This window comes from Panthera leo, chromosome A1, assembly GCF_018350215.1.
Source record: "Panthera leo isolate Ple1 chromosome A1, P.leo_Ple1_pat1.1, whole genome shotgun sequence".
Taxonomy (NCBI): Eukaryota; Metazoa; Chordata; class Mammalia; order Carnivora; family Felidae; genus Panthera; species Panthera leo.
In genome coordinates, this window is record NC_056679.1 from 23,233,072 (window position 1) to 23,377,250 (window position 144,179).

Here is a 144,179-nt window from a genome sequence, read left to right on the forward strand (position 1 = left end):
AGATATTCCTCAAAGATTTAAGAATATGGATGGATGATGGTTGAATTGATAGAAGATTGGCTTAATGTAATCTGATATTGACTGCTTGTAGCTGTGCATAAATCACCAAAAATGTTAATTCTTAATGTAATTTGGATATATGTTCAAATAATTAAAGAACAAACTCACATAAAGTTTAGGGACTTGGTTATTATTTTTTAGGGCATGATGGGACATCTGTAAGCCTTCAACATTTCCAGCCACAGACCATTTAAAGACAATTTGAGGAAGGAGTGTGAATCCTGGCTCTTGTCTGGGAACTTTTTTTTTTTTTTTTAAGGTTTATTTATTTTTGAGAGAGGGAGTGCAAGTGGGGAAGGAGGGGGGGGGGGCGGGACAGAAAATCCAAAATAGGCTCCATACTGAAAGCAGCAGTGGGGCTTGAACTCACAAAATGTGAGATCATGACCTGAGCCTAAGTCCGACACTCAGTTGACTGAGCCACCCAGGTGCTCCTGTCTGGGAACTTTCTGATTACCCTTTCTGGTAAGTTAAAAAAGAAAAAAAAAGTGCTAGTATTAAAATTGGTAGTTTGCATGGTAAAGGGCTTGAAAGAAAGCCTGAGAGACAAATGCTGCTCTTAATGACACAAAGGACAGTAATGTGCAGAAAAACATGACCATCAATGAGTCAAAAAGTAATTTGAACAGAGCTACATCCAGTGTGAAAAAATTTGGGGAATGCCTTAAACAATTTATTATAAGTATATATTTTTCCTTTTAAATAAATGTATAGGAGAGATATGTGAAAAAATCTGCATCTAAAATTTTAAAGGTTTTTTTTTTTTATAAAAAGTTGTGGTAAGAATGTATTATACCTTAATAATCTTCATTTTTTTTCTTTCTTAGTACCTTATAAAATGATAGCATATAGCATATTCTAATTAATAATGTGCTAGATTCAACCCACTTCCAAGGCTGGAGGATTGATACCCTAGGAACCCAATCTCTGATGTCTTAAATGTCAGTATTTATACCTCAACCATACTTTCATGTCCTTCCTGATTTCTTACTTCCATACTCATACAAAATATCTTCTTTATGCCAAGAAAACATTTAAATTCCCCCAGTTCCTCTTTTTTTATTTGCTTTTCCAATTCATCAATCCCTTCCTGTGTCCATTCTGTGATCTAGTCTAGACCTCATGGAAGGAAGCCATGGTGTATGTATATATAATATATATCTCATTGGTATCTCATTGTGGTTTTGATTTGTATTTTCCTGATGATGAGTGATGTTGAGCAACTTTTCATGTGTCTGTTAGCCGTCTGGAAGTCTTCTTTGGAAAATACTTGTTCATGTCTCCTACCCAATTCCTAACTGGATTATTTATTTTTTGGGTGTTGAGTCTGATAGATTCTTTATAGATTTTAGATGCTAACTCTTTATCTGATATGTCATTTGTAAATATCGTCTCCTATTCCATAGATTGTCTTTTAGTTTTGTTGATTGTTTCCTTTGTTATGCAAAAGCTCTTTATCTTGATGAAGTCCCAATAATTCATTTTTGCTTTTATTTCCCTTGCCTCTGGAGACATGTCTAGTAAGAAGTTGCTATAGTCAAAGTCAAAGGTATTTTTTCCTGTCTTCTCCTCTAGGATTTTGATGGTTTCCTGTCTCACATTTATGTCTTTCATCCATTTTTAATTTATTTTCGTGTATGGTGTAAGAAAGTGGTCTAGTTTCATTCTTTTGCTTGTTGCCGTCTAGTTTTCCTAACACCATTTGTTAAAGAGACTTTCTTTTTTCAATTGGATACTTTTTCCTGCTTTGTTGAAGATTGGTTGACTATATAGTTGTGGGTCCATTTCTGGGTTTTGTTTTCTGTCCCACAGAACTATGTGTCTGTTTTTGTGCCAGTACCATACTGTCTTGATGATTACAGCTTTGTAATATAGCTTGAAGTGTGGAATCATGATCTCTCCAGTTTTGTTTTTCTTTTTTCAGGACTGCTTTGACTATTTGAGGTCTTTTGACGTTTCATATGAATTTTTATGATTGTTTGTTCTAGCTCTGTGAAAAATGCTGGTGATATTTTGATATGGATGACATTAAATGTGTAGATTGCTTTGGGTAGTATAGATATTTTAACAATATTTGTTCTTCCAATCCATGAGCATGGAACTTTTGTTTCCATTTCTTTGTGTCTTTTATTAGTGTTCTATAGTTCTCAAAGTATAGATGTTTTGTCTCTTTGGTTAGGTTTATTCCTGTGTATCTTATGGTTTTTGGTGCAACTGTAAATGGAATTTATTCCTTGATTTCTCTTTTTGCTGATTCATTATTGGTTTATAGAAATGCAACAGATTTCTGTACGTTGATTTTATATGTTGTAATTTTGCTGAATTTGTGTATCAGTTCTAGTAATTTTTTGATGGAGTCTTTTGAGTTTTCTATGTAGTATATCATGTTGTCTGCAAATAGTGAAAGTTTGACTTTTTCCTTGTCCATTTGGATGCCTTTATTTCTTTCTGTTGTCTGAGAGCTGAGGCTAGGACTTCCAGTACTATGTTAAATAACAATGGTGAGAGTGGACATCCCTGTCTTGTTCATGACCATAGAGGAAAAACCTTTCAGTTTGTCTCCATTGAGGACGATATTAGCTGTGAGTCTTTTGTATATAGCCTTTATGATGTTGAGGTATTCTCCATTTGTCCCTACTTTGTTGAGGGTTTTTATCAAGAATGGATGCTGTATTTTGTCAAATACTTTTTCTGCATCTTTTGAGATAATCATATGGTTCTTTTCCTTTTGGTTATTTATCTATTCTTTTGATTATTATTTTTTACTTAAATCTAAGTTAGTTACCAAGTGTAATAATGATTTCAGGAATAGAATTTAGTGATTCATCACTTATATATAACACCCAGTGCTCATCCCAAGAAGTGTCCTCCTTAATGCCTATCACTCATTTAGCCCATCCCCCACCCAATACCCTACCAGCAACCCTCAGTTTGTTCTCTGTATTTAAGAGTCTTTTATGGTTTGTCTCCCTCTCTGTTTATTTTATTTTATTTTATTTTGTTTTATTTTATTATTATTGTTATTTTAATATAATTTATTTTCAAATTGGCTAACATACAGTGTGTAAAGTGTGCTCTTGGTTTTTGGGGTAGATTCCTGTGGTTCATCGCTTACATACAACACCCAGTGCTCATCCCAACAATTGCCCTCTTCAATGTCCATCACCCATTTTCCTCTCTCCCCCACCCCCCATCAACCCTCAGATTGTTCTCTGTATTTAATAGTCTCTTATGGTTTGCCTCCCTCGCTCTCTGTAACTTTTTTTATCCCCTTCCCTTCCCCCATGGTCTTCTGTAAAGTTTCTCAAGGTCCACATATGAGTGGAAATATATCTGTCTTTCTCAGACTCACTTATTTCACTCAGCATAATACCTTCCAATTCTATCCACATTGCTGCAAATGGCATGATTTCATTTTTTTTTCTCATTGCCAAGTAGTATTCCATTTTATATAAAAAGCACTATAAACATTGGGGTACATGTGCCCCTATAAATCAGCACTCCTGTATTGTTTGGGTAAATTCCTAGTAGTGCTATTGCTGGGTCGTATGGTAGTTCTATTTTTAATTTTTTGATGAACTTCATACTGTTCTCCAGAGTGGCTGCACCAGTTTCCATTCCCACCAACAGTGCAACAGGGTTCCCATTTCTCCACATCCTCACCAGCATCTGTTGTTTCCTAAGTTGTTAATTTTATCCACTCTGACTGGTGTGAGGTGGTATCTCAATGTGGCTTTGATTTGTATTTCCTTGATGATGAGTGACATTGTCCCTCTCTATTTTTTTAATCTTATTTTTGTTTCCCTTCGCCTCTGTTCATCTGTTTTGTTTGTTAAATTCTACATATGAGTGAAATCATAAAATACTTGCTTTCTCTGACTGACTTATTTCCTTTAGCATTATACATTCTAGTTCCATCCACGTTGTTGCAAATGGCAACATGGCAAATGGTAATCTTTTTGATTACCAACTAATATTCTATTGTGTGTATGTATATTTATACAATGTACATACATACATACATACATACATGGGTACACACACACTACATCTTCTTTATCCATTCATCAGTTGATGGACAATTGGGCTCTTTTCATACTTTGGCTATTGTTGATAGTGCTGCTATAAACATTGGGGTGCCTGTGCCCCTTCAAATCAGCACTCCTATATTCTTTGTTAGCTTTTATTTTATTAATGTGATGTATCATATTGATTGATTTGCAAATATTAAACCACCATGCAGCCCAGGAATAAATCCCACTTGATCATGGTGAATAATTCTTTTAATGTACTTTGGGTTTGATTTGCCAATATCTTGTTCAGAATTTTTGCATCCATGTTCATCAGGGATATTGGCCTATAATTCTTCTTTTTAGTGGGGTCTTTGGTTTTGGAATCAAGGAAATGCTGGCCTCATAGAAGGAGTTTGGAACTTTTCCTTCCATTTCCTCTTTTGGAACTGTTTGAGAAGAAGAGGTAGTAACTCTCCTTTAAATGTCTGGTAGAATTCTCCTAGAAAGGCTGGACTTTTGTTTATTGGGAGAGTTTTGATTACTGATTTAATTTCTTTGCTGGTTATGAGTCTGTTCATATTTTCTGTTTCTTCCATCTTCAGTTTTGGTAGTTAGTATGTGTCTAGGAATTTGTAAATTTCTTCCATATTGCCCGGTTTGTTGGCATATAATTTTTCATACTATTCTCTTATAATTATATGTATTTATGTGGTGTTGGTTGTAATCTCTCTTTTCATTTGTGATTTTATTTATGTGGGTCCTTTCTCTTTTATTTTTGATAAGTCTGGCTAGGAGTTCTTTAGTAGGATGTTCTTTAACCTCCATGTATTTGTGGTCTTTCCTAATTTTTTCTTGTGGTTGATTTCAAGTTTCAGTGTTGTCATCTGAAAATATGCTTAATATGGTCCCAATTTTTGGTACTGGTTGAGGGCTGATTTGTGATCCAGTATTTAGTCTATTCTAGAGAATGTTCCGTGTTCACTGTAAAATAATGTGTTCTGAACATGTCTGTTAAGTCCTTTCAGTCCAGTGTATCATTCAAAGTCATTGTTTTCTTGTTGACTGTGGGGTGTTAAAGTCCCCTACTATTATTGTATTCAATGAGTTTCTTTATATTGGTTATTAGTTGATTTATATATGTATGTCCCTCAAGTTGGGGGCATAAGTGTTTACAACTGTTAGATCTTCTTGGTGGATAGACCTCTTAATTACGATATAAACCCTTCATCTCTTGTTACAATCTTTGGTTTAAAATTTAGTTTGTCTGATATAAGTGGAGCTACTCTGGATTTCTTTTGACTTCCACTAGCATGATAGATGGTTCTTCATCCCCTCACTTTCAATCTGCAGATGTCTTTAGGTCTAAAATGAGTCTCTTTTAAGTTGCATATAGATGGGTCTTATTTTTTTAAATCCATTCTGATACCCTATATCTTTTGATTAGAGCATTTAGTCCATTTACATTCATAGTAATTATTGGTAGATGATAACTTAGTGCCATTGTGTTACCTGTACAGTCACTGTCTCTGGAGATTTTCTCTGTTCCTTTCTAGTTTTTTGTTGGTTTTGGTGTTTCTTTCCCACTTAAAGGGACCCCTTTAATTTTCTTATAGGGCTAGTTTAGTGGCCACAAACTCCTTTAGTTTTTGTTTGTCTGGGAAGCTCGTTGTCTCTTCTTCTGTTCAGAATGACAACCATACTGTATAACGTATTCTTGGCTGCATATTTTCCCCTTCAGCATGTTGAATATATCCTGCCATTCTCATCTGGCCTGCCAGGTTTTTGTGAGAGATCTACTGATAACCTGATTTATCTTTCCCTGTTGGTTAGGATGTTGGTAAGGTTAGTTTTCAAGATTATTTCTTTATTTCTATATTTTGCAAATTGTACTATGATATGTCTTCATTTTGGCTGGCCTTATTGAATTTGATAAGAGTTCTCTGTGCTTCCTTGTTTGGATGACTGTTTCCTTTCCCAGATTAGGGAGGTTTTCAGCTATGATTTTCTCAAATAAACCTTCTGCTCCTTTTCCCTCTCTCGTTCTGTGACTGCTATGAAGCAAATGTTTTTATGCTTTATGGAGCCATTGAGTTCCCTAAGGCTACATTTGTGATCTAATACTTTTCTTTCCCTATTGTTTTCAGCTTCACTATTTTCTGTAATTTTATATTCTGTATCACTGATTTGTTCCTCTGCTCTGTCCATCTTCATTGTCACCGCATCCATTCAGTTTTGCATCTGGGTTATAGTATTTTTTATTTTGGGCTGACTAGAATTTAGTTCTTTTATCTATACATAAAGGGATTCATTAGTGTCTTCTATGCTTTTCTGAATCACAAATAATATCCTTACGATTGTTGTTTTAAATTTTGATTCAGACATATTATTTATATCTCTTTTGATTATATCCCTGGCCATGACCTCTTCCTGTTCTTTCTTTTGGGGTGAATTCCTTTATTTTGTCATTTTATCTAGGTTATTGTTGTGTGTGTGTGTGTGTGTGTTACGAAATTTGTTATATATTCTGCTCCTGACTGAGAGTGATGGCTACATTAAGAAGAGGTGCTGTACTGTCCATGGATTGATGCTTCAGGAAGTATTTCAGAGCGTGCACTCTGCTGTTGTATTTTGGCTGCTTTCTTCCTCAGGACAGTCGTCTGCAGATTTTGTCCTTGACTGCAGTGGGGAGTGTTTGGACCTTGTCCACAGTGTGGCAAGTTTTAAATAAGTGTGTTTTAGTCTGCTTATTAAGAGGCTAGATCCTGTTTCCCCTGGAACTGGAGATTTGCAGATCTCCATGATCAGTAGACTTGGTGTGTGGGGGGAATTGTATTGGTTTTCTGGGTGATGGGCCTGATGCCCTGGTTCTCAGGCTGACTTGCCTAGAAAATATGCACCTGGAGGGCGCAGTGGGTAGGGGTTGGTGTAAGTTGCTCCAGCCTCCACTGGGGACACTGTGTTGCTCACTGAGGTCTGTCAGTGCCAAGGGGCAGGGGAGTAGGGAGAAATGGCATCATCCCACACTTCAGTCCCTGGAGCATGGAGTTCACACCTGCCACTATTCTGGAAACTCTCACAGAAGAGTGAACACTCTCCCCTCTTGTGTCCCTGGCTTCCCTCAGATCCCTGCCTTCACCCTGTGCCAGAGCTGTCTGCCTGTGTTTTATCTCAGGCACACAGCTGGGTTTCAAACTCCAAATTTTAGGGACCTGGCATGGTGACCTTTGCTGATCCTCTGGGGGAGGGTCTCCTCACACTGCAGTTGTGCTGGTTAGTCCCAGAAAAGCAGTCACATGATCATGCAGCAGCTTGGAGTTTATGGTAAAGCACAGCAAAAAACCAACACCAAGGTTTGCTGCCCTCAAAAAGGGGTCTGTGTTCCTATGCTAATGAATGGGGCAGCATGTTGGCTCCCATCATCTCTTTTGTCCCCTGAGAGACCATGCCACCTCTCCCAAATGCACTCCAAGAAGGGAAATTGTCTCTCCTAGTGTGACCCAGGGGATTCTTAGACTACTACACTGTCTACTCCCATGCCTCTGCCCTCCTTCCCCACAGGAGTACTGCTATGCCTTCCAGGGTCCACCCAGAGGTGGTGTAGACTTCTAAAACTTCAGAGTTTGGGCTTTGATGCTTATAAAAACTTGCAATAATCAGCCCCTCTCATTTCCAAGTCATTGGTTTTGGGGAAGTATTCTCTTGTGCAGTCCTGTGTGCCACTTTCTCTCTGTCTCTCTGAGATCAAGACTCACTCCCCTCTGCAGCACCCACTATTCTTTTCTCCCTGGAATCATGTCTTTGCACCTCCTACCTGCCACATTGTGGCTTCTTTTCTCCCTCAAGTTCCTCAGTTTGTTCTTTGGCATTCAGATAATTTTCTTGGGTGTTTGGAATGATTTAATATTTATCTATGTTCTAGGGATGAGGCAAACCTAGGGTCCCCCTACTGCTCTGCCATCTTAACTCCTCCCCTATGCTATATTTTCTTTAAGTTTAGCTTTGATTTTTTAAAAAAATACCTTTGTTCTTTAATCTATTTGCATTGACCTTTTTGTATGGTATAAAATTAGAACGTAATTTTTTCACTGTGTACATGAAGGACCTTTTGTCTAAGCACATTTTATTCTATTCATGGTCTGTGTGATTCTCTTTGTTCCCACACTACAACTTTTATAGCTTTGCAATTTGTCTTAACATCTATGGTGTCTCAAGGGTGAGTGACTCATTGTTATTTATTTTTTTCAAATTATCTTGACTATTTTGGCCTTTTATTCTTTCAAAGTGAATTTCAGGATCAATTTTCATGGAAAATACTGTTGGTATTTTAAATAGAATTGCTCTGAATTTATAAGTAGTTTGGGAAGAATTTTTATCTTTATGATATTGAAGGGACCGTCTTATTATAACTAAGGTCTTGCTCATATGTAATTTTTAGACCACTAACATAGACATCACCTGGTCTTGTTAGAAATGTGGAATTTTAGTCTCCATCCCATACTTGTTGAACCAGAATCTTCATTTTAACAACAGCCACAGAGTTGTATGCATATTCTTAAAGTTTGAGAAGTGTGGTTTTAAAGTCACCCCTTCCTTTCTTCTAAACAGAGCTAGAGATTAGGGGTTTAACTTTATATTTTAAACCTTTATCTCCACTACATTCTCTTAAGCAAAAAAAAAAAGATGCTAAAATATCTATCATCTTAATAAGTGCACTCCAACCCCAGGTGCATATCACCAATTTATATTCACTCCCTTTAAAGTCAACCTCCTTGAATGAGACATCTGTGCTCATTGCTCCTGCTTCCTCACCTTCCAACCATTTCTCAGACTTCTATTCTCCATAATTTTATCAAAACTGCTCATAAGAATGAATGAGATTTTGCTATTAGTGACAACATGGATAGACTTAGAAGATATGCTAAGTAAAATAAGTCAGAGAGAGAAAGACAAATACCATATGATTTCACTTATATGTGGAATTTAAAGATCAAACCATTGCAAATAAACAAACGAAAAAATAACCACACATAAAGACAGACAACAAACTGATTGTTGCCAGAAGGAAGGGGTTCGGGAGAATGGGCAAACTGGTGAAGAGGAGTGGGAGGTACCGTCTTCTAGTTATGGAATGAAAAATCCATGGGGATAAAAGATACAGCATAGGGAATATAGTCAATGGTATTGTAATAGCAATGTATGGTGACAGATGGTAGCTACACTTGTCAGCATAGCATGAGGTATACACTTGTTGAATCACTATGTTGTACACTTGAAACTAGTGTCAACTACACTTCAGTAAAAAACCCACACAAGACATAATGTTGAGTGAAGAAGGCAGATACAAAAGGTGACTTGTTATATGATTTAGTATGTACAAAGTACAAAAATAAAAAATGACACACGGTAACTGTATCAAAAAGTAAGAACCATTTGTATGCTGCCTACAAGAGACTCACTTCAGACCTAAAGCACGTGTGGATTGAAAGTGAAGGGATAGAAAAACATTTACTGTGCAAAAGCAAAAAGAAAGTTGGGGTAGCAATATTTATATCAGATAAAATAGACGTTAAAACAAAGACTGTAATAAGAGCCAAAGTGGGACACTATGTAATGAAGAAGGGAAAAATCCAAAAGTTGATATAACAATTGTAAATTCTATGCACCAAACAAAAGAGCACCTAAATACATAAAGCAACTATTAATAGACACAAAGGAAAAAATTGACAGCAATCAACAATAGTAGGGGACTTTACATCAGTGGACAGATATTTCAGACAGAAAATCAACAAAGAAACAGTTGCTTTGAATGTCATATTAGACCAGATAGAACTAACATACATTCAGAACATTCCATCCCAAAAGAGTTGAATGCATTTTTTCAAACACACATGGAACATTCTCCAGGATATATTGCATATTAGGCCACAAAACAAGTCTTAATAAACTCAAATAGTTTGAAATCCTATCATCCATCTTTTCCGACCACAGTAGTATTAAACTAGAAATCAACCACAAGAAAAAAAATCTGGAAAAAACACAAATACTTGGTGGCTAAATAACATGCCACTAAACAATGAATGGGTCAACCAAGAAATCAAAGAGGAAATAAAAAATACATAGAGACAGATGAAAATGAAAACGCAACAGTCCAAAATCTTTGGGATACAGGAAAAGCTGTTCTAAAATGTAAATTTATAGTAATGCTGGCCTATTTCAAGAAATAAGAAAACCTCAAATAAACAACCAAACCTTACCCCTAAAAGAGCTACAAAAAAGAGTAAAGCCTGAAGCCAACTGAAGAAAGGAAATAATAAAGATTAGAGCAGAAATAAATGAAACAGAGACTAAAAAACAAAACAAAGATAAAATAGATCAATGAAACCAGGAGCTGATTCTTTGAAAACATCAAAAGTTGATAAATCTTTATCCAGATTTATCAAAAAAAGAGAGATGACTGAAATAAATAAAATCAGAAATGAAGAAGGGAAGGAGTTAAGATGGAGGAGTAGGGAGACCTTAGGCTTGCCTCATCCCTCAAACACAGATAAATATAAAATCATTTTGAACACCCAAGAAATTGGGTGAGAAATCAAAAATGTACAACTAGAGGTGAAAAAGCTGCTACATCATGAAAAGTAGGAACTATGGATATTTCAGTTGGGGGACAAAAGAAGTGTGGGTGCTGCAGTGGTAGGGGGAGCCCTGATTGTGGAGAGAGAAGGGAGAAAGAGAGAGGAAGAGTGGAAGTACATGTGGGGAATTGCACAAGAAAAAACTCTTCCCCAAAAACATTGAGGAAAGGAGAGGGGAGGACTACTGCAAGTTTTTATAAACAGCAGAGTGCAGAGTCTGAGGTTTTGGAGGTCTGTGACATCACCAGGGTAGCTAGCCTTGGTGGTTTTAGCAGTGCTCTCTGGTGGAGAAGGAGGGTGGAGACCAGGAAGCAGGTGGGAAGGTCCAAAGATCCCCTGGGTTGAACAGGGAGAGGCAGTTCCCCTGCTTCGAGTGCATATGGGAGAGGGGGTGCAGCCTCTCTGGGGGCAAGGAACCTGGCAGGCACCACTGAACTGCCCTGTTTGCTAGCATAGGAATGGGGGTTCTAGCTGAGGGCAGTGAGTCTCAATGCTGGCTTTTTGCTGTGCTTTGCCATAAAGTCCAAGCTGCTCCATGGTTATCTGACTGATTTCTGGGCCAAACCTGTATGTTGCTGCAGGGTAATGAGACCCTTCCCCAGAGAATAAGCACAGGCCCTCACCTCATGCATCTATAAAATTCGGAGTTTTGGAATCCAGCTGTGTGCCTCAGATAAAGCCCAGGAGTGCTGTGCTGCCTGGTAGGCAGATAGCTCAGACACAGGCAGGGTGAAAGCAGGGATCAGATGGAGACCAGGTACACAGCGGGGGAGAGGGGGTTGCTCTTCTTTGAGGGCTTCCCTAACGTTGGTAGGTGCTAACTACCTGTTCTAGAGATGAGAGAGCAGGATGAAGCCATTTTCACCCCACCCATCAGCTCTGAATTCAGTGAGAAAAGCAGTGCCACCAAGGGGAAGACAGAATCACTTACACCAAGCCTCGCAACCCTGTGCCAGGGCAAGTTCCCCTGAGAGCACAACAGGCCTCTCCTACAGAAGAGGAGCACAAACCCCTCACAAGCACAAAGTCTACTGGTCATAGAGTGCTACAAAGCTTCAGCTCTAGAGGAAATAGGAGCTTCCTTTTTATTTTTAATCTTTAAATTAAAACTTAAAAAATTTTATTTATTTTTCTTTTTTCGTTTTAAACACACACACACACACACACACACACAATCACACACACACACACACACACACACACACACAATTTTGGACCTAGCTTCTTTTAACAAGCAGACAAAAACATACCTAGGATCTAGATTTTTGTTTTGTTTTCTCTTTATTTTTTTTTCTTGGAAACATGACAAGACAGAGGAATTCACCCCAAAAGAAGAACAGGAAGTAAAAGTAATGGGCAGAGATTTAATCAATACAGATAGAAGTAAGATATCTGAACTAGAATTTAAAACAACAATTTTAAGAATACTAGCTGGGCTTGAAAAGCATAGGTGACACTAGAGAATCCCTTACTGCAGAGATAAAAGAATTAAAATATAGTTAGGCCAAAATTAAAAATGCCATAACCAAGATGCAGACTTGAATGGATACCATGACAATGAGGATGGACGATGCAGAAGATATAGAATCTGTGATATAGAAGATAATATTATGTAAAATAATGAAGAAGAAAATAAGAGGGAAAGAAAGGTATTGGATCATAAGGTAGGCTTAGGGAACTCAGTTACTTCTTAAAATGTAATAATATTTGTATCATAGGAGTCCCAGAAGATAAAGAGATAGAAAAAGGGACAGAAAATTTAAGGTTTATTTGAGAAAATTATGGCTGAAAACTTCCCTACTCTGGGAAAGGACACAGACATCAAAATCTGAGAAGCACAGAGAACTCCCATTAAATTCAACAAAAGCTGGCTATTGCCAAGACATTTAGTCAAATTCACAAAATACACAGACAAGGAAAGAATCCTGAAAGCAGCAAGGGAAAGAACTTCTTATCCTACAGGGGGAGAAAATTCAGTTTCACAGCAGATCTCTCCAAGGAAACTTGGCAGGCCAGAAGGGAATGGCAGGATATATTCAGCACGCTGAATGGGAAAAATATGCAGGTGAGAATAGTTTATCCAGCAAGGCTGTCATTAGATTAGAAGGAAAGATAAAAAGTTTCCCAGACAAGCAAAAACTAAAGGAGTTTGTGACAACTAAACCACTCCTGCAACAATATTAAAGTCGACTCTTTGGGGAAAAAAGACCAAAGCAACACAGACTAGAAAGGAACAGAGAACATCACCAGAAACCCCAACTTTACAGGTAACACAATTGCACCAAATTAGTATCTTTCAATAACCATTCCAAATGTAAATAGACTGCTCCAATAAAAAGATATTCTGTCAGAATAAAAAAAACAACAAGATCCATCTATATGCTGCTTACAAGAAACTCATTTTAAAGACCTCAGCAGATTGAAAGTGAGGGGATGGAGAAACATCTATCATGCTAATGAACATCAAAAGAAAGCTAGAGTAGCCATACTTATATCAGCAAACTAAATTTTAAACCAAAGATTGTCACAAGAGATGAGGAAGGGCATTATATCATAATTAAGGGGTCTATCCATCAAGAATATATAACAATTGTAAATATTTATGCCCCAAATATATAAATTTGTATATCTGGGAGTACCCAAATATATAAATCAATTAATAACAAACATAGAGAAACTCATTGATAATAATACAATAATACTAGGGGACTTTAACACCTCACTTATAGCAATGGACAGATATCTAAGCAGAAAACCAACAAGGAAACAATAGCTTTGAATGACACACTGGACTGGATGGACTTAACAGACATAGTCAGAACATTTCATCCTAAAGCAGCAGAACACACATTATTTTCTAGTGCATGTGGAACATTCTCCAGAATAGGTCACATACAGGGTCACAAATCAATCCTCAACCAGTAAAAAAAGACTGAGATCATACCACGCATATTTTCAGATCACAGTGCTAGGAAAGTTGAAATCAGCCATTAGACAAAATTTGGAAAGACCACAAATACGTGGAGGTTAAAGAACATCCTACTAAAGAATGGATAGGTTAGCCAGAAAATTAAAGAGGAAATAAGAAATTAGAAGGAAACAAGTGAAAATGAAAACATGATAGTCTAAAACCTTTGGGATGCAGCAAATACAGTCCTAAGAGGGAAGTATATTGCAATACAGGCCTACCTCAGAAAGTAAGAAAAGTCTCAAATATACAACCTAACCTTACACCTAAAAGAGCTAGAAAATGAACAAGAAATAAAGCCCAAGCCAGCAGAAGGGAAATAATAAAGATTAGAGCAGAAATAAACAATATAGAAACAATAAAAGTAGAACAGATCAGTGAAACTAAGAGCTGGTTCTTTGAAAGAATTAATAAAATTGATAAACTCCTAGTCAGACTTATCAACAAGAAAAGAGAAAGGACCCCAAAAAATAAAATCACAGTGAAAGAGGAGGGATTACAACCAACACCACAGAAACACATACAATTATAAGAGAATATTATGAAAAATTATATGCCAACAAACTGGGCAACATGGAAGAAGTAGACAAATTCCTAGAAACATACAAACTACTAAAACTAAAACAAGGAAGAAATAGAAAATATGAACAGAAATTGAATTTTGAATCAAAAAACTCCGAACAAACAAAAATCCAGGGCCAGGTGGGTTCCCTGGGGAATTCTACCAGACATTTAAATAGTTAATACCCATTCTTCTCAAATGGTTCCAAACAACAGAAATGGAAGGAAAACTCCCAAACTCCTTCTACAAGGCCAGCATTTCCTTCATTCCAAAACCAAAGACCCCACTAAAAAGGAGAATTATAGGCCAATATCCCTGATGAACATGGATGTAGAAATTCTAAACAAGATACTAGCAAATCAAATCCAAATTACATTAAGAGAATTATTCACCATGATCAAGTGGGACTTACTCCTGGGCTGCAAGGAATCTTTGCAAATCAATCAATATGATACACCACATTCATAAAAGAAAGGATAAGAACCATATGATTCTCTCAAAAGATGCAGAGAAAGCATTTGACAAAATATAGCCTCCATTCTTGATAAAATCCCTCAACACAGTGGGGATAGATGGAATATACCTCAACATCATAAAGACCATATACGAAAGACCCACAGCTAATATCATCCTTCATTGGGAAAAATTGAGAGCTTTTCCTTTATGATCATGAACAAGACAGGGATGTCCACTCTCACCATTGTTATTTAACATAGTATTGGAAGTCCTAGCCTCAGCTAGGATACATAGGAATAAACCTAACCAGAGAGATAAAAGATCCGTAGTCTGGAAACTATAGAACACTTATGAAAGAAATTGAAGAGGACATAAAGAAATGGAAAAACATTCCATGCTCATGGATTGGAAGAACAACCATTGTTAAACTGTCTATACTACCCAAAGCAATCTACACATTCAATGCAATCCCTATCAAAATAGTCCCCTCATTTTTTACTCACCCAGCCAAACAATCCTAAAATTTGTATGAAACCATATAAGATCCAAAATAGCCAAAGCAATCCTGAAAAAGGAAAGCAAAGCTGGAGGTATCATGATTCCAGACTTCAAGCTATATTACAAAACTGTAATTATCAAGACAGTATGGTACTGGCACATGAAAAGACACAGAGATCAGCGGAACAGAATAGGAAACCCAGAAATTGACCCACAACTAAATGGTCAGCTAATCTTAGACAAATCAGGAAAGCATAACTGGTGGAAAAAGACTCTTCAACATTTGGTGTCGGGAAAATGGGACAGCAACATGCAGAATAATAAAACTGGACCACTTTCTCATATTATACACAAAAATAAATTCAAAATGAATCAAAGACCTAAATGTGAGACAGGAAATCATCAAAATCCTAGAGGAGAACACAGGCAGAAACCTCTTTGACCTTAGAGCAACTTTGTACTTGACACATCTCCAAAGGCAAGGGAAACAAAAGCAAAAATGAACTATTGGAACTTCATCAAGATACAAACCTTCTGCACAGTGAAGAAAACAACGAACAAAACTAAAAGGTAGCCTATGGAATAGGAGAAGACATTTGCAAATGAAATATCTGATAAAGGGTTAGTATCCAAAATCTAAACTTATCAAACTCAACATCCAGAAAACAAATAATCAAAATAAGAAATGGGCAGAAGACATGAATAGACATTTTTTCAAAGAATACATACAGATGGCTAACAGATATGTGAAAAGATGCTCAATATCACTTATGTCCAGGGAAATAGAAATCAAAACCATAATGAGACACTACCTCACACCTGTCAGAATGGCTAAAGTTAAAAACAAAAGAAACAACAGGTGTTGGTGAAGGTGCAGAGAAAGGGAATCGCTCCTGCACTTTTGGTGGAAATGCAAATTGCTGCAGCCACTCTGGAAAACAGTATGGAGGTTCCTCAAAATAAAAATAGAAGCACTCTATGAATCAGAAACTACTGGGTATTTACCCAAAGGATACAAAAATACAGATTAAAAGGGGTACATACACCCCATTGTTTATAGCAGCACTATAAAGAATAGCCAGACTATGGAAAGAGCCCAAATGTCCATGGACTGATGAATGGATAAAGAAGAAGTGGTATATACATATACAACTGAACATTTCTCAGCCACCAAAAAGAATGAAATCTTGCAATTTGCAGTGATATGGATGGAGCTAAAGTGTATTATGCTAAGAAAAATTATAGAAAAATACCATATGATTTCACTCAGATGTGGAATTTAAGATACAAAGCAGATAAACGTCTAGGAAAGCAGAGGAAGAGAAGAGAGGGAAACAAACCACAAGAGACTCTTAGTGACAGAGAACAAATTGTGAGTTGATGGAGGGAGGTGAGTGGGAGATGGGCTAGAAGGGTGATGGGTACTAAGGAGGACATTTGTTATGATGAGCACTGGGTGTTGTATGTAAGTGATGAATCACTGAATTCTCCTGAAACCAATACTGCACTATATGTTAACTAACCAGAATTTAAATAAAAATTTGAAAAGGGAAAAAAAGAAGAAGTGGTAGAGAAATAATACCACAACAATACAAAATATTATAAGAGAATAAAAAATCATATTCTAGGAATTGGACAACTTACAACAAATGGATAAATTTCTAGAAACAAATAACCTTCCAAAACTGATTCAGGAGACAATAGAAAATTTGAAGAGACCCATTACTAACAAGTAATCAGTGATCAAAGAGCTTCCAACAAAGCAAAGTCCAGGACCAGGTGGCTTCATGGGTGAATTCTACCAAACATTGAAAGGAGAGTTCACACCGATTCTCAAACTATTCCAGAAAAAGAGAAGACAATCTTCCAAATTTTCTATGAGGCCAGCATTACCTTGATACCAAATCCAGACAAAGGCACTACAAAAAAAGAAAATTATTGCAGCATTGTTTACAGTAGCTAAGATATGGAAACAACCCAAATGTTCATCCATAGATGAATGGATAAAAAAAATCTGGTGTATATATATGCAATGGAATATTAAATGGCCACAAAAAGAATGAAATTTTACCATTGGCAACAACATGGATGGACCCAGAGGGTATAATGCTAAGTGAAATAAGTCAGAGAAAGACAAATACTGTAATGATTTCTCTTATATGTGGAATTTACAAAACAAAACAAATGAACAAAGGAAAAAGGAGACAAGCAAACATGCTCTTAAATACAGAGAAGAAACTGGTGTTTGCCAGAGGGGAGGTGTGTGGGAACATGGGTAAAATAGATAAAGGGGATTAAGAATACTCTTATTATGGTGAGCACTGAGTAATTTATAGAATTGTTGTACACCTGAAAGTAATATAATAGTGTACTTTAATTATACTTCAATTACAAAGTAAAATTTTTTTGAAAAGGTTATAAAAATAGAGAAGTTAATGTATAGTGTTAGAAGTCAGGCTAATGTTTATCCTTGGCAGGATAAGTGCAATGGGCCAAGGGGAGGTTTTGGGGTATTGGTATTGTTCTATTTCTTAACCTGGTTATGTGAATGTGTTCACACTGTAAATTTATGTGTACTTCTTGGTGTGCATGCTAAACTTTAATAAAAATCTCAAAAATACATTTTCCAAATTGGAGAAAAACCCCAATCTGTTTGAGCTCAGGTTACTAAGGATTTTCTAATTTCCAAATCCATTGGGCATCTCGAGTGCTCACTTTACCTTTTTGAAGAATCATTGCACCTTGTTAATTCATTCTTTCTTTTGTCTATTTTCACAGCAGCTGACTCAGCTTGGACCGCTATCACCTCCTGCCTGTACCCATGCAATTCTCCCCTAACCTATTCTTCCCTCTCCAGACAATATACTTTATCCTCTCTAGAGCTTCTTGACTTCTTCTAAATGTAAATCAGATCCGGTTAATGCTTTTCTTAAGGTTCATATCTCACAGGTAAAACTCGAAACTTCTTGGGCCATCATAAGAGGACCTTGTGGATTATGTTCATGCCTGACCCTCTACCTCATTTCCTTGCCATTCCCTTTCATGAAACTTGTGTTTTAGCCAGGCTAGAAGGCTTGCAGTTTCTTGGTATCCCACGTCATTTCCCGTGTCCATGTCTTTGCATTTCCTTCTGCCAGAAATACCTTGCCTCTTTGCCTATTTATCAAGCATATACTCATTCTCCCAGATCCAATTCAGATGGCTCTCCCTCTGTGGAGACTTCCCTCTCCATTTAGAGGGGATCTCTCTTGGCCACCATGGGCTGAATTTCTATGATTGTGCTTATCCCTTAGTATAGCAACTACTGTTTACTTCTCCTTCCCTACCAGCCTGTAAACTAGTAGTGGAAGGTCTTACTCTTACTTGCTTTTATATCCTCAGTGCAGGCATTCTAGGCATGTCATGAATGCTTATTGCATGAACAAATGGATGCCTGAATCAGGTTAGTAGAGGAGACATTTGTTCATGATGCCACTGCTGTCTCTGCTTGTAGTAGTTTCTGTTCATGGAACTTGCCCACACCCTTCTGGGACCATAGAAAATTCTCCCTCCCCTGGGAAGCCCCTCGCGAGATGCTCCAGCTGGAAGGGACCTCTTCTTTTCTCGTGCTGAAATACCACTTCTTTCTGCCCCCTCTCTTAGTCACTTACCTCTTCCTCAGTATTTGTGCTTCTCTTGCTCAACACAAGTCATTTGTAAATTGTCTGAAGGGACTGTGTCTTACTCTTCTGTGTCCTTCCCCCAAATTCTCACCAAATGTCTTGTACATGGAAGACACTTGGTTGATGTCTATTGAGTTGAATCAGCATGGTTTTAACTCACACAAATGTGGTGTTTTCATCTAGAACATAAAGGAAGCTTAGATTCCTGAACTGGAGAGAATGTTATGTGGGTGGAGCACACAGAGTGATTATTAGCATCAGGCAGGTGGGTCATTACAGAAATCAAAATAACTGCAAAAGAGAGAGCCTTAGGTCTGAAAAGGCCACCTCTGCAAGGAGGCTGCCTTACAGAAATGCTCTCAACCCCTATGGGGGTGCTTGGTAAACCTGTTACACTGTAGCCTAGGATGGGGGCAAAAACTGCCCTTCACTAAGCCTGTTTAAACTCAGATCAGTTTTGGGGGCCAAGTTCTGGGAAGCTTCTGAAGGGATTTTTAAGAAGATGTCAAAGGAGAGAATGTGATTAAATTTTCTTGAGCTATGGGAGACCCTGGGAAAAAACACATTCCCTTTGCCTTAACTCCCTTGGATGAAACATCATGGTGGAGGAGAGTTCTGATCATTCCCAGAGGGCTTAGAATTCTAATCTCTGGTTAAATTAAGCAGCACTGGAGAGGAAAAAGAACTTACTTGGTAAAAACAATGAGCTTAAAAGGGACAAGCTGAGCTTGTGGTGCAGCATATGCCTTCAGCAATTAGATGAGCTCAGATCTCATCCTGATTCTTACCCACACTGCTGGCCTGAAGAAGGGGCTCAGTAATATCAAATATGCTAGTGGTGAACATTTCCTTTGATTTTCTCATGAGACATCAGAGACTTCAATATTTTCTTGTAATATGTGTTCATCATGTGCTATTTTAAAACCTGCCTTGAAAACAGGCTTGCAACCCTCAATCCTTTTTTTTTTTTTTTAAGAGAGCAAGGATGTTCATGGCCCAGGTGGCTGCCACTGGAGTTTTGGCCACACTGGGGCAGGTTGGCTGAGTACTGAGGTCCCCACCATTCCTCTGACAGGACAGAAGTCCTGGCTGGGTGACCTTTGAGCTTCTAGGATTTGGGAATGCTGATTAGAGTATGCAGTGTATGCACACAGTCACTCTGTGGCCCAGAAGGGTCATATCTAATTAAAAAAAAATTCTTCAGTATATTCAACCCAATGAAGCATAGACGGAGTGTTTTCATGTTAAGGCTAGAGTAGAGCTGCATTTCAGTGGCTTCCATTTTTTTTTTTTTTTTCTTTTCAGATTAGAGACAAAGGGAAAGGATTAAAGGAGGTTGGAAGACAGCTCTAATTTTGTCTTATTCATGTGGTTGATGAACTTAACACACATCTCAATTCCGACATCAAAGAGGCCTGAGTCTTCTCCATCAAAGTGACAGTTCAGTTGGGAAAGCCATTATACCATGTAAGCACAATGAGTGAAATTGCGTTGGATGTTTTGTTTGCCCTTCCAGTTATACTCTCTTCCCTTTTCCATCATGCTTTGAGCCCCATGAATAAATCAGAAGGTTTCTTACCCTCTGGCTCCAGGTAGGGTTTGGGCAAAGGAAAGCACTAGCAAGAGATTGGAGGGAGGGAGGGCAATCAGGTTGAGGCATTCCTTGGCTTTTCTCCTGGTTATCATAGGTTATATGAGTTCTTTTACTTAAGAGCACAGCTTCTGTTAAGTGATTGGTCCTCCTTTATAATTTTACTGATTTCTCAAGGTTTTGGTAATTGCCTCTTCCCCTGCTGGTCCAGTCCTAGGAGGAGATGACAGCTTTCTGGTGTTACTAGCCTCAGGGCTTTGCTATCCTTTTGTATCTCTTGACCCTGCCCACATTTTGTAAACAGTTACTTTATTAAGGGCCTCCCTGGGTGCCCTCACTAAATGTGTGGCTTATTTCCTGCCAGATGGAGGAGGCACCTTAGAAATGCAGCACAGGGTCACTTAACACAGCATGTGGGAATTCTGGAAGGTATCCTGGAGGAGGTGAGGCATGAAACAATTAAGGGTTAACCAGGTGGAGGGGAATTTAGGCAGTTGGCCCTTAAGGGGCTAAGTTGGAAGCAGTTTGGAGTGGTTGAAACATTGTTCCTGAAGGCAAAGACATTATCTGTCTTGTTTATTGTTATAGACTCAGCTCTCTGAGGACCCAGGGCACATGGTTTATGATCAGTCATCGTTGCTGAATGAATGGAAGAATGGATGAAGGCAGGGAATTGCAAGAGAAGAGGCCAGAATATTGTTCTACGGGATCCTGATCACAGGGACACTGTGAAGTCTTTCTTGGTAAGGAGCTGGGGTAAAGGGGGAGGGCCATATTTAAAAATGTGTAGGGGGTAGGCACCTGGGTGGCTTAGTTGGTTGAGCATCCAACTTTGGCTCAGGTCATGGTCTTACGGTTCATGAATTCAAGCCATGCATTGGGCTTGTTGCTGTCAGAGCAGAACCCACTTTGGATCCTCTGTCCCCTTCTCTCTGTGGTTCTCCCCTGCTTGTGCTCTCTTTCTCAAAAATAAACATTTAAAAAATATATGTAGGAGGAACAAAATCAAAAGAACTTGATGAATACGTTGATGAGTAGAATAAAAGAAGATTCAAAGATGAAAACCAATATGGATCTACATTATCTTTTTTTAAACTTTTTAAACATTTATTTATTTTATGGTAAAATAGTTGCTTTTTTTAAAATATGAAATTGTCAAAATTGGTTTCCATACAACATCCAGTGCTCATCCCAACAGGTGACTTCCTCAATACCCATCACCCCACCCTCCCCTCCCTCCCACCCCCCATCAACCCTCAGTTTGTTCTCAGTTTTTAAGAGTTTCTTATGTTTTGGCTCCTTTCCTCTCTAACCTTTTAATAAGCCATTTTCTCCTGTATTCATTTGAGGTCCTTTTGTGACCATTAATACTGACACCTTGGGAATTCCTGCTAACTGGAGACTTCAACCCTGAGGCAGATTATACCCTACATGTCTAGATAATCATTCAATCAAATGTCCTTGGGCCACCTGAGTTAAAGAGAGCACAGTGCTCTGTAGTCTCTTAAGCCCAGGCTCTGGGAATTAGTACTAAGCTTATGTGAAGGAAGCCACATCTGCCCCACCAGACAAGCAGCTCTCTCTGAGGGGCTAGAACATTTCTTTTGAAAGATGGGCTATTCTTTTTTAAAATGTAAATACTTTAAGCAGGTTTTCAGATTTTTTTTTTCAACATGAGCTTTAAGTCTTCCTTTTACCAGTATTTATTGAGAGCCTACTGTGTGCCTGAGGGATAGATTTGGGGATTATAGAGACATGATCCTTGCTTTAAAGGGCTCATAGGACATTTCACCTGTAAAGACAAGACAGTATTCCCTCCCACACAGGATGTTCCTAAAAACCTCTGTGGAGAAGTGTCTGAAGTTTGGGATCCAAACTTTAACTCCTTCAAGAAAGAGCCGTGCATACTGAGATTCTCATGATTGCATAAAAGTGATATAGCCACAACTTTTAGTGGGGTGGGCAGTGTGGTGGGTCAGCCAGGGGTAGTTGGGAGGTACACATGAAGAGGCACACCAGCTCAGCTTTCTGAGGTCAGGGACAACTGCTAAAATGAGGTTGCATCTGTGCATATAGTCTTAAAGGGATATTAGGTCTGGGTGGAGAGCTGATGTTTCTGGAGATGATGTTTCTGTCCCAGCAAGTGGTGTATGCAGGGAGAACATTTAGGATTTATTCTCATAGCAACTTTGAAGTCTATGATACAGTATCATCAATTATAGTAACCACACTATACATTGGATCCTCAGAACTTATTCATCTTATACCTGGAAGTTTATACCTTTGGACCAACATCTCCTTATTTCTCCCACCCCCCAAGTCCCTGACAACCACCACCCTACTGTTTCTCTGAGTTTGGCTTTTTTCGATTCTACATATAAGTGAGATGATACAGCATTTGTCTTTTTCTGTCTGACTTACTTCACTTAACATAATTCCCTCAAGGTCCACCCATGTTGTCACAAATGACAGGATTTTCTTCTTTCTCCTGGCTAAATAATATCCTATTGTAAATGTTTACCACATCTTCTTTATCCACTCATCAATCACTGGATGCTTAGGTGTTTCCTTGTATTGACTATTGTGAATAATGCTGCAATGAACATAGGGGTGCAGATTTCTCTTCAAGATAGTGATTTCATTTTTTTTCAAATATATACCCAGAAGTAGAATTGCAGAAAAGAAAGTAATTATGTGAGGTGATGGATGTATTAATTAAGCTTATTGTGGTAATCATTTTGTAATATATATGTGTTAAATAGTATTGTACCCCTTAAACTTATACAATGTTATATGCCAGCAATATCTCAATAAAGCTGGAAAGAAAAGAGTGAATTGTATGTGAATAGGTGAGTTTGTGAAGGTAGATAAATGGCAATATAGGAACTAAGCAGGAGTCAGATCACACATGCAGTTGCCTGCTATTCTCTTTCTATTAGCTAGTATTCCATTATGAAACAATACTTATTTACAGTAAACAAATCCAAATGATGCAGAAAGATATAAGGTGAAAAGTAAAAGTTCTTTATCTCCTAGTGCCACTGCCCAGAGGAATCAAAACCTTTAAGATATTCCATGTTTTCTTTCATTTTTCTCTGTGCATACCTCCCTGTGCATTCAATCTTTATTTTTACAATTTACACTGTGCCTATTTCTGCAAACTGCTTTTTAAAAACAATTTATTTTTGATATAATTCCATTCCATTTCTACCTGACCTAATTATTGCATCTTACATAAGGAATCATCACAACTTATCAACCAAGTTAAATGATGGACCTTTTGTTGTTTCCCACTATTACAATTAATCCTGAAAGCAACTTCCTTACATCTTTGTGCAAATATGTGTATTTGTGAAATAAATTCTTAAAAGTGGGATTGATAGCTGTCTATTGCCATGTTATTCTTCATAAATTGCACCATTGTTAGCTACACTTGTGGGGAGAATAGCATAGTACACAGAGTTGTTCAATGGCTAGGTTGTATACCGGAAACTCATGTAACATTATGTTACAACAAAAGAATAAACTTTCTGACAGAATAGGTTCCTATTCAGTTTTAAATAAACATACTCATGTTTGTGAATACAAAAAAAGTTGCAACACTTTGTATTCACGCTAATAAATGTATGTTTGTTGAAAGGGGTCAAGAGGATGTGACCACCTGTTGACCTGGGAGCTACACCTAGGCTATCAGGCTGCTCACCTGTTCCCCATCCTTGGAATATACCTTCCACTTCCCTGGTTATTCCCACAGCCAGAGCCACTTTCAAGGACGCTTCCTTGAGAAAGCCACATGTTGTTGAGACCATCTGGGCTAACTTGTGACTGAACCCAGTGCAGGTCTCTATATAAACTTTTAAGATTCTGGAAGGCAGGTGTGGACATCTACTCATTTCCCAGCTGCCCAAGATAAGCCTGGTAAGTAAGTTCTCTTGCTTATTTAGATGGCCACCTTCCAGTCTGCAATGGCCTTTCTTCCATCTCTCCTCCTTGCTCTCTGGGCCAGGAACCAGGTTCTCTTTTCACCAGGGGAACTCTCAAGGTTGTGAAACAAGAACGTCTGAGAGTGCCAGATACGAGATTTTATTCAACTTGAAAAGCCTGGAAATTATCATACTTAATATTTCACCATATTGGATATAATTAGACTTTACTGTTGTCTAGCTGATATCTATTTTCACTTCTCTCCTCTGACTATATAATTTACTTAGGTATTGGTAACTTCTTATGTATAAATTGCAAATCCCAGTTAGAATGAAAAGAAAGAAAATCTCATAGGTACTAATTAATAGCTTTCCCTTATTTGACCATTTAATTTCACTCCTATGTGTACTTCCTCCAGGACATTTCTACAGCTTCTGAAATGTGTTTTCTTTTTCTGCCTTACTAAGTAATGACTATTTTAATTTTTTTTTTCAACGTTTTTTATTTATTTTTGGGACAGAGAGAGACAGAGCATGAACGGGGGAGGGGCAGAGAGAGAGGGATACACAGAATCGGAAGCAGGCTCCAGGCTCCGAGCCATCAGCCCAGAGCCTGACGCGGGCCTAGAACTCACGGACCGCGAGATCGTGACCTGGCTGAAGTCGGACGCTTAACCGACAGCGCCACCCAGGCGCCCCAGTAATGACTATTTTAAATTATTGTACATACTAAGTTTTTTCTTAGCCCATCCTTGCTGCTCTCTCTGGGTACTTAATGCTCCTTATTATTTCCTAGTTTTTCAAGGGTAATGTGGCACCTCAATTTCTGCTTATGTTGTAGTCAGGGAGGTAGAAAATAAGCAAAAAAGAATTCATATAATTTCAGATGGAGATAAGTCATGGAAAAACGAAGCAAGGGCAGATTACAGAGTGTTTGAATTAGAGAAGGGAGTGGAAGCCGATGTTCACAAATGAAAGTGAAGCAAGACCTCCTAGAAAAAGTGACTTTTGGGCAGACCCCAAATGGTAAGTGAGAATAAGGCAGGAGGTGAACCAGGCAGATGGAAGAATGTGCAAATGCCCTGGGGTGGGAAGGAGCTTAGCATGTTTGAGTAGCAAGAAGCCAGCTTGGCAGGTGAGGGATGAGCAAGGAAAAGGAAGGAAGGCCATTAGGAGGAGTTTGGACTTGACTGGTTGGAAGGGAGACCATTGGAAGGTGTTAAATTAGGGAATGACATGATCTGATTTATGTTTTTAAAAAGCCATTCTGGAGATACGTGCTCTACTGCCTGTTCCCCCGACTCTCCAACCCTCTTAGTCTCCAGCCCTCATAGTCTCAAGATCTTCTCCCTTTGTAAAAATAGCCCTCTTTTTTTTTAAACCACTTGGCATTGTGAAGTTACCAAACAGCACAAAGCAAGGATTAAACTGCTTTATGTGTGGCTTTATATGTGGCCCTTGATCTCTCCTCTGAGTCCTTCAATTCATTTCATCAGAAATAGTTAAATTATATCAAGTCATTGGGTGCTAGCTGAAGGATCTGGAGATAGATCTGTCAAAAGATTAGATGCCATTTAAAAACAATCATTGTTGTTTTATAACACGTCCAAGTACAGATCTGGGTTGCTTTAGGTGCATCCTTTAACTTATTTAACTTGTTAGAGATGCCTGAAATGTTCCATTCCCATGGAAGTTTAAAAGGAAAGCAATTTAACATAAATCCTTTCCTTTTTCCTCTGTCTCTAATTTTTATTAAAGTTCTCTTTGTGTAAAAACATTGCCTATAAAAGTCAACTTGAATGTGAATTACAATTAGAGATACAGCCTCTGAGGTTGCCAAAAGAGGTTCTTCACAGATCCATTAACATTTCCCCAGTTCTCTGTTGGATGATGTAGATTCAGCTCCAGGACAGCTTTTGGCTACTTCTCCATTTAGCCTCGGCACATTGGCTGATGTCTATCAAGCTAATTGCTGGCTAATTCTATAATAGATGCGTCCCAGGTGTTTTCTGCCATCTCTTGAAGCTTGCACTCTGTTTCCTTCTGCACTTGGACTCCTACTTACATCTTTACTGACTTGCATAATGCATAAGTGTCTAATCTCTCAGAAAGCTAAGACTCTCTCCTTGTTGTAAGCCCTGGATTAAAAAAATCCTTGCTGACTACCGTGAGTCGTTTAGGAATTCTGATTAACAGCAGAAAGCAAGTCTGAATGACCTGATTATTTGAAACTCAAATCTGGGACTGTGACACACAATAGCCAAATCATACAGTGCAAACAGAAAGGGGGTTGGCTGGGGTAGGTGGTGGGGAGTATTGGGGGGTGATAGTGAAAGGAAGGTGTCAAAGAAGAGTGGTAGGCAGTGCCCACACAACTGTGCTGTCTGCTGTCTCATGTACTACTTGCTAATACAACAGCAGTGAGTGGACCTACAGCTTTAAGAGAATGCCAGCTATCCCTCCATGTTGCTTTTACTGTAGAAGCTAAAAGTTTGGGATCTGATGTTTTCTAGAACCTCAGATGATAGACTCTTTGGCATCCTGGGTGGAATTTTTGTTATCAGTCTTTGAAGCCACAGCTTTTATCTATGATCTGTTATGGAAAGTTTGTTTGAGTAGTACCTTCCTAAAGACACCCATCCTGAACCACTGTATTTAAAATTGCAACACTCCAGACTCCCTATACCTTGTTGTTACTTCCTTTTTCCTGCATCTGTCACCTTCTAATATACTATGCTGACTGTTTATTCTGTTCATAGTCTTTTTCTTTTTCCCCTGCTAGAATATAAGCCTCAAGACTACAGGGATATTTGTTTTAGTGATTCACATATCCCAAGCACTTACTTAGAACAATGCCTGGAACATAGTAGGTGCTTAATAAGTATTCCTTGAGTGAATGAATGATGTCTCAAAATAATAATGGGTAGTAAATATCAGCTCAAGATTCTTTCTTATTTTGGGGATCTGGTTAATTCAGCTGTTCAACCAATCTTCATTTGTGAACACTTGCATAATGTAATGTACTGTATCTACATCTATCATAACTTTTAGTATAATTTCCTAACCTACCATGTATATTTCAGTCTTAGGCTCAGACTATCAAAAGCCATTAAACTAGCTATTACCTTCTTGATAGACAAATTGATCTAATATAGTGTGATCCCTATAATTAAGTATATAATATCTTAAGATCTTTTCATTGTATGCCACTTTGACTTTTATGTGAACATCCCCTCTCCTTCAATTTATCATAGTGTCTCTGGTGGGAGAGTCTGCCCTGTGTGAATGGAGGTCTCAGCCCTTGAATTCCCCCGCGAAAACATTCATGTGACTATCCATGCTGGAGTAAAGACAGCCAGAAGGAAAGTAGTAAGCACAAAGGAGTTTATTAAAGCAAAAGTACACTCTCAAGGTGGGAGAGGGGCAGGGTGCTTGAGGTGGCCCCAGGGTTGTTTTGGTATTGGATATTTTTTGCACCTCTTTGGGCTTGGAGGAGTTGTGGCTACAGTGGGGTGGTCTCTACTGGAGGCTGCTTCTAATAATTTGGGGCAAGTCCTTTAACAGGTTGGGGAGTTTTTGACCCTTTACAAGGTTGTACCAGAACCATCATGGAAACCTTTCTCTATCAGGTGGGGCTGTCCCGCTGAGCAAATGCATTACAATGAGTCTAGGGGTTACCCTGGGGCAGAGGTGGAAGAGGAAAGCTCATGCTCCACACCTGTGGCTCTTGATCTTTCAGCCCCAAGGTCTTGGAAGCCACTGGGTCAGGATGTTGTGCCCCCAGGCTTCTAATGTACCTTATTTCTTACCATCCTCGCCCCCATTTATGTCTCTATCATTCCCCTTTAAGGATTTGGGACTCTGCCTCCCGCATTCCTTCCACTGCTGACATCTAGTTTCTACCTAACATCAGCTAAGTACTTGATTACTAACTATAAAGTGCCATAGGAATTTCAGTCTTATGGTGCTTGTAATGATTTTAAAATGTAATTGGATAATAGTTTTGTTATTGGTGGTGATAGCACCTCGGGATTTATTCTCATGAGATGTAAGTTGCACACTGGCCTGCTGCAAATGTTTCTTCCCAGCTGTGCTCCCTGCCTCCAGGTCTGTCCCCCTTGACTCTATCCTCTACAACTGCATCAGACTTTCTTCCCTAAAGCCCAGCTGTGACCATCCACGCTAATCTCAGAAACTTTCAATAGTCCCCAGTGTCTATGCGATTAAGCCCCAATTCTTTAGCATCTTATTGAAAGTTCTCTTTAATGACCTCAAATCACCTTCACAGGCTTACTTCACTGTCTATTTTCATATTCCTACATAATCAGGAGAGTCATTGCTTCCCCTTGTGCTCTAGGCATTGTGATTCCTGAACTTGTCTCATGCTGATTCCTCTGACCAGGAATGCCCCACAGCCTGGGTTCTGTCAAATTCTTGTCATCTTTTAGACCTCGGTGAAAGGCCACCTCCTTTATGGAATTTTTTAAAATTCCCATAATTGGTTGTGCTTCTCCTCTCTTTGAAGTACTGTAACTTAAAAAAAAAATCACGATGTATAGATTCTAGTTCTTTTTTAAAACTTTCTTTTGTTGTGGTAAGAACTTTCTTTTTCCAGTTTTACCAAGGAATAAAATTGACAAATAAAATTGTAATATATTTGAAGTATACAGTGTGATGATTTGATATACATATGTATTTTGAAAAGATTCCCACATATAAGAGGTACCATGCAGTATTTGTCTTTCTCCGTCGGGTTATTTTACTTTGCATAATACCTTCTAGATTCATCCATTTGTCACGCATGGCAGGATTTCCTTCTTTTTAAAGATCAAATAATATTTTATTGTGTATATATGCCACATTTTCTTTATCCATTCATCTGTTGACAGACATTTAGGTTGTTTCCATACCTTTGCTATCGTGAATAATGTTGTGAAGAGCGTGAACATGGGAGGGCAGGAATCTCTCTGAGTTCCTGATTTCAATTTCTTTAGCTATGTATATCCCAAAAGTAGGATTGCTAGATCATATGGTAGCACTATTTTTAATTTCTTGAGGAAATTTCATAATGTTTTCATAATGATTGTACACTTTACATTCCCACCAACAGTATACAAGAATTCCCCTTTCTTCATATCCTTACCAGCACTGGTTATCTCTTGTCATTTTGATAATAGCCTTTCCAGTGGGTATGAAATAATATCTCATTGTGGTTTCAGTTTGCATTTTCCTGATGATTAATGATTTTGAGCACCTTTCCATTTACCCATTGGCCACTTTTATTTCTTTTCAGGAAAATATTTATTCGGGTCTTTTGTCTATGTTAAAATTCTTTGCTATTGTGTTATAGGAGTTTCGTGTATATTTTGGATATTAGATATGTAGTTTGCAAATATTTTCTTTCATTCTGTGGGTTGGCTTTTCATTTTGTTGATGGTTTCCTTTGCTACACAGAAGATTTTTGATTTGATGTAGCCCCCTTGTTTATTTTTGCTTTTGGTTTTGTTTTTGATGTTAAATCCAAAAATTATTGCTCAGACCACTGTCAAGGAGCTCATCCCCTATGTTTTCTTGTAGGAGTTTTATAGTTTCAGGTCTTATTTTCAAGTCTTTAATTCATTTTTGTGTATGGTATAAGATAGTGGTGCAGTTTATTTCTTTTGCATGTGGATATACAATTTTCTGAGCATCATTTATTGAAGAGGCTGCTCTTTCCCCATTGTATTTTCTTGGATACTTTGTCCAAAATTAATTGACCATATAAAGCATGAGTTTGTCATGGATTCTCGGTTCTCTTCCACTGATTTATGTGTCTGTTTGTATGCCCATCTATATTGTTTGGATTACGATAGTTTTGTAATATAGTTTGAAATCAGGAAGTGTGATGTCTCAGGCTTTGTTTCCTTTCGTAAGATTGTTTTGGCCATTTTGGGTCCTAGTGATTCCAAATTTTAGGATGTTTTTCTACTCTATGAAAAATACATGGAATTTTGATAAGGGATTGCTTTGAATCTGTAGATTACTTGTGTAGTATGGGCAGTTTTACAACATTACTTCTTCTAATCCATGAAAACAGAATATCTTTCCATTTATTTATATCTTCAATTTTTTAATCAATATTTTATAGTTTTCAGTGTACAGAACTTTCCATTCCTTGGTTAAGTATTTTATTCTTTTTGATGTTACTATAAATGGGATTGTTTTCTTAATTTTTCTTTTTGATAGCTTATTGTTAGTGTTTAGAAATATACCTGAACTTTGTATATTGATTTAGTTTCCTGCAGCTTTATAAAATTCATTTATTTGTTCTAACAGTGTTTTTGGTGGAATCTTTAGATTTTCTGTGTATTAAATGATGCGATCTGTAATTTCTTTCTTTTCTGGTTTGGATGCCCTTTCTTTCCTTTTTTTTTCCCCCTAATTGCTATGGCTACCAATTCCAATTGCTATGCTATGTTCAGTGGAAGTCGTGAGAGTGGGCATTCTTGTTTTGTCCCTGTTCTTAGAGGAAGAACTTTTAGGTTTTTACCATTGAAAAGCCCACCATGATGTTAAGAGTGGGCTGGTCATATGTGAATTTTATTATTTTGAAATACATTCCTTCTATTCCCAATTTGTTGAGAATTTGTATCATAAAAAGGATGTTGATTTCTTTCAAATGCTTTTTCTTCATGTATTGAGATGATCATATGATTTTTATCCTTCATTTTGTTAATGTGGTGTCTCACATTGATTAATTTGCATATGTTGAAGTATCCTTGTACCTTAGGAGTAAATCCCACTTGATCATGATGTATGATCTTTTTAATGTATTGTTGAATTCAGTTTGCTTATATATATATTTTTTTTAAGTGTATATGTATTTTTGAGAGAGACAGCATGAGCAGGGAATGGGCAGAGAGAAAGAGGGACAGAGAGAATCCCAACAGGATCCACACTGTCAGTGTAGAGGCTGACGTGAGGCCCACACATATGAATCATGAGATCGTGACCCAAGGTGAAACCAAGAGTTGAATGCTTAACTGACTGAGCCACCCAGGCACCCCAGTTTGCTTATATTTTGTTTAGGAGTTTTGCCTCTGTAGTTTTTTCTTTCTTCTAGTGTCCTTGTCTGATTTTGGAATCAGGGTAAAGCTGGTCTCTTAAAATAGTTTGGAAGTTTTCTCTCTTCAGTTTTTTTTAAAGAGTTAGAGAAGGACTGGTATTCTCCTTTAAATATTTGGTAGAATTCATCAGTGAAGCCTCTGGTCCTGGTGAGGATACAAAATCTTTTGTTTATCGGTAAGGTTTTGATTAGGGGTTCAATCTCCTTAATTATAATTGGTCTATCCCATTTTTCTATTTCTTCATGATTCAGTTTTGGTCGGTTGTATGTTTCTAGGAATTTCTGGTTTCTTCTAGGTTGTCTAATTTGTTGGCATATAATTGCATATAGTAATTTGTTATGATCCTTAGTATTTCTGTGTTAACCATTGTGATGTCACCTCTTTCATTTCCAGTTTTGGTCTTCTCTCTCTGTTTTTTTTCTAGTTTTTATAGAGAAAATTTTTCTTAAAAAATATTTGCTCAATATTAGAAACTGATCTTTTCTATTTTTTCATCTATTTTATTTATATTTGCTCTGCTTTGTTATTTTCTTCCTTCTATTAACATTCTTATACTTTTTCTAGTTTCTTGAAGTGTAATATCAGGTTGTTGATTTGAGATCTTTCTTTTTTCATAATGTAGGTGCTTATTGCCATAAACTTCTCTGGTAGAACTGCTTTCAGTGCATTCCATTAGTTTTGGTTTGTTGTGTTTCCATTTTCATTTGTCTCAAGATTTTTTGGATTCAGTTTTGATTTTTTTCTCTGGCCCATTGGTCTGACCTGGCAGCTAATATTTGTTCTCAGTCACATTTTACCTTTTACCATGCTTGGAGGAGATAGGGCTATCTAGTTTTCTTATTCTCTACAAACCTCGTGTTCTTGTCACCTACTTTTTGACATTTTTGTGATCTAGGCAGCTAGAATATAAGTTTTCTTGACCCCTTGCAGACTGCAATCTCATCTCAATCAGAATTGTCAAGTGGGTTGCTGAAAGCCAGTCTTTAGCCTGATTGGAGAATAGAGACGTACCTGGCTGCAGACAACTCTTTGCTGGGTATTTCCCAAACCTAGGACATTTCCTGCTTGAGTACATGGCTGAATCACAGAATATGTTCAATCTGACCTCAGCATCTTTCACTTGTATGAAGTTGGAACCAATTATCAGAAAGAAATATTCTCTATTGAGTTTAGGAATTTTCAATTACTGAAGTTTCCTTTTAGAACAGAAATGTACTTTTTATTGTGCCAGACTACATGATTTTTTTTTTATCTTTGAATGGACGCATGGTTATTTATTTTTTTTTTGAAGCCTGACTCTTGGAAAGCAGTCTTATACTAATATTTATTTAAACATGGCAGACTATGGGTCAGAAAATCTAAGAGGTAATTTGAAATGCACTTTGGAGTATGTTATATTCAAATCTTCCAGGAGATCAATATGTTTCACTAAACTAGATACACAAAATTTTATGTATTCCTTAATATATGAACAATGATTTTTACCAATAACATTTATAGTATTGTGGAGCTAACTCATCAAAGATAATTCTCTACAAGTGCTGCCAAAAATCAGAGCTGATCTTGGCATGAACCTAATGCTTCTGGGTCTGAAGTCTTAGGTCTCCAGGCATGGGGAATTTGGCCTTCTGTCATCAAGACAACAAGAGAATTTCCTACATTTTGCCTAAAATGAAACTCAACCAATTTTTCTCCCATTTAGTTACTTACCTCTAGTTATTTTTCACTGATAGGCAAGAAACTACTTTTATCAAAGAACATAGAAATGCAATTCATTTCTTTCTTTTTTAATGTTTATTTATTTTTGAGAGAGAGAGAGAGCGAGGAGGGGAGGGGCAGAGAGAGAGGGAGACAGAAGATCTGAAGTGGGTTTTGCACTGACACCAGAAAGCCCCATGTGGGGCTCGATCTCATAAACTGCACAATCAAGACTTGAGTCAAAATCAGAAGCTTAACCAACTGAGCCACCTCGGTGCCCCTCAATTCATTTCTTGAGTGCCTGTTTTTTGTGGGTACTGTGTGTCACAGGAATTTTTAAAATGAGTAAACTGTGGTCTCTGCTCTTTAAGGAGTTGCAATTCAGTAGTAGGGACAGGTAAGGCATAAATAGCTAGAATACAAGGTAGCTCTAATCAGTGCTATAATTAGGATGTTGTGCAAATACCAGAGTATGAGAGATTAATGGTTTTAGACTACGAAAGACTTCCTTCTCCTATTTTCTTCTAGAAACTTCCTAAGGCTAACACTTCTGGCCTCTCTCCCCACTACGTGAGGAGAACGGATGTTGTTCAGATCTACTCTCCAATCTATCAGTTTCAGTGGTAGAGGCTTCTGACCTTGTAAGCAAAGACTGTGTTTGTCTATGTTTGCCTTAGTGAGAAGCTTAATTCTGGCATTTAATAGGCCTCTTTGCCTTTTGTACCTTGCTCTTCAACAATGGTAATAAATTAATGATAATATTGCCAGAGATCAGAATGTGTGGTATAAAAACACATATAAACACTTTTATCAAAACAATTTAATTGTAGAGATATGCTAAGTTACTTCTCATTTTATTGATCAGTTACTTGAAAAATTCTGCACTATGTTAGTTTTTTGCTGATGCAATGTAGTATAATGAATAATTCCAAAATTTAGTGGCTTATGATAACAAATATTGATTCACTGCTTATAAGTCTAATCGTGGGCTGGCCATGGCTCTCCTGGGCTTTGCTAAGCTTGATGTGTCTTTCATTCTGGGATCTTCTTTGGCGTGAGTTATTCTCATGGTGGAGGACAGGAATGCAAAAGGGGCAAACTGAAGCTTGTAGTATTACAGTCTCTTACAGTCTCTGCTAACAGCTGGCATATTGTCATCTCTGTTCACACTTGATTGGTTAAGGCAAGTCAAATAACCAACTCCAAAGCCAATGGGGCAAGGACATCTACTGTATTCACAGTGAACCATGACAATGATGAGGACAGAATAAAGGGTTGTGATATAATTTCCCACATGTACTTCTGGGTTTCAGTTAGTTTCTTGTATATAGAATCTTTAGCTACTTAATGCTATTTGCATCATCTAACTTATTTATTCCATCTGTCTTTGATAAAACTCTGAAGACATTCACAATTCTTTGTCTCCTGCCATAGAGTATCATTTGGGTGAATATTTTAATGTAAGTTAGTAAATATTACTAAATATTTAATGTGAATTATTTTAATATTCATAAAACTTTGGAAGAGCCTGTGAGGTTGGACAAATTCTTTACTACCAGAAAATATTTTATTTCTTAATATTCTTAGATGAACTGGGGTCATAATTACTGTTCTGTTTGTGGTGGGCAGACTATAGGGTGCCTCCATGATCCCTGCTTCCTGGTTCTCTGATTCTTGTGGTCTCCTTTTCTTGAGTGTCAGTAGAGCTCGTGACTTGCTTGTAACAAATAGAATATGACAAATGTGATAAGACATATGTGATTATATGTAAGTGATTATATAATATTGTAAACCCTGTCCTGCAAGGATATTCTCTCCTGCTGGCTTTGAGGAAAGGTATGACTATGTTGGGAAGGCAGAGATCTGAGAGTGACTTCCAGCCAATGGTTAGCAAGAAAGTGAGGTTCTCAGTCCAACAACTTAATAAAACCAAATGCTGGTAACAACTATGTGGGCTTGGAAATCGATCCTTCCAGTTGGGACTCAGATTAGACTGCAGCCCCCACTGATATTTAGATTGGAACCTTGTGAAATCATGAGTCACGGGACCCAACTAGGCCCATACTCTTGGTCCATAGAAACTGAGATAATAAGTGTGCATATTTCATGTATTGTTAAACATTATTAGAAAACTTTTTAATCCATTATCCATTTTGGAGTATCAAGGATAAAATGTCTTTGTTAATTGTGTTACCTGCTAATTTTATTTGTTTCATTTTGGTTTCCTACCTTGTTATAATTGGTTTTGTTTGTGTATTAACATCAAGAATTTTGGGTGGTAAATTCTGTGTAAGCAGATTTTCTTAAATCCCTTCATCTCATACATACTTTTATGTTTACAGAAAATTAAAAATACATACTTTTAAATTAATATTTAGTAAACCTCTACAATGTATTTGGCACAATCCTATGTGATGGGGCTACAAAGCAAGAGACACAGAAATGGTCCCTGCCTTCATAAAGTTTATGTTTTATTGGAAAAATCAGATAATAACAATGAAATACAGTTTTGAAATTACACACTTGAATAACTGCATGAAGAAAATAAATAATTTGCTGCTATATAGGAGTAACTAGATCTTTTCTAGCAAAGTCTTTTGAGGAGTTAGCATTTAAACTGAGATTTAAAAGATGAGAAGCGGGGCGCCTGAGTAGCTCAGTCGGTTGGGCGTCCAGCTTCGGCTCAGGGTATGATCTTGTGGTTTGTGAGTTCCAGGTACACGTGGGACTCTGTGCTGACAGCTCAGAGCCTGGAGCCTACTTCGGATTCTGTGTCTCCTTCTCTCTCTGCCCCTCCCCCACTTGTGCTCTGTCTTTCTCTATCAAAAATAAATAAATGTAAAAAAAAATTTAAAAAAAAGATGAGAAGGTGAGGGGCAACTGGGTGGCTCACTTGGTTATGACTCTTGATCCCAGTTCAGGTCTTGATCTTGGGGTTGTTAGTTCAAGCCCTGTGTTGGGCTCTGTGCTAGGCATGAAGGTTACATAAAGAGATAGGTAGATGAGAATGTGTAAATTTAATCTCATCACTTTAGAACTGGATGAGTTCTGTTGGTGCATAATTTTGTTTGCTTGTGTGTGTGTGTGTGTGTGTGTGTGTGTAGAGAAAATATGGGTTGGATAGGAATTGGGTTCAGAAATGAATGCAAACAAAAATATCTTGGATTTCAAGAGATTGAAAGAAAATGTAATTAACAAAAAGTGTATATATTTGGAATATAATCTTGTGGTAACTTGGATAGGAATTGTATGGTATAATACTATGTCAACAATTCTTAGGTTGAGAAAAAAGATACTTAAAAATAATAGAGACATTGAGTCCCATCTAGTACATGTTGGCCATATATATACTTATTTATGAGAGCAGAGTCAAGACATTTCTGAAACTGCTTTGTATAACTATCTCCCTCTGCATCTCTTCCTTTTTTTTCTGCAATTGTTCTGCTGGCTTTTATTAAGCCATAGATATTTCACCCCACTGTGAATCTAAATCTTTTGCTTCAGTTACTTCTACACACCTGCACTGAATTTTAGAACAGAGGCCAGTATACATTCTGGAAACACCACGAAGAAAATAAAATTTTCTCTTACTTTGGCTTGAACTTTTTTTTTCCAGTCAGTTTCCAGAGTGTTTGTTTCTCAGGCATTTTCTCTTGATGGCAAAAGTCTGTCTCCCAAAAGCATGTTTGGAACTGAAAGTGCATTTGTCTTGAAAGGCTGGCGCCATCTTAAGTGTAAATGTGTGCTTTGTGAACATTAGTAGTTGTTGAGAAAGACAAATAATGGAGATTGTGTGTATGAGTTCTCTGTGTTTGTATGTGGGAGAGGGAAAGGGAAGTGGGGAGGAAGATTAGAAGGGAGTCAGGAGGAAGAAGCAGAAGAGAAGTAAGGAGAGAAAAAGGACATTGTTTGAGACAGTTGATAAACAGAAATCAGTTTGACCTGAAGCAGGTGCTAGAGTTACAAAGACCATCACAATAGAACTATATTTACTGATGAGACAGGAAATGATGGGAAAAGGGGACCACTTAGAGAAATCTGGTCAGATAGACAGGAAGGTACCAGAGAAGAAAACTAGGAACGATATAGTCCTCCTTTTCTGGGCTATGTTCTAGAAAAAGTGGCTAACTCAAGTTCCTTGTGACAATGGGTTTAATGTTTCAGGAGCCAAATTTTTCAGGACTAGGATCTAGATAAGCAGCTAGATACCTGGAGTGTTGTTTTATTTTTCTTTTTAGTTAAGTTTTTAATTTTAATTCCAGTATAGTTGACATATGGTGTTATATTAGTTTCAGGTGTACGATATAGTCATTCAACAATTCTATACATTTCTCAGTGCTCCTCATGATAAGGATACTCTTAATCCCCTTCATTTATTTCACCCATTCCCCCACCCACCTCACCTCTGATATACTTTATTTTAAACAAGTACCCTTACTTAAGGTTTTTTTTTTCAACAAGATCAATTTTTACTTGAAGCATACCTCAGAATACATGATTCTAAAAGATACATTTAAAATATTCCATCCAAGAAAGATGGAATACACACTTTCTTTTAGAACACATGGAAGAATCCCCTGGTTAACTCACATAATAAGAAACATAACAAATAGTACAAATTTAAGAAGATTGAAATCAAATCATTCGAATCACAACGGCACACAACTAAAGATCAACAATAAAACAAAGCCGGAAAATTTACAATATAAATATTACATATTTAATATATTAATATTAAACATCACACTACTACATAAGCAATGGGCCAAATAAATCAATGGAAAATCAGAATAGGTCTCAAAAGAAAAACAAAATATTCCAAAACCTATGGGATGTAGCAAAAGCAGATGTTAGAGTGAAATTTATCATATAAATGCTTGTATTAAGTTGTTTATTTGAACTTTTTTTCTTAACATTATAACACAAGGAACTAGAAAAAGAAGAAACTTAGCTGAAATTTAGCAGAGGAAGGAAATAAAAGAAAATTCAGAAATAAAATAGAGATCAGAATAAACAAATACATAACATTGAACATAGTGACCAGTTTTTCCAAAAAAAATAAGCAAAATTGGCAATGCTTTAACTACATTAAAAAAAGGAACAGAGAAGCCTCAAAAACCAAAATGAGAAATGGAAGACAATCATCAGATAAACACAATGTGATAACAAGTTACTATAAACAATTATATACTAATAAATCAGATAACTTAGAAAAAAAACAGACAATTCCTAAAAATGCACAAGTTGCCATGAATATTTAATCCAAGAAATGGAAAATCTTCTTAGACAATAACAAGAATGAAAGTTGAGTTAGGAATCAAAAATCTCCCAGCACAGAGAAGCCCATGACCACATGGTTTCACTGGTGAATACTACAAAACATTTAAAAAAGTAATTAAGAACAAACTTTATCAAAATCTTACAAATAATGAAATAGAGGGAACACATTCAAAATCATTCCATGAAGCTGGTAGTACCCAGATACCAAAACAGGAAAAAAATAGAACAAAAAAGTCTAGTTTGTCCAGTATAAATATTGCTACTCGACTTTCTTTTGACATAGGAAAGCAGAATTACTTGGGAAATGATCCCCACAGATATTTATTTTCCTAGTACCAGAGAAGTTGAACACTTGAGGCTACCAGCAGGAGGTGCAAGAATGGAATTAGAAATGGGGTATACTAGAAGCCTGATTAATACGCTAAAGGATGTTAATGCAGTCAAAAAGTGGCTGTCTATAAATTTGTAGTGATTTCAGAAGAAGTGAAAGCACAAGGCAATAGTCCTAATATCCTGCTTGGTTTTGGCAAAAGAAGAAAGCTTATTACCGCTTGATCTCTTGGGGGACATCTATTCATTATGCTACTTTTCTGACCCCCACTCCTTATGTCACATACATCATTTTCAGCCCTCTTTCTTGGACATTTGCCATGGTAGTTGTTTAAACTCTTTCTCTCTCTTCTTTTACTTGCTTTTTAAGACACTCCATTTCTAATCTTTCGAACATTTCTTCTTTAACTCACTATGCTATTGGAGCTTTAAGAACCAAACATATATTAGATATTGTTATTTAATTCAACCATAATTTATCGAACACCCTAGTACTAGATATTGTGCTAAGTGTGGGGATGAAGAGATAAGGAAGCTGACCCTGCTTCTTGAGATGCTATCATACCAGCAGGTTAGGATAGATTTTCATTAAACAAGCAGACACTACACAGCATATGCATTCTGATGGAGGTGGGGTACAACAGACAATTCTGGGGATGTCCAGAGTGCTTAACAGTGGTTACATTTGAGGTGGTCTTGAAAGATGGCTAGGAGCTCACTAAGTGAAAGGAGATGTGGGAAGGGTAGAGGAGGGCTTTCAGGATGAAGAGAATGAAGTAAACAGCCTGGTAGGTCTCAGAATTGGATGGAAGGGTAAGGCTGAAACCTGCACAGTAGGTTTAGGGGAGTGGTGAGGGATATGAATTAAAAGGTAGAGAGGAGCCAGTTCCTGGAGGTTTGGTATGCTGGGTGAGGTAATAGTATGGATGTTCTCCTATAGCTGACAAGGAGCCATTCAACGATCCGGGAAAGAAGTATTACGATCAAGATTTTACTTTAAAGATGAAATTATAATAGCTGTGCCAAGGACTGATTTAAAGACAGGTTAGATAGATGAAGGAGACAAATTAGTAAGCTATTGCAATTGTTGGTGTGAGACATGAAGTGGCTCTGAACCAGGTGGGAGTGGTGGGGATGGACTACTGGCTTAGATATTTGAGAGGTAGAAAAATAGTATTCAGCAACTGGTTGGATACCAGGGGTAAAGAAGAAAGGAGACTATGATTCAGGAGGAGAAAAGATGTTTGGGTGAAGAAAAAGAGTTCAGTTTTGGATATGTGCTTGAGGGGTCATAGGACACCTAGATGGAGTTAATGGAAGTCAGTTTCATTACAATAGAGGGTGAAGCTCTTGAAGAAAATGAGACTGCCTGGGACATTATAAAGAGAGAAAAGATCCTTGAGAATACCAGTAATTGAAAAACAGGGAAAGGAAGAAGATAAGTCAGCCAAGAGTAAGAGAGCTGTCAGAAAGGAAGGAGAACCTCTTACCAGTGCAAAATGCCTCTAATCCTGTGGGTTGAAACTGATAGAATTAATTACCTCTGCAAATGAATCACCATTCAAATCAGGAGTATTCACAAATTCAGAGTATTTTTGGTGCTCAAAAATAATGGTACTATATAAATGGTTGTCTTAAAACGGAGTGTGTGAAAAGACTCTTCAATAGATCTGGGGACTTAATGAAACTTATAATAATGTAGGAAGCCAATTTAATCCAGAATGTAAAGGAGTGAATTAAAAAAGCTTCAGTATGAAGGAGACTTTCTTTGAGCAGTTCATTTGGAAAATATATGATTTCTCTTACATTTGTCCTTTTACCTTAAATTTCTTTTTCTCTCAGTTTAGTTCAAGAAGAGATTGATATTCAAAATTAGATTTATGGAAGGGACATTTTAGAGAATTGTAGCTGGAACATCTGTATATATCAGATACAGTTGTGGCCAGTGCTTTTATTCTTCTTTCATTAAAAAAAATATCTTGGCTATCTTTCCATATCAGTACACAAAGAGCTTCCTTCTTTTTTTTAAAATTGCTGTGAAGTATTCTACTGATGGATGTAAGTAAGATAATAGCTGACTTCATATTGCTGGAAATTTAGGTAATTTTTAATCTTTTCCACTACAAACAGTGCTGCAATGAATAACCATATACATGTGCATGTGTCATTTTTACAATCTGTTGATCTATCTGTATGATAAATTCCTAAAAGTGGAATTGCAACTTCAAATATGCACATTTGTAATTTTAATAGATATTGCCAAATTGCTTCTATATGAGTTGTTCCAAATAGCATTTTCACCAGCAATATGGAAGAGTAGTTCATCTTTTTGCCACTGCTTTGCCAACAAAGCTGTGTCCAAATTTTCAAAATGCTGCCAATTGCATAGATTAAAAACACAGTGTATTTTTTTGCATTGTTGTTATGAATGTGATTGAAGGCATTTCCTATATTTAGTATATATAGGTCCTTGTCTGTGACTATTTATTCATTTCTTTTGCCTTTTCTATTTTTTATTGGTAGGAATTCATTATGTATTAATTAAACTGATACATAAATTTCCCAAAGTTATCTTTTGTCTTTTGCCTTTGCTTATGGTGTTTTTGCTTTGCAGAAAATTTTAACTTAAAAGTAGTCAAATTTATCGGTTATTTAAAATTTGTTTTGAAAAATTTGTTTTTAAATTTTGTAAGGTATAAAAGTTATAAAGGTCTCTGTTATTCTGAAGTTGTACAAAATATTCTCCTGTTTTCCCTCTAATACCATGGTTTTGTTTGTTTTTTAATTTTTAAAGGTATTTGGAAATTTTGCTGATATAAAGTTGGAATCCCTGGGTAGACAATTAGCTTAGACCAGAAAAATAAGTAATTGAGAATGAGAAACTTGAAGATGTTCTTTTATCCTAAAATACTAGAATTATTATAAAAAATTTTTGGAGTGGAAGGTGGCTGCCATGATTTCAACACTCCAAAATACTAGAAACAATTTCATTTCTATTCTTTTTTGTTTATTTCAGCCATGTATTAAATAGAACTTAGGTAAAAAATATTCTTTCTTTACATTAGCTTGGAGGCAGACACAAAGAGTTCTGACCAGTGGTAGGTATGGAATGGAAGAACAGAAGGTTAAAGAGCCTTAAAGTATTGTGAGGTGTGGACCAGACTTTTGAGGACAAAGGACACAATAGCATTTCATTTCATTTCATTTCATTTCATTTCATTTCATTTCATTTTATTTATTTATTTATTTATTTATTTATTTATTATCTATCTAACTACTAACTAGATTTTATTTTGTTTTTTAAAATATTTATTTATTTTTGAGAGACAGAGTGTGAGCAGGGGAGGGGCAGACAGACACACACACACACACACACACACACACACACACACACACAGAATCTGAAGCAGGCTCCAGGCACAGAGCCTGCCTTGGGGCTTGAACCAACGAACTGTGAGATCATGAACTGGGCCAAAGTCGGATGCTTAACCAACTAAGCCACCCATGTGCCCCACTACTAACCAGACTTTTTATTTTATTTTGTTTTATTTTATTTTATTTTATTTTATTTTATTTTATTTTATATTTTATTTTATTTTCTATTTTTGACCTTTTATCCTTTTTTACTAACCAGATTTTAGAGTGAAATTGGAGAAGGATTATTGGGGAAAAAATTTGAACTGAATTAGTATTAAATTTTACTCCGAAGGATGTGATAAATAATGACTTTAAAATAGTCCTTGCAGGGGCACCTGGGTGGCTCAGTTCATTAGGTGTTGGACTTCAGCTCAGGTCATGATCTTGCAGTTTGTGGGTTCGAGCCCTGCTTTGGGCTCTGTGCTGACAGTTTGGAGCCTGGGGTCTGCTTCATATTCTGTGTCTTTTTCTCTCTCTGCCCACCCCTGCTCTTTCTCTCTCTCAAAAATAAATGAACATTATAAAAAATAAATAAATTTAAAATAGCCCTTGCATTAAGTTTTGTCATCAGTTTGGTTTAGGTCAGGCCAGGTTTTGCTGCCAAATGAGTTTCCAAAAAACATTTGTTTTCAGAACTTTCTGAATTCTGTCTTCAGAATTTAGGTTAATAGATTGCGGACTTGCATTGTGCAAATGATTTGAGTTGTGTCGCTGCAGTGATTTTCCCTGTATTTATCACTATCAGAAGAGGATAGTTCTCTGTGGCAGGATATTTTACTCTTTTGACAATGACTGCAAGAATAGAAAAGAAGATTCGTGTTTTAAATACATCTTTACCTACAGTTTCATTTGATGGAATACTATGAACAAAACTCTTCCATAATATATTGTGTATGGAACATTCTCAGATAAAACCACAATCATTTTTTCCCATATATTTCATAGTTTTCAGATCACTTATATTGTGGCTTGTAGTTAATATTCCACTGGTTAAACATTCTGCATACGCGTTTACACTGTGCATGGTTTTAGGTGTTGGGGAAACAAATGAGAGATGCTCTTGCAGTCCATTTAGTGAGGCAAACAAGTAAACCAGTAAGCATAGCCCAGTGTGGTGAGTGTTATGTAAAAATAGGAACAGGGTGCTTTGGGGACATGGAGGAAGCACAGCTAAACCAAACAGGGGGCTTGAACTGAGTTCTGAACATCCAAAGAAACTTGAAATTGTTCTTTGAGAAAACTTTTTGGAGTGGAAGGTGGCTTCCATGATTTTAATACCCTAAAAGACTAAAAGTAATTTTGTTTCAGTGTTTGCTTATTTTAGCAATATATTAAATATAACTTAGGTGGATAAAGAAAAAAAGTTAAGTGAAGACCTGGAAAAATAAATGCAGGAAAAACAAACTTGCAAGGTACATGTATAGGGAAGTTCAAATGGTTTAGCTGGGCTGGAGTGAAAAGTGTGTAAGGGCTGAGGAAAGCACAGCCAGAAAGGTAGGAAAGAGATCATGAGGGGTCTTGGGTCCTGAGTAATGGCATATGACCATTGTTATGAAAGCTAGGGGGTTAGGGAATACATTGAATAATTTTAAGCAGAGATCTGACATAACTGTCTGCCTTTGATAAAGACATCGTGATATTTCTGTGGAGGGCAAATGGAGGTGGGTCAGAGGGAAGTTGGGAGATCTAGCAAAAAATGGTGAAGGCCTAACCTAACAGGATGGGTGGAAGGAGGGAAGACTCAAGAGGTATTAAGGCCATAGAAGCTATAGAGACCAATGATTGACTGAATGTGGAAGAGTGGAAGTAAAGGTGAGTCCCAGGTTTCTTGGTTGAGTAGTTTGATATCAGATGGTAATGACCTCACTGTGGAGGAGCTGGCTTGGAGAAAGGTGATCAATTTGCCAATGGGATAAATTAATAAAGTTACCCAGGATATGGTTAGCAGCATTTCGGCATGTGGGAGAGAGGTCAGCGCCAGAGAATAGATCTGGGCCTTATCCCAATATTCCTGATTTTTATGCCAGAGATTTGGATTTGACTATTTAGGGTGGGGCCATAGAGTAAAGAAGAGAGATTCTGGGTCTGCGCCTTAAACAGACAAGTGCATCTCCTATACAAATTGGGCAGCAATGATTACTTTTAAATAGTTTCCTGATAGGGGTGCCTATAAGTAATGAATTAACATTTCCAACTGGTTGGATCAAATGCTCAGATTGGTTAGCACGTAGCAGAAAATAGCCAGGATGGAAAAGTGGCAGATAGGGCCTAACTCTGTTGCTCCTGATTTGAGATTAAAGAGTTTAAGCTCTCTTTCAAAGGAGTCTCAGTGGATACCTTTCCACACTGGAGAAGTGACCTGAGTAGTGTCTCCAGTGGTCATCATGAAATATTATTAATTTCTTGTCTTCCTATATCTTGCCAGTGGGAGAGTGTTGGAATGTTATGGGCCTAATGTACATGAGCACTTGCAATTTTGTTGAGGGTAGTGAGGCCAGACTTTGGGATTTAGGTCTGTTATTGTTGAGTCTGAGCTGTCAGGTGTTGTTCTCCAGCTCTGGGCAAACTATCCCATCCCAATCTTTCTATCTCAGAATGTATGTAAAAGATAAAAAAGAAGCTTCCAGAATCTCTTTCCATTCCCATTTCATGCTACTCTCCCGCTCATTTAGTGTGTTACAGAGTCACGAATCTTACTTTAGTGTCTTCAACTCACTGATCTATTTTATCTACCACAGAATTTCAGCACCCCCCCCACCCCCACTCCTACTCATGACTGGCACTTTCTCATTTTTCAAGTTTCAGATTATTTACTGTCTTTCTCCCTGATCATCAATTACAAGTTCATCTCCCTTTCCACCTTCTCAGCAATATGTCCATTTGCCTACTTGTTTGATATATTTCCCTTACTAAATTTTAGATTTCAAAGGTAGTAACCCATTTCTGTGTTGTTCAATATCATATCCTGAAAATAGTAATAATCATAATGCAAAGACATTTCAAATGCATTTTCATTTGAATCACTAACTGTACCAAGGAGTGTTATTAACATATCTCATTGATTAAATGAGACCTTTGAGGACCAGAAAGCTCAAGTAAGTTACCCAGGGTCACACAGCTAGGAAGTGCAGAGCTGCACTCCTGATTTCTGACTGACAGGCCATTGCTCTTTTCATTGCCATGAGGGCAACATCACAATGTCACCTTCCAAAGGAGCAATGTTCCTCTCTAATAAGCTATCTACTTGCAAAGTCTTCACTTGTCTGTCTTTCCTTTTGAGACAGTTTCTTTTATACCCCCCTGAAATCTTAAGTAGATCTATTAGAACTCCAGAGAGGGATGATTTTGTTTTCCCTGTAAAAGGGAATAGCCACTGCTTTCAGAACTGATTAGAAGTGATGTCTTTCCCTGGGGACACAATCAGCCCTGGAGAGTAGGTTCTGATGATGTCTGAGTTTCTTTCTCCTGCTCTGCCCTGGAGGAGGTGAAGGGCTTTCAGCCTTTACTTTTTAATGACTCTGTAAGGGAAAAAGAACGAGCTGATGCCAGAGAAGAGGGTGGTCATATTAGAAATGGTAACGGGGCGTGAGAGGTTATAAGCCATGTGTCATTGGCATGGGACTGACTTTGGAGTCCTTTTCCCATACATGGTAATGATTGCAAGGAGCTAACTAATTGCCAATTTCTCTCTTTAAATTACCTCTCTTCCTGTCATTAAGGAGCTCTGTAACACAGATACATAAGTAAAAGTGCCAATTCTATATTTACTTGAATAATCTCTTCCCTCAATATTTACTTCTAAACCAGGCAAGAGGGGGCCACCTTGACGAATCAGAATTTCAGAGAGTACTGATAGCCCTCCAATTAGAATAAGATGAAATAGAAATTGCTCTGGGTGAGGTTCCTCCTCCTCCTCACTCTCCTGAACTAGATTATCTTAGATTTGTTTTAAATAAACCACTTCTGACTTCTATATTTTGTTTCCATGCCACAACCCCCCTTACCCCGCCCCCATTCTGATAAATTTCTCCTTGGTTACAGTGGTGGTATAAAGGAGAACTCTTTTAATATTGTCATCTCAGTTTGCTCTCTGAACAAAGAGAATAACACAAAGAAGTGGAAAATCCCTTCAAGGCCGCCTTGGTAGTTCTTTTCACTGTATCAAGAAAGGCCACAGAACAACTTAAAGCTTACTGTTGTGCAAACACATCATTGTATTGAAGCAGTTGCAAAGTCATGTTGAAGCAGAGTTTTAATTTCCACCCTCAACAAAACCTTGTGTACCTACAACCCAGAAGATCCAGCAAATCACCCTTCAGTTAATGAAATTTGAGTGGAGAAATTCTTTTTTTTTTTTTTTTTTTTTTTAAATTTTTTTTTTCTCAACGTTTTTTTTTTTTTATTTATTTTTGGGACAGAGAGAGACAGAGCATGAACGGGGGAGGGGCAGAGAGAGAGGGAGACACAGAATCGGAAACAGGCTCCAGGCTCCGAGCCATCAGCCCAGAGCCTGACGCGGGGCTCGAACCCACGGACCGCGAGATCGTGACCTGGCTGAAGTCGGACGCTTAACCGACTGCGCCACCCAGGCGCCCCTAGTGGAGAAATTCTAATGTATATTTTTCTATATTTTGAAGATCTATAATTGCATACATTAATATACTTAAAAAATAAACATTATTAAAAATTACCATGCATGAGCTTCTATATACTATAGAAAACCATGCAGAACAAAAAGACTAGAAAGAAATGGGGGAAGTTATTAATACTGGTTATTATTTTTAAGTTATTTTTACTGGATGGTGGGCCAATGGGAGGTTTGTTTTACTCTCATCTATTATGGAATTAGCATATGTTACTTTCAAAATGGAAAATTAAACAAAAAAAATGGAGTTAGAGAAAGAGCCCACCAGTGTGGTAGTGTATACAAAACTTACAATCCAAACATTGATAGAAAAAGCACTCTGGACAAGAGTCATGTAGCAAAACCAGACACTTTGTATTACAGACTGAAAGAAAAAAAAAATCTTCCTAAGAATTTGGGTCACCTAAGCATCAAACTTACAAGTGATGGGGAAGCATGAGGCAGGCTGAGGGGCAAAGCACAAGCTAGCACCTCGCCCCTCAGCCCCCCAGGTGGGATCCTGACACTCCTGGCTACCCAAGAACAAAGGAAAGGGGTTTAAGTGCTTGCCATGTTGATGTGGGAAACTAAGGCAAATAAATTAAATTTCCCGGGCACCTGGGTGGCTTAGTTGGTTAAGCGTCCAACTTCAGCTCAGGTCATGATCTTACGGTTAGTGAGTTGGAGCCCCGCATCGGGTTCTGTGCTGACAGCTCAGAGCCTGGAGCCTGCTTTAGATTCTGTGTCTCCCTCTTTCTCTGCTCCTCCCCTGCTTGCACTCTGTCTCTCTCTCTCTTTCTCAAAAATAAGTAAACATTAAAAAAATTAAAACTAAATTCCCTTACTGCCTTCAGCCCATTGACAAGTCCTTGAAACAGGCAGAGTGACCTCCCTCTAGGAGCTCAACTGCCTCAGTGAGGACACTTCTTTAGGGGCAAAAGAGAACCTTGGTTTAACATTGTCCCAACCTCAAGGATCCTGTAAATCTACCTCCTTTATCTCAGTTGCTCCAGGATATATGCTGGCAATCATGCTCCAACCTTATTGGCCCCCTGATATGCATCTGAAGGGTCTCAAGACTGTGGTTTTATTAAGTGGTAATTTATGGAGTTTCCCTAGCAACAGCTAGCCCCTCAAGGTTCTGGAAACCTTGTTTCCAAAATTCCTTGGAAGGTACATACCTTGAGGATATATAATGAGTTACCCATCACAACCCCAGAGCAGCTCTTCCTGCCCATGGGTCCTGTCCCCCGTGCTTTAATAAAATCACCTTTTTTGCACCAAAGACACCTTGAGGAATTCTTTCTTGGTCGTTGACTCTGGACCACCCCACCATCACCCCAAAACTTGATCAGAAGCATGGTGTTCCTAAAGCTATTTATGAAGATGATCCAAGCACTTCAGTGGACATCTATGTACAGCATATGCTTCAATTGGTAAAACTAACCACAAGTAACATGCTATTCCGTGAGTGTCTTCATTTATTTTTTAATTTTATTTCACGCTTAATATTTAAAAGCTTTATTGAAGTATAATTTATAATATTTTCCATTTTTTAAGTATGTGAATTAAATTTTTAAATAAATTTACAGAGTTGGGCAGCCATTACCATGCTTCAATTTTATTTCAAATTTTTTCATTTCTGTGATTAATTTAAATTTAATTTTTTAAAAATGATAATTCCAGTATAGTTAACATAGGGTGTTATGTTAGTTTCAGGTGCATAATATAGTGGTTCAACAATTCCATGTATTATTCTGTGCCCATCAAGATAAGTGTACTATTAATCCCCTTCACCTGTTTCACTCATCCCCCTACCCACCACCCCTCTGGCAACCATCAGTTTGTTCTATATAGTTAGGAGTCTGTTTTTTGGTTTTTCTCTTTTTTTTTTCCTGTTTATTTGTTGCTTAAATTCCACATAGGAGTGAAATCTTATGGTATTTGTCTTTCTCTAACTGACTTATTTGGCTTAGCATTTATACTCTTTAGCTCCATCCATGTCATTGCAAATGGCAAGATGTCTTTCTTTTTATGGCTGAATAATATTTCAGTGTGTGTGTGTGTGTGTGTGTGTGTGTGTGTGTGTGTGTGTATACATACATACATACCACTTCTTTGATTTCCATTAATCTATCACTGGACCACTTGGGCTATTTCCATAATTGGCTCTTGTAAATAATGCTGCAATAAACAGAGGGATGCATATATCCTTTTGAATTAGTGTTTTTGTTTTCTTTGGGTAAATATCCGTAGTGTGATTACTGAATTATAGGGTAGTTTTATTGTTGAATTTTTGAGGAACCTCCATACTGTGTTCTACCATGGCTACCCCAGTTGGCATTCTCACCAACAATGCATGAAGATTTCTTTTTCTCCATATCCTCATCAACACTTGTTGTTTCTTGAGTTTTTGATTTGACCAATCTGACAGGTATGAGGAGATAGCTCATTGTGGTTTTGATTTGTTTTTCCCTGATGATGAGTGATGTTGAGCATCTTTTCATGTTTCTATTGGCCATCTATTGTCTATTCATATCTTATTCCCACTTTCTAATTGGATTATTTGTTTTTTTGGTGTTGAGTTGTACATGTTCTTTATATATTTTGAACACTAAATCCTTATCAGATATATCATTTGCAAATGTCTTCTATTCAGTAAATTCTCTTTTATTTTTGTTGATTATTTCTTTGGCTGTACATAAGCATTTAACTGTGAAGTAGTCATCACAGTTCATTTTTGCTTTATTTCCCTTGCCTCAGGAGACATATCTAGAAAAATGTTGCTGTGGCTGACAGAGAAATTACTGCTTATGCTCTCTTCTAGGATTTTTATGGTTTCAGGTCTCACATTTAAATCCATTTTGAGTTTATTTTTGTGTATGGTGTAAGCTGGAGGTCCAATTTCATTCTTTTGCATGTACCTGTCCAGTTTTCCCAAAACCATTTGTTGACGAGACTTTTCCCCATTGCATATTCTTGACTCCTTTGTCGAAGATTAACTGATCATATAATTATGGGTTTATTCTGGGCTCCCTATTCTGTTCCATTGATTTATGCATTTATTTTTGTGCCAGTACCATACTGTTTTGATTACTATAGCTTTGTAGTGTAACTTGAAATCTGGAATTATGGTACCTCCAGTTTTGCTCATCTTTTTCAAAATTGCTTTGGCTATTTGAGGTCTTGTGTGGTTTCATACAAATTTTAGGATTATTTGTACTAGCTCTGTGAAAAATGTGGATGGTATTTTGATAAGGATTGCATTAAATGTGTAGATTGTTTTAGGTAGTATAGACATTTTAATATTTGTTCTTCCAATATAATAAGCAAGAAATATCTTTCCATTTGTGTAATCTTCAATTTATTCCATCTTTGTTTTGTAGTTTTCAGAACATAAGTCTTACATCTCTTTGGTTAAGTTTATTCCTAGATATTTTATTATTTTTGGTGCAATTGTAAATGAGATTGTTTTCTAATTTCTCTTTCTGCTGCTTCATTGGTAGTGTATAGAAATGCAATGAATTTCTGTACATTGGCTTATATCCTGTGATTTTACTGAATTTATTTATCAGTTCTAGGAGTTTTTTTGGTGGAGTGTTTAGGGATTTCTATATAGTATCATGTCATCTGCAAGTAGTGAAAGTTTTACTTCTTGTTTACCAATTTGGATGCCTTTTGTTTCTTTGTTATCTGATTGCTGTGGCTAGGATTTCCAGTACAATGTTGAATAAAAGCAGTGAGAGTGGAAAGCCTTCTCTTGGAAATCCTGAACTTAGGGGAAAATTTCTCTGTTTTTTTCCCATTGAGAATGATGTTAGCTGTGTGTTTTTCATATAAGTCCTTTATTATGATGAGGTGTGCTCCCTCTAAACCTACTTTGTTGAAGGTTTTTATCATGAATGGATGTTGTACTTTGTCAAATGTTTTTCCTCCTTCTGTTGAAATGATCATATGGTTTTTATCTTTTTTCTTATTGATGCATCACATTGCTTGATTTGCAAATATTGAGGCATGTTTGCCTCTCAGGAATGAATCCTACTTGATCATGGTGGATGATTTTTTTAAAATGCATTGTTGCACTCAGTTTGCTAATATTTTGTTGAAAAATTTTGGATCTATGTTTATCAGAGATATTGCCCTGTAGTTCTCTTTTTTGTGTCTTTATCTAGTTTTGAAACAGGGTGATGCTGGCCTCATAGAATAAATTTAGAAGATTTTCTACCTTTTCTATTTTTTGGAAAAGTTGAGAGGAATAGGTATTAACTCTTGTTAAGGGTTTGGTAGAACTCACCCATGAAGCCATCTGATTCTGGACTTTTGTTTTTTGGGAGTTTTTATTATTCAATTTTGTTGCTGTTAATTGGTCTGTTCAAATTTTCTATTTCTTCCCACTTCAGTTTTGGTCAGTTATATGTTTGTGGAATTTATTAATTTCTACTAGGTGTTTAATTTGGCATATAATTTTCCGTAATAGTCTCTTATAATCCTCTGTATTTCTGTGGTGTCAGTTGTTATTTCTCCTCTTTCATTTGTGATTTTGTTTGAGTTCTCTGTCTTCTCTTTTTATGAGTCTGTAAGAGGCTTATCAATTTTGTTGATATTTCAAAGAACCAGCCACTGTTTTCATTGATCTGTTGTTTTTTTAAATTTCTGTATCATTTACTTTTGCTATAATTTTAATTATTTCCTTTCTGCTGATTTGGGGTTTGTTTGTTCTTCTTTTTCTAGCTCTTTTAGGTGTAAGGTTTGTTCTTCTTTTTCTAGCTCTTTTAGGTGTAATAAATATTGTTTATTGGAGATTTTTTGCCTCTTGAGGTAGGCCCGTATTGCTGTAAACTTCCCTCTTAGAATGGCTTTTGCTGCATCCCAATGATTTTTGGACCATTGTGTTTTCATTTTTCATCTGTTTCCATGTGTTTTTTATTTCTTATTTTATTTTCTGTTTGATCCATTCATTGTTTACTAGCATGTTGTTTAACCTCCATGTATTTCTGCTTCTTCCAGATATATTCTTGTAGTTTATTTCTAGTTTCATAGTGGTTAGAAAAGATGCACAGTAGGACTTCAATATTTTTGTATTTGTTGATACTTGTTTTGTGGCCTAATATGTGACTTCTTCTGGAGAATGTTCACTCTGCACTTGAAAAGAACGTGCATTCTGCTGTTTTATGATGGAATGTTCTGATGTATCTTTTAGGTCTATCTGGTTGAGAGTATCATTCAAAGCCACTATTTCATGGTTGATTTTCTGCTTGGATGATCTTTCCATTGATTTAAAAGTCATGTTAAAGTCTCCTACTATTATTTTATTCCTATTGATTACTTCCTTTGTTTGCTATTAACTGTTTTATGTTTTTGGGTGTTCCCATATCAGGCGCATAAATATTTACAATTGTTATGTCTTCTTGTTGGATTGTTCCTTTTATTATTGTATAGTGTCTTCTTTGTCTCTTGTTACAGTCTTTGTTTTAAAGTATATTTTGTTTGATATAGTATTGCTACCCTGGTTTTGTTTTCATATCTTTTTGCATGATAAATATTTCTCCATCCCCTCACTCTCAATCTGCATACATCTTTAGATCTGAAATGAGTCTCTTGTAGGCAGCATATAGATGTGTTTTAGTTTGTTTTTCATTCCATTGCCCTATGTCTTTTTTTAAGTTTAAAGTTATTTATTTAAATTCAAGTTAGTTAACATACAGTGTAGTATTGGTTTCAGGAGTAGAACCCAGTAATTAATCACTTATATATTATAGTATTTAGTCCATCAACATTCAAAGTTAATTATTGATAGGTATGCATTTGTTGCCAGTTTGTTACTTGTGTCGTGGCTGTTTTTGTAGTTCTTCTCTGATATTTTCTTCTCTTGCTCTCGTCTCATAAGTTGATGGCTTTCTTTAGGGATACACATGGATTTCTTTCTCTTTATTTTTGTATATCTATTACTGGTTTTTGATTTGTGGTTACCATTAGGTTTGTACAGAACATCTTCTGCATATAGCAGTCTATATTAAGTTGACGGTCACTGAAGTTTGAACCCATTCCTTACTCTTCTCCCCACCACATTTTAGGTATATGGGGTCCTTTTATTTTGTACACCTCTTGACTGATCTTTATAGATATATTTATTTTTTCTGCTTCTGTGCTTCTTCTTTTTCTTACTCTTGCCTATGGTCTTTACTTTCTACTAAAAAAAGTCCTCTTTAGTATTTTTTGTAGGGCTGGTTTAGTTGTCATGAATTCCTTTAACTTTTGTTTGGGAAACTGTCTCTTTCCTTTTCTTCTGAACGATAGCCTTGCTGGATAGAGTATGCTTGACTGCAGATTTTTTGCTTTCGGTGCTTTAAATATATCATACCACTCTCTTGTGGCCTGCACAGTTTCTGCTGAAAAATCCACTGAGAGCCTTATGGGGTTTCTCTTATATACAACTGTTTCCTTTTCTCTTGCTGCCTTAAAAATTTTCTCTTTATCACTACTTTTTGCCATTTTAATTATTATGTATCTTGGTGTGGACTTCCTTGGGTTGATTTTGTTAGGGGAGTCTCTGTGTCTCTTGGATCTGTATATGTTTCCTTCCCCAGATTAGGGAAGTTTTCAGTTATCATTTCTTTGAATAAATTTTCTACCCCCTTTCCTCTCTCTTCTCCTTCTGGGATTCCTATAATGTGAATGGTATTATGCTTGATGGAGCCACTGAGTTCTTTAAAAAAAAAAAGGAAAACAAACAAACAAACAACAACAACAGAAAACCCCAAAAAACTATGCAAAATGAAAATAGACCTAGGGAACTTAGTGACTCTGTTCTTCGTCTTTGATTGGTTCATTTTTTATCTCTGTGTTAAGGGTCTCACTGAGGTCCTCCACTTTTTTCTCAAATCCAGTGAGTAACTTCATGATTATTATTTTAAATTCTTTGTGAGGCACATTCCTCATATTCCTTTGCTTAGGTTTCTTGCTGTGATTTTGTCCTGTTCTTTCATTTGCACATACTCCTCAGTCTTCTCTTTTTGCCTAACTCTATTTCTTTGTGTTTGGAAAGTCAGATAAATCTCTAGCTCTTGAAAGGAATTGCCTTATAAAGTAGAGTTCCTTTAGTGCTCTGTAGTGCAACGTCCCCTGTTCACTAGAACCTGGAGCATCAGGGGTATCCCCTTGTGTATTGCCTGAGCCCTGCTGCTGTGTCTCGGCCACTTTGTCCTTTAGCCCAGTCATCTGCAGTGGCTCTCTTTGCTTATTTTGGTCAATGTTTGTTCCCTGTGGTTTTAGTGGACCAGCCTGGGTGCCTTGGGCTTAAGTTGAGTCAGACAAGGCATTTGCCAGAGATGAGGTAGCACCAATCTGCAGTGCACTTTTGCTGTGTTGTCCCTTGTGAAGTTTTCATGTTGGCTGGGGCCTGCCATCAGACCAACTGCTGCCCTCAGCTCATTTCTGGGGCCCCAGTCTAACTGGTGTGATATTTATCTTACCTCACCCCAGGGTAGAGTCCCTTTGGAGTGGTGTTTCCCCCTGGTGGGGTTGTTGGCATACTGTCAGGTTTTTGGCCCCAGTTTAAATGGACTCTGACCAACAGCATATTGGAGAGGACACTGTTGCTCCTGGGATCATGCTGATTAGGGTGGGGTGTGAAGTTTAACAAGGTGTGCTCCAGTTTAATGAGATCTGCCCCTGCTGCCACCTTGAGCAGGGCTAGCTAGGGTGGGTCTGCTGGATGCGTAATTTAACAAGGTGTACATAGGTCTTCTGCAGGGTCCACTGCTGCCACTGCTTGGACTGAGGCCCTGTAAAAAGTGTGCAGTATTGGCAAGGTTTGCACCAGCCTTTTGGGAGAGGGGACCCACAGTGCCAGGACTGAGGCAAGCATGACTGGAAAGGCTGGATCCAGTAAAGCCCAGTGGGGTGGGGCTTGGTATAAGCATGTTATAGTGAATGTGGGTGTCATGTTGGTTCCCACAGGTGGCCACAGGTGGCTGTGTGTTTATGCTCGGGGGTAGGGAAATGGAGCCTGCCAGCTCTTTGGTTTTTGGAGAAGTCTCTCAGCCACCCTGCCCCGTTGGGACACACTGTGAGATTAATAAATAATTCTCCCTCCCCTATGCTCCAGATGTTTTTCAAACTGCTGCTTGCATACTGTTAGGCTATTTGTAATGCTGTCTCACTAAAGGCAGGAACCTATTGCAGGATACAACTAGATAGGCAAACTATCTAGTTGTATTCATGGGATGAAGTATGCTTAGGGTCCTTCTACTCCACCATTTTCCCAGCCCCCCCCCCCCCCCCCCCCCCCCCCCCCCCGCTTAGGAATCATCTTTGTCTGAGACAGCGGGGTGAGAATAAGTTTCTTTGTTACTTCCCAGAGAAATTTGAGGTCAGATAGATCCAAATTCCCCCAGGTTGATGACTATTCCATAGCAGTTAAAAAGAAGAAAAAGGAAGGAAAAACAAAAGCTCCTCTCTCACATGTGGAATTTGAGAAACTTAACAGAAGACCATAGGGGAAGGGAAGGAAAAATAAGTTACAAACATAGAGGGAGGCAAACCATAAGAGACTCTTAAATACAGAGAAAAAACAGAGGGTTGATGAAGATGGGGGTTGGGAGGTGAGGGAAATGGGAGATGGGCATTGAAGAGGGCGCTTGTTGGGATGAGCATTGGGTATTGTATTTAAGTGACAAATCACGGGACTCTACTCCCAAGGCCAAGACTACACTGTATACCCTATATATTAGCTAACATCACAATAAATTATTAAAAAGAAAAAAACAAACAAAATGCCAAAACAAAACCTCCTCTCTCAAGCATTTCAGTTATATGTTGTCCCTGATGATCCTGAAGCCCTGTTGGTTTTCTTTGTTATACAGCTGATGAATGAGTGACTTTGTCAACTTACCAAGCTTCTCTGTGCTTTTGTTTTCTTATCTGAAAATAGGAGTAAAAATGTCTTTCATCATAGGATTGTCCTGAGGATAACATTTGACTTAAACGATTTCTTAAAACACTGTCTGACATAAAAGTAAATGCTCCATAAATGGTATAAATGCTCTTAGCATTTCCCTCCAGCAGTCAGAGCATCATCATTACCATCATCATCATCATTTTCACCATCAACATAACAACAGCAACAACAATACCTTAAAAATAGCCTAGTGGGGATGCTGAAGATGATGGCAAATCAACTTGGACTAGAATTTCTCATTTACACTTTTGCTATTCCTCCTGCAGGAGCCAGGGTTATTTCAAGAGTTGACACAGGCTCAGTGGATCTCAGGCACAGTGCATCTGTCCTGATTCAGGCATTTATTTAAAAAAATGTTTTATTATAATAGACTCTTAGATAAGGAGAACAAACTGAGGGTTGATGGGGGTGGGGGAGAAGGGAAAGTGGGTGATGGGCATTGAGGAGGGCACTTGTTGGGATGAGCACTGGGTCTTGTATGGAAACAAATTTGTAAATAAATTATATTTAAACAGCCAAAAGTTTTATTTTTGAATTCAGGAAAACTTAGATAAAATTAAAAAAAAACCATAAGGTGTTCTATTTTGCGGAGGCCACTGTGATGTATATGGCAAGAGTGATGTTCTAAGTTTGCTATGTGTGGGTAACTGAAAAGGAATAAAATGACTCATCTGGTTTGTTTTCCATTATCTCTCATGAACTTTGCTAGTTCAGAGCTTTAAGTGGAAAAAAAAGAAAATCTTGATTCCATTGTCTAATAGCAGAGACTTTTCCCCCCCTCTATAAGCATTCTCTCTCTATGTATATGTTTATACAGATGACAACCCCTCAACTCTTTCATTTTACTCCTTGGTTTAATGGTAATATTGTTTTAGTGATTTATTTTTCAGTTTTCTATTTTAACTGGAATAGCATCAGATGTTGAGTTTGTTGCCTGCTTCACATTTCCTTGCCCTTTCTACCTACTTACTCATCAGTGTTCCTCCTCATATCTGACTGGAACACAGCAGGGAACAGATGTCACACTGAAACTGGGATAATTTGAGGACGGTTTAATAAACAGACTATTTACAAAGGCATTGGTGGGGCATAGGAAACCCCAGGGAATAGTGAATCACCTGGTGCTAGTAACAGAGGGAACTTGAGTGGGGAAAGGAAGTAGCTCCTTGAATCCTAATGGAGCCAGTGTGAGGAGGTGGGGGCTGTGATGAGAGGAGCCCTGACTATTGCATGGTGAGGGAAACAGCCAGCCAGAAGTGTCCCCATAGGGAGGGATGGGGCACCAAATGTTCCCACTTCTCTCTTCTGCCTCCCACCAGCCCCCTGCTGGGGGGCTTCTCACTGACTAATCTCAAGGGCAATCAGAAAGCATGGGAGCCTGTTGATACAATCACTACAGGTCAGTCTTAGCTGGGTGGAGTACATTTGCAGGGAATATAGGTGGTATCCACATGCTACCTACCCTTTCTTCTTTCTCTCCCACATCTGAGACAGGGAGTCAATGCCCGCAGTGCACCATTGTCCATTAATCATCTTTTCTGTGCCCTGTCATCAATCTCTCCTTTTCGATCAACTAGGTCCCATCACTGGATACTTTTGTTCAGGTTTCTTCCATTTGACAACAACATCACAATAAAGAAACCTTCCCTCCTTGCCATGGGTCTTTTTAGCTTTCTTGAAGAAATGACAGTTAAGACTTGGAGGTTTGAGCTGATGTTAGCCAGGTAAAGAGTGCATTTAAGGCAGGAGAACAATGGCCTCAGCAAAGTTCCTAATTGTGACTAGGCAAAGGTCAGTGTGGTTGAAGCCTGGTGAGCAAGGCACAAAAAGAGACTGAAGGACTAGCCAGGACCCAGATCATGCAGAATCTTGGGTTTTATTTTGAGAACAAGAGGAAGCTAATGCAGTCACTATTGCTATATAACAAATTATTCCAAAATTATGTTCAGGTGTTGCCTGGGGCTACTGTCAGCTGAAGTCTCAGTTGAGTTGGAAGGGTAAGATATTTCCCTCGTGGTTGGCTGTTGATGCTGGGAGCTCATCTGAGGCTCTGGACTGGAATGCCCATATATGACTTTTATGGAATGGTGGTTTCAGAGTAGTCAAATTTTTACAGTTGGCATCCCCCAAAATAAGGGTCTCAAGGAAATCAGATGGAAGCTTCATGGCTCTTTTGGACCTAGCTTCAGAATTCACACAGTGTCATGTACACGGCCTTCCATTAATTGTAAGTGAGTCATCAGGCTATTCCAGACTAAGTGGGGGAAGGGAGTTATACTCTGCCTCTTGATGTGGAGAGTCATAATCACATGTGGTCATATGAGCTTGTGTGATGGGGGTTATTGTGGCCGTCTTTGAAAAATATAATCTCAACCTATTGAAATATTTTAACACAAGAGTAATGCAGGCCGATATATGTTCTACAAAAATCACTATGATTGCTTTTCAAACTGAAGTTTAGAGAGTAAACAAGGCTGTACATGATAGTCTATCAAGGTAGTGCAGGCAAGAGATGACAATGGCTTAGTGTAGAGTGCTGACAGATATGGTAAGAAATGAGCAAATCTGAGTTAAGTTGTAGAGTCTGTATTGCCAAAGTTCGATGAAGGACTGGGTGTGGGGTGTGATGGAGAAGTGATGCCAAATGTGGTTCCCAGGTATTTGGGTTTGAAGTTTCTGGGTAAATGCCAGTGTCATTTACAGAGGTTAGGCAGTGAGGAGGAGAAATTATGAAGGGGAAAATCAAGGCTTCACTCTAGGTTGATTGTAAGTTGTATTTGGGACAACCAAGTAGACTAGTCAAGAGGCTCATGTCTTGGAGCACAGATGAGAATTCCAGGCTGGAAATATAAATATGGCAGTTATCATCATATTGATGATATTTAATGAAGCCATGAGAAGGGAGGAGATACAACTAGAGAAAGCCTGCAGAGAGATGAGAGATAGAATGTTAGGAGAGAGTACTGAGGACATGTATCCAGCTAGGGAGCAGAGGAGGGGCTTCCAAAGAAAACAGAAATGGCCAAATACTGAGTGTATTTTCAGTGGAAGGATATGTATTTTTTCCAAACCCACATCAAGAGGTACAAAATCTCTCTAGAAACGTTAAATATGCTTCTCCCAATTATCCCTTAAAAAGAATTTTTCCCTCTTGATCAAGCATCTTTCATTCTTCACAGTCTGACAGGCAGTTTCTGATTTTCTGTGATTTCTGTGAGTGAGGTATTTATTTAAAATAATTAGGCATTAGAAGTGAATGCTGATCTCTGTTCTTAAATAACTTGTTTTGCATATTGTGTTCTTTTTGTTTAAAGCTACCTGGGTATAAAAACTACCTGGGTGTAAAAATAAAGTAATAACCTAGAATTAACTGTATTTAAAAACATTTTTTTAACGTTTTATTTATTTTTGAGACAGAGAGAGACAGAGCATGAATGGGGGAGGGCCAGGGAAAGAGGGAGACACAGAATCTGAAACAGGCTTCAGGCTCTGAGCTGTCAGCACAGAGCCCGATGCAGGGCTCGAACTCACAGACCGCGAGATCATGACCTGAGCCAAAGTCGGATGCTTAACCGACTGAGTCACCCAGGAGCCCCTAGAATTAACTTTAAAAAGTGTCACGTGGTTTGCTTATTAGAGGTAATTTGTTCAGCTCCATAGTTGTCAGAGAAATAACTGTCTTGAGGTAAAGGTGATGAAAAACCAAATGGAGGCTCCAAATTAGGTAGTAGACATATAGAGGACTTCTCTCAAGCAACAACATCATGAGGTGGGTTGAATGGCATCAAGAATATGGCTGGGTTGTATCATTTGGTGCAATATAAAGGTAAAACCTAGAATGTCCCAGCTTTTCGTCAGTGCAAAATGACAGGAGCGAAGACTGGCTAGGACGAAGTTGACAGAGGTAAGGTGAAATAATGAAGCTGAAAAGTGGGAATGAGTTGCCTACTAATGAGATGAAGAGCACATAGAGGAATTATGTGGAGGGGATAGGAAAAACATCTTCGATGAAGAGAATATTCCAGTTTTAATATTGATTATCTTTAGAAGTGACCACCAGAGCATCATTTAATGAGTTTGCCACCTTTTCGAACTTGTAACATTGATCACATCCAACAAGTGATTGTAGGGGTCTCCACTGGAATTATTTGCCCCCTCTTTAGAAAGGGGATCTTTGCTCAGACAGTGGTATTTAGACAGCATGAATTTTGATGCAATAACAGTGAAAAATAATGCTTAAGCAAGAGAGTGTGGCATGATCTGATTTGTTTCTCAGGATGGACAGGGGGAAAGTTGGTGAGACGAAAGGCAAGGTGAATAGTTAGAACACCTGTAACAACCTAGATGTGACAGGACGGGCACCTGAACTGACTCAGTAGTGGAGATGGAAGGGAGAGCCTAGATTTCAGGGCAATTGTTGAAGTGGATTATGTTTAATCTTGGTGATTGATTCAGTTGAGGCAGGTGAGATAAAAGTAGTGATGAGGCTGGTATATGGCCATTGGTGGACACGAATCTCTGAGAAGGAACGGACCATGGATGTGAGACCAGGGATATGGAATGAGACAACTATAGACACACCCATACATTATTTTCTCAACAGCTCTATGAAGTCAGCCATGCAGGCATCATTCTCCTCTGAGGAAAGGCAACTCAGCCACTTTTAAAAACTAAGATCCTCCACATCTGCAGAGTTACTTCTTGCTTGCCACTAGCACCCAGGGGATAAGGAGTAGGAGTAACGGAAGGGATTTATCCATCTCTCCAGCACCATTCTAGCAATGACAACGTCTCCCTGGACTTTTAACTATGGTTCTCTTCTAGGAACGCAGTCCCAATTAGTCAGCTGGTTGTAACAAATGTCTTAGTGTAACCCAAGGCAATTTCATGATGCATTGGTTTGTATATTACTCATTCCAGTTCCCCTTTTCATTTGCCTTTTAGGTACTGGGAAGGCTAGAAAGTTAATAGCTAGAATTTCCACGTTCCCTTGCAGTCAGCTTCCATATGTAGCTCAGGTTTTATAGATACATGAGATTTGGAAGAAGTGAGTGAGTGATGTGTGGGCACTGTGATTGAAGCATTTGGTTCTTCTGAGGAAGCTCTGATGGAAAATCTGGGGAGAGTGTGGCTTGTGGCAGGATTGAGGTTTGCCCTGCAATGGTCTCACAGTGGGTAGGGTGTTTCTCTTGTCTGCATTTGATCTTGGTTGTGTAGCATTTACTCTTGATTCTTGGCCCTCCTGGAGATGTTGTATACCACTTAACATTCTCCAATAAATGCCTTTCTGATCTAACTATCTAGAGTAGATTCTGCTGACTGCACCTGAGAACAACGATAATGCTCAAAGTGCGTGTATCTTTTTTTTCTATCTATCTGCTATAATAGACATGTATATGTTCATGGTGAACAATTTCTTTTGGCACAAATCACAGCTTTGATAGTGATTCCAGCCTGAAGCATTTTAAGATCATGAAAAGTTATTAAAAATTTAACATTATTAAAACATTAATTTACCAGGCATTAATTGAACACTTAGGATTTTTAAAGCACTGTGCTAGACCTGGATGAATTTGATATAGTCAGTTCTGGCCTTCAAAGACTCTCCAAACCTAATGTCATTCTCCTGCTTAAAATTGCCACTGGAAACTAACCTTAGGGGGGCAGGTTCCATGCCTTTTTCATTCACCACTGTATCTAGGGCCAAGCACCTGTTCTCAGCACAGATATGTGAGCGCACACGCACACATGTGCATATGTACGTGTTCACATATATGTACACAGATATGCATTCATTATGTGAATGAATAAAGCTATATGCCAAAGATACTAAGTAAAATAAATGGGGAGAGATTCTTCTGGGATATTCATTGCCAGACTAAAATGTCTTTCAGCCACCAAACCCTATTTTAAATGTGACTCTAAATTTCTCTAACATAATTTTCTTATAGTAAACTTCTTATCTGCAGGGTAATTTGTTCAGGACAGAATTAACAGGTTTTCTCCTGCTTCCTGATTGTACAGTTCTCCTAAAAATCTACTTCTTTATTGTGGTCATGCAGACTCCCAGTTGGTCAAAACATGATTTCCAGGCAGCTTTTTCTTCTAGGTACTTATCCACCAACTGTTTCTTTCCAGATCAAACATTGGTTTATCTACTGCTCAGTCTATTCAATTATGCTAACCAATATAGATAGCCAGTTCTACAGGATTTTTTTCACAATTCCATACATGATCCCCCCACCCCCACCCCCATGCCCCTCATTTGGTGTCTGTAGTTCAGGTAAACAGTGAGAGGTATATTTTGCCACATAGTGCCATTTTATAATTGAGAAAATAGTGAAATAATGAAACTAAGAGACTTTCCTGACTTTACTCAGAACTGGAGGAGGAAACAGTTTTTGCTTATTGGTCATTTATCTATGGTCAATGTACTTGTTCAAGGTCATCTGAAATTTGTACTCTAAACATGTTCCTAGGGCTTTGAAAGTAGGGTCATCTCAGGTATAAAATGACAGTGGTGGCTTAAAAGAAATTATTAAGAGTCATCTCCAGTCTGCATTCTCAGACCACAAAGCTCAAGTGGAACATACAAGGTGATAGAGATCAGGCAGGTAAGCCTCATACTGTTTAGGAAGAGAACCTACTTAAAGTCTAATGTGTTTTTTACAGTTAGAATCTTTGCTTGAGGCTGAAATAACTATCTATAAGAACAGAGAACTTCCGAAAAAACGAACAGTTGCCCACCAGCTTCTCAGCCTGAATCTCCTCCCCATTACAATGCAGAAGAAATTATAACACATCAGTTTTTAATTTTTTTTTTTTCAAGTTTCTAGGACTTGATTCTTTGAAAATCTCAAATTCAGTCTTAGATTTCTATAGAGTTGCCTGGGGTTGACACCATTAACCTAAGCTGGCTTCATTGAAAGACTTTAGATCTAGGATGCCAGAATATCAGCTTGTGGCACCTCAGAAAACTGACTTGTGCCACTTTAGACCAAATCAATTTAACAAACATTTATTGAAGAATTTCTCAGACCAAGGCTCTGAAATAAGAGCTCTGGGGTGAAAGTTGGAAAAATGTCTTTCCTGTCACAGTTGTTAGACTAATTGGGAAATAGTCAAATAAAAACAAAATCAAGCAAAACTCATCTAATCACAGACTAACATAATAAGCTATGATATAGGCACCTAGAAAAATGCTCTGCAACAAGTGAAGCAAAAAAGAGGCAATAACTGAACATCCAGGTTCCAAGCATGCAGTCCAATATTTCAAAGGGCATTAACCTCATACACTCAGGTCAGTATCAATTAATCATCTTAGAGGTTTTAGAGCAAAAAGTAAGTGAACAATAAAAGAATAGAAAAAGAAGTCCAAATGAAACCTAAAGTAAGCCGAAAGGAAAGGCAACAAGACAAAACAAGAACCACGTACCAAAAAACCACCTGACTTTTGGTTAGTGAAACCAAAGCTCATTCAATGAGAGGGTTGATACAATTTATAAGTCATTAGTCAGACTGATCAGAAAATGATAAAGTATGAGAGAAGTGACATCCTGAAAAATTCTACACATATTAAAAGAATAATAAGGAACTATTGTGATGATCTTCACCCCAGTAAATCTGATGATTTGATCAAATGGTAAAAGTCCTTGAAAGACACAACAGCTATAACTCAAAAAATAATCTGAATGCCTATGTCACTCAAAGAAATTGAATTTCTGGTTAGAATCCTGCACACACACACACGCACGCACACATGTGTGTCAACTCCGGGCAATATAGATGGCTTCCTGAGTGAATTTCACCAAACATTTAAGAAATAAATAATAGTAATTCTACACAAACTCTTTCAGAAAATTGAAGGGAGAGGAATGCTACTCAGACTATTCTAGAGGTCAGTATTATTCTGAAAGATGATAAGAAAAGAAAACTACAGCGGGCCTCGAAGCTCAGTCAGTTAAGTGTCCAACTCTTGATTTCAGATCAGGTCATGATCTCATAGTTTATGGAGATCAAGCCCCATGTAGGGTTCTGCACTGATGGTGCAGAGCCTACTTGGGATTCTCTCTCTCTCTCTCTCTCTCTCTCTCTCTCTCTCTCTCTCTTTTTCTGCCCCTCCCCCACTCATGCTCACACTTGCTCTCAAAATAAATAAGTAAACATAAAACAAAAAAGCTACAGACTAATGTTGCTAATGATCACAGAAGTAAAGACTCTAGACAAAATTTTAGAGAATTAAATCCAACAGTATATAAGATAGGAGAACATACCATAACTACATGGGATAGTCTTGTTTATGTCAGTCTTGTTAAGGTAGCAATTTTCTTTAAATTGATTTGTTGATTCGATGTAATTCTAAACCAAACTTTAAGCAAACTTTTCCCTAGAAATTGACAAGCTGATTATAAAATTTATATGGATATGTAAAGGTTCTAGAAGCACCAAAAGAACTTTGAAAAAGAATAAAGTTAGGGGCTATCACATTTCACTACTAATTATAAAGGTACAGCCATGACATTGGCCTAAAAATAGACAAATAAGATCAAAAGGAACTGTATACACAGTCTAGAAATAGATCCACATATGTATAAGCAAGTGATTTTTCACAAAAAATGCAAAGGCAATTCATTGGAGAAAGTATTAACAAATTAGCTGAAACAAGTAGGTATTCATGTGCCAAGAAAAAAAAAAAAAAACTTGTGTTCATGCCTTCTATCATTTATAAAATTTAATTCAATGGATTGTAGGCCTAAATGTAAGTCCTAAAATTAAAAAAACAAAAACAAAAACAAAAAAACTCCTTCCTTTTTTTTTTTTTTTTTTTTTTTTTTTAAGAAGGCTCCATGCCTGGGTGCCTGGGTGCCTCAGTCAGTTAAGTGTCTGACTTCAGCATAGGTCATGATCTTGCCATTCATGAGTTTGAGCCCTGCACTGGGTTCTGTGCTAAGATCTCAGAGCCTGGAGCCTGCTTCAGATTCTGTGTCTCTCTCTTTTTCTGCCCCTCCCCTGCTTGCTCTGTTTCTCTCTGTGTCTCTGTCACAAATAGATAAAAATTAAAAAAAAAAAAGTCTCCATGCCCAATGTGGGGCTTGAACGCTGACCCTGAGATTGAGAGTCACATACTCTACCAACTGACTGCCCCCAAAACTACACAAACTCCTAAAAGAAGACACAGGAGAAAATTTTGTGATATTAGAATAAAGATTTCTTTGCTTTGACACTAAAAGTAAAAGCAATAAATCAAAACAATGATAAATTGAACTTCATCAAAATAGAAAACTTCTCTCCAAAGATATTGTTAAAAGAATAAAAATAAGAGTCGGAGAAAAACGTGAAAATCACATTTAGTAAAGGATTGGAAGCTAGACTATATAAATACCTCTCAAAACTCAGTCAGAAAACAAATAAGAGAATGGACAGAAGACAACAGACTCTACCTAACTCTATAATTTGATGCTTTAGGTATTCAAAGGCTATATTGTTAGATGAATATGTGTTTAAGGTTATTATAACTTACCTATTATTTTTAATTGGTATTACCATACCTCTTTGTTCCCCATGCCATTTTTGCCTTCCATTATAGTTTTTTCAGATATTAAAATTCCCGCTTTGTGTTTTTTTTTGATAATTTACATCATAGAGATAAATATTAACCATGCCTTTATATTCAGGGGGTCACCTGAATAAACACTGAGAGCACCCTGCAATCCCCATAAAGAAAGGGTAGCTTTCTCAATGACAGTGATGCAAGACAGCAGCCATATTGGACCTGGGAGTAAAAATCCCTAGAAATTTCTGACATTGGAGGAACTTAAAAAGGAGTGGGAGATGGCACAGTTGGCTGGTATCTAGAAAATGAAAAAGATAACAATATATACAAAATGAACAGGGTCAACAGTTGGGCTTCCAAGAACATTATGAAAACCATGAAATGTATGAAAGACAGTCTTAAGATAGAATGGGAACCATAAAAATCAAAAGCACTTCCTGTTTTAAGATATGTAAGCAGATTTTTATAAATGAAGTAGATGGTTTTAATGCGGTAGTGGACCTGGATGCTATCAGCAACTGAAGGGTTTTTAGCTCACATTTTATTTAGGGGAAAAAAGCAGTAGTTCACCAGGATCACTCAGTCCTGACAGCTCTGAAAAGCCTTGGTAGTTACATTTGGAGAAAGGACACAGAGGCTCTTGTAAGCACACATGTGTCCTGAATGAAATTTTTCCCCATAATTACTTTTGCTTTTGAAAATTGAAAAGATGTGCTTTAAACAAACAGGGCTCTTGTTCTCCATTGAGTACTCATTTAGAATGTGACAAATATAGAACAAAACTAACCTTGAATTCAGTGCCTGCTTTGATTTCCTGGCTTCTGCCTTTTACATTCCTCCCTAGGAACTAAGAAAGAACTCAGCATACCCAGCAGATCCCTCAAATTGGCTATTTCACTTCTTAGCAAATCACCACCTTTTCTGATTTTCTTTTTGGAGCTGCTCAGGGCCGAAATGTGGATGCAAACCAAAGTAAATCAATTCATTTTGTCCTATGGGTTTTTTGTTGTTGTTGTGTTTTGTTTTGATCCAGTACTTGAGTAAATTCACTTTTGAAGCAGCAACTATCAATTCTGAAAAGCAATAGATAGTTTGATTAATCTGTTTCTTGGGAAAATCTTAGTTGCAAGGTTATAGCATCTTTTTAGAGTAGAAGTTAAGCATAACATTACTTCACAAGTAGCCTTTTTATTGTCAGATCATTTCTTGATTTTAATATCATACAAAGCATATGCTAATTAAAAAAACCCAACTCTACCTCCATTGCTAATAAAGCCTATACAAGAACAAATTGTATGATCAGTAGGGAAGATTGAGCATCTGGCCCTGGGTAATAAAGAATCTGTGAAGTAACGGTTTCATAGGGAGGTAGCTTGTGGCATCAGAGACTAAAAGGGTGACTATGTTTCTGCAAATGAAACAAGGGCATTATAAGCAGAGAGAAAAGAATGTTCAGAGGCAGAAGGGAGACCTGCAAGACTTTCTGCTGTGGTCACAGTTTAAAATATTGACATTCACCTGGGTCAAGGTGGGGGCAAGACAATGCATGATGGTGATGCCAAGTCGTAGGTCTGCCATCTTTGGATCCATGAATATACCATTATAGAAGAGTTTGCGGATGTGTATCTCATAATCCTACTATCTTAAGTATAGTTTCCTAGAAAAGAGACTGAGGCAAATAATACAAGATAATGTTTTATTAAAGAGTACAATTCTAGGATTGCAACAGAGTGGAAGGAAAGTGGGGAAGGAGCAAATGCAATTACAAGGTGATGTGTTATTGTCCTGCAAGAAATCAAACTGATTGCTTTGCCATGTGTAGTGTCTCTGGAGAATCCACAGAGAAGCACCTTGTCTGGGAACAATTCTTGGGGTAGAAGTATGGGATTGAGAAAGAGTAAGGAATTCATCCATTAGCTCCTTCATCTGTTTCTTAGGGGCCAAAGTCTGGATTAGTGTTTCTGATTCGTGACTCATTTTCTTTTATAGAAATAGACATATATATCATTGCACACTCTGTGCACAAGATTTTGCAGTCCTCCAACCACCCCAATGATGTTGTGCCTGGCCACTCTTATGTGGAGGGACTCACTGAGTATTACCAGCTGACTGATGAGAAACATGACAGTGGAATGTCCTGGCAAGATTATCCAGAAGATGATAAAGCTGGATTACAGAATTCTGAGCTATAAATAGATTCTGAGAACATAGGCATACTACCCAGTTCAGTTGTACTAACACATCTGAAGATCATTGTGGTCAGCATTTGTGGAAGAAGTCTACCAGCCATGTCTCTGATGTGCTTGTCTGAGAGAGTAGCTGAGGCAAATAAACCTCAGAGATGGAGGGGAAAATGCTGACAGTGGAAGGTGAACTGGGGAAGAGAGTAGCTAGCTGGCAAGCTGAAGGGTAACACTGCCAAGGTGGACCAGTAGAAATGAGCTAGACAGCCCAGGTAGCTGGTTTAAAAGAATATTTTCCCTCACAGGTAAGGCTGTCCCTCCATTGCCATGTTAGTCTGCATGGTACTGAGTAAAGCTTCTTCATAGCTGTATATAAAATCCTGAGCCAGGATTGAGCAGCTAGGTAGCATATCTTAGTGGCTATGAGCACAGGCTTGGGAATCACGCAGATCTGGGTTCAAATTCTGACTCCTTTACTGTGTAACTATGGGCATTTTCTAAATTTCTATAAGCCTTTCTCAGAGATAAGGAGAAACAATTTGATACATGGCTTGTAGGAATTAGCACTGTTGGATGGGAGATCTCTACCTCCTAGGTCCATGGTAGCATTGTTAAGTCCTAACTTCTTGTTGGTTGGCTGGGGCCCTATGACATTCTGGCCAATGAATTGTGGATGGAAGCTATGGTGTCACTTTGGGCCTGGTACATAATCCTCTAAAGACCTCTTTCCCTCTAGCATATGGTGATCAAATGTTCAAGATGGTGGCTGCTCTGTCAATTTGCTTCCTGAATAAGTACTGGGAGCAGAATCCCACTGCTGATGTGCAGAATACCTGTAGTGTGAGCAGGTCATAAACCTGCATTTTTATAAGCCACTGAGATCTTTGATGGTGTTGACTACAGCAGCATGACCTGTCCTTTCCTGATATAGCATGAAAGCACTTAGTAAAGCTTCTGGCACATAGAAAGTACTCAAAAATGTAGTTATTAAAATGGAATCTTATAGTTCAATTAGAAGTATCCTCCAAAGATGTTTTAATGTCTTATCATTAGTGAAAAGGAGATAGGAAGGAAAAGAGCAAAACGGACCTGAGTGTCTGAGAAATTTTGAAGTTTCTTTCTTGTAATCATTAATGTCATGATCATAATGAATAAGCATACAGGCAGATCATTATTGCACATGTAATTAGAAAAGTCTGAAAGTGTTGAGACAAGTAATTGATTTCATAAAAAGTTTATGTAGAAGCTTAAGTATAAATGCATGTGAATTTCCTCTTCTAATTTCATACCTGTGATAATTTCTACCTTGTTATTTACTTGGACAAGAACTCCAGATAATACATTGGTTATTCATTCAAGGGCTATTATAAAAATAACTGGACAGAAGATGAGAAAGCATCTCATTAGTTTTCTTTAGGTGACATTCACACTGTTACTTCAGTGGTCTCCAAATTCCAGTCATGATGTGCTGTATCAGAATCACTGGGGAATTGGGGCGCCTGGGGCTCAGTCGGTTGTGCATCCAACTTCGGCTCAGGTCATGATCTCGCGGTTTGTGAGTTCAAGCCCTGTGTGGTTTGTGAGTTTGAGCCCCGCGTCTAGCTCTGTGCTGATAGCTGGGAGCCTGGAGTCTGCTTCAGATTCTGTGTCTCCCTCTCTCTCTGCCCTTCACCTGCTTGTGCTCTGTCTTTCAAAAATGTATAAATGTAAAACAATTTTTTTTAAAAAGAATCACTGGGGAATTAAATGAAAGAATTCTAATTTAAAACTAAATAGCTTGGGGCGCCTGGGTGGCGCAGTCGGTTAAGCGTCCGACTTCAGCTCAGGTCATGATCTCGCGGTCTGTGAGTTCAAGCCCCGCGTCAGGCTCTGGGCTGATGGCTCGGAGCCTGGAGCCTGTTTCCGATTCTGAGTCTCCCTCTCTCTGCCCCTCCCCCGTTCATGCTCTATCTCTCTCTGTCCCAAAAATAAATTAAAAAACGTTGAAAAAAAAAATTAAAAAAAAAAAAAAAAACTAAATAGCTTTAAATCCACACAAAAGTTGCAAGATTAACACCGAGCTCTTGAATTCATTTTATCAGGATTTACTAATTTTTTAACATCTTCCACATTTGTTTCCTTTCTCCTGAGTCAAGGATATTCTTTTAAATTACCACTGTAGAGTTATCCAGCTGTAAGGATTTAACAGTGATGTGCTATTTTTAAGTAGTAGTTTATAATGTGACTTTGTTTATGGTCCAATTTTGTCAATTGTTTTAACAGTGCTCTTTATAGATAGTTATTCTTTCAAGAAAGGATCCAGTCCAGGGTTATGGAATGCAGTCATATTCCATGTCTTGCTAATCTCCTTCCATCTGCGATGTTTCTCTTTTTTTGTCTTTTGTTGCATTGACACTTTTGACAAATACAAGCAATTTATTTCATAGAATGATCCTTACATTGTTTGTACTTCATGTTTCCTCATAATTCGATTCAGGTTATGTATCCCTTGCCAGAATGCTATAAAAGTGATGTGTGCCTTTCTCGGGGCATCCTGTCCAGAGGTGCTTAAAACCCATCTACCTCTCCTTAATGATATTAGATTCGATCACTCAGTAAAGGTTTTGTACAATTTCTCCACCTGACAGTTACCATTTTTCCTCTTGCAAACAACAAGCAATTTATGGTTAAGTACTTTAAGATAATGCATATATCGCACCTTTCATCAAGTATTACACTTGTAGGTTTAACAATCATTGTTGATTCTGGCCCCAGAAAAACAATCTCTACATTTACCATAACATTACATTATGTTTCTGTGTGTTTATGCTCTGTCTTTATCTATCTACATTATCAGTATGGACTCATGGATTCCTATTTTATTCAGTGGATTATAATCTAAAACTATTCTTACCTGTTTAGATGCTCAGATTGTCCTAGGTGTGGCCAGTAGGAGCCCCTTCAAGCTGACCTAGCTGCTTTCTATGTCTTTTTGACATGTTTCCAGTATGTGTGTGTGTGTGTGTGTGTACTGGCAACACCTCCTTACTTTCTAGCAAGGCAAGGTGTTCCAGGCTCATGTTGTACATCCTCTTCCCCGGCCCTGGATTTATAGATTCCAGACAGTATTTTTATTTTTTTCATTTTTTTATTATTTTTTTTAATATATGAAATTTATTGTCACATTTGTTTCCATACAACACCCAGTGCTCATCCCAAAAGGTGCCCTCCTCAATACCCATCACTCACCCTCCCCTCCCTCCCACCCCCCATCAACCCTCAGTTTGTTCTCAGTTTTTAAGAGTCTCTTATGCTTTGGCTCTCTCCCACTCTAACCTCTTTTTTTTTTTTTTTTTTTAACTTCCCCTCCTCCATGGGTTTCTGTTAAGTTTCCAGACAGTATTTTTAAAGAAAAGCTCCTAAATAGTTCTAATGTTCAGGTAGCTACATGAATAGTGTATTATTCTAGAAAGGGGGTTATAAAATACCTCATAATTGTGTTAATGATCAGATCCCCTGGCACTAGGATGGGTTCTTGATTCCTTAAGGGCTCTTTTTTACACCGTCAGACCATTACAATGATATCCAGTCGCTTTCAGGAAATGTCACCCTGTGGTCAAACTGGTGACAAAGTGGTTCTCTCTTTCATGCTCCCCTTCTTGTCTGGTTCTAGCCTTCTTTGCCTCAACATCCTTTATTCTCACCTTCAGGTGCTTAGTGCTTTCTTTCCCAGTTCCTTCTTTCAACCATTATTTGCCAACATAAATCAGGCTTAACATATTTCAGGAACTGAGCAAGTTGTTGGATATCAAGTTTTATTTATTGAATAATCAACAAATATTTGTTGGTTAGTCTGAAACTTGAGCTTGCTGGGGTAATTTTTAAAATAAGCATGAAAACAAGCTTCCTCTTTATTTTAAATGGCCTGGGAAGCCAAGAGCAACAGAATCCAAAACTCACAATGATTTCTCTCTCCTTTGCTTTTGGTTTGAATGCTTAGGTATTCATTAGTGATGAAATCCTCTAAAACAACTGGCAGTTAATTATAATGTCTTAGCTAAAATGTTAACTGTTTGTAAAATTTGACTATGAACTGAAGAGCCCCTGTCTCCTGGCATTCACTTACATGCTTTTCTATTTGCTTCCTCTGCAAATACTTCATGAGTAAAGTTTTCATGTCCTTACTGACTAGAGATAAGGAGCAGGTGTAAGAAAGAAGGACGACAAGATGTGAATGTGGAAGGTGATACAGGCGAGGCAGGCATTAAATGCTTAAGACATACAAATATCAAGCTAAATCCTCGTCTCCAGGGAGTAGATGGAAGAAGAATAGTAACAGGTGAAAATGAATCCTCATGGGAGTCACCATTGAAAGTAATTTTTGATATGAGAAATTAGAAGGCAGAGACAGCCTTCCTCAGAAGCTTCGTAGACATCGTAGATGCCTGATGGGAAGGAAGCTAAGAGTGGGTTGCTGCCCAGATATAAAGCTGGAGGGATCAAACAGGGGAACCTATTGCTTTATATATCCAAAGTATCTGAAAGATGTTTTCTATAAACTTAAAGCATGAAATAGACTTCTCAGAGAGTCACTCTGATTTCACACTGAGAGCCTCAAAGGGAGAAAACCCCCCAGTAAGATGTGTTCTTTGCTCTGGCCTCTCTGAGAACAATGGGTTTCTGTAACGACTTGCCTGTTTATAGCCTGAGCAGTCCTCATAACTGGAGAAAAAAAGCTTTGTTAATGCTGAAGCCTGCACAGCCACAGTTGACAAAAGGCCACATGAGGGAAATTGCTTGTTGGCCAGGGAGTATGAAGATCTATTTGATCTTGTTTCTTCTTTAAGCCTCTTTTCAGGAAACAGCAGTCAAGCTTCCTGAGCTGCTGCTTGTACAAGGTAATGAAAGTTCCATTCACAACAGCATTGAAGGCATGGAAAGGTAGGCCCTCGAACTCCTTGTAGATCTTTCGCGGTCAATCATTTCCCTGTCATGGAAACACATGGCGCTTTTTCTCTCAGTCCTAATGCCTGCAATCCCCCCACGATCCTCACTGTACAGCTCTGGCTCAGACAAGGCAAGAGCAAGAAAACAATTGACCAAGATGCACGTGTTGCCAGGAAGTGTGTGTGTGTGCAAGGTAAAAGGGGCATTAGGACAGGGAAATGGAGGCCTGCTCCAGAGCACCTCTGTTGCTCTGATCTGTGGCAAAACTACAAAGCTGGTCAGAAGAGAGGAAGATGCAATAAAAAATAACAGGTGGCTAAACCCAGTCAGTTGCAGTGTGGGACAAGTTCAGCAAAGCTCCTGAGAAACTGAGGTCTTTCTACCTGCAGGCAGTTGGAGAACAGGGAAATGCTTTGCTCATTTGGTGACAGACACAGCTCTAGAGAAACCTGGAGGGCAAATGCAGATGGCAAGGTTGTCATTTAGCAAAGGCAGAGTTTTGAGAAGTGTAATGTCGTTGCCATCACACAGTCATAGCTCTTCCTTCGTTGTAAATTAAATGAGCTCACGGCTTCTGAAAATAAACCATAAATAATTTGTAGATCAGCTTTTGATGAATAATAGCAATCCTTAGAAGAGATGAAATATAAAAATGTGCACTTCTTAATAAAGGAGCACAGTGAAATTGCTTGCTGGTTGTTGGATGACAGCCTGTAGGATTGATGTGCTCTTAATCAGGGTATATTGGGTGTGCCAGGCTCAGAGAGGAAGGTTTATTTTCTGTGTTTTGCTGACTTGCACAGTTCCCCTTAAGAAAAACAACAGCAACAACAAATCAGTTACTGAAAGCCCCAGCTAAGAGCCTTGGCTAAGTAATTCACTCTTCCTGTCACTTGTGTGTCCAAATGGCCTGAGCCTGGGGCTGAGTGCCCATGACTGGGCAGCATCTGGGTCCCTGGGTGAGGTGGTGCCTCCCCTCCCACCTCCATCCTCTGAGCCTTTCTCTCCCAGCAGGAGACCTTTGAAGTTACAGGCTGAGTCTCCTGTCAATGACCTCACCTCAGGTAAGGGTACAGGGATGCCTTCTAAAGAGATTTTTAGAATTTGCAGCATTCGTTTTGAGTAGCCTCTGAACAAAATGTCACAGGGGACTAATAGACAAAGAATCAGGTAAAGAGGCTTTATAATTATGTATTGGTTTTTATTCAGAGACCATCTGTATTTAATATTAGCATTTGAAGTATTTCCAATTGCTCTGCCCACTCACTTGGATTCAGATACCTGCTGCTCTTCAAGGGCAGGTCGCCTCTGGCTAGCTGCTGCTGCCGTCCTAGCAATAGGGTCCAGGCTTTCTCCCTAGTAGGGAGATGGGGGGGTGTCATCAAATGCTCAAGTAATGAGGTCAGAAGAGGTTCACATCTATCAGAAGCCTTTACTCTGTGTGCTCAGAAGAGTAGGAAAAAAATATTAGAAAAGGAAGCACCTCTAAGAGAGACAGAAGTATCTGTTGAAAGCATCTCTGTTTTGGGGGTGCTTCACTTCATGTGCACCTGTGGAGCACCACAGCATTCACTGGTCTTTCTTTTGGGGTCACTCTCTAGAGTAGCACTGTCCTAAAAGAAATATAATTTGACCCACGTACGTGATTTAAAATTGTCTAGTAGTCACATTAAAAAGGTTAAGAGAAATGGGTGAAATTACTGTAAAAATTTATTTAATCCAACACACATAAAACATCATCAGTTCAACATGTAAATAGTATTAAAATTATCAGTGAGATATTTTACGTTCTTTTTCTTTATATGAAGTCTTTGAAATCTGGTGTATATTTTACACTTACTTTTTAATTTAACTTTCTATTGTAAGTATCACTCTGTATTGCTAATCCCTTTACTGAACACAATTTCTAATTGTTGAATGTTACTGAATCACGGAAAAGTGCTGTAATTTTCTGCTTCTATATATTTGGACATGGATGGTTTTCATTTTGGGCTATTATAAATGACATGGTTATTTAGCATTTTTATGTAAAATTAATTTCAGTGTTATGACTATTAAGCCAGATTCACAGGAATAGAACTATTTAGATCTCACAAAAGCTAATGTCGAAAGTTTGTATCATCTAAACTTCCATTACCAATCTATGAGACAGATCGTTTTACTTCACTGCCTGTAAATGGAAGGAAGATGTTAAACTTCTTAAAGCCTTAGATCATTTATAAGACAAAAAAGAATCTGAAAAAGATAGTGAATGGGAGAACTCTTTTCCTCATTTGCCAATCAAAAATTACATAAGTGCCCCTAGAGTTTGGAGTTTGGAGGTGGGAGGGGGAGATAAATGTTGAGAGAAAGAGACAGACAGATTGACTGGGAGATAAAGCAAGAGAGTTAGATCCTGTTATGAGAAGCTGTGTGCATCTTTCTCATCTGGCATTCCTATGTGCCAAGTCCTGTGCAGGGGCAGGGGATGAAGGAACCCTATTCCACTTTAAATTTGGAGATCTAAGAGTAAACGAGATAAATGGCACCCTTGGGGATCTCTCTGCTCTGGAAATGTTTGTTCCCACAGAAGCATCCTTGAACCATGACAACACATCAGAAAAAAGATGGCTGCATGCAGCATCTTGGGTCTGAGTTCTCTCTGATGCCAGTGGAGTGTGGGAAACAGTCAGCTATTTCCTTGGTGGTTAAGGGTGTTTTGAATGAGATGCCAAGAGCAGGAAGGATGCAGAAGTGGCCATAGGGTCAGGCCTGGGCAATGCACCTGAAAACAGCAGTGTGGACAGTACAATTTTAAGAAGTGGCTTTCCAGTAGACACCAATATTAGGAGGTGCCTGTGGCTTTCATACAGGCTACCATAGATGAAGATAGAGGAGTGAATAGCTTCCTCCTTACCAATGTTATACCCTGAAGGATAAGGTGTGGAGAAAATTCTAAAAGAAATTAAGTTTTAAACCCAAAGTGATTGAGATCACTGGATTTGACAGACTTCACTTGGAATTGAGTTAATTATCATGCCATCAGGTGGAAGTGATGATGGGTAGAGATGAAAATTTAATCTGGTTATAGAAAAATAAAGACATTATTTTTTTCAAAATAAAAGGGGAGGGAGTGAAATAGCTAAGCTTTAAAATATGCATCACTTCTGTACTTTTTGCCATGGCTGTGTTTTTCAGAGGTGAAACAAAAATAAATGACTTTGATTGTTCCAGTGCTTCAGAATTGCATATGAGTCCCAATGGTGATTATTTTCTTCAAGAAACATAGACAGTAACCAAACACAACTTATTTCGGCTGTCTGTATTTGACATGTCATTTCAACTCTATCAAAAGTTTCTGTTTTTCTTGAAAAATAGTTTCATTTATCTCTTTTGGTAGCAAAACAAATTAAGAAGTCTTTCAAGAGGAACAAGATGTGGGAGCTCACTGAGGCAAAGTAAGCTGGGCATGAGGTTCAGAGAACTATTAAAAGGAGAGTCATCTTCATTAAAAATTAGCATAATTGCAATGCCCTGAATGTGTCTTGTGTAGGTGACAAGAAATTGGTAGTAAATATGAATGTGGCTCAACTCAGGTTCCATTATTTGTTGATGATTTACTTAGGTTCTTTAAGTCTGGAATGGCTATTTGTGGGCAGAAAGGTCCATAGTTAAGGCACCACAATTGAGCATACACTTAAGTGCAGCATAGAATGTTGCAACAAGTAAAATATTCAACTTTCCCCCTGTAGTTTGCCCTCAGAGGAAGACAATGTGGACAAATGGTGTGTCATGGAATTTTAGAGGAAGGGGGAACATCAGAGCATCTAGTCTAGTGACTCTCAACCTTTCAGACCCAAGAACACAGAAGTATCTGTTGAAAGCATCTCTGTTTTGGGGGTGCTTCACTTCATGTGCACCTGTGGAGCACCACAGCATTCACTGGTCTTTCTTTTGGGGTCACTCTCTAGAGTAGCACTGTCCTAAAAGAAATATAATTTGACCCACGTAGGTGATTTAAAATTGTCTAGTAGTCACATTAAAAAGGTTAAGAGAAATGGGTGAAATTACTGTAAAAATTTATTTAATCCAACACACATAAAACATCATCAGTTCAACATGTAAATAGTATTAAAATTAAGAGAAACGAATCCTTGGTGACACCCTTGTCCTACCCTAAAGTAAGATTCATAGACAAGTAATTTGAATATGTATACATCTAAAAATACCCTAACTAGAAGAGAAATAAAATGAAAGTGATGGTGATACATATTTCAATACTAGATTTACAGGTCTGATGAAAGAAGACATACTGGAGTAGATAGATGGGACTTGTACTTATGGTGAGTGAGTTAGATTTAAAAGACCAGGAGCCATTCTGTACAATGCAAGTGCAGGTAGATATTGGAATAAAAACTAGTAGGACCAGTATATTTTAAAACTGTGCAAAAATATTCTGCTTCTCTATATGAAACAGGTTTTAGGTTAATTAACTATAATAAAGTCCTTCACTCAATGACAGAGGGACATTAGAAAGTCATGCAGGATGCAGAACAATTACTGATTGTCCCAGACTGTGCTAAGCGTTGAAGGACATCCAGCATCCCTATCCACACTTGCTGAATGCCAATTGCACTATCCATTCCTGTGACAACCAGAACTTCTCCCACACATGGCCATTTCCCACCCATGACCCAAATGACCACTGATCTAGTCTAATTCTCTTGTTTTATAGACAAGTAAATTGAGGACCAAAGGGATTCAATGACTGGTTCAAGGTCTCCTGGCTGAGTAGAGGCAGAACAAGGAATGGTTCCTCTGATTCTTGCCTAGAGCCTTACCAACCCTGGACTACATTCCTTTCTGGTGTTCTCAAAACTTTTTGGGAAATGGAAAATCAAATTAAACACCTTCCAATTTTTGGAAGAGTGGACCAGGGCATGCATTTTGAAGCTAAGTTTTCATGCAATTTAGGATTACTGGAGGTGGCTTGATGAAGCTAGTGGAGATTATAGAGGAGCTACCCCAGCATTGATCTCTCCTAAGTACCTCTTGGAGTTGTCAGTTCCTTGGGTCCATTTCCCACTGTGTCTGCCTTGGGCAAGGCTTTGCTTTTAGGCAATTCTTTTCTTCCCAGATATAAGCAATCTGACACTATCAGTTATAGCCTCTCCAATACTAACGTCATGAATAATAGTTTTCTATTGCCCTATGGTAGTTTTGTGTGGATTATAATTTTTGTTTAGTACAACTCTTAGTAAAATACTACTGCTACATATCTATCTACTACGTGTCAGGCACTGATATAGGCTCATTTGCAGCTTGATTTATTTTCCTCATAACGATTAAGGTAGGTATTATTAGTCCCCATTTACAAATGAAAAACTGATGCTTAGAGAGATGAAGGAGGGAAGGACAGAAGAAAGAGCACTCCAGATAGCTGGCAGAGTCTACAAAGATCCCAAAGCTATAAAGTAGGGACTAGTTTAACCAAGGTCCAAAGACTTTGTAGAAGAGTTGGGAGTTGTTCTTTTGTCTCTCTCATTGTGTCACTCCTTCTGATTTAGCTTCACAGTCTCATTTCTTCCATCCCTTTGATACTAGATTTTCTGAAAGAAGGTTCCCACACCATATAGGCAAGTTCAAATCTGCAATATATCTCCAAGCTGCACTCTCTAGCAGACATCAGCCTTGGGAAAACCTCCAGTGACCTTCACATTTCCACGTTTTTTTAACTCTCCTTTGGTTCCTGGTTTAGAAGATTCTAAAGCTCTCGACACAAATGGCCACCCCTCTTTCTGAGGTCTTTCTTCTCTCCCATGTCTGCTCTTTGTTTCTCCTGTTTTCCTTCAGCTTCCAAATTTACATGTTCTTCCCATTACCGTGTGCAAAGAATCATTCCCTACAACCATAGATGCCCTTATGCCCTTCTAGACTGTCATAATTTGAATGAAATTAATTAGTTGATTCACATGACTTGGTTCCATAAAAGAATTGAGGCACTTTGGATGATGTCTCTCCTGAGCCATGATTCTGATTTCCAAACACTTCCAGGGAATCCTCATCTAGGGATGATATTGACATCTGAAACTGGGTATTGTCAAAATGGAATTTATTTTTCTCCTGTAAATAAGCTCTTTCACTTTTTGATTTTTCTTCTTCAGAATGACATCGTTATTCCCTCTAGCATCCTCTTAATAACTGCTTCATTTTCTTTGCTTGTCATATTTATTAGGTCATAAGCTAAGTCCCAGTGGTCTCAGCTTTTTGGAATCTCTCATATTCGTCTTCCCTTTTCCATCCTCACTGCCACTGGCCTGCCTCACTGTGACCAGTTATAATATTTTTGTTTCTTCATTTTATATTAGACCTCCTCCAAGCCATCTTGCACTCTGCTTCAGAATAATTATTATAATGCTCTTCAAACCTACAATGTCTCCCACACCCTCCATTGCATATATATTTAATGGAATAATATTTTTATACATTAAATATTTTTTCCTTTCCCTTGATTATTCCATCCTCTTCATTCCATCAGTTAGCCAGTCCTCCTGTTCATTGTCTCAGGGCAGAGATGAGGTAGAATTAAAAACGGAAATAATCAGGGAGTTCATACACTTTTTCCCAAAAGACGGAGCCCTTGAACACAGAAAGAGAGCTCGGGTTGTTAACAGTTTCTTGATCAAAAACCTCCAGGAGTCAAGATTGTCCCAGACTAAAGAGCAGTTGCAGTCTGTGCTGGAGGGAAGAGATGTGTGGTGATGTGGTGATGGTGGTAATAGTAAGGACATGGTCCACTTTCTAACCAGTGCAACCAGTAATTGCAAAGACTTAGAGAAGTTTGTGGAATTCTAGAGAGGGAATTTGGGCATCTCAGTATCACTGATGGGGATTTGGGGTTGTGGGGGTGACCATATGTTATATTAGACAGATAGGGCAATAATTGGCCTTTGGAAGGAACCTCAGGGGCTGGCAAGCTAGGAAGGAAACATCTGTGCAGTAAACTGGATGGGAGACTCAAAGATCCAGTAGGCCAATGCCTTCCCGATGCCTGGGCATGATGCAAACCCTGAACTTACTCACTCAGGGGGAGAAAAAGGGAAGAATACTGAAAAAAAGAAATTCAAATTTCTGCCCAGGTCAGCAGAGTGGGGCTTAAACTAGAAATGAAGTTGAATGATTGAAACCAAGTTATATTGTTTAAACATGGAAGTTTGTGGACTGAGATGAAGTTTCACACAAAATTAGGTTAAAGCCTTCAAACTGAGTGTGAAGCCCTGTAGAATGGTGCTTGAGTCAATGTTTCTAGTTTTTTCTTCTTTTTTTTGGGGGGGTGCGAGGGGGGAACTTACAAACTTACATTTTATTTTGACGAGTCTGTTCACAATTCCCTGGTCATGTTTTCCTGCTCCTGATGCTTGTTGGCCCTTCTCTCTGCCTAGAAAGCACTTCTCTAACACCCCTCACCCCATTCTTACCAGCTTTTCAACACCTTCTCAAATTCCATCTGTCTCACAAAAACTCTCTGTTGTTTCCCTTTGCGAACTCACAGGCATTTTGCACATCCTTTCCTCTGGCCTTTGCTAGACCGGAACGGGGAATGCCAGACTCTGCATTTACACTCACCTCTAGGGTGGATGCAGCTAAGCCCATGGACTTTAGCATTATTTGTTCTCATGATCTGCCCCCCATTGATAATTAACAGGCAGAGGGTAAGAAAGGGGATGAGTTTTAGTGACCATTCTAGACGGTCACTTAGTGCAGGAAAACCTTGATCAGCTTGGAGGATGGAGGAGAGAGGAGTTCATCAAATGAGCTTAAACAGTGATATGCAGCCCAGTTCTGTGAACTTGGGCACAAGAGCAATGGAACCTAAGTGTCACACTCTGCATCTAACATCAAAACAGTCTCTGTAAAAAGGTTGGTTGGTTGGTTGTTTGGTTGGTAAAAATCCTTAATAAATCTGTTTCACTTAGAACTTTCCTGATCTGTTGTCTGAACGTTGGGGAATTGTTAAAGCGGCAACAAGCCTGGCTCCCCAAATCTACCAGGAATGATTATTACTCAAACTGGGGAGACTTCCAAGGGCACTCACCATAATCTGCCTCATGTCACTATTACTTGAGTATGTCTCCTATCATTCAGTTTTACACTGCTTGACGTTAAAGTCTATTTGCCCATTTTTATATACTTATTAACTGGTCACTAAATGGTCACTAAATGTTTGTTGAATTGGATTCTTTCATATTCTTTCATATCATTTATGAACCCTATTTAATCTTTTCAGGAATCATTACTTTTTTAACTAATCTCAAAATGAGACACTGTACGTTAAATGTCTAGAACAGACCATAGTAATAGAGACTGTCTAGGATTTTCTGAGACAATCTCATTTCATGTGTTCTTTTCTTCCCTTTTCAGTAATAATACTTCATTAAATATGAAACTATATGCAAAATCATTTTCTTCGTTTGTAAGATTTTCACATAAACTTTTGATTCAAACTGTTTATGCACTAGATGATGTATCCTAATCTTTATAATGGAAAATATGGTGTCTGTTCACATTATTGATGTCTAGTACCGTTTGTTGATTCTGAATCAACTGTATTTATCAAATGTTTCTTTCTTCTTAGAGTTGCGCTTTGCCTATAAAAGCAAATTGGACAAGGTTATCCTTCTCCAGGAGATTTGAGTTTACATCAAAAATGACACAAACACATATATTAGGCATAATTTTTTGTTAGATGAAAATCACTTCTGATCATTGCTTATTCAATTGCAAGGTTTAGACTGAAAATAACTTCTGCCTTTGCATTGCTTACCAGGGTAATGATAGAATTCATTTTGTACACTTTGGGGGTACCGTGTGGCTCTAAGAGAAAAAATCAACATAAGAGAGTAAATGCCAATTACAGGTATTTGTGATCTAGCTGAACCAGCCTGGTACCAAATAACGTATAGACCTTTCAAGTTCTCATTTTCTAAGTATGCTTAGTTTAGGAAGTTTTTGGTAGTACCAAGCAGTGATAAAGACCAAAATATGACCTTTCAGGCTTGAATAGGTACATAGAAACCAACCTTGTTTCCTGTAAGAATGAAGCAAATGCCTTCTTCATCATTGTGTTTCATGTGGTGTTTGAGCCTTTGGGGATGTTGGGTAATATCTGAGACATTCAGTAGGAAGTTGCAGTCAGATCCCTACTAGAATATGGTTGTGCATGTTTGTAAGTATATGTGACAACACGGATGGATAGGGTGATGACACAATTGTTGTACAAATAAATGACTTTCTCATTACCTATAAATTTTTTGAGATCAGAGTCTGGGTCATTTTGTTTCCCCTTCTTTTTCCCATATCCTGAAAAGTTTAAGTGATTGAGAAAAAACTGTTGAATGGATGAAAGAATCTTCTACTATAGATTAGATTCTATGTAAGCCAACAAGTCCCTAAAACTATGGATGGATCAGAAGACTCAAGAAAGGTTCTGAATGTTTTGATATTTGGCAACTATGATGGTTAATTTAATTTATTTTTTCACTCTATAAAATTTTTATTAATTCAAAACATTTTTAAAATTTATTTTTTAATTTGCATCCAAGGTACTTAGCATATAGTGCAACAGTGATTTCAGGAGTAGATTCCTTAATGCCCCTTACCTGTTTAGCCTATCCCCCCTCCCACAACCCCTTCAGCAACCCTCTGTTTGTTCTCCATATTTAAGAGTCTCTTATGTTTTGGCCCCCTCCCTGTTTTTATATTACTTTTGCTCCCCTTCCCTTATTTTCATCTGTTTTGTACCTTAAATTCCTCATGAGTAAAATCATATGGTATTTGTCTTTCTCTGACTAATTTCACTTAGCATAATACCCTCTAGTTCCATCCACATTGTTGCAAATGGCAAGATTTCATTCTTTTTGATTGCTGAGCAATACTCCATTCTATATACATAACCATATCTTCTTTATCAATTCATCCATCGATGGACACTTGGGCTCTTTCCATACTTTGGAAAGTACTATTGTTGATAGTGCTGCTATAAACATTGGGGTGCATGTGTCCCTTCGAAATAGCACACTTGTATCCCTTGGATAAATACCTAGTAGTGCAATTGCTGGGTTGTAGGGTAGTTCTATTTTTAATTTTTTGATGAACTTCCATACTGTTTTCCAGAGTGGCTGCACCAGTTTGCATTCCCACCAGCAGTGCAAAAGAGATCCTCTTTTTCCACATCCTCGCCAAAATCTGTTGTTGCCTGAGTTGTTAATGTTACCCATCCTGACAGGTGTGAGGTGGTATCTCATTGTGGTTTTGTGTTTCCCTGATGATGAGTGATGTTGAGCATTTTTTTCATGTGTTGGTTGGCCATGTGGATGTCTTATTTGGAGAAGTGTCTATTCATGTCTTTTGCTCATTTCTTCACTGGATTATTTGTTTTTTGGGTGTTGAGTCTGATAAGTTCTTTATAGATTTTGGATCTAACCCTTTATGTGATATGTCATTTGCAAATATCTTCTCCCATTCTGTCGGTTGCCTTTTAGTTTTGCTGATTTGTTTCCTTCACTGTGAAGAAGGTTTTTATTTTGATGAGGTCCCAGTAGTTCATTTTTGCTTTTGTTTACCTTCCCTCCAGAGACATGTTGAGTAAGAAGTTGCTGCAGCCGAGGTCAAAGAGGTTTTTGCCTGCTTTTTCCTCTAGAATTTTGATGGCTTCCTGTCTTATGTTTAGGTCTTTCATCCATTTTTTTTTTGTGTATGGTGCAAGAAAGTGGTCCAGGTTCATTTTACCGCATGTCACTGTCCAGTTTTCCCAGCACCATTTGCTGAAGAGATTGTCTTTATTTTATTGGATATTTTTTCCTGCTTTGTCAAAGATTAGTTGGCCATATGTTTGTGGGTCCATTTCTGGGTTGTCTATTCTGTTCCATTGACCTGAGTGTCTGTTCTTGTGCCAGTACCATACTGTCTTGATGATTACAGCTTTGTAATACATCTTGAAGTCCAGGATTGTGATGCTTCCAGCTGTGGTTTTCTTTTTCAAAATTGCTTTGGCTATTTGGGGTCTTTTCTGGTTCCATACAAATTTTAGGATTGTTTGTTCTAGTTCTGTGAAGAATGCTGGTGTTATTTTGATAGGGATTGCTGTGATAGTTAATTTTATGTGTTATCTTGACTGGGCCACAGGGTACCCAGCTACTTGGTTAAACATTATTCTGGTGTTTCTGCAAGGCTGTTTTTAGGTGACATTAACACTTTAATTGATAAAGTAGATTGTCCTCTATGATGTGTGTAGACCTCATCTAACTAGTTGAAAGCCTGATTTGAACAAAAACTGATCTTCCTCTGCTTGCCAGACCCTGAACTTCATTTGTACCATTAATTCTCCTGGGTCTCAAGCTTACTGGCACATACTGCAGATTTGTAATTACCAGTCTTCATAATAACATGAGCCAATATTTTACAATGGATTTGTTTCTATAAATGTATATATATATATCCTATTGTTTTTATTTCTCTAAAGAAACAAAACAGCTGGCTAATACAGCACCTGGGTGATTTTAGGCAAGTCACCTAGTCTCTCTGAGGCTCTCTTTCCTCTTCTTTAAATATGGTGATATTTGCCCTTCAGAATTAGGATTATATATGATTGCACATTTGAATCAGATACCTGTGGTTAAAATGTGATTCTAAGTGGTTAAAAATAGTAACTCATGTAACCTTCATAACAATCCAATGAGATAACTTATACCCATTTTATATATAAGGAAACTGAAGCACAAAGGAGTTCAGTAACTTGCCCAAGTTTACACGGTTAGCAATATTACACGTTCACTGACAGTCATGAACTCTTTCCCAACCACACCAAAAAGCTCCATTTCCTAGGTCTACCCTGTGGTTAGGTAGAGGGTAGTCTGATTGATTTCTAGTTGATGAAGTGTGGACAGAGATGATGGATATTATTTCTTGGCCTGCCTATAAAATACAGCCGCAAACCATCACCTTCCCTTTTTCTCTTCCCTTGATCACATTGAGGTCATTTGTTGAAGGTAGCAGAGCTGTGAGATTAAAGAAACATGAGCCTCTGAGTCATCCCTTTGGGAAGAACTCCAGCAGAGCTGCCCCATGAGAAAAATCTACATTGTGCTTTGCATGATGAGCAATAATTCCTCACTGAATCAAGCCTCTGAGATTTTAGAGTTTATTTATTAGCCCATCATAGCCTAACCTAGACTGTCTAATAGTGTGTTAGAGTTGGGGTGTAAACTAAGGCATTCTGGATGTAGAGATTATTCCCTAAATTGGTGTGGTGCTGTGCTTATCAGCTCCAGGCACATGGAAGACACTTAAAAATACTCATTCTGATTATTATCTTGCCTTTTGAGAAGTCTTCATAATGTAAATAAAGTAAAAACACTTGGGTACTTTTTTTATTAAAATATAATTAACATATAGTGTTGTATTAGTTTCAGGTATACAATACGATTCAGCGAATCTATACATTACTCAGTGCTCATCAAGATAAGTGTACTCTTTATTAATTTTTTTTAATGTTTTATTTATTTTGGGGGGAGAGAGAGAGACATAGTCCAAGTGGGGGAGGGGCAGAGAGAGAGGGTGACAGAATCCAAAGCAGGTCCCAGGCTCTGAGCTGTCAGCATAGAGTCCAATGTGGGCTCAAACCCATGAACCATGAGATCATGACTTGAGCTGAATCCAGTCACTTAATCCACTGAGCCCCCCAGGGTGACCCAGGATAAGTGTTCTCTTGAATTCCCTTCACCTATTTCACCCATCCTCCCACCTACCTCCCCTCTAGTATCCACTAGTTCTCTAAGTTTTTGTTTTACATTTTTTTCTTTGTTCATTTGTTTCTTAAATCCAATATATGAGTAAAATCATATGGTATTTTATCTTTCTGACTTATTTCACTTAGCATTATACCCACAAGGTTCATCCCTGTTGTTGTGAATGGCAAGATTTCATTCTTTTCTGTGGCTGAGTAATACTCCATTGTATATATCATATAGTATCATATATACTATATCATATATCATATGTATATATAGTATACACTATATAGTGTATATATATCATATATATCATGATATATCATATCATATATATATCATATATATCATATACATATATATGATATGTATACATATCATATAGTGTGTGTATATATATCTATATATAGTGTATATATATACATATCTATATAGTGTGTGTGTGTGTGTGTGTATAACACCAACTTTATTCATGTATGGCTGCATACTTGCGTTGCTTCCATATCTTGGCTATTATAAATAATGCTGCAATAAACATAGGGGTACATATATCTTTTCAAATTAGTGTTTTCATTCTCTTTGGGTAAATACCCAATAGTGGAATTACTGGATTATCTAGTAATTCTATTTTTAATTTTTGAGGAACCCCCATACTGTTTTCCATAGTGACTGCACCAATAATTCCCACTAATAGTGTACAAGGGTTCCCTTTTTTCCCTACATCCTCACCAACACTTGTCTTTTTGACAAAAGTCTTTGTCTTTTGCCCTGTCTTTTTGATACTAGTCCTTCTGACAGGTATAAGGTGATATCTCATTTTGGTTTGGATTTGAATTTCTCTGATAGTGATGTTGAGCATCTTTGTTTTAATTAAAGCTAAATGGGTTTTGTTATAGTTGGATTTAATATGCTAATGTGCATTATGAATTTTGTAGAGATAGGAGAGAGTATGAAGTATTCCTAAAATGACTTGTCCCATAGAACTCTTTCTGTGAACAACATTTAGGAAATGTATTTTGGTAACAGCATATGTAGTAAGCACTTTGGAGCTATACTTTCTGGGTTCAGATCCCAATTCCTCCACTAATAGTGCTATGGTCTTGGACCACTTCACCTTTATGAACTTCAGTTTCTTCCTAGGAAAAATGGAGATGATACTAAGTACCTAACAGGGTTATTATGAAATTTTCTTGGTCTGATGTTTTTAAAAGGTTTAGAATACTGACTGGCCTATAGTGAATGCTCTTTCTCTCTCTGTGTGTATGTGTATGTGTGTGTTTAGTAAATTAATGAATACATCCTTTTCTAGCCTTGTTTACTAGTTTCCTATATTGTAAACCCCTTGAAATTTAGGAATGCTTTTTACAATATTTAGAGATTTACTATGTTAATACCTAGGAATAAGTATTAAGCATATACCTTGTGCTTAATAAATATTGAAGAAATGAATGGAAAAATGGATCTCATCCCATGAAAAGAGATAAGTAATCTGTAACTAAGTTTTTGTTTTCTTTATGCAGATCCAAGTTAAAGAATACCCACCTTTTGACATTGCTATCAATAGATACCAGGATGAGAAGAATTCAACAAAAAAAATGTAGCCAAGATTCTGGTGTTTGGGGTGCACAGGTAAGATAAATAGCAATCTGTTTTTCTTCTTCAGGGTGTTACATACCATGTCAGAACTTGAGAAAATAGATTTTAATTAAACAGCAGAATTAGGTTAAGGATCATTAGCTAATTTTCTTCAATCATTTTCTTAAGGCTGTAATTAATGTTAGTTACTTACCCCAAAACAATATTTTCCCTTGTATACACCAGCAAGTGCTAATCACAGGTTCACCTTGGTGCATATTGGCCTATGTTTCCAGAATCTTCAACCAAAATTTCTAATTGTTGGGAATAGAGACTTGAGCTAAAAAAATGCAGTTGATAGACAGAAGGTAACAAATGGAATAAAGAAGACTAAGGAACAACAGCCAAAAATTAGAAGGCTGAATTAATAAGACTTTATACTCCATGGAGAGAGGAGCCAAATACTCTCCTTTGTGGGCAGAGGCAAAAAGAGAAGACAGTAGCACCAGGTGGGTTTGGAGAAAGACCCAAGAGTGGTCTTTCCCACAAGTAAGGTATGTGGAAGTGAGATTTGGAAGGGTTTCTCACTGGTGATAAGATATATCCAGATAATGACATGTGATAGTAAAACTAAAAGATAATCAATTCATAACCATTTGCTGGACTTATCTCTTGTCAGGAAGGTGAGTTGAAAAGAAGAGAGGTTTGTTGTAACACAGTGTTTACAAACTGGGGTTCTCAGACCCCAGAGATCTTAGGATGTATTCTGGGGTGTCTGAGAGTTCTATGAAAGAAATTTCAGATATTATATTTTCACTACGATGACAAAGTAACCACCCTTTCAACTCAACTAATGGATATTTTGGATTATTTGTATGACCACAATATTATATGGAAAGATGACAGGATATTTCCTTCATTTCAGTACCTGGGTTGGCTATCAGTTAGAAAAATGGGTAGATTAAATATGAAAATGAAATGTTCATGTCAATTGAGAACCAAATGATGCCATGGTGTGCTGAAGTAAGAATTTGAGTAGATAAATGTGGTGGAAGAATTGAGTTACACACAGCACATGACAATGTAACTCAATAACATTTAAAAAATATTAACTGATCATTAAAAAAATTCATTTGAGTATAGTTAAAATATATCACTTTAGATTCAGGTGTACAACATAGTGATTTGATAAGTTTATATATTATACTATGTTCATTACAAGTGTAGCTACCCCTTGTCACCATATGACATATTACAATATTATTGATTATATTCCTTATGCTTATGTGCCTTTTATTCCTGTAACTTATTTATTACATACCTGGAAGTTTTTATCTCCCACTCCCCTTCACCCATTTTTCCCATACCTCCAGATCCTCCCCTCTGGCAACCATCAGTTTGTTTTCCATGTTTCTAAGTTCGATTCTTCTTTTAAAATTTTTTTTTAGATTCCACATATGAATGAAATAATAAGGTATTTGCCTTTCTCTGACTTATTTCATTTAGCATAATACACTCTAGGTCTATCCATGTTGTTGCAAAGGGCATTATTTCACCTCTTTTGTGGCTGTATGATATTTCAGTGTGTGTGTGTGTGTGTGTGTGTGTGTACACACACATGCCACATGTTCTTTATCTGTTCTTCTATGGATGGACACTTAGGTGGCTTCCATGCTACTGCAAACTATGCTGCAATAAACATAGGGGTACATATATCTTTTCAAATTAGTGTTTTCATTTTCTTAGGTAGATACCCAGTAGTGGAATTATTGGATTGTGTGGTATTTCTATATTCAATTTTTGGAGGAATCTCCATACTGATTTTCATGGTGGCTTGTACCCATGTACATTCCTAACCAACAGTGCATGAGGGTTACTTTGCTTCTGTATTTTCACCAACAGTTGTATTTTTTTACTTTTTTATTTTAGCTATTCTGACAGATGTAAGTTGATATCTTAAACTTTAATTTTTTTTAACGTTTATTTATTTTTGAGACAGAGAGAGACAGAGCATGAACGGGGGAGGGGCAGAGAGAGAGGGAGACACAGAATTGGAAGCAGGCTCCAGGCTCTGAGCCATCAGCCCAGAGCGGGACGCGGGGCTCGAACTCATGGACCGTGAGATCGTGACCTGAGCTGAAGTTGGATGCTTAACCGACTGAGCCACCCAGGCGCCCCAGTTGATATCTTATTGTGATTTTGATTTGCATTTCCCTCATGAGTGATATTGAGCATCTTTTCAGGTGTCTGTTGGCCATCTATATGTCTTCTTTGGAAAAATGTCTATTTTGGTCATCTCCCTATTTTTAATTGGATATTATTATTTTGGGGGGGTTGAGTTGGATATGTTCTTTATATATTTTGGATATTACTCCTTAGTTATATAATTTGCAAATATCTTCTACCATTCAGTAGGTTGTCTTTTCATTTTGTTGATGGTTTATTTTGCTATGAAAAAACTTTTGATTTTGGTGTAGTTCCAATAGTTTATTTTTGCTTTTAATTTCCTTGCTAAAGGTGACACACCTAGAAAAATGTCTCTGTGGCTACTGTCACAGAGATTACTGCCTATGTTTTCTTCTAGGAATTTTGTGGGTTTAGGTCTCTCATTTAGGTCTTTAATCTACTTTGAGTTTTTGTATATGGTAGAAGAAAGTGGTTCAGTTTCATTCCTTGTATGCAGCTGTTCAATTTTCCCAGCACAACTTATTGAAGATACTGTCTTTTCCCCATTGTATATTCTTACCTCTGTTGTCATGGATTGACTATATAAATATGGCTTAATTTTTGGGGTCTCTGTTCTATTGACCTATATGTCTATTTTTGTACCAGTACCATACTGTTTTGAATACTACAACTTTGTAGTATATATTGAAATCTGGGATTGTAATAACTCCAGGATTGTTCTTTCTCAAGGTAGCTGTGGCTATTCAGGGTCTTTTGGGTTCCAAAAATATTTTAAGGTTATTTGTTATAGTGTTGTGATGAATGCTTTTGTTATTTTGATAGGGATTGCTCTGTAGATGGCTCTGGGTAGTATGGACATTTGAACAATATTAATTCTTTCAATCCAAGAATATGGAATATCTTTCCATTTGTGTCATCTTTGGTTTCTTCATCAATTTCTTATAGAGTACATGTATTTTACCTCTTGGTCAAATTTATTTCTAAGTATTCTTTTTAGTGTAGTTGTAAATGGTATTATTTTCTTAATTTCTCTGTCTGCTACTTCATTATTAATGTATAGAAATGCTACCAATTTCTGAATATTAATTTTTTATTCTGCAACTTTACTGAATTCATTTATTACTTTTAGTTTTTTTTTTTTTTTTTAGGATTTTCTACATATAGTATCATGTTATCTGCAAATAGTGTAAGCTTTATTTTTTCCTTACCAATTTGGATGTCTTGTATTTCTTTTTATTATCTGATTGCTGTGCCTATGACTTCTAGTACTCTGTTGAATAGGAGTGGTGAGACTTGACATCTTTGCATTGTTTCTTAGAGAAAATGCTGTGTTTTCCACGTTGGAGTGTGATCTCGGCTGTGGTTTTTTCATATAGGGCCTTTGTTATGTTGAGATACATTCCCTCTAATCCCACATTGTTGAGAGTTTATCATGAACAGATGTTGAATTTCTTCAAATGCTTTTTCTGTATCTATTAAGATGATAACCTGATTTTTATCCTTTGTTTTCTTGTTGTGTTGTAGTATCAACTGATTTGTGAACATTGTATCATGTATAGCTTCCTTTTTTGTGGTGTTGTATCTGGTTTTGGTATCAGGGTAATGCTGGCTTCATAGAATGAATTTGGAAGGTTTCCTTTCTTTTCTGTTTGGAGTAGTTTAAGAAGAATAGGTATTAACTCTTTTCTAAAAGTTGGATAGAATTCATCTGTGAAACAACCTGGTCCCAGACTTTTATTTTTTGATGTTTTTTTTGATTATTAATTCAATTTTGTTATTAATAATCGGTCTGATCCGATTTCCTATTTTTTCCTGATTCAGTTCTGAAAGATTGTATGTTTCTAGGAATTTATTTTCTAGGTTGTGCAGTTTGTTGGCATGTAATAATTTTTCATAGTATTGTCATAATTCTTTGTATTTCTGTGGTGTCATTTATTCACTTTCATTTCTGATTTAATTATTTGGGTCATTTTGCTTTTTTTCTTGATGAATCTGCCTAAGGGTTGTCAATTTTATCTTTTCAAAGAAACAGTCCTTGGTTCGCTTGATTTTTTTTTTTTTCTGTTTTTGTTTGTTTTTTGTTTTTGTTGTTTGCTTGTTTTTGTTTTTAGTCTGTGTGTCATTTATATCTACTCTGATCTTTATTATTTCCTTCTGTCTACCCACCCGGGACTTTGTTATTTTTCTAGCTCCTTGAGGTGTAAGGGCAATTGTTTGAGCTTGTTTCTTGTGGTAGGCCTCTATTGCTATATATTTTTCTCTTAGAACTGTTTTTGATGCATCCCAAAGATTTTGGACCATTGAATTTTCATTTTAATTCATCTCTTTGTATTTATTTAAAATTATTCTTTGATTGATTCATTGACCAATTGGTTGCTTGGTCTTGTGTTGTTTAGTCTCCATGTATTTGTGTTTTTTTCTAGTTATTTCCTTGTGATTGATTTCTAGTTTGATTTCTACTGTTGTGGTCAGAATAGAAGTATAGGATGATATAAATCTTCAAAACTTTATTGAAGCTTATTTTGTAGGCTAATGTGATCTATTCTGGAGAGTGTTGCATATGCACTTGAAAAGCATATTTTGTTGATTTCGGATGCAATGTTGTATATATGTTATATTCTTCTGGTCCAATCCCTTTACTGTATTTTTTATTTGAGTTATTGTATTCTTCAACTCTGGTTCTTCCTATTATTTTTTATCATTTTATTGAGGGTCTCACTGTGTTGATTCATTCGGAAGGAGCAAAATGATAGAAACAAGGGCACTCTTCTTGGGGACCCACATATGCTACCAATTAACTAGTCCACAAACGCTAGTGTGGACAGCCTGGTGAGCATCTTTTCAATCATTACTTACATTCTTTATCAGGCATATTGCTTATCTGTATTTCAGTTCTTTTTCTGTGTGTGCGTGTGTGTCTGTGTGTGTTTTCTTATTCTTTCTTTGGAGCATATTCCTCTGTCTCCCCAGTTTGCCTGACTTTGTGTTTCTGTGGATTAAGTGGAACAGCTACTTCTCTTAAACTTGAAGGAATGGTCTCATGTATGGTTGTCCCCTATGTAGACTATTTGTGTTGATGACTTTTGCTGACTGCTAGAGCTGTGGTTGGTGTGTATGGGGGTCCCTGGATTCTCCACACAGTGAGTGCCTTGGCAGATAGGTAAAGTTAAAGTAGGTGCACGGTGGGATGTCCTGAGGGTCTGCATGTAGAAAGCACCTAGACAGGATAGTTGAAGCTGAAGCAGTAGTTTCTGGGGTGTCCTGGGGCTCTTTGTGCAGAGGGAATCCTGGCAGAATGGCTAGAGCTGAGGTGATGTGTAGGACTCTCCACGCTGAGGGCAATGTGGTGGGACAGATGAAGCTGAATTTGGTGCAAGCCAGGTGTTCCAGGGTAGTTAGTGCAGGGATTGTCTTGGCTAGATGGTTGGAGATGAGGCTGGTGTGGGCAGGAGTATTCTGGGGCAGGAGTATTCTGTGCAGGAGGTGCCCTGTCAGCGTGGCTGGAACTGAAGCAAGCACAGACTTGGGGTTCCTGGGGTGCTTCATGTAGTGAGTACTTAGGGCAGCTGGATTTGAAGGAGACATTATTCAGGAGTTTCTAGAATGTTCTGCACTGGAGGTGCTTTAATAAACCATCTGGAGCTGAAGTGGCGTGGGCCTGGAGTGTTCCCAGGTGTTTTGCACCTATGTCACATTGGCATGAAGGCTGGAACTGTGGTAAACACTGATCATGGGTGTTCTCATGGGATTGGTGGCTGGGGTAGGCTGGGGGTCTGGAGCTCACTGAGGAATCAGGCTGGTTAGGATGTTCAGACTGTGCACTGGTTTGTGCTTTCAAGTTGGGGATGGAGTATAGATTGTATCCATCAGCCTCTCCCGCCTGAGAGTGTTCCAGAAGCTCCATCCACTGTTTGGCACAGGTTGGAGGACTGGCCCTTTTATATGCTAATTTTTCTGTTCTATTCTATTCAATGCTTATTTTTGAGAGAAAGACAGAGACAGAGAGAGAGAGAGAATGAGAATGAGAATGAATGAGTGGGGGAGGGGCAGAGGGAGAGGGAGACACAGAATCCGAAGCAGGCTCCAGGCTCTGGGCTGTCAGCATAGAGCCTGACACTGGGCTGGAACTCACAGACTGTGACATCATGACCTGAACCAAAGTTGGATGCTTAGCCGACTGAGCTAGCCAGGCACCCCAATACTAGTTGGAAAAACCACAGCTTTTCTTATGTGCCCCAGGGTGACCAGGGCTGGTGTGGGCCATGGGATCTGGGGCTCGCTGATATGGCAGGTTGGCTAGTATGCATGGTTTCTGTTCCTCTTCATGTTATTAAGGTGGGGGTGGGGGAGTATGTAAATAGTGTCTGCCAGCCTCTCCCACCTGGAGGGCATTCTGGCAGCTCCCCTCTGTTTGGCACAGTTCTAGGGCTGTCTCTTATATACTAGTTGCTCTTTTAAATCACAGCTTTTTTTCTGTGCCCCAGCATGACCAGGGCTGGTGTGGGCCAGTGAGTCTGGAACTCACTGAGGTGGCGAGCTGGCTCTGGCATCCTGACCCTGCTCTGATCTGTGCTTTCACGGTGAAGGAGGAGCATAAATCATGTTGCGCTCCAGTCTCTCTGATCCAGAGAGAATTCACTCAGCTCATTCCCCACGTGGCAGAGTTCTAAGGCTGGCTCTTTTATATGCTAGTTGCTCTTTTAAACTGTGGCTTTTTTTCTGTGCCCAAGGAAAGCGGAAATTGTTTCAGGTCCCCTCAGTATTACCCCTTCCCACTGCAGTTTGTAACATCAGGGCTAGAGGTTCCCTTTGTTACTTTGTCTCGGTCCCTTTTCTCTTTTACTGTTACGTCTTTTGTTGTATAGAAGCTGTTTGGTCAGCCCTCAGTTCTTCAGGAGGAATTGTTCTACACATAGGTGTAATTTGGTGTGTTTCATGAAGGAGGTGAGTTCAGAGTCTTCCTTCATCACCATCTTGGACTACAAGTCTCCTAACAAATTCTTTGTGTCCATACTGTTCACAACAGAGATGTTAGAGGAGTCCTTTCCTATATGGACTTTATTTTGCATCCTGATACATAAATAGAACATGTAGGAGGTGGAAAACTTTTACATATATTTGGGGCATCCAGAAGTAGAAGGTATCTCTCCTTTCTCCCAGGGTTAGAGCCTAATGGAGGTGGCAAGATCCATACTGATTTTGACTGTTGAGTATAGCTGGGAAATGGGGTCATTGACAGTACAGTGGGGTCTCCTGAGCTTCAGCCAGGCATAGATATGGAGGAAAGTGCTGGAAGACTGAAGGAGCAAAAGGATAGAAACAAGGGCACTCTTCCTGAGGACCCATGTGTGCTACCAATTAACTAGTCCACAAACACTAGTGTGGACAGAGGATTTGAATATCAGATAGTTACATTCCCTGTCCCACCAACCCCCTGTCTCTTTTCATCTCTGTCATGTGCTTTGGTACCATCTAAGAACCACAGAACTTAGGTGCAATCAGGGGGAGAAGCAAGGCAAATCCTGAATTAACTCTGAGATTAAGTTTCTACTGTCCTGGCAGATGACAGCTAAAGAGAGAAATTAAATTGAGTCGTGGAAATGATGAATAAGATGATTTTTACACCTGAATTTATACACAAAGGTATATTTCTCTGTAGCATTAATTATAGGCATACCAACTCCAATGAACGTGGACAGTAACAGATCATTCCCTCTTCTTGTTATAAACAGTGATTTATTTTCAGCAAAACAAGATTATCTGTTACATTAAATAGTGTTAAGTAGAATTTTATCAGTTTTGTAATTTTGTTATATTTAATTCATTTTGGTTTTATAGTTTTTTAAGAGATTTAAGAATTATACCCAATTTTATGTTTTTATATGTTGAGTATAAAATACCACTAATTCACATCAACATTTAATCTACTGGAATATTTTTTATTTGAAAGGAGTCCATAATTTTTAAATCTGAGAAACAGTGTCATGAAGACAGAGATGGTAAACTTCAAGGAATCTAAGAACATGAAATTAAGAAGTAAGATTTTGACATTGTTTTTCCAGTGTTGACCAGAAACTGACCACTATTAACTCTGCAAAACCATTTGAGTTAATTATAGAAGCAATCTTTAGATGGAGACGGCCATCTATTTATTCTTGATCAGCCTTAGTAAGTTTGCATTTGAGCACTAAACCAGGGTTTAAAGCAAGAAATAGAGGGCTAAGAACAAGATGGTGAAGGTATGGGAAGAGAAGCATTTGTAAGAGGTAGTAATAACAAAACATTGTCAAAAATGTCAGAGAAGTAGGAAATAGAGGCCTATGAAAGGATAACTTTGCAGGGGTATGGTCAACAGTGTTCAATGAGGTCAGGAGGGTGAGGATAGGAAAACATTTATTGGATTTGGCAGTGGTGAGAAACACATTGGTGACTTCAAAATCAGGAGTGTGTTTTTGTGGGACTGCCAAGCCCTCTCCTGTCAGCAGGAAAATTGTCTGACAGAAAAAAAACAAAAAAAATAGTTAAAACACCTCTAGCTTATTATCACATCAGCAAGCTCAGATGAGCATTTCCAGTGTGTGTGAATCCTTGGGTTTACATGCAGGGTAATCTCACACTCTACCCCAACTAAGTGCAGCTTGTGATTTCTTCTTTCCTGCTGATCATGCAGGTGCACATTTCTTCTTCTTCATAATGAAAATGTATTGACTGTGAACTTTCAAAGGCGGAATTTATTTCTTGATATTCTTGTTAAGTATCTCTCAACAACTTCACATGCCTGAGATCATTACAGTTTCTGGGCTTTGTCATTAGAGCTTATGGAACACATCTATGGGAATAGCTTTGATTATGTGGAATTGGAATAAGCACCAATTTTCTGCTGAATTAGGATAATAGCAAAAATATTGAAGCTGGAAAAAATCTTTGCGAGCAGGAAAATATAGACAAGGAAATCTGTCTTCTATACTGTGTTCTTTTTTTAAAAAAATTATTTTAGAGAGAGAGAGCACAAGCAGGGGAGAGGGACAGAGAGAATCTTAAGCAGGCTCCATGCTCACTGTGGAGCCTGATGCTGCAGGGCTCAATCCCATGAACCTGGGATCATTACCTGAGGTGAAATCAAGAGGTAGATGTTCAACCTGCTGAGCCATCCAGGAGCCCCTATGCTGTGTTCTTTCTAAAAATCAAAACAAAACATTGATCCTGTTGTTTCCCTGACCACTGACTCCTTAAATCTAGTAAATGAAGTTAAGCTTTTCTGAATTTTCCTCTACCCTACCTCCTTGGGCGCAGTATTGAGAAAATGTGAACCCCTTCCCAAACCTTATCTCAGTATGGCTCCTGCCCACTAAACTCGGCTCTTCAGCCCTACTTGCTCATTGGTTCCTGGGGTGGCATACCTTATTCCATAGAAGGAGTTCAGTCTCCTGTATATCTTCCCAGCCAAAAAAAGGAAAAATATCTCTGGGACATCCTCTTTAACTCCTCAGTATTTTCCTTTTACAACTTCTATATTTTACTCTTATCTCTCCATATTTTCCTCAGGCTTGCCATCAGATTTGATATCTCCCTTTTTGAAATAGGCCTTGCTATTTCAGCAGATATGTTTTGAACACATACTCCATTTCTCCTCTGCTGGGAAATGTGACTAAGTGATGGCCTATTCTCCGAGGAAGTTCCCAGAGCAGTTGGGTTTCAAACCTACCAGAGCTGAGACTGCCAGGCTAGAACGTATCAACATTAGGTAATGTGCCATCGTGATAGTCACAAAGTCTGGCACTGGGCTTGTCGCCTAGTAGAAACTTCAATATTTATTTATTAACCAATTCTTAAACTCGATGTGCCTCAGTTGTCTTACCTGTGAGATGGTTTTAATAATATATCAACCTCATGGAGTGGTTTGAGAGAACTACATTAATATATATAAAGTCGTGGATGGACTTCTGGGGAGGATGGCAGAGTAGGAAGATCCGTACCATAGATACAACTGGATGTCACCATATCAATGTAAATAACCCAGAAAATGATCCAGAGGCTGGCTGAACAGACTCGCCACAGCTAAATGTAGAGAAGAAGCCACATTGAGGAATTTAGGAAGGGCAGAGACACAGTTGGGAGCTAACCAGACCTTCAAGACTGTGGGAGGGAGAGGCGCCACAGGCACAGAGAGGGGGAGAGAAACAGACCCTCACACCAAGCACTCCAGGCATGGGGAACCCACATGGGAAGATGAATCCTATAACGTTTGGCTTTGAGGACCAGAGAGCCCTAATTTCATGAGAACTTACAATTCAGTAAGTACTTATAATAAGTACTTCCAGGCATAACATCTGGAATTTTAGAAATCAGTGCTTGGCTCTGGGAGAGCTGGAAAATATCGGGAAACTGAGTTCAATCCCTTAAAGAGACAGCACAACAGACAGCCCCTTTGAGATCATAGAAGCAGCAGTTTGAAAAATGCCAGGGGTATACAAGGAGGAGGATTATTTACTAATCTCAGAGAGTACTGGAAAAGCAGGGATCTTTACGAGACTTCTCCAGGGACAAATGAGCTGGAGAGTGCCATTCCTTATCCTACCCCAGCCTAGACACACAGATACCTACAGGAATGACACAGTGCCAGCATTCTCCACCTAGATTGCTAACACTGTGTCCCACCTCCTACATTCTCCTGTGAAGTTGCTCCATCCATCCAGGCCTCAGCTTGGGGTCTCCTCCCACAGCAGACCTACCCCTGCACTCTTCTGCAGATCTACTCCTCCAGCCCCCGTGGCAGCAGTTTTCTAAAGAGGATCCAGTTCCTCTCCCAAAAGAGACCTGCATAAACCTTGCTAACATTATGTGCATCAGCCCTGTGTTCTCCTATCTGTCACTTCCAATACACCCTTGCCAGAGCCTATCCAAAGCAGAGCCACAAACAGCAGTGTGCAAACAACTCTGAAGGGATACCACCACTCCAAATCACTCCTGCTATAGGGAAAGGGGAAGATAACCACACACACCAATCCAACTGCAGCCCCAACACTGGGCTGGGGTAGGTATCTAGTCTGACTGCAGACCCTACCCACCATTAAGCTTCTCAGGAAACAACACAGAGGAAGCATTCTGTAGGTCAGTGCTACTGCATGTCTGACAAATGCCTGGTCTGACTCAACTCAAGCCCAAGGTGGCCCCACACTAGCCCTCTAACATCACAGGGACCAAACACTGCCCACAACAGGCAAAGGCACCATTGCAAATGACTGGACTGAAGGCAAAAGTGGCTCAGTCATAATAGTAGGGCACATAAAACACAAATAGGAGACACCCCTGAAGCAGAAGGTTCTGGTGAACATCAGATATTGCAGTACAGAATACTACAGGACCTCTTCTTCATAAGGCCACTGCTTTCAAGAGCAGGAGCTATAGCTGACTTTCCTAATACATAAAAACAGACACAGAGAGTTAGACAAAATGAGACAGAAGTTATGTCCCAAATAAAAGAACAGGACAAAAGAACAGCAAGTGAGCTAAATGAAACAGATCTAAGTAGTATGCCTGATGGAGAATTTAAAGTAATGGTCATAAAGATAATCCCTGGGTTTCAGAAAAGAGTGGAGGACCTCAAGAGACCCTAAATGAAGAGTTAGTAAACATAAATGAGAACCAAGCATAGATCAAAAATTCATATCTGAAATTAAAAATACACTAGATGGAATAAATAGTAGACTAGAGGAAGCAGAAGAATGGGTCAGTCACATGGAGGACAGAGTAATAGAAAACACTAAAGCTGAACAAGATGGAAAACTTGGGGGCTCCTGGTTGGCTCAGTCACTTGAGTGTCTGACTCTTGATTTTGGCTTAGGTCATGATCCCTGGGTGTGGAATTGAGCTCTGCATCAGGCTCTGTACTGAGTGTGGAGCCTGCTTGAGATTCTCTATCTTTGCCTCTCTCCCCCATATGTACCCATGCGTGTGCGCGCTCTCTCTCTCTCTCTCCCTAAAAAAAAGGCAAGAGGAAAAAATAAATTAAACTAGACTTAGGAAATGTAGTAACATCAAGTGTAATCACTTTCATATTAAAGAGATTCCAGAAGAAAGAAAACAGGGACCAGATAATTTTCTTGAAGAAATAAAAGCTGAAAATTTCTTGACTCTAGGAAATAAAATAGAAATACAGATCCAAGAGGCACTGAGATACCCCCAACAAAAGCAAGCCAAGGAGATCCATAGCAAGACACACAGTAATTAAAATGGAAAAAGTAATGATAAAGAGAATTTTAAAAGCAGCAAGAAAAAAAGAAAACAGTTGCATACAAGGGAAACCCAAAAGGCTATCAACTGATTTTTCAGAAAATAAGCTAGAAGGGAGGATACATTCAAAATACTGAAAGGAAAAATCTTCAGCCAGGAACATTTTATCCAGCAATGCTATCATTCACACTGGAAGGAAAGAGAAAGGGTTTACAAGACAAAAGTTAAAGGAATTTATGACCACTAAACATGCCCTACCAAAAATGTTAAAGGGGGCTTTTTGAGTACAAAGGAAATATCATGAGTAAGGAAAAATATGAAGCAGAAAGTAGTAAAATTAAGTATATCTATAAAAATCAGTCAAGCCATTCACAAAGTGTAAGTATATAAAGTATGATGCAATATACCTAAACGTGGGGCGGGGGTAGAACAGTAAAAATCAGGTTCAAGCTCAAGTAAGAGATTGCCAGATCCATAAGATGTTACATATGAACCTAAAATAGTCACAAATCAAGAGCCAGTACTAGATATGGAAAAAAAAAAGAGAGAAAAGAATCCAAAGATATCACCAAAGAAATCCAGCAAACCATGAGAGATGAAAGCAAGAGAAAAAAGCAATAGACAGCTACAAAAAAAACCGTAACAAAAACAAGTAACAAACTGGCAATAAGTACATATTCATCAATAATTACTTTGATTACAAGTGGACTAAATGCTCCAATAAAAAAAATAGGGTGACAGATGGACAAAAAAACCAAGACCCATCTATATGCTGCCTACAGGAGACTCATTTCAGACTTAGACACATGCAGATTGAAAGTGAAAGTATCTAAAAGCATTTATAATGCAAATGGGGATGAAAAGGAAGTCAAGGTAGGAATACTTCTATCAGACAAAATAGGTTTTAAAACAGACTGTAACAAGAGACAAAGAAGGACACTATATAATCAAAAAGAGAACAATCCAACAAGAAGATACAACAATTGTAAATATTTATGCACCCAATATAGAAGCATCCAAATACATAAAGTATCAAATAACAAACATAAAGGAAGTAATTGATAGTAATACAATGATAGTAGGGAACATTAACATCCCACTTACATCAATGGACAGATCATCCAAACAGAAAATCAAGGAAACAGTAGCTTTGAATGGCACAGTGCACCAGATGGATTTCCAGGTATATTTAGAACATTCAATCCTAAAACAACACAATATACATTCCTTTTAAGTGCACATGGAACATTCTCCAGATTAGATAACATAGTAGGCTACAAAACTAGTGTCAACAATCTAAAAAAGATTAAAGTCATACCATGCATCATTTCTGACCACAATACTATGAAACCTGAAATCAACCACATGACAAAAATCTGGATAGAACACAAATACCTGGAGGTTAAATAACATGCTACTAAAAAATGAATGGGTCAACCAGGAAACCAAAGAGCAAATCAAAAAATACATGGAGACAAATGAAAATGAAAACACAATTGTCCTGAATCTTTGGGATACAGCAAAATCTATTCTAAGAGGGAAGTTTATAGCAATACTGGCCTACCTCAGGAAGCAAGAAAAAAAATCTCAAGCAACCTGACCTTACACCTAAAGGAGCTAGAGAAAGAAGAACAAATAAAATGTAAAACCAGAAGAAGGAAGGCAATAATAAAGATTAGAGCAGACATAAGTGAAACAGAGACTAAAAAACAATAGAACAGATCAATGAAACCAGGAGTTGATTCTTTGAAAAGATCAACAAAATTGATAAGCTAGCCAGATTCATAAAAACAAGAGGATTCAAACAAAATCAAAGAGGCTAAAAAACAATTGAAACCACAGAAATCCAAAGAATTATAAGAGAATGTTATAAAAGTTATATGCAAACAAATTGGACAACCAGGACGAAATGGATAAATTCCTAGAAACCTTTAACTTCCCAAAACTGAATCAGAAGAAATAGATCATTTGCATAGACCAATGACCAGTATTAAATTGAATTAGGAAAGCAAAAATGCCCAAGAAACAAAAGTGCAGGACCAGACTTAACAGGTGACTTCTACCAAACATTTAACGATTTAATACCTATTCTCCTCAAACTATTCCAAAAATAGAAGAGGGAGGAAATCTTCCAAATTCATTCCATAAGGCTAAGATTACCCTGTTAATAAAACCACATAAAGACACTACAAAAAAGTGAGGCCAATATCTTTGATAGAGATAGATACAAAAATCCTCAATAACATATTAGCAAACCAAATCAACAATATATTAAAAAAATGATTCACCATGATCAAGTGGGATTTATTCCTGGGATGCAAAGGTGGTTCAATATTCACAAATCCGTCAATATGATACATCACATCAACAAGATAAAGGATAAAAACTATATGAAGATTTCAACAGATGCAGAGAAAGCACTTAAAGTACACATTCATTCATGATAAAAACTCTCAACAAAGTAGGTTTAGAGGGAATATACTTCAACATATTATAGGCCATATATACCTCAGAGCAAACATCATACTCAATGGTGAAAAACTGAGAGCTTTCCCCCTAATATCAGGAACAAGGAAGGATGTCTACTCTCACTACTTTTATTCAACATGGTACTGGAACTTATAGCCATAGCAATCAGAGAAGAAAAATAAATAAAAGACATTCAAATTGGTAAAGACGTAAAACTTTCATTATTTGCAGATTACATGAAACTGTATAGAATACCCTAAAGATTCCACCCTGACCTGCTATAACTGACAAATGAATTTAGTAAGATCCCAGGGTACAAAATCAGGATACAGAAATCTGTTGCATTTCTATAAATTTATAATGAAGTAGCAGAAAGACAAATTAAGAAAACATCCTTATTTGGAATTACTTCAAAAAGAATAAAGTACCTAAGAATAAACTTAACCAAGGAAGCAAAAGACTTGTACTCTGAAAACTATAAAACACTGATGAAAGAAATTGAAGATGACACAGACAAATAGAAGGCTATTCCATGCTCATGGACTGAAAGAATTAATATAGTTAAAATGTCCAGACTACTCAAAGCACTCTACAGTTTTAATGCAATACCTTTTAAAATACCAAAACCATTTTTCACAGAAGTAGAACAAATAGTCCTAAAATTTGTATGGAACCACAAAAGACCCTGACTATGCAAAGCAATCTTGAAAAAAAAGAAGAATAAAACTGGAGGTATCACAATCCCAGATTTCAAGATATATTACAGGGGCTGTAGTAATCAAAACTGTATGGTACTGGCACACAAATAGACACATAGATCAATAGAATAGAGAGGCCAGAAATAAACTCACAATTATATGATCAACTAGTCTTTGACAAAGTAGACAAGGGTATGCAATGGGAAAAAGTCTTTTCAGCAAATGGTGTTGGAAAAACTGGACAGCTACATGCAAAAGAATGAAACTGAACCACTTTCTTATACCATACACAAAAATAAACTCAAAATGGATTAATAATCTTAGTGGATACCTGAACCCATAAAAAGGCTAGAAGAGAGCACAGGCAGTAATTTCTCTGACATTGGTCATAGCAACATTTTTCTAGACATGTCTCCTGAGGCAAGGGAAACAAAAGCAAAAATAAACTATTGGGAGTGCATCAAAGTAAAAAGCTTTTGCACACCAAAGGTAAAAATTAACAAAACTAAATGGCAGCCTATAGAATGGGAGAAGATATTTACAAATGACATATCCAATAAATGGTTAGTATCCAAACTACATAAAGACCTTGTACAAACTAACCAAAACCTGCCAAATAGTCCAATTAAAAATGGACAGAAGATATGAGCATTTCTAAAGAAGGCATCTGGATGCTCAACAGACATATGAAAATATGCTCAACATCACTCATCATCAGGAAAATGAAAATCAAAACCACGATGAGATATCACCTCACACCTGTCAGAATGGCTAAAATAAAAAACACAAGAAACAAGTGTTGGTGAGAATGTGAAGAAAAAGAAATCCTTGTACACTGTTAGTGGAAATGCAAACTGGTGCAGTCATTGTGGAAAACAGTATGGAGATTCCTCCAAAATAGAATTACCATATAATCCAGAAATTCATTATTGGTATTTATCCAATGAATGTGCAAACACTAATTTTAAAGGATATATTCACCCCTATGTTTATTGAAACATTATTTACAATAACAAAATTATTAAAGCAACCCCAGCATCCATATAAAAATGAATGGATAAAGAAGATTTGGTATATGTATACAATGGAATTTTATTCAGCTATAAAAAAAGAATGAGATCTTGCCATTTGCAACAATGTGGATGGACCTACAGAGTATAATGCCAAGTGAAATAAGTTTGAGAAAGACAAATACCATATGATTTCATTCATATGTGGAATTCAAGAGACAAAACAAATGAACAAAGGGGAAAAGATAGTCAAACCAAAAAAAGAGACTCTCAACTGTTGAGCATAAACAGATGGTTACCAGAGAGGACGTGGGTGGGGGTATGGGTGAAATAGGTGATGGGGATTAAAAGTGCTTATCTTGATGAGCACTAAGTAACATATGAAACTGTTGAATCACGGTATTGCACCTGAAACTAATGTAACCCTGTATGTTAACTATACTGGAATTAAAAAAAGACTTCACATCAATAAAATAGAGATTATGAATTTGTAGTTAAAAAATAAAATCGTAAGTGTAAATATAGTATCTAGCAAAATACTTGTTGCATAGTATGCCCTCAATAAATAAATCATTTTAAGAATTCAGTGATTTGAGAAAAAAAAGAACAAAGGTCTTCATAGTAGGGCTGATCCCACTGTGAGAAACTCTTAAGTAATCCAGTGGTATCAATTACTCTCATTGACTGAATGTGAATTCCCTTTTGGGTCTGTTTTATTGTAAAGGAAACAATAGCTTTTTTCTAATGCCGGATCACAATCAAAACTTTTGATTTCTAGGAAGAGGTATTTTAGAAATTTGGTAAGAGTCAAACTCCAAGAAAACAAGAAGTTATCAACTATCTATTTAAAAAAATATATTTCAGTGTTTGTCTTGGGGTCAGTACACAGTTAACCCAAGAATCTACATACCCATATTGGTGTAATGAGAGTTGGTTTTCAACATCATTTCAGAATGACCTCAACCTTCTACAATATATTGCATCTTCAAAGACAAAATGCTTTTAATACGGTTGCACTGTAATATTTTCTCACCAAATCAAAAAGTAGAGTAATACGTTTACGATGAGTGTTTCCCTTTTAGATTCGTATATGTATTTCTAGAAGAATAACTGATAGAAAAAAAATATTCCATTTAATGATTTTCTCTACTTTGGTATTAATATTGCTAATCCTGGAAAATAAAGTGTAGAGAACTCTCAACCAGAAAATATAGTAATGGTAGCATTAAAAATACAGTCAAGGTTTTTGTTTCCTCAAACCAGACAATTATAATGGTAAAAGTATATTATTTTGGGAGCTTTTCTTCAGAACCCTAGGCAGATTTCAGTAGGGTTGCCCTTTGTACACATAGAAAACCTGTAAATAGCTATATCACAGAAGGAATTATATAGCTCAGGATCTTTGCTGTAAAGAGAAGTTAGAAAAATTTTGAGAACATTCATAGCTTCACTACTCTTGGTAACGCTACACCTTAAAAATGCAGAATATGGAACATTTTGGCTGAAGTATGACTCTTGATGCGTTTAAATATTCAGTTTGTATAAATCAGTCAATTGCTGACTAATATTTATTTAAATGCCTTTCATGTGCTCCAATTAATGTTCCCACTGACTGCTTTTGAAAAGGAAGCAGTCCTATTCTTTTTCAAAGTTGGACCTTTAATAAATCAATCAAGTATGAAATAAAATGCCATGATTCTACAGATCCCAGACTTAGAATTCATTTACAGTTTATAAACTTTTCTATGATTTTTCATTATGCAATTTTATAGAAGTTTAAATAAATAATAAAGTTATTAGTATTGCATATAGTTACACTCATAAGTCTTTTAAAGAATCTACAGAACTACATCATACATACCTTTAATTTATGTGAATTTAATAATACCTGCTCAGCCAAGGGGATAAAAGATTCAAGAAATAGAAATAACAATTTATGAAGCCAAAAGGTGTATTACCTTGGTTGATTTAAATTATCTAAAGTGACATTGATTTAAAAATGTTTCTTCTGCTTTAGACTGCAAGGATCCCTAGGCTGTGAAAAACATTGTTGAAATTCTTTTTAAAACTCCTTCCCCCAATAGCAGGTGTATTTTAACCTCTTCACTAGGGAGCCAAAGGATTTTCAAGGGAAAATTTTGGGCATATGCAATCTTCTGTTTGTTCTAATGGCTAATACCTGGATAACTTGTACATCCACTGTATGTGGTACCATAGGAATAAAAAGAAATCATGTGAAGTTTGAGATGATCTATATTCCTTTACCGTTTCCTTAGAAAATAACCAAGTCTCTGAATAACAGACATCTGAGCAAACTATAATGAAAGGTTTATACTCTGCAACTAAGCAAACATTTTGCTTAGCAGATTAATTCCTCCCACCTGTGGCTACTTTTAAGCAGGTGATAGTTTTTGCTTTAATTACATAAACTGTATCACAGTTTTAATGTTCACCAAAATAGTGTTAGTCACAAGATAGGCAACATGAAGAATGTTTCAAGACTGATTAAAGTATTAAAGTTCCTGTTTTTAATTTTTTATTGTTCTGAATATCCAAAAGTGTTAGGGATAATCAAAGATTCATTTAAAATATCTCCTCTCATGGACACTGTATATGTGGTTCCACTTCTTATTTGATTCAGGTTTAATTTATTGACGACCTACTATGTGGCAGCATAGGGCTAGCACTTTTACAACATTTGGAAAATACTCAGAAAATAAATGAAATGTTGTATTGGGAATTTGTCAGTGTATTTTCTTTTACTGTTGCTTTAGCAAATTAGGTTTACAAGTGATGCAGAGACTGAAGACCAGTGAGTGAGAAGGCAGTGGGCATCCTATCATCATCTCTGTCATTGCTGTACCAAAACACTCTTAGATATCTGTCAAGAACTTTCTTTGCAAAGTATGTGGATTTATAGACCTGCAAAGGGCAACACTCTGGTCACAAAGATGAGCTGCTGGTTTAGAGATGGAGAGAAGTGTTGCAGATGGGGAAGGATGAAATTAATGTGGAAACTTGGGGATTTTAGTGGAGGTCCAGAAATTATGAGGGACGGCTATATTAATTGTCTATATAGAATTAAGAGAACAACAACAACAAAAAAAACCCCACCACTATTGGATCTCTGTACTGGGCTATAAAAAAGGAAAGAGAAATCAGGAAAAGGAGCCCCCAATTTAGGGTATAAGAGAGCCGTTTGAAAGTGACTCGGGGCGGGGCGTGGGTGGGGGTGCCTGGGTGGCTCAGTTTGTAATTTTCAGACTACTTTGATTTTGGCTCAGGTCATGATCTCACTATTTGTGGGTTCAAGCCCGTTGTCTGACTCTGTGCTGACAGTGTGGAACCTGCTTGGGATCTCTGTCTCCCTCTCTTTGCCCCCACCCCGGCTTGTGCACTCGTGATATCTTTCTCAAAATAAATAAATATAAATTGATTGGGGACTGTGGTTAGAAGTATTCTTCACTAGGGATCTGTTTACAATTAAGAATGAACTAAGTATTGCTAAAATTCTAAAGATCCTGAGAGATGAAGAAACTAAATAGATCATCCACTTGAGGAGAAATACAAATCATGGACAAAGGACAACATATAAAGAAATGCCAAACTCTGTAGTAGCCATTAATGCTTTTCATTAAAATTTTTATTTCTGCTTTAAGGTACAAGGTATAATTGTATTTTGGGCATGGGAATATAACTTGCTTTAAGCAATGAAATGTGAATGAAACAATGTTCATCGCTTGCAGCAGGAAGTGCAATAGTAGGATATGAAGTAAAGAGGTAGTGGTAGGGCTATGGGCCATTGTAATCCCTTTGTTTTTATCTCCTATGAAGGAAATGGGAAGCCATTGGAAGGTTTTGTTTAGGAGTAGCTTGACCTAAAACATGTTTAATAGCATTATTCTGTCTACTGTGTTGAGAAGAGATTATAAGGAGCAAGAAAAGAAGTAGGGAGATTAGTCGGGAGGCTACTGTCTTAATTCAAGTAAAAGATGATGGTGGACCAGACCAAGGTGGTGAGAAAACTCACTGATATCAGAAAATGGACGTACCCTGCACTTAAATGTTAGTATTTGGGGCCTTGGAGCCATCATTGTAAGTAGTTCTTTATCTGTATTGAACTCCTAAATTCTACACATTTTGCTAGAAACTGGGGACACAAAGAAATTATCATTTAGAGGAAGAAAGAAGCCCAGCAGATATGCTTATGAATTTAATTTCTATTTCATGATAACACAATTTCAAAGTAATTATTTTTTTCAGAATAAAATTCGTTCAGTACTATGAATACAAACAAAAAATCACTGACTCAGAAAAATCAATTACAATGTGAACTGGGAATGTAATTTTTGAGCAAGAAATTAGGGTATGAGTTACTTAGGTGTTTCTTTGCTTTGAGTTTCTGTTGTTTTTAAATACTTTTTTGAATACGGTTGATATACAATGTTACATTAGTTTCAGATGTACAACATAGTGATTTGACAAGTGTATACGTTATGCTATGCTCACCATAGGTGTAACTGTGTCTTTCACCTACAACACTATTACAGTATCATTGACTATATTCCTTATGCTATGCCTTTTATTCCTGTGACTTATTGATTCCATAACTGGAAGCCTGTATCTCCCTCTTAACCCATTGTGTCCACCTCCACATCCGCCTCCTCTCTCTCCTCTCTGGCAACCATGAGTTTGCTCTTACATCTGATTCTGCTTTTGTTCCTATTTTTTTTTTTTTAAGATTCCACATATTTATGGTATTTGTTTTTCTCAGGCTGATTTATTTCACTTTGCATTATACTCTCTAGGTTCATCCATGTTGTTGCAAATGGCGAGATCCCATCCTTTTTATGGCTGTGTAATATTCCATTTTGTGTGTGTATGTGTGTATCACATCTTTCTTATCCAACTGTCTATCAGTGGACAGCCAGGTTACTGCCATATCTTAGCTATTGTAAATAATGCTTCCATAAAAATAGGGGTGCATGTTTCTTTTCAAATTAGTGTTTTTGTTTTCAGGTAAATACTCAGTAGTGGAACTCTTGGATCATACGGTATTTCAATTTTTATCTAACTGGGAAATATCCATACTGTTTTTCACAGGGGGCTATACCACTTTATATTTCCACCAACAATGACTGGGGGTTCCCTGTTCTCCACATCCTTTTCAACACTTCTAATTTCTTGTTTTTATTATTATTTTATTTTAGCCATTCTAACAGGTGTAAGGTGATATCTTATTGTGGCTTTTGAGCTTTCTGATTATTAGTGATTTTAAGCATCTTTTCTTGTGTCTGTTTGCCATCTGTATGTCTTCTTTGGAAAAATGTGTGTATTTTGAAAAATGGTCCTCTGCCATTTTTTAAATTGGATTTTTTTTGGCATTGAATTGTGTGAGTATATGCTTTGGGTATTAATATTTGCAAATACTCTCATTGTTAAAAACTGCCTTTTTATTTTGTTGATGGTTTCCTTTGCTGTGCAAAAGCGTTTTATTTGGATATAATCCCAATAGTTTGTTTTTGCTTTTGTTTCCCTGATCTTAGGAGACATACCTAGAAAAATGTTGCTCTAGCCAATGTCAGAAAAATTAATGCCTGCATTCTCTTCTAAGATTTTTATGTTTTCCAGTCTCACATTGAGGTGTTTAATCTGTTTTGACATTATTTTATGTACAGTGTTAGAAAGTGGTCTAGTTTCATTCTTTTACAATGTCACTGTTTTCCCAGCACCATTTGCTGAAGAGACTGTCTTTTCCCTTTGTATCTTCTTGCCTTGTTTGTCATAGATGTACCGTAGAAACATGGGTTTACTTCTGGGCTTTCTGTTCTGTTCTCCTGGTGCGTGTGTCTTTTTTGGTGCCAGTACCATACTGTTTTGGTTACTACAGCCTTGTAGTATATCTTGAAATCTGAATTGGTGATGCCTCCAGCTCTGTCCTTTCTCAGAATTGCTTTGGTTATTTGGCTTTTGTGGTTCCATACAAGTTTTAGGATTATTTGTTCTAATTCTGTGAAAAATAATGTGTGTATTTTATAGTTTTTGGATCATATATCTTTCACCTCCTTGGTTATTACTAGGTATTTTACTCTTTTTAGTGTAATTGTAAATATAATTGTTTTCTTAATTTATCTTTCTGCTAATTTATCTTTCTGCTTAATTTATCTTCATTAATAGTATATAGAAATATCATTGATTTTCATATATTAATTTTGTATACTGCAACTTTACTGAATTCATTCATTACTTCTGGTAGCTTTAGGATTTTCTAAATTCTGAGTAGAGTCTTCAGGAGTGCCTGGGTGGCTCAGTCAGTTGAGCGTCCAACTTCAGCTCAGGTCATGATCTCATGGTTCGTGAGTTCGAGTCCTGCGTCAGGCTCTGTGCTGACAGCTTAGAGCCTGGAGCCTGCTTTGAATTCTGTGTCTCCCTCTCTCTCTGCTCCTACCCCACTCATGCTCTGTCTCTCTCTCCTTCAAAAATAAATAATAAAAAAAACATTGAAGTAGAGTCTTCAGTATTTTCTATGTTTAGTGTCATGTCATGTGCAGTTAGTGGCAAGTTAACGTCTTCTTTACTGATACAGATTGCTTTTATTTCTTTTTCTTGTCTGATGTTGTGGCTAGGACTTCTAGTACTATCTTGAGTAAGGGTGGTAAGAGTGGACATCTTTATCTAATTTATGATATGAGAGGGAAGGCCCTCAGTTTTTTACCATTGAGATGTCAGCCATGGGTTTTTTTCACGCATGGTCTTTATTATGTTGAGGTAAGTTTCCTTTACATCTACTTTATTGAGAGTTTTTATCATGAATGGATCATGAATTTTATTAACTGCTTTTTCAGCATATATTGAGATGGTCATATATATGATTTTCATCCTTCATTTTGTAGATGTGTTGTATCCTGTCAATTTGCAAATAGTGAACCATCCTTGTATCCCTGGAATAAATCCAACTTGATTGTGGTGAATATTTTTTTAATGCATTGTTGAATGCAGTTTTGTAATGTGTTGTTGAGGACATTTTTAGGTGTCTTATTAGGGTTACTGGCCTGTAGTTTTCTTTTTTTGTGGTGTCTCTGTCTGTTTTTGGCATCAGGGTAATGCTGGCATTGTAGAATGTATTTGGAAGCTTTCCTTCCTCTTCTATTTTTTTCAAATAGTTTGCAGAGAATAGGTATTAATTCTTCTTTAAATGTTTGGCAGAATTCACCACCTTGTTCTGGACTTTTATTTGTTGGAAGTTTTTAAAACATTTTAAGTTACAGAGTCAATTACATAGTAATCAGTCTGTTCAGATTTTCTATTTTTTCATGGTTCCGTTTTGGAATATTCTATGTTTCTAGGAATTTATCCATTTCTTCTAGGTTGTCCAAGTTGTTGGCATATAATTTTTTCATAGTACTCTCTTATAATTCTTTGTATTTCTGTGGTGTCGTTGTTACCTCTCTCTCATTTGTGTATTTAGGTCCTTTCTCTTTTTTTCTTGATGAGTTTGGTTAAGGGTTTATCAATTTTGTTTATCTTTTCAAAGAACCAACTCTTGATTTTTTTCTATTTTTTTTAATCTCTGGGTCATTTATTTCTGCAATAATCTTTATTATTTCCTCTTTCTACTCATTTTGGGATTTGTGTGCTCTTCTTTTTCTAGTTACTTTAGATATAAGATTAGATTGTTTATCTGAGCTTTTTCTGGTGTCTTTAGGTAGGCCTGTATTCCTGTATCTTTCCAAGAACTGTTTTTGCTGTATCCCAAAGATTTTGGACCATTGTGTTTTCATTTTTATCCATATCACTGTATTTTTCAATTTCTTCTTTAATTTCTCCATAGACCCATTGGTTGTTCAGTATTGTGTTGTTTAGTCTCCAAGTGTTTGTGTTTTTCTGTTTTTTTTTCTTGTGCTTGGTTTCTAGTTTCATACCATCATGATCAGAATAAATGTATGGTATGATTTAAATCCTCAAAAATGTATTTAGCCTTGTTTTGTGGCCTAAATGTGATCTATTCTGAAGGATGTTCCATGTGTGTTTGAAAGAATGTGTATTCTGTTTTTAGATGGCATATTCTCTATATATCTGTTATGTCTCTCTGGTCCACTCTGTCACTGTTTCTTTGTTGATTTCTATCTGTATGATCTATCCATTGATGTAGAGTGTTAACGTCCCCTATTATTATTATATTACCATCACTTTCTCTCTTTATGTCTGTTAATATTTTCCTTGTGTATTTAGGTGCTTCAGTGTTGAATGGGTACATATTTATAATTGTTTTATTTTCTTTTGGGTTGATTTATCATTAGATAATGCCCTTCTTTGTCTCTCTTACAGTCTGTTTTAAAGTTTATTTTGTCTGATAAGTAGTTCTTCCCAGTTTTTTTTCCCACCTCCATTTGCATGGCAAATGTTTTAAATCCCTTCACTTTCAGTCTGTATGTGTCTTTAGGTCTGAAATGAGTCTCATGTAGGCAACATATAGATCGGGAGGTGGCTGGCAAGACAGCTAAAGCTAAAGTGGGTGCAAGGCTGTGAGGTTCTGGAGTGTCCTGCACTGGGAGTTCCCTGGCAAGACATCTGAGGCCAAAGTTGCATGGGCCTGGAGTGTCCCAGGGTGCTTTGTGCCTATATCATGTTGATATGAAGGCTGTAGCTGTACTGACTGCTGACCAGGGGTGTCCCAGTGTGCACCACCCTGTGGCTATATTGGTGGGATGGCTGGGGCTGGTATGAGCATGGGTTCTGGGCTCACTGAGGTGGCAGACTGGTTAGGGTGACTGGACTGTGCACTGAACTTTCAAGTGGCAGCGAGGGGAAGCACAGATTGTATATATTAGCCCCTCCCTCCCAAAGAGTGTTCATGCAGCTCCCCCCCAACTGCTTGATGGAATTTAGTGCTGTATCTTTTATATGCTGGTTGCAAGGACAGAGGAATTTGTTTCTGATGCCTCAGTGCTATCTCTCCCAACTGTAAGTTCACAGCAGCAGGAGTAGGAGTTTTCCTTGTTATTTTGTCTTTGTATCTTTGCTTTTCTCTCTTTTGTTGTGCAGAAGCTGTTCAGTTGGCCCTCAATTACTCTTCCACAGGAATTGTTCTGTAAATAGGTGTAATATGGTGTATTTCATGAAGAAGGTGAGTTCAGGGTCTTCCTTCTTGGAATGGAACTTGCTTTGAGTTTTTAAATAGTGAAGCTTCCTGCCTTAAGGAAAATAAGAACCAACCATTTAAAGATAATAAGATGGTCAGAAAAATAATACCAATGTTATAGCTTAATTCTGTTCTGAAATTTGAAATAAATGCCTTTGAGCATAAGGATGTTAAAAAAAATTCTCAGATTTAGCACTACTCTGAATAAATAAGAAAGCTCAACAGTTTGGAGGGGGAACTATTGATTCAGATTCTAGTAGCTTTGTGAGTCAAAATTTCTTTGTAAAATGTGAGCATTGAGTTAGTTAGATCTTTCTCTGACTTCAATCATAGTTATAGAACTGGTGACATTGGTTCTTTCTTCAAAGAAGAGTAAGTTGAAGAAGAGTCACACAGACATTAGTCATTCCTGGATATTCATAAAATTCAGGGTCAGTGTATAAGTACACTGGCCTATTTATCTCCTTGGGTGGATACATTTCTTCAAAACAGAAGAATGTATATTACTAACATTCTGTTTAGCTTCACATGATTTATTTTCTTAAATGTAGAAATTCCAATGAGTGCTTTGTGGTAGGCAGAATTTTTTGCTTTATAAAATCTGATCTCTTTGTACCCTTCAGGTGAAGACTTAGCTGTACATGGACATTGAAGATAGCTTAAAAGGGATGGGTCCTTAAAAGGGATGGGTCCTTAAAAGGAGCCAGCCTCAACCCATCTAGCTGACTCCCAGGTCCTAGTCTGAGAGTAGAATTAATATAATGAATTAATAGCCAACATGTTACCAGCTTTCTCACGGGGCAACAGCCACTTATGAGAGTACCTTATTTTTCTACCCACATCATTCCTCCTCCTGATTCTGGGAAAACCATTTTCGTTCTTTGGATGCCCAAAGCTGCTGCAGGGTCACCCTGATTTCCAACTCTACAGCTGGCCACTGGCTGCCATGCTTGCTCAAAGCTTTCTCAGTGTCTTCTGCTGTACTCAGTCCTAACCTAAGTAAGGGTGTGACTTGCTCCCCAGTGCTGGTGGAAGACTCAGGCTCAGCTTACTGTCAGCATAGACCCTCACTGAGAGATGCCTCCATCTCGGATCCTGCAGTTTCCCTGGAAGAGCTGTACAAGTGGCTAGGATAGATGATGGATGGATGGATGATAGATAAAAATACACAGAAATATATGTAATCAGATAGACATACAGTTGATAAATACATAGGTATGGAGAATATTATGAAAGGAAAACTCCTGAGTGATTGCCTTCTTGCCACAAAGAGTAAGGTGAGCCAAGATCCAGTGAGTGATAAAGTGAGTAGCAGTAAGTTATCAGTAAAGGTTGTAATTGCACAGGCACCCCTTCACGGGCCCACATCATGGGGTAATGACATTATAATGAGAAAAACCACAGGCAAATGAAGTAAACAGTAGTTCAAGGCAGACATATAAAATCTTGCTAACTTCATTTTGGCAAAGTCCAGGGAAGTACTTAAATTACCAGGAGGAGGTGTTATCAAACATGATAGCTTTGATGATACTGTGATAATAATGTCCAAAGATTAATGGATAAAAATACAGAATTATTTCTTGCTTATGTTCCATGTCTTCTGTGGGTGTACAGAGAATTTTATTCTTATTTGTTAGTCAGCTATTTCTTTGGAAATTGGTCACTGCCAAACCAAGGTGGAGAAAGAAAGCTCTGGAGGTTTGTGCATCATCTAGTTAAGAACTTTGGCCTAAAAAAAACACACAGCATTTCCTCTTACCATTTATCTGTCACAATAAATCACATGGCCCTATCCAACCACAAGGGGGGAAGGAGGGTGCAACTCTACCTCATCCCTTGGTGGGGAATAAACAGAACAATTTCGTGAATGGTACTACTACCATTTGCTCTTTTGTTCAAACTATTCCCTTCATCTTTCATCACACACATGCAATAGCATCACTCCTACTCCATGTGAGACAACCAGAAAATTTGATATGGTCATCAAGCTCAAAGTTTAGAAAAATTAGTATCCAGGTGTGATGCATAACCCTGAAACCTCAGTACCTAGCACCCAACCTCACTGCTTCAGTCTCCCTTCCGACCCATATCACATCTTCCTCCTCCAGAGGGCTTTTCAGAGACTGTGGCTCCTAACCTGTCTGGGTTCTGTTGTTCTTACGATAGGAGAGGTGTTTTAATGGACGCTGGGAAGGGAGTGTAGGTGGAATACATGTTTAAGCTAGTGTATTTTGCTCATTTTAATTTTTTAGAACAGTTTTATTTTTTATATTTTAGGTATAAAATATAATGAGTCAAAAATTCTTAACGTTACTCACCGCTTATCAATAAGAGTGTATTCTTCATACCCTTTATCTGTTTTCACCATTCCCCACCCACCTCTCCTCTGGCAACCACCAGTTTGTTCTCCGTATTTAAGAGTCTGTATTTTCTCTTTTTTGGTTTCTTCATCTGCTATGTTTTTTTAAATTCCACATATGAATGAAACCAAATGTTATTTGTCTTTCTCAGGATGACTTATTTCACTTAGCATTATGCCCTCTAGGTCCATCCACATTGTTGCAAATGGCAAGATCTCATTCCTTTTTATAGCTGAGTAATATTCCATTGTAAAAATATAGGACCTCTTCTTTATCTGTTCATCTCTGAATGGACAGTTGGGTTGCTGCCATGTCTTGACTGTTATAGGTGATGCTGCAATAAACATAATGGTGCATATATCCCTTCCAATTAGTGTTTTTATTTTTTTGTGTATAAATACCCAGTAGTGGAATTAGTGGATCTTATGGTAATTGTATTTTTAATTTGTTGAGGAACTTCCATACTTTTTTCCACAGTGGTTGCACCCATTTACATTCCTGCTAAAACTGCATGAACGTTCCTTTTTCTCCATCCCATCATCTGTTATTTCTTGCCTTATTGATTTTAGCAATTCTGACAGGTGTCAGGTGATATCTCATTGTGGTTTTGATTTGCATTTCTCTGGTGATGAGTGATGTTGAATACTTTTCATATGTCTGTTGGCCATGTGTATGTCTTTTTTTTTTTTAAAAAATGTCTACTCAGGTCCTCTGCCCATTTTAATCAGATTATTATTTTTTTGATGTTGAATTATATAAGTTCTTTACATATTTTGAATATTAACCCTTTATCGAATTTATCACCTGCAATATCTTTGCCCATTCAGGTTTCCTTGATATTTTGTTGGTTTCCTTTGCAAAAATCTTCTTATTTTGTAGTGTTAGTTGTTTAATTTTTCTTTGGTTTCCCTTGCCTGAGTAGACATATCTAAAAAATGATGGGGCACCTGTGTGGCTCAGTCGGTTAAGCGTCCGACTTCAACTCAGGTCACGATCTCGCGGTCTGTGAGTTCGAGCCCCAGGTCGGGCTCTGGGCTGTTGGCTCAGGGCCTGGAGCCTGCTTTGGATTCTGTGTCTCCCTCTCTCTCTGCCCCTCCCCCGTTCATGCTCTGTCTCTCTCTGTCTCAAAAATAAATAAACGTTAAAAAAAATGTTGTTAAGGCCACGTCAAAATACTTATTGCATATGTTTTCCTCCAGGATTTTTATGGTTTCAAGTCTCACATTTAAGTCTTTGAGTTTATTTTTGTGTATAGGGTAAGAAAGCAGTCCAGTTTTCCCAGCACCATTTGTTGAAAAGACTCTCCCATTGTGTAATCTTGCCTCCTTTATCATAGATTAATTGACCATATAAGCATGGCTTTATTTCTGGGCTTTCTATTGTGTTCCATTGACCTATGTGTCTATTTTTGTGCCAGTACCATATTGTTTTGATGATGCCTCCAGTTTTGTTCTCCTTTTTCAAGATTGCTTTGGCTACTCAGGGTCTTTTTTTGGTTTCATACAAATTTTAGGATTATTTGTTCTAGCTCTGTGAAAAATGCTGATGGTATTTTGATAGGGATTGCATTAAACCTGTAGATTTCTTTGGGTGGTATAGACATTTTAACAACATTTGTTCTTCCAATTCATGATCATGGGGTATCTTTCCATTTGTTTTTGTCATCTTCAATTTCATTTATCAAGAAATTCTTGTTTTTAATTATTCTTTGGACTTTTTGTTGCTTAGCTTGGTTACTTTCCATTACGCTGTCTTCTAGGTCACTGATATGTTCTGCTATGGATTCTATCATATTTTTATTTCAGTTATTGAGTTCTTCATCTCTGATTGGCTCTTTTTAATATTTCCTATGTCTTTGATGAAGGTGTCACTGAGATTCTCCACTCTCAAGTCCCATAAACATCTTTATGACTATTACTTTGAATTCTCTATCAGGCTTATTGCTTATCTTAGCTCTTTTTCTGTACCCTTGTTCTGTTCTTTCATTTGGAACATATTCTTGTCTCCTCTTTGTCGAACTGTTTCTATTAAGAAAGCCGGCTACATCTGATCTTGAAAGTAGTGGTCTTATGAAGAAGAGGTCCTGTGGTGTCCTATAGCACAAAGTTTCCTGTTCACCAGAACCAGATGCTTCAGGGGTATCTCCTAAGTGGGCTGCATGTACCTTACTTGTATGACTAAGCCTGGATTGCTTTCAATATAGTCAGCTGAAATAGCCCACTTTACCTGTTGTGGGCATGCTGGGCAGGGTTTGGTCCCTGTGCTACTTGGGGCCTGTTTGAGGTGCTTATAGATGGGCCTTGTCAGCAGTCAGACCAAATGCCTGCCCTGAATCTCTCTGCTGGGGCTTCAGTCACACCAAACTGCAGGGTGCTCTCCCTACCTTGTTCCCCAAGAAGCTGTCCTTGCTGGGCACACTGATAGGCAGGGCACTCTATGTTGCCAGCTATAAGGTTTGACTGCTGAGACTGGGGGTACACTATTGTGTGTGTGGTTATTTTCCCCTTTCCCCAGGGCAGAAGTTACTTTGGAGTGGTGCTGTTCCCTGCCAGAGTTGTTTGCATGGGATGTCAGAGCAGGGGAGCCACCTTGGCCTGGTGGGGGTTGGATGGGGTAGGGCATATGGTGCTAGCAATATAGGTGGGGAGTGTTACGCTGATTCCCACAAGTGTTCAGCTATCTAGACTGTTTGGAGGGTGGGGTGGGAATGGGTATTTCCAGCTCTTTTGGTCTTGGAGAAGTCTCCTAAAGATCCAACACCTCCAATGCATATTCTAAGATTAGTAAATAAATCTCCTTTGTTTATACCCAGGTGCTTTTTAAACTGCCACTTGTATGCTGTGTCTTGCTGGCTCTTTACGGGTAGAGACTCCATTTCCTCCTTATACCCCAGCTCTCCCAGAACTAAGCCCACTGATTTTTAAAATACCAGAAATGAAGCCCCACTGATTGTAAAAAAAACTCACAAAGGTAAGGCTTACCAGTTTTCAAAACCAAAGTTTGGAACTCATGTCCCTGGTGTGGGGTCTGTTCCTCTTGCTTCTCTGTACTTGTGGTATCCCTTCTGTTTGTGGTTAGTGTTTATGTTGGGAGCTCTATCATGTTTCTGTCCCTCCTACCCTTTCCAGTGTGGCCTCCTCTCTATGATTTACTGTGTTAAGTCTGTTTGGCCAGTCTTCAGGTTGTTTTCTGGGTAAATTGTACTGATATAGCTGTTATCTTGATGTGTCCATGGGTCAAGGTGAGCTTAGGGTCCTCCTACTCTGCATCTTCCTAAAAGTCCTGCAAATATTTTTAAAACACTGAAAATCAGTCTCTGTGAAGATTTGTTGAAATAAGTACCTTAACTTTTTTTGTGTTTATGTGGGATACTAGCTAGCAATGCACATTGAAATTGTTTAACAAATGGTTTGCAGAAATGCCGTTCCTACCATTTTTATTAGCATTTAATCATTACTTGAAAAATAGGAGAATTTGATAATTGTGCAAGTTGTATGATCTCCTGTGATCCCTGTGTTCATTGGTTAAATCTTGTTGATTATATTGTCTCTGTATGCTTTGAATTTATTTTCAATAATCCACTCCCCACTGACAGCACAGAGCCTACATGGGCTTCTCTCTCTTTGCCCCTCCCTTGCTTGTACTCTCTATATCTCAAAATAAATAAACTTAAAAAATACACTGGAGGGAATCAATAACAGATTAGAGGAGGCAGAACAGGGCAATGATCAGGAAGACAGAATAATGGAAAGTAACCAAGCTAAACAGCAAAAGACCAAAGAATTATAAACAATAAGGGATCCCAGCAACATCATCAAATAATAATGTTCACATTATAGGAATCCCAGAAGAAGAGAGGGAGAGAAGGGGCAAAAACCGTCTCTAATCTCGGGAAAGAAAAAGACATCCTGATCCAGGAAGCATAGAGAGTCCCTAAGAAAATTAATCCAAGGATGTCCACACTAAGACACAATTAAAATGACAAACAGTAATGATACAGAGAGGAATTTCAAGACAGTAAGAAAAAGGAAAAGAGTTACATACAAGAGAAACTCTAGATGGCTATCACCTGATTTTTTTTAGCAGCAACTTTGGAGGCCTGAAGGAAGTGGTATGATGTATTCAAAGTGCTGAAAAGAAAAACCCTGCAACTAAGAATGCTCTTCTCAGCAAGGTTATCATTCACAATAGGAGAGTTTCCCAGACAAAAAAAAGCTAAGGGACTGCATCACCATTCTAAGGCAGCCTTGTTAGAGTATTAAAGGGAATTCTTTGAGTGGAAAGAAAAGTCTAAAACTAAAGGTAAGAAAATTATTAAAAGGAAAAATTTCACAGGTAAATATATAATAAAAATGGTAAATTAATCACTTATAAAACACAAAAAGCAGTGAAAGCACAAAAGCAGTTAAATAAATTATATCTACAAAAAATAGTCAAGGGATACACAAAAGGTATAAAGTATGACTTCATATACATAAAATGGTACTTGGGGAGATAAAAAATTTCATGCTTTTAGAATGTGTTTAAAGTTAACTGACCATCAACTTAATATAGACTGCTACACATAAACTGTTATATATCAACTTAATTGTAACCACACATCAAAAACCTATAACAGATACAAAAAAATAAAGAGAAAGGGATCCAAGCACAACACTAAAGAAAGTCATCAAACCACAAAAGAAGAGAGCGAGAGAACAAGAAAGAAACAGAGAAGAACTACAACAACCAGAAAACAAGTAACAAAATGGCAATAAATACGTACCTATTAATCACCATTTAAATGTAAATGAACTAAATGTTCCAATCAAAATACATAAGGTTAATGAATGGATAAAAAATAAGACCCATCTATAAGCTACCTACAGGAGACTCACTGTAGTCCTAAAACACATGTTTACTGAAAGTGAAGAGAGGAAAATACATATACCATGCAAATGGAGACCAAAAAGAACAAAAAGCTGTGATGACAATACTTATACCAGACAAAATAGACCTTAAAACAAAGACTGTAGAAAGAGATAAAAAATAAGGGCACTACATAATGATAAAGGGAACAATTGAACAAGAGCATATAACAACTATAAATACCTATGCACCCAACATGGAACCACCTAAATATATAAAGTGATTATTAATGGACCAAAAGGGAGAAATAGACAGCAATACAATAATAGCAGGAAACTGAAAGACCCAACTTACATCAATGGGTTGATTATCCAGGCAGAAAATCAATAAGGAAACAGTGGCTTTGAATGACACATTGGACCAGATGGACCCAACAGACATATGCAGAACATTCCAGCCAAAACAGAATACACATTCTTTTCAAGTGCATATGGAACATTCTCTAGGATAGATTGCATTTTAGGCCACAACAGAAGCCTTATGATTTCAGTCTTAAATTTCTTATCAAGCATTTTCTGTGACTACAAAAGTATGAAACTAATTTTTAAAAAATTTTTAATTTTTTTGTTTTCTTTCTTTCTTTCTTTCTTTCTTTCTTTCTTTCTTTCTTTCTTTCTTTCTTTCTTTCTTTCTTTTCTTTCCTAAATATGAACTTTATTGTCAAATTGGTTTCCATACAACACCCAGTGCTTATCCCAACAGGTGCCCTCCTCAATACCCATCACCAACCCTCTCCTCCCTCCCACCCCCCATCAACCCTCAGTTTGTTCTCAGTTTTTAAGAGTTTCTTATGGTTTGGCTCCCTCCCTAATTTTTTTTTTCTTTCCTTCCCCTCCCCCATGGTCTTCTGTTAAGCTTCTCAGGATCCACATAAGAGTGAAAACATATGGTATCTGTCTTTCTCTGTATGACTTATTTCACTTAGCATCATACTCTCCAGTTCCATCCACATTGCTACAAAAGGCCATATTTCATTCTTTCTCATTGCCATGTAGTATTCCATTGTGTATATAAACCACAATTTCTTTATCCACTCATCAGTTGAAGAAATGGTCAGAAAACATGAATAGACACTTCTCTAAAGAAGACATCCAGATGGCCAGTAGGCACATGAAACTCATTACAAGAAAAACAATCTGGGGAAGAACACAAATACATGGAGGCTAAATAATATGTTACTAAATAATGAATGGATAAACCAAGAAAATGAAGAAATCAAAAAATACTTGGAGATAAATGAAAATGTAAACGGAATGGTCCAAACTCTTTGGAATTCAGAAAAATAGGTCTAAAAGGAAAGTTTATAATAGTACAGACCTACTTCAAGAAATAAGAAAAATCTCAAATAAACAACAAAGCCTTACAACTGAAGGAGTTAGAAAAAGAACAAAGCCCAGGGCTAATAGATAAAAGAAAATAATAAAGATAAGGGCAGAAATAAAACAGAGACTAAACAAAAAAACAAACAAACCAAAAAAATCCCAATAGATCAATGAAACCAGGAGCTAGTTCTTTGAAAAGATAAAATTGATAAATCTTTATCCACACTCATTAAGAAAAAAAAGAGTACTCAAAATCATAATGAAGTATGAGAAACAACAGATAGTACCATAAAAATACAGAGGATTATAGGAATATTATTAAAAAGTTATATGCCAACAAATTGGACATTCAAGAAGAAATGGACAAATTCCTAGAACTATAACCTTTTAAAACTGAATCGTGAAGAAACAGAAAATTTGAACAGGCTAATAAATACTAATTCAATTCAATTCAATTTAATTTGTCCCAACAAACAAAAGTCCAGGGCTAGGTTGCTTCAGAGATGAATACCCGCAAACATTTAAAGTAGAGTTAATAATTATTCTCCTCAAACTATTACAAAAAATAGAAGAGGAAGTAAATCTTCTAAATTCATTCTATGAGGGCAGCATTAACCCGATACCAAACCAAAGACAGTACAAAAAAGAAAATTACAAAACAATATTTGTGATGAACATAGATGCAAAAATTTTCAACAAAATATTAATAAACCTCATATAATATTTTAAAGAAATTATTCATACAATCAAGTGAGATTAATTCCAGAGATGAAATACTGGTTGAATATTGTCAAATCAATTAATATATCACATTAATAAACTTAAGGATAAAAATCATATAATTCTTTCAACAGATGCAGGAAAATCATTTATGATAACATTCATTTATGATAAAAGTTCTCAACAATTAGTTGTACATAGAACATACCTCAACATAATAAAGGCAGTATATGAAAAACCCATAGCTAAAATCATAGTCAATGGTGAAAAACTGACAGCTTTTCTTCTCAGGTAAAGAATAAAATGAGGTGCCTGGGTGGCTCAGTTGGGTAAGTGTCTGACTCTTGGTTTCATGGTTTGTGGGACGGAGCCCCAAGTCGGGCTCTGCACTGACAGTGTGGAACCTGCTGGGGCTTCTCTGTCTCCCCTGCTCATGCTTTCTCTCTCTCTCTCAAAATAAATATTAAAATAAGAATAAGATAAGGATGTCCACTCTCACCACTTTTATTCAACATAGTACTGGAAGTCTTGGCCGCAACAATTAGACAAGAAAAACAAAAGGTGTCCAAAATGCTATGAAAGAATTAAAACTGTCACTATTATCAGATGACATGCTATTATATATAGAAAACCTTTAAGACCACCAAAAAACTAATAGAAGTGATAAATGAATTTAGTAACGTTGCAGTATACAAAATTAATATACAGAAAACTCTTGTATTTTGACATACTAATAATGAAATAATAGAGAAATTAAAAAATAATTCCATTGTAAATTGTACCAAGAAGAATAAAATACCAAGAATAAGACCAAGGAGGTGAAAGACCTGTACTCTGAAAAGTATAAAACATCAATGAAACTCATTGGAGATGACAAAACAACTGGAAAGGAAATAGATGTTCGTGGATTGGAAGGGTTAATATTGTTAAAAATGTCCCTACCACCCAAAGCCTTCTACAGATTCAGTGAGATCATTAGCAAATTACCCACAACATTTTTCACAAGACTGGAACAAATAATCTAAAATTTTTTTGGAAAAAATAGCATCCCCAGTAGCCAAAGCAATCATGGTTTGAGGAATCAATCCTAGATGTCAAGATACAATACAAAGCTGTAATAATTAAGATAGTATGGTACTAGGAAAAAAACAGACACATAGGTCAATTGAATGGAATAGAGCTCATAAGTAAAGCTATGGTTATACAGTCAATTAATTCATCAAAAAAAGTGCCAAGAATATACAATGGGGAAAAGACAGTCTCTTCAATAAATCAGTTCTGGGAACACTGGACTACTTTCTAACACCATATAAAAAAATAAACAAAATGGATTAAAGACCTAAATGGGATACCTGAAACCATAAAACTCCTAGAATAAAGCCTAGGCTGTATTTTTTTTTTTACATTGGCCTACCCACAATTTTCTTTCTGCTTTTTTAAAAATTTTATTTAAATCCAAGTTAGTTAAAATATAGTGTAATAATGGTTTCAGGAGTAGAAATTAGTGATTCATCACTTACATATACAATCCAGTGCTCATCCCAACAAGTGCCCTCCTTAATGCCCATCACCCATTTGTTCCATTCCCCCACGCACCTCCCCTCCAACAACCCTCAGAGTGTCTTCTGGTTTTCCTCCCTCTCTGTTGTTATCTTATTTTTGCTTCCCTTCTCCTATGTACATCTGTTGCGTTTCTCAAATTCCACATATGAGTGAAATCATGATATTTATCTTTCTCTTACTTATTTTGCTTAGCATAATACACTCTAATTTTATCCACGTTGTTGCAAATGGCAAGACGTCATTCTTTTTCATTACCAAGTATTCCATTGTACATATATACCACATCTTCTTTATCCATTTGTCAGTTGATGGACACTTGGGCTCTTTCCATAATTTGTCTATTGTTGATATTACTGCTAAAAACATGGGGGTGCATGTGCCCCTTCAAATCAGCATTTTGGTATCTGTCGGAAAAACACCTAGCAGTGCGATTGCTGTGTCATAGGGTAACTGTATTTTTAATTTTTTGAGGAATCTCCATACTGTTTTCCAGAATGGCTGTGCCAGTTTGCATTCCCACCAGCAGTGCAAGAGGATTCCTCTTTCTCCACATCCTCGCCAACATCTCTTGTTACTGAATTGTTAATGTTAGCCATTCTGACAGGTGTGAGGTGGGATCTCATTGTGGTTTTGATTTGTATTTCCCTGATGATGAGTGATGTTGAGCATTTTTTCATGTGTCGGTTGGCCATCTGGATGTCTACTTTGGAGAAGTGTCTATTCATGCCTTTTGCCCGTTTCTTCACTGGATTACTTGTTTTTTGGGTGTTGATTTTGGATCCACATTTTTCTAGATATGTCTTAGACAAGAGAAACAAAAGGAAAAATAATGTAGTGGGACTGTACCAAAATAAAAAGGTTTTACACATCAAAGGAAACCATCAACAAATGAAAAGGCCAACTATTGGATGGGAGAAGATATTTACAAATGATATATACAATAAGGAGTTAATACCCAAAATACATGAAGAACTTACAGGACTCAACACCAACAAAGGAAATAAGATAAAAAAATTGGGCAGAGGACCTGAATAGCCATTTTTCCAAAACCATACCGATGACCAACAAACACTTGAAAAGATGCTCATCATTAATCATCAAGGGAATGCACATAAAAACCACAAGGAGATATCATCTCACATCTGTCAAAATAACTATCATCAAAAAAAAAAGAAACAACAAACACTGGTGGGGCGGGGGGTGGTAGAGAAAAGGGAGCCTTCGAGAATTGCTGATGGGGATGCAAATTGATACAGCCACTGTGGAATACATAATGGATGTCCTCAAAAAATTAAAACTAGAATTAACATATGATCCAGTAATTTCACTATTGGGAATTTACCAACAGCAAATAAATTGGAAAAGATATATGCAGACTTCTGTTTATTACAGCCTTATTTATAATAGCCAAATTAAGGAAGCAACCTATGTGTCCTTTGGTGGGTTAATTGGTTAAAAAAAAGAGGTGTTTATCCCTAATGGAATATTATTCAGCCATTGTATATTCTTGCTTCCTTTGTCATATATTGACCATATAAATGTGGGTTCATTTCTAGGGTCTCCATTCTATTCCATTGATGTGTCTGTTTTTGTGCCAGTATCATTTTTTGATTACAGTAGCTTTGTAGTGTATTTTGAAATCTGGAATTGTGATAGATCCAGATTTAGTCTCCTTTCTCAGGATTGCTTTGGCTATTTTGTGGCTTCTGTTCCATACAAATTTTAGTGTGATTTGTTTTAGTGTTATAAAACATGCTGTTGGTATTTTGATAGTGATTGCGTTGAATCTGTAGATTGCTTTGGATAATATGGACATTTTCACAATATTAATTCTTCTAATCCATGAATATGGAATATCTTTCCATTTGTTTGTGTCATCTTCAATTTCTTTCATCAGTGTTTTATGGTTTTTAAAGTACAGATCTTACCCCTCTCATTTTTATTCCTAGGTATTTTATTGTTTTTGGTGCAATTGTAAATGGTATTGTCTTTCTCTTTCTCAACTTCATTATTAGTGTATAGAAATGCTACCAATTTCTGTGTATGAATTATGCATCCTCTGAATTCTTTTAGTATTTTTTTGGCAAAGTCTTCAGGATTTTCTATGTATAATACCATGTCAGCTGCAAATAGTGACAGTGTATCTTCTTTTTTACTGATGTGGATGTCTTGTGTTGCTTTTTCTTCTGTGTCTAGGGCTTCCAACACTACGTTGAATAAAAGTGGTGAGAGTGGACATATTTGTCACATTCTGGACCTTAGAGGGAAAGTTCTTGGTTTTTTACCATTAACTATGATGTTTGCTGTTTTCTTTTTTTCATATATAGCCTTTATTATGAAGATATGTTCCCTTTAACCCCATTTTGTTGAGAGGTTTTATTATGAATGGATGTTGAATCTTGTCAAATGCTTTTTTGCAAGTGTTAAGATACATATGATTTTTATCTTTCATTTTGTTGATGTGGTGTATGATGTTGTTTGATATGGGCATATTGAACCATCCTTGCACCCCAGGAATAAATGCCACTTGATTGTGATGAATGATCTTTTTAATGTAATGTTTTATGTGGTTTGATAATATTTTCTTGAGTTTTTTTGCACTATGTTTATCTGGAATATTGGTCTGTAGTTTGTGTGTGTGTATGTATGTGTGGTGTCTTTGTCTGATTTTGGTATCAGAGTAAGCTTGCCTCATATAATGTATTTGGAAGTTTTCTTATTTGTCATAGTTTGAGGAGAATAGGTATTAACTGTTCTTTAAATGTCTGGTAGAATTCACCTGTGACTCCATCTGGTCCTGGATTTTTATTTTTTTGTTAGTTTTTGATTGCCAATTAAATTTTCTTACTTGTAATCAGTCTTTTCGGGTTTTCTATTTCTTCCTGGTTCAGTTTTGTAAAACTGTAGGTTTCTAGGAATTTATCCATTTCTTCTATTTTGTTCAGTTTGTGAGCATATAATTTTTCATAATGTTATTTTATAATCCTTTGTATTTTTATGGTATCAGTTATTATTTCTCACTCATTTCTGATTTTATTTATTTGGGTCCTTTTTTTCTCAATGAGTCTGGGTAAGAATTTTTAAAAATCTTTTTAAAGAACCAGCTCTTGGTTTCATTAATTTTTTTATATTTGTTTTTAAAATTTCTACATAATTTATCATTTCCTTCCTTCTACTCTTCTTGGGCTTTGTTCAAGTTTCATTTCTTGAGTTTGGCTTGTGTTGCTATATTCTTTCTTAGAAATGCTTTTGCCATGTTCTAGAGATTTGGGGCTGTTGCCCTTTAGTTTTCATTTGCCTCCATTTTTTTTAAAATTTATTCTTTGATTGCTTCATTGACTCCATTGGTTGTTTAGGATTATGTTATTTATGTCTCATGTATTTGTCATTTTCCTTTTTCCATTTTTGTGGTACAAAAAATGCATGGTCTGATTTCAATACTCTTAAATTTATGAGGCTTGTTTTATGGCCTGATATGTGATCTATCCTGGAAAATGTTAAATGTACACTGGAAAAAAGTGTGTATTTTATTGTTTTTGAAGTACAATGCTCTATGTATATTGGTTATGTCCATCTGTTCCAATGTGCCAAAGACATTGTTTTCTTATTGGTTTTCTGTCTGGATGATCTCTCCATTGATATAAGTTGATTGTTAAAGTCTCCTTCTATTGTATTTCCATCAATTTCTCTCTTTATGTCAATTAGTATTTGCTTTATATGTTTAGTTGCTCTAATGTTGGGTGCATAGACATTTATGATTGTTATATCTTTTTGTTGGATTGGTCCCTGTATTATTATGTAATGCTCTTCCTTGTCTCTTATTATATACAGTCTTTGTTTTAAAGTCTCTTTTGTCTAAGTATTGCTATACCAGTTTATTTTTTGCTTCCATTTGCATGGTCATTGTTTCTTCATCTGTTCACTTTTTTTTCTTTTTCCTTTTTTGCTTTATCTGCAAAGTTTATTTCTATAAATAGAGGTGTAACAGATTGTTCCAACATGTAACAGTTTTGCAGAAAAATACCAGTAACTCACTTCTTAGGATGATCATCTCTGCCTTCTATATTAAAGAGGTAGTGTATAAAAATACTTTTCAAATCTAAGGTACGAAGCTCTAATCTATAACAATGTACAGAACTCTGAATGGCAAGGAACTAAGGAATAAGAAAGAGTAATTCCTTCATTTTACGAATCCAAGACTGGTAGTTAGAAAGGAACATGAGCCTGCTTGAAACTCTTTGTGATTCACCAGAAAACTCATTAGCTGGACAACTATTGTGCATTCAAGTTTTAGTTGATGTATTAAGCAGAATTCAATGGATTTCAGGAAACACATCCTTTGTGTGTGCGTGTGCGCATGCATGTAAATGTGTGTGTATGTGTCTTTAGGTCTTAAGTCTTTAGATCTGTGGTGAATATCCTGTAGGTACCATATATATGGATGTTATCTATTCTGCCATTCTGTCTTTTGATTGGAACATTCAGGCCATTTAAAGTAATTATTTATAGGTACACACTTATTGCCGTTTTTAAAATTTGTTTTCTGGTTGCTTTTGTAGTTCTTCTTTGTTACTTCTCTTGTTCTCTTTGTGATTGATGAGTATCTATTGTGTTTTGTTTGGGTTTTTTAATTTTTGTGTGTGTTTATCTCAGGTTTTTGATTTGTGGTTACCAAGACATTCATAAATAACATCTTAAGTAAAAAAAATTTCCATATTAATTTATGGTATTTTAAGTTCAAATACATTCTTATAAAAAGAAAACTGGAAAAGGGAAAATAATCTTCTTTTTCCCTTTTTCTTCCCTTTTTACTCCCTTCTTCACATTTTATGTATACGTTGTCATTTTATATATTTTTATTCATAGATTTCTTATGTCTAATTATGTCTATTTTCCACTTAAATTGACTTACAAGAAATGTTAAAGGAATTTCTTTTAGTGATGATAACTTCTTTATTTTTTGGAAACATTTTTTATCTCTTTCAAATCTGAATGATAATCTTGCTGTGTGGAGTATTCTTGTTGTAGGTTTTTTCCTTTCAGCACTTTGAAAGTTTTAGTTTTTGCAGCAAGTATAGATAACGTCTTGACTAAAAAACTTTAAAAGGCAAATATTTCTGAGGATTTATAAACACCCAGAAGGGCATATGAATAATTTGGTGGGCTGTTTCCAAGTTCAGTTCATTCATCTTTTAACACTAGTGAATATCACAGAGCTTTGAGTTATAAGACTGAATTTCAAACCTGGGTTCTAACATTTACCACTGGCAAATTATTCAGTCTCTCTGTAGTAGAAGCATATTGGATTATTTGTCTAGCACCTATTCACAAGATTGTAACAGATGCCCCATATACATTTGATATGACCCAATTTCCTTACCATAGTTCACAGGATCAATAAATGCTATCCTGGCCCATAAGTTTGTTTGTCTTCTTTCAGATATTTGCAGTAGGTTTAGTCTTTCTCCAGATGGCTGGACCATAACATGTATACTCAGGAGCTGTAGGCAGCCATGTTTTTTGCCGTTGTGGATGGAGATGTAAAAGGTACACATTTGTTATAAACTAGGCCCAGAGAGAGTAACAAGAGATGATGGATAGACTAAAGACCCACTCTTAGTTTATTCTCAATACCCACCCACATTTCTGCCAAGACATTAAACCTGGATGGCTCTGGATATGCATTTATCCCCCATTTTAATTGCATAGCTGAAAGCTGGCTTAGAAGGGTTGAGTTACCATAACAGGAGAGCATGCCCATCTGAACTCAGAGTCTCTTGCTTTCTAACAAGGCCATTTCTGTGACCCCAATCTTCCAATGTTACGTAGTCACATAGATGTTCCCTGACCACTGGCGCTATGACCATACAGAGCATTATGGGAGCAAGCCTCCTCAGTACTGGAACTTTCACCTTGGTGCATGCAGATCATTTATACCCTACTTAATGAATAGATGTGAAGATCCAGGGTGATTGTTCCCTCTCCACTACTTCTAAAGTTTCCTTTGGTAATCTTTATTTATAATTGCATTGGATAGTATGAGTACTTTGTATTCACATCTCCTGTGCAGGACAATTTCTTTCTTTGAGATAAGGGAATCTATTTTAAGTCAGTCTTCTTGTGTTCAAGTTGGGTTTCTGTTACCAGTAAATTGAAGAGTCTATCCACCCAACTATGGCCTCTCTAAGCCACAGTGATCTCTTTTAAAAAGTGGGGCAAACAATAACAAGTGAGACAATAAATATAAAACTATTGGTACACAAAACATGTTCTGTAAATTTAAGCAGGATATTTCTTGAAGGATCAAGATTATAAAGATATGCAAATGATAAAAGGATCTTGGAAATAAATTACTTTCTACTATGCAATTTAATTTTGTGATGGGGCAGTTTCAATATTCTATAAAGATTTGCAAAATTCATTGCATTCTTTAGTACTGTGATATTTGAACTTTTTCTATTAGTTTTCATTCCCAACTCATTTATTGTCATGTATTTATTATTGTATATTTTTTGATATTTGTTCATTTTATTAATCCTCAAATATTCTTATTTAAGCCTTACAGGGTTTCTACAGTTAGAATATTTTTGGCTACAGCAACCCTTCCATCTCCAACATGGATTCCGACTAAAACAATACATAACTTTATTATTTCACATAAGATTAAGTCTTCAGGTAATGATGAATCTGTAATCAGTTAAGTTACCATCTAAACAAGATGCCAGAGGTCGACATTCTTTCTACCTTGACTCTCTGCTCCCTTTAGCCTGTTGGGTTTTATACTGAAGCTGTCATCCCTTATGATCACAGGGGGCTCCTTGTTGTTCTGGTTGCCATATCATATCACAAAACAACATCCAGATGAAAAGACTCCTTTTCTTCATTTATGTCTTTTTATTATCAACAAATGCTTTCCTAGAAGCCCCCAGAGACTTTTTCTTATGTCCCAGGAGCAAGCATCACCCAGCATAACAATTCATAAACCAAATGTCAGCAAGGGAGATAGGATTAGTGGTACTGGCTTCAGAAGTGAAATGCATAATTTTACATTAATGGAAAGCTTTGCCTGTCCGCATCAGGACTCCTTTGGGAATCTAGAGGACAAAGCAGAAATAAAGACATGTACAGAACTTTTTAATCACCCAGAAGCTGTGATGCTGCCCCACAAAGCAGCACACTCACTTGGCCCTTATTCTGGCCCCGCAGTGTTTTTACATGCTTGTGTGAGTCTTTTGGGTCAGGTTTAAATCCTGGCTCTTTCAATTATTGCTTCATGATATGGGTAATTAACTCAGTTTCCTTATTCAGAAATAGGGATAATAATAGCACCACATTCATAGTGTTGTTTTGAATATTAAAGGAGTATAAGAAAAGCATTTAGAATGGTGCCTTGCTATACAAAATGATCAGTACATTGTACACACACACATTTACCCATTGATTCATATTTATATGAATTGAACCGAATGACAAGAGGAATCAAATATTGTCAAGGTAAGGTATTGTCACTTCATACTGAAGTGACATTCAGTCATTCATGCTGAATTCTCATTTTGTATCATCTTTTGCCTTAGGTCAGGTTCCCTGGTAAAGAACTCTGAGTTTGGATTGCAGGAGGTTTGCTGAAAAGTGCTTTCAGAAACACTCCTGTGAGGGGGTAATGGAGGTAGGATTGGGCAGCAGGAGAAATTGGGCTGTAATGAAGTTGCCTTGAAGTCCTTGTCTGAGCCTATGGGGAGGCTCTAGAGCTGGGATAGTTTTCCTGCTAGAGCCTCCCAGATTGAGGCAAAGGGGCTGGGCCCTTGCACTCTGCATATTGCATAATCAGTCATTTATGCATACTACAGAGAGGGGGTTTAATTTGGGGTGAGGCACCTTCCTTTGGTGAGGGTGATTGCTGGAGAAGGGAGCAGCTATGAGCCCAACAGTCCTAGCAATGGGGCGTTCAGGGTGTCTCAGTCTTAAGAAGCCATGGTTCTAGGCAGATTCCTATAGTATCAACTCTGGAAGGTAATTGCTGTCACTCTGTGTGGATAAAGTGGAGGACCACAGAGCAGAAGACAATGCCATGGGATGAATTGCCTAAAGCTTCTACCTCTAAGGCTTCCAGCTGTAGTGAAAAATCAGCCTCAGGTTAATGAGGTATTCATGAGTAAGCCCAGAACACCTGAATTGACATTGTGCTAGGGTGACCATGAGGTACCATCTGCTTGTTACACATGGCCCAGGACTGGAAAAGTTGGCGGAGTCAGAATGCCATGGTTTGGAGCAAAGGAAGCCTGAATATTCTTAGGAAGTTTTAAATCATAATCATGAATGTGAAGGAAGGGATGTCAGAGCACAATAGACTTCGATAATTTAGATAATTATTTGCAATTATGGAAAGATAAAACTCCCAGAAGTGGGTAATATTCTGAGCGAAGGTTCACAGCAACAAATAGGGATGAGAGAGAGAGAGAAAACCCAGTTTGCTATTAGTAGTGGCAGATATATATTCTTCAAACCAGTTTCCTCTTTATTTTTTGAGATCTATCCATTATACTTGCATTTAGGTGGAGTCGTGGGACTTAATTCTGGCCAATGGAAAATGGATGGAAGTAATGTATATCACTTCTATGAGTGGCCTATAGAAACTTCCTTTCAAGATCAATCCCTCTTCCCTTTCTGACTGGTTGAATGGAGACAAGCTCTCAGCCCTTCTCCTCAGGGCAACCTAGACAAGCATGTGGTGAACACAGCAGGCCTTCCAAAAGATGTCTACTAGAGAGCACCCTCCCTCCCACACACAGAACACCAAATTGAACTGTAAGGTGAGCAAGAAATAATTGTGTTGTTTTTATTTTATGTCATTTCATTGTGTTAAGTCACAAAGATTTCAAGCCTCACCTGATATGGCAGCTAGCAAATATCTCAATAAATATGCCCATCTTCGTGAGCCTGGATAGATGACATATCTAACTATGATAGCAACTGTTTGTATTTTTCTTTCCTACTATAATCTATCTTTTGTATACATATCTTTTTAGAAACTCCTGTGGTTACAAACTAGAGGCTGATAGGCTAGGTTGGGGCACAGATATTTTTATTTGGCCTGTGCAATATTGTCTGGATTCATTGTCAACACACACACACCTTTTCATGTCTGGCATCTCTGAAAAAGGCAGAATATCCATAACGCTATTGATGGCAACTATTGGCTTGGCCAAATAGAGGTCCCCTCTCAATAGAGCATGGGATCTCCATTTGCCACTATCCCCAACCCTCTTAACTGTATCATGGCCAGTCCATATCCCCTGTGTATGTTGTCTGCCAGGTCTCTGGAGCCCTTAGGACTTGTTGTTAGCCCCTTTCTTTGTAAAGAGTGCTGGGCTTTCTGAGAGGTGTTCTTTGGTTAGTTTGTTTCTCTAAGCATTTTCTCCCAATGACATTTCAAATGCCCTTCCAAGTTGTACAGGGCAAGATGGGGTTTTCCTCCTTCTGTGCATCTGCAGTACTAACGGATGCCGAATCAGCACTTCATGTGGAATCTGAAAGCTGTCAAGCTTCTCCGCTGACTTTCCACTTAGGTGGTGGGAGGGCTTTATCAACTATCCAAAATAACCAAAATGGACCTGCTGCATTCCTGCTGCATTTCTTTCCAATACATTTGAAACCTTTGTTCAGATATTGGACACGCAAGACAACAAGCGTCAAGACAATGGAGCCACCAAGAATTGTGACCCTTTATCTAGCCCTGGGTGTGGAACTATTAATTACTGCAGACTATGCCCCACTTCCCTGATGCTGAGAACAACATAATGAAGCCCTGTGGAGACACTGAGAGAAAGAATACCTATCATTAACTCTTCACACAGACAGATAAGGCTGGGAAAGTGCAAACTTGGATAAAACTCTTCTTTATGGATATCCAGGGAGATGAAGAGTGTTTCTTTAAAATAAAGCTTGTCTTAAAGAGAATCACTTTCAAGGATTACAGGTAGTAGTATATGAGTGACATGCTTTTAAGCAACAACTCACGGGGACAAAATGATATCCTTTATGGCCAAAGCACTCTGAAAAAATGGTTTACATTCTTCAAATATTATCATTTTTGTTTAATTTTTAGAGAATTGCAATAAGATGGTCCCATTTCCTTATAGCTCTCTTTTGGTGACCTCATCCAAATTTAAGTTTCTAAATCTGAATGTAAATGAATGGATCAGACCTGTATAAGTCAGGGCCAGTGAGAGAAATGGGCACTTTGTAATAGAAGTAATTTCAAATTCCAGTAAAGCTCTGCTTGATTTCCCCCTTTTCCATCTAGCATGCTAATCTCCATCTGGCTGCAGTAGCAGCATCTGCCTTTAAAATGACCCTTTTCCTTCTCAGGAAGGAGAGCGAATTGTGCTCTCCATGTTTTAGGACTGCACCTCTTCTGGGTCACCCTCCTGACTAATGTGCTTTTCTATGAGTAATATCATAATTCACAGTTTTTTCCCCTTTTTCTTTGAGACTAACTGGGTAATTCAAGTTTCATTTTCTCTCTCTGGGTATTTAAAGGCCAGCCCTTCAGACCAATTTTAGCCATCTATTACTGGTGAGCCAATTTCTTGAGAGGCCTATTTGCAGAGCTGGTTCTGTAAGCTTGAGCCTGCTCCACCAGCCAGGCCCTTACATTGCATGTGGAATTTATTCAGACAAAGTCATTTTTTGAGCATAAAATGAATGTCATGGAGTCAGTATCACTGACTTTGTAGGCTATTTCCAGTACCAGTTAGGCACTGATTGGGCCTTTTACAGGGTCTCTAATATTACAGATTTGGTAAATATCAAGTATTAACCAAACTACTTCTGACACATTCCAACTCATGACTTCCTTCCTTTTTAATTGTGTGCAGAAATAGAACAGAATATGACAATAGGAAGATGTTACATGGTTCTATGATAGGTGACAGGATTAGGGAGAGGAAGCAACTCTCACAATATGTCTTATGCCATTTTGGTAATAAGCAAACGTGGAATTTGGATCCAAGCTAATGTAAATATATTCATATTGGTGCACGTATGTTCCTATTTTCATGTATGTTTTATGGAATCTGTCTCAGAATTTTGTGATCACAGCTCATATATATGACTAGGACATGAAATCTTGTGCATCTAATTGACAACAGGTGTCATCCTGTATATGGCAAATGAATCTGATATTCCATGTAGTGTTTCATATGTATGACCATCTACAAAATCCTATTTGTGAAATATAAAATTTGGATTTTGTATGTGCTTTGTTCTGAATCTGGAAAGAGATGGTATTTCTTAGTGTTTGTATTTCCTGATATGTAGCCCTGATTATTTGTAAAATTGAGGTATTTAAAAATGATTGCTGGAAGCTTTACAATCTTTGACAGGAAGGATAGGAAATGTCTAAGGAAGAAAGAGGCTTTGGAGTTATAATCAGACAGAATAAAACCCACAATTTTCTGGCTTCTGTAAATAATAGGAATATCACTGGTCATGGAGGTAGGTATAGAGTTGAAACAGTGATGGCAAGAGCTTTTTCTCCTCCTCTTTGGAACACATACATATTTGGTAACTATATTTTTTATTCATTTTGAGAGAGAGAGGGCAGAGAGGTAAGGAGAGAATCCCAAGCAGGCTCCCTGCTGTCAGTGTGGAGCCCAACGCAGTACCTGATTCCACAAACCATCAGATCATGACCTGAGCCGAAATCAAGAGTCAGATGCTCAATTGACTGAGCCACACTGTCAGTTGTGGGGTACCCCCACAACTATATTTTTTAAATCAATAATGGGGTCATGTAATATGATGATTTGAACATTCTTCAAGTCTCTATCTTTGATATGAAAATTTTATGTGTAATGGTACAGAAATTTAAATTCAGCTCTCAGAAAAACACATGTTCTTATTTTGAATTTCCCTTAATCCTCTAGGAGAATATTGATCTTATTAGCTAATGAGAGAGCTCTGGTGGGCACCTCTCTGTGTGTTGGTCTTCTAGACTCAGTCCCTTTATTTTGTTTTCCTTAGAATGGTAAGAATTTCAGGACTGGTAGGGGAAGAGTGTTATATTAGGGATGAAACCAAATTAGAGAAAGCAGATCCCAAGAACTCATAAGAGAGATAAAAATCAGTCATTAGGTAACAATTTTCAGCTATTCATCATCAGTTTACCAATACATGGTACTGATGGACAAGCATCTTTCAGCTGAAGTTAACTAATACTTTTTAACAACAGGAGTAGCAAATAACACTTATTAAATGCTCACTATATTCCAGACATGCTAACCACCCTCTCTATCTTATTTAGCCCTTACAACATACATATGAGGCAGGTACCATTATCTTTTTACATAAGATGAAAGGAAACAGCTTTAGGGAGATTATTCTATTTCATTGATTCTGAGGCAAACGTTATTTTACATTTTATTTTCTTAGACATCATGCTGCATCTTCAAATTGATGGAATCTTATGACAGTTTTCATTGTCTGGTCATAAACATCAACAGTGCCAGGTTGAAAACTTGCAGAATGAGTGCCAAGTTTAGGGAAGAAAATCCCAGACGGGATAGTGGGATTTTTAACTCCCATGAAGCAAATAGTTGTGGAGGTGGTGAGAAAGGAGGCATATCAGACAGATTTAGCATCATTCCCAACACTTTTAAGTTAACTTTTAAATTAAAAGTAAGCTAGCTCTGCAGAACTGGAAACTGTGTGTCTTTTGTTCTCTGTGAATTTTCTTACAAAATGCAGCACTGTTCATGCTGTCAATAGACTGAGGATCACTGGATGATATGGTGTAGAAAACCACGGACATTCATGACTCTAACATGTTTCAGAAGAGTCAGATTCTACATGTCAACAAGTTTTAGAAATACCTTAACCAATTTCTTTATACAACATAGACATAGAAGTGATCCGTGACAAAAATCCATGGCTAATAAAATTTAAAGTAGCTCTTTCATTAATTCTAACATAAAATGTTTCGGACATAAAAAGCATTATGTCATAGTCTACAATCACTAGCATCTTTATTCAATAAAATAGAGATAAAGGTTTGTCTGGAGCTAGAGGCCAAGGTCAGAATGTCAGGCTACAAGGTATTCCCTAATGTTATGTTAAAAATTTCTTTCTTGAGGACAAGCATGGCAAGACCACTAACCTCTTTTTGGTGAAGACATCCTGAGACCAAGAAGTACTAATTATACTTATTACTATTATTTTATTTTCTAAGACAGGGTGAGAGAGAATCTTAAGCAGGCTCCATGCCCAGTGTGGAGCCCGACATAGGGCTCCATCCCATGAACCGTGAGATCATGACCTGTGTCGAAATCAGGAATCAGATGCTTAACCAAATGAGCCACCCAGGCACAGATACTAATTATTATAATGCCATGTTCAACTTATACTGCATCTTAAAGTTTGCACAGCTCTTTCACTAATTTTGCTTCTTGAGTTCTTACAACAATGTGATGAAGTAGAAATTGTTATCCCCTCATTTCCTGTAAAAACAGAGTGCCACATGAATTGTCACCACATATATTTGCTGACTTATGGTGGATTCCCTGGGAAAGAACTCTGAGTGGAAATGTTTCTGTAAGAAGTTTGTTGAAGAGTGCTCCCAGGAAGGTCCACTAGGGATGGGTGGGAACAGAATTGGGCACAGTGGCAGCTGAGCTGCAATAGAGACCTTAGGTGACCCCATGGAGAGCTTTGGAATCGGGATGGCCATTCAGACTTCACATAAGGCAAGGGGACAAGGCCTATGTCCCCTACATCAACCAGCCATTGGATGTGGACTACTCTGAAAGAGGGGATGTAATCTTGGGTAAGGCCACTTGCTACCTTGAATTGATAACAATTACTGAACTCAGCTGTGAGCCATCAGTTGTCAATACTTTTAATAGCTGGCAACATGAACATTGGTTCTGAAGATAGAGTCTGGGTGGCATACTACAGAATCCACTAAAGCCTCCTTCTTACGCTTCTCATATCCACTTGTTTTGTATATAATAAGGTCACCCCATCTGAGAACTGCTCCTCTATGATTCTGGTACATCTCTTTCTCTGAGAAAACTTAGAAGGAGTGGGTACTCAGAAAAACTTAATCTCCTGCTGCTGCAGCTAGATTCAGGCTGTACTGATACTCTCCACCTCTCTTACTTATTCCCCTTTCCTTTGTTCGGCTACGACCTCACCTCTCCTAGGTGACATACCCAGTAGGGTGACACAGACCTTTATCCCTGAGAGGTATGAGCCTCTGACCATACCTGTCTCATGACATGGTTGTTGTAACAGTCTATTTACTGTTAATGCTGGGCAAGGAGTATTTGGACATACATCAGTGGATCACCTGGGTGTCAGATATCTGTCCCTACTGTGTGGCAGCAGTTCTATCTCCTAATGACAATCACAGTCTATCACCCCTAGCTATCTATCACTCACTCTTTTCCTTGCTTGGTCTCTTGACTCAAGGACCACAAAGTGGATGGCATATATCTCTGTGAATCACAATGGGATGCGGAGGCTGGGGGGTGTAGTGCTGAGGGATAGGGAATAGATTCCTCTGTCCTTGGGCACAGAAAAACAGCCATGGTTTAAAAGAGCAATTAACTTATAAAAGAGCCAGCACCATAACTCTGCCAAATGTTGGAGGAACTGTAGGAACGCTCTCTGGGTCAGAAGGACTGGAGAAAAACAGGGTTTCCATTCCCCCTCCACCCTAAAAACACATGGGGGGATCCAGATGCCATAAAGAGCTTGCTGCCTAAGTGAGCTCTGTCTGGGTCTATAAACCCACACCAGCCCTGGTTACTCTGTGGCACAGAAAAAAAAACACTTTTTTTTTGCTTTCTTTTTTTTTCCTTTAAAAGGTCTTGGTTTAAAAGAACAACTAACATATAAAAGAACCCAACTGCCGAAGAGGCAGAGGAGCTCCTGGAAAGCTTTCTGGGTAGAAGGGGCTGACCGACATGGTCTGTGCTCCCCACCTTCCCTCACATTGGAAGTAGAGACTAATGTACAGGCTGGGTATCTGAACTGGACGGCTGCCTCAGTGAGCCCTAGACCCCTAACCCATAACAGTCTCAACCATCTTATCCAGGTGTCCACAGGGTGGTACACACCAGGACACCCTTAATTAGTGTTCACTACAGCCCCAGTCTTTGTGCCAAGGTGACACAGGTGCAAAGCATAGTGGAACGTTCCAGGCCCACATCACTTTGACTTCCGATGGCTTGCTAAGGCACCCATTATGCACAGCACTCTGGAACCTCCCACCTGACATGTTTTGGGTCCAGTATTCCTGCTTTGACATGCCCTGTGTGGCCACCACAGCAGGCACTCCCTGCACTGAGCACCTTAGGATACCATGGCTTGTGCCCAGTACAGCTTGACCTGTCCCTCCATGTCACCCTCAGAGGAGAGATACCAAGAACAACCTGGCTAGCAACTATTTGAGCTCTCTTGCCAGGGCACATTTTGTGTTGAGAGCCCACAGTTCATACCAGACTGTACCCATGTTAGTTTTAGTTGCACAGAGTGCAGAGTGCCCCAGGACCTTCCGACTTGTGCCCATGTTGGCTCCAGTCACCCTTTAAGGGCACCCTCTGTGTGGAGAGCCATCTATGCCCCTAGTTTATACCCACTTCAGCTATACCCACCCTCTGCAGACCACTGGGTCCCCCCCAGGTAGCACCCACTTTAGGTTCAACTATACTGCCAGGGAACCCTCAACACAGAATGTTCAGGAACCTCCCAGCCCACACACTGCCTCAGCATCAGCTACGCTGTCAAGGCACCTCCTCCACAGAGCACCCTGGGACACCCCAGTTTGCACTTATTTCAGCTTCATCTGTCCTGCTAAGATGCCCTCAATACATAGAACCCTGGGACACCATAGCCTGCATTGAATTCAGCTTTAGCTGTCCTGACATGGTGCCCATTATCTGTAAGTCTCCAAGACCTGCAGCCCACAACTGCAGCCAGCCACAACTCCAGCCAGCAAGGAAAAGTCACTAAACATACACAGTCTACATGGGGAATGGCCAAACACAAGACCATTCCTTTAAATTTGGGAGAATTAGGGGGAGGGGAAGGAAAAAAAAAAAGAGGTTAGAGTGGGAGAGAGCCAAAGTAGAAGAGACTCTTAAAAACTGAGAACAAACTGAGGGTTGATGGGGGGTGGGAGGGAGGGGAGGTAGGTGATGGGCATTGAAGAGGGCATCTTTTGGGATGAGCACTGGGTGTTGTATGGAAGCCAATTTGACAATAAATTTCATATTTTAAAAAAAGAAAAATAAATTTAGGAGAATTATTTTGTTGCCTAATCCATAGAAAAAACACAAAGAGACAAAATGCAACAGAGATATATATTCCAAAACCAGGAATAAGAAAAAAACTTCCAAAAAATGACTAAATGAAATGGTGATAAGCAATATGCTTTATAAAAATTTAAAGTAATGATCATAAAGACACTTAATGGGCTGAAAAGAAGAGTAGAAGAACTCAGTGAGACCTTCAATAAAGAGGATGAAATACTAAAAAGATCAAATCAGAGTTGAAGAATACAATACTGAAATGAAAAACCTACTAGAGGAAACCAACAGTAGATTAGAGGATGCAGACTGTATCAGCAATCTGGAAGACAACGTAAAGGAAAGCACACAAGCTGAGGAGCAAAAAGAAAAGAATTTAAAAATGAAGATAGGGGCACCTGGGTGGCTCAGTCAGGTGAGCATCTGACTCCAGCTCAGGTCATGATCTCATGGTTTGTGAGTTCAAGCCCCAAGTCAGGCTCTGTGCTGACAGCTCAGAGCCTGGAGATGCTTCAGATTCTGTGTCTCCCTCTCTCTCTCTCTCTCTGCCCCTCCCCTGCTCACACACACACTCTCTCACTCAAAATAAACATAAAAAAATGAAGATAGATCTCTTGAACAACATCAAACATTGAAATTTGTATGGGTCTCAGAGGAAGAGTGAAAGGGGTAATAAAATCATTTGAAGAAATAATAGCTGAAAACTTCCCTATAGAAGGAAATAGATGTCCAGTTCCAAAAAGCACAAAGAGTTCCAAACAATATGAACCTGAGGAGGTCCATACCATGACACATCATGTCAAAGGTTAAAGAGAGAATATTACAAGCAGCAATAGAGAAGCAAAAAGTTACCTACAAGACAAAACCTAGAAGGTAATTAGCTGAATTTTTAGCAGAAGCTTTGAAAGCTGCAATGCAGTGGAATGATATACTCAAAGTGCTGAAAGAAAAAACCCACAATCAAGAATACCAAGCAAGGTTATCATTCAGATTTGAAGGAGAGAGAGTTGCTCAGTTAAACAAAAGTTAAAGGAGACAATCACCACTAAACCAGTCTTAAAAGAAGTGTTAAATTCACTTCTATAAGTGGAAAAGAAATGACCTTAAATAAATGTAAGAAAATGATGAATAAAAATATAAAGTATGACAGCATATTCATAAAATGTGGAGGAGATAGTTAAAAAAAGGAAGTTTTTTTAATGTATTTTAACTTAAATGATCAGTGACCATCAACTTAATAAAGACTGCTGTTTACTTAGGATGTTATCTATAAATCTCATGGTATCCAAAAATGCAAAATGTATAATTGATACAAAAAAATAAAGAGAACAAAAGCCAAACATAACACTACAGAAATTCATCCAAATCAAAGAAGAGTAAAGGAACAGAGAGGAACTACAAAAACCACCAGAAAAAAAATGCAAATAAGTACATATCTATCAATGATTACTTTAAATGTAAGTGGTCTAAATGCTCCAATCAACAAACATGGGTTGGTGGAATGAATAAAAATATAAGGCCTATTTATATCCTGCCTACAGGAGACTCACTTCAGACCTAAAGACATATACAGACTAAAAGTGAAAGTATGGAAAATATTTACCATGAAAATGGAAGCAAAAATAAATTTGGGGTAGCAATACTTAGATAAAAAATAGACTTTAAAACAAAGATTGTAACAAGGGACAAAAAAGGGTATTTCATAATGATAAAGGAAATCAATTCAACAGGAGGATATAACAATTTTAAATGTCTATGCACCCAACACTGGCACCTTTTAAATACATAAAGCAAATATTAATGGAGATGAAGAGAGAAACTGTTGACAGTACAGTAAGAGAGGGGGACTATAATACCCTGCTAACATCAATGGATAGATGATTTCTATCATTCAGGTAGAAAGTCAACAAGGAAACAGTGTCTTTGAATGACACATAAGACTAATTGGACATACCATATATATTCAGAACATTCCATCCAAACACAACAGAACCCCATTCTTTTCAAGTGCATATGGGACATTCTCCAGAGCAGATCACATGTTAAGCCACAAAACAAGCCTCTAGAAATTTAATATTAAACTAATACATCTTTTCTGACCATAATGATATGAAATTAGAAATCAATCACAAGAAAAACTAGATGGCACCAGAGTGCATTATGCTAAGTGAAATAAGTCAGAAAAAAGACAAATATCTTATGATTTCACTAACATGGGGGAAGAAAAGGAAAAATAAGATAAAAACAGAGGGAAGCAAATAAGAAGAGACTCTTGAATATAGAGAACAAACAAGGTTGCTGGAGGGGAATTAGTGGGGGGATGGGCTAAATGGGTGATGGGCATTAAAGAGGGCACTTGTTGATCACTGGGTGTTACATGTAAGTGATAGTGATTCATCACTAAATTCTACTCATGAAACCAATACTACACTATATGTTAACTAACTTGAATTTAACTAACCTTAAGTTAAATATGTTAATTAATTTAACTAGCTTGAATATTATATGTTAACTTGAATTAAATTATTTAGATGGTAAAAGGAAAAAAAAAAGGAAAGAATGCAAACACATGAAGGGTAAACATGACATTAAACTACAAATGGACCAATGCAGGGGCACCTAGGTGGCTCAGTCAGTTAAGTGTCTGACTTCAGCTCAGGTCATGATCAGGTCCATGAGTTCAAGCCCCGCATTGGGCTCTGTGCTGCCAGCTCAGAGCCTGGAACCTATTTCAGATTCTGTGTCTCCCTTTCTCTCTCTGCCCCTCCCCCGCTCACACTCTGTCTCTCTGTCTCTGAGAAATGAATAAACCTTAAAAAAATAAATTGTAAAAAAACAACAAATGGAGCAATGAAGCAATCAAGAAGAAATAAAAACAAACAAACAAAACCCCAAAACCAAAAAAACCAAATGGAAACAAATGGAAATGAAAACAGTGGTCCAAAATCTTTGGGACTCAGTAAAAACAATTCTAAGAGAGAAACATACGGTTATACAGGCCTACCTTAAGAAACAAGGAAAAGCCTAAATAAACCATCTAAGTTTATACCTAAAGGAACTAAAAAAAGATGAAAACCCAAGGCAAGTAGAAGGAAGAAAATAATAAAGATCAGAGAAGAAATAAATGAATTGGAGACTAAAAAAGCAATAGATCAATGAAATCAAGAGCTGGTTCTTTGTAAAGATAAATAAAATAGATAAACCCTTAGCAAGACTCACCAAGAAAAAAAGAGAAAGGACCCAAATAAATAAAATCAGTAATGAGAGAGGAGAAGTAACAACTGACACCACAAAAATACAAAGGATCATAGGAGAATACTAGGAAAAATGACACACCAACAAATTAGCCAACCTAGAAGAAATGGACACATTCCTAGAACCATACCATCTTCTAAAATGAATGAGGAAGAAATAGAAACTTGAATAGATTGATTACTAGTAATGGTATTGAATCAGTTATCCAAAAAATACCCCCCAAAAAGTTCAGGATCAGATGGATTCACAATTGTAGTACACTTTTAAAGAAGAGTTAATATTTATTCTTCTCAAAGTATTCCAAAAAAATAAGAGTAAGGAAATCCCCAAAATACATTTTACAAGACCATTATTACTCTGATACCAAAGACACTGCACCCCTATGCTTACTGCAGTATTATTTACAATAGCCAAGATAGGGAAGCAACCTCAGTGTCCACTGATAGACTACATAAGGAAAATGTGGTATACATATACAATGGAATATTACACAGCCATAGAAAAAGATGAGATTGTGCCATTAGGAGCAACTGTATGGACGTAGAGGGTATTCTAATTGAAATAAGTCAGACTGAGAAAGACAAATACTCTATGACTCCAGTCATATTTGGATCTAAAAAAAGCAGAATCAGACCTACAATACAGATAACATACTGATGGTTTCTATAGGAAAGTGAGTGAGAGGATGGGCAAAATGGGTGAAGGGGAGTGGGAGACACAGGCTTCCAGTTATGAAATGAATAATTCATGGGAATAAAAGGCAGGACATAATGAATTTAGTCACTGATCCTGTAACAGCATTGTATGGTGATAGAGAGTAGCTATACTTGTGGTGAGCAAAGCATAATGTATGAACTCATAGAATCAGTATGTTGCACACCTGAAACTAACATAACAATGTGTCACCTATACTCAAAGGAAAAAAAAAAGAGGAAGTAAGGATATTTAGGTATATTTGAATACTGAAAACAATTTAAATATATACTTTCTGGTGTTATTTGTACAGGTCTGAATTATTGTTCTAACTCAAGGGTCCATAAACAGTAGCCCACAGGCCCAAACAGTCTGTTATCTGTTTTTGTAAATAAAGTTTTACCGGAACACAGCCATGCCATTTGTTTACAAATGTCTATGGATGCTACTGTGCCAAAATAACTGAGTTGTGTGGTTGAAATAGAGACAGTGTGTCCGTAAAACCTAAAATATTTACTCTTTTAGG

General features: G+C 37.5%; 2 long non-coding RNA genes across 2 annotated transcripts; both read left to right on the forward strand.

Moving 5' to 3' along the window:
• Window positions 1-20,170: 20,170 nt before the first annotated feature.
• Window positions 20,171-86,823, forward strand: LOC122207869. Its single transcript, XR_006197051.1, has 3 exons — window positions 20,171-20,318; window positions 21,031-21,185; window positions 86,729-86,823. It is a non-coding gene; the product is annotated as an uncharacterized LOC122207869 (long non-coding RNA).
• A 44,161-nt stretch (window positions 86,824-130,984) lies between these two features.
• LOC122207837 lies at window positions 130,985-133,432 on the forward strand. The gene is made up of 3 exons (XR_006197045.1): window positions 130,985-131,061; window positions 131,948-132,205; window positions 133,059-133,432. It is a non-coding gene; the product is annotated as an uncharacterized LOC122207837 (long non-coding RNA).
• The last annotated feature ends 10,747 nt before the right edge of the window (window positions 133,433-144,179 follow it).